Below are 128,144 nucleotides of genomic sequence, written 5' to 3' on the forward strand. Positions count from 1 at the left end.
CTGAGTGCCGTTCCTTAACTTTTTCACTCAAGGCTGCCACTCAACCACTTAAGCCATAGCTCTGCTTATGACTTTTTGCTGGTTAATCAGAGATAAAAGTTTCTTGCACTTTCCTGTCTGAGCTGTTTTTGAACCATAGTCCTCAGATCTCAGCCATCGGAGTACCTAGGATTACACACATTAGTCACCAGTGCCCAGTGCTCAAGGATGCTTGAGAGAATTTCAAGGACTCAGAATGAAAACATAGAAATAGCTGTCTTTTGCTTTCTGAAGACAAATGATCATCCATTTCCCACTTGGCTTCCATAATTGGCCAAGCTGGTTTGTTGGAATGAATGGCCAACATGGCAGAGAATACCTTGCTAAGAAGAGCTTTAGTACACTGTTTCTTAAAAAAAAAAAAAAAAAGTTACATCCCTTTCCTACTTTGTTGAAGAATATCCAAGACACCTTACATCTGGGTACAATGGAATGCTCAGATTCCTCCATCTTAAATGAATATCTAATGTATGATCTTCTCCTTTGGATCAGCTCCAAAAGATTAATTTCCTTTTACTCTCCACAGGGCTGAACAGTCCAATGCACTTCAACCATTCCAATTTGGGGGAGTCGATTTTCTGTGTTCTTGGATCATCTCCACCATGAGGCCTGACTTCTACTCCTGGTGGGAAGCTGTGAAAATCCACCAAAAAATGCACATACTTTCTTGGCTGAAGATCCAGTTTTTACCTTCAAAACCACTTTTTAAAACTAAATAATTCTCTGAACAATGTATTGAATCTTTCTGCCATCATAACAAAGTATTTCATAGCTACATCTTCAATTTCATATCTAAATCGTAATATTCTCTGGTGCTGAGGATTTAGAATTTGCTTAGAAGTGGTTTGCTTTTTGTGTGTGTATATGTGCATGTGTGTCTGTGTGTGAGTGAGTGAGAGAGAGAGAGAGAGAGTATCGTGAGCTTGAACTCAAGGCTTGTGCACTGTTCCTAAGCTTTTTCATTCAAGACTATCATTCTGTCATTTAAGCCACAGCTCCACTTCTGGCTTTTGGGTGGTTAGTTAGAGATAATGGGATCATGTGCTTTTCTGTATAGGCTTGCTTCAAACTTCCATCCTCAGATCTCAGTTTTCTGAGTAGCTAGACTTACAAACAGGAACCACCAGCACCCATAAGGTTGGGGCACCAGGGGCAGAGTGGCAGGGAGAGAGCAGTATCCTCATGTTCTAGTGCTTTCAACCTCTCCAGTGTGGTAGCAAGCAGCTCTGGGCATGAGTGTAAGGTGGCAGAGGGGGCTGGGAAGGTGGCTCATGCTAAAGCGCTTGCCTTGCATGCATGAGGCCCTGGGTTCGATTCCTCAGCACCACATAAGCAAAAAGAAAAAAGCTGGAAGTGGCGCTGTGGCTCAAGTGGTAGAGCGCTAGCCTTGAGCTGAAGAGCTGAGGGACAGCGCCCAGGCCCAGAGTTCAGGTCCCACGACCGGAAACCCCCCCCCCCCCAAAAAAAAGGTGGCAGGGATCACTGAAGCCATCTTGGAGGCTAGCAACCACCTAGTGTGATACATCTGTGTAAATTAGGTTATTGTGACTCACAGCCAGTGAGAGGAATGGACAGGAGATGTGAAGGGTGAAGGAAGAGGAGCCAGGACAGAATGAAATGAGTCACACACAGGTCAGGCTCTGAATACAGTGAAGACAAAAGTCTTTTTCTCTTTAACCTCCTATCGTCTTGTTTAACATTGCTTTTCATTTAATATTTATCTAGTACTTAACAGACTGTACAAGTTGAGTATCAGGGCTTATGTTTTACATCATATTTTATCTGACCCTCACAAGAACTCAGTGGATATATTTTTAAGTTTTATTCTCACCTTAAGGTTAAGAGACTAAGGCTTAAAAATAGTTAAACTGTTTCTGAGTCCAGCAGGAAAGCACTCAAGTCTTTGTCTAAACCCATGTGCACTGTGTTATTATATGATTCATACATGAACACTTCATGTGCACCCAGACCTTCTACTGAGGAAGAATGCTCTGTTCCTCCACATCATACAGGCCAGATGTAAAGCTCCAGATGTGCTGCACACACGTCGAAGAACTTTGTAGAGAAGAATCAGGGAGAGGAAGGGTAAAAGGAACAGTTGCCCTTCCAGTTATCCATTGTCAACTTCCCCTCCACCAGAATGGGCTGACTTCTAGCACTCCCACCAGGTAATTCTAATCTCCAAACACTGTTTGGGGTGGGGGGGTGAGCAAGGTGGTCTCAGGTTAGGAATCAATACTGGGGCAATAAGAACGTTTGCTAGAGACAAATCCAGCTTCTGCAAAATAGTGCTTCCCAAAGGAAGGTCTCAATAGAACAAAACAGTACAAGTAAGTTTCCTCTCTCTGTGTGTCTCTTTCTGGCTCTGTCTCTGTCTCTGTTTGTCTGTCTGTCTGTCTCTCTCTCTCTCTTTTCTGTGTGTGTGTGTGTGTGTGTGTGTGTGTGTGTGATTGTACTTGTGTCTTCTGCCTCTGGACTCCGATTCAGACTAAAGTCATACCATCTTCTCTTCTGCTTCTAAGGCCTTCAAACTTGACCAGAACTTACATAATTGTACACCACTCCAGGCTCACCATTAGCAAAGCTCAACTTCTTGGGTCCCCTGGAATTGTCAACCACATCCCCTCCTCCAGTGGCACTCAGTCCCATTAACTTTTATTGTCTTCTGGATCCAAGTCCTCTTTATCTCCATGAATTAATACATTTACTCACAAAGTAGAACACCCGCTTGACCTGTGCTGGGCTCTGTGGTGGAGAGTATGTCCAATGCATAGCTCATACATGCTTGGATCCCATAGGAAGGACCCCTGCTCTTCCTTACAAGAGAGATGATAAATATATGTGTGTGGCAATGGGTGGGTAATGAGTGAGTGCCGAGTACAAGAAGCACTAAGCTGTTTGGAAGAAGGGCCACTGTAGGGCAGACCTAGGCACTGCCTTCCCATTCTGGAGTCCAGAGAAATCACGCATGTGTTCCAGCAATGGTTTGTATTCTACCAAGTGCAACAAGGCATCTCTAAAAAAAAAATGCTTTGTTAAACCCTCTTTAGCAGTACAGTTTATGTACACATGTAAGTTTTTAAAAAAAAAAAACTGATATAAAATCCCAAATGTTTTATAGAAGGGAAACAAAGGAAAAGCACTTTCTGTAAAATGGCATTCATTTCCATTCATTTCCATGTACAAGGACTCAAGTGCAGACACAGTGCAAGCTGTAGTAAAGGTGATAGAGGATTGCATCTCCTGCTGGCATTATGGGAAATGCCATGGTCCTGTGTTTTGCTGGCAATTCAAACACTGAGCAGCACTAGCAACAGTGCTTTGAATTTCTAAGTGGGGAACAACATTGTTCACGATAAAACAAGACGTACGTCCTTCCTTGATTGAGCAGTTGCTGGATTTCAAGAAGGAAGGAGAGAAAGAAGAATGGAAGGAAGGAAAGATGAAAAGAATGAAGGAAGGAAAGATGCAAGGAAGGAAAGAAGGAAAATAAAGGGGAAGGAGGGAAGGAGGAAAGGAAAAAAGAAAGGGAGGATTTGGTCTGGGCTCCGATAATTAAAACTAATTTTTCTCCTATCTTCTGAGGGCATTAATAGAACAAAAAGGGAGAAGAATTTTGTGCTCTCTCTTTGAGTGCCTGTCTTTTGTTGGGCATTAGTCTTCTCCTACCCTTGGACTCTGATTCATACTCAAATGCTGGCATCCTGTTGACATTCAAAGTGATAAAGATCAAAGGATAATTTTGGTGGAGCAGGGACTGAATTCGGGGCCTCACACTTCCTAAGCAAAGCAAGCGCTCTAGCTCTTAAGCCACATTCCCAATGTCTTTACCCTTATTTTAGTTTTCAGCTAGAGACTCATGTCAACTTTTCCTGAGCCAGCCTCAGACTGTGACTTTCCTATCTCTGCTTCCTGAATAGTTGGAATCACAAGTATGAACCATGACACCTGGCCTGGGATAATTCTTTTCTTGTGTCTGACTGTTTTGCTTTGGTAGTTATGGGACTTCCCATGTTACACTCACCCAACAGTTTACATATCAGTAGTCCTTAACTCCAACACTGTGACACCAAAGAGTTCACCAAAGCTTCCAGAAGACACCCTAGGAAATCCACCCACTCTCCTCACTAGAGAACTACCAAGCTAATGAAAATTGAAAGCAAGGGTGTCTTATACAAGCATGTGAATCAGGTATGCAATTTAAAATTCTCTAGCTGCTGACCTGCAAGATGAGATTGCTTTTAATAAATACCGTTTTCATTCCTTGCCCTTCCTACTCCATTCTCTCTAACCTGAAGCCAATGTCTATACCACTGAAGATGTACTGAGGTGCTGTCTTCCATAGCTGCAACATAATAAATCTCCTTTATTACAAAAAAGAGAAACAAATTAATGTTGATAACATTTTTATATAACTGAATATATCCAAAATACTGTTTCACTAACTTCATCAATACAGAAATTATTAATAAGATTTTTTTTTGGGTGTCAGTCATAGGGCTTGAACTCTGGGCTTGGGTACTATCCCTCAGCTCTTCAGCTCAAGGCCAGCGCTCTACCACTTAAGCCACAGCACCACTTCCAGTTTTCTGAGTGGTTTATTGGAGAAAAGAGTCACAGAGTTTCTTGCCCAGGCTGGCTTTGAACTGTGATCCTCAGATCTCAGCCTCCTGAGTAGCTAGGATTACAGGCATGAGCCACTGACTTCTGGCTAATGAGATGTTTACACTTCCTTACCTAGTAAGTCTTTGAAATCTAGGGTAATGTTTGCAAGTCCAGCACCTTTCAGCTCAGGTGGGTTGAATTTCAGTTGCTTAACAGTCATCCATGGCCAGTGGCTGCCATATTGGACAATGTAGCTCTAGAAAGTAGCAGATCTCCTTCTTCAGTGAAAGGACTACTCTTTTGAACTCTCAATGTCTACAACTCTTTTGAAAAGAGAAACATACATTAGCCAGGTGCCAGTGGCTCATGCCTGTAATCCTAGCTATTCAGGAGGCTGACATCTAAGGATCACCATTCAAAGCAGCCTGGCTAGGGAGGTCCATGAGATTCTTATCACCAATTAGCCATCAAAAAGCTAGAAGTAGAGCTGTGGCTCAAGTGGTAGAGTGTAAGCCTTAATTAAAACAAAACAAAACAACTAAGGAACAATGCTCAGACCTCGAATTCAAGCTGTAGTACCCACATAAAAAAATAAGCATACACTAGGTGCTGGTGGGCTCACACCTATAATCCTAACTACTCAGGAGGCTGAGATTTGAGGATCGGCATTCAAAGGCAGCCCAGGCAGGAAAGTCCATGAGACACTTATCTCCAATTAACCACCAGAAAACTGGAAGTGGCACTGTGACTCAAGTGGTAGAGCACTGGCCTTGAGCTGAAGAGTTGAGGGAAAGTGCTTAGGCCCAGAGTTGAAGCCCCACGACCGACCCCCCTCCCCCTGAAACTTAGCATACTTTAGTTATATGCAGTGGTGGGGGAGAATCACTGCAACACTTCCACCCATGTTTACAAAGTATTCCAATCAATCTCCTCTCTCTGTCAGTCATTTCCCCTTCCATTCTTTCCACTTTCCTAAAACAATTTCCACAGGTTTCATGTCTCTGTTTTCATACATGCAACCCATCTACAGAGTCTAGAGCTCTTAACACATGGGGAAATGCAAACGTGGGGTTTCTAAACTTCTAGTCCACAGACATCTACCCACAGATCCCACTCTTCAGAGTGTATGGGGCTAAGACACTCTGTCCAGCAGACACACAGAGCTGTGCAAAGCCACTATTAACTGCTGGAAACCACATGGCTGACTACTGGCTGCAAAATTAAAGGTCCCTTGGAAATGCTGGAAACAGATGTTCTGAAGACTCTGACCTCTCGTCATTAATTTCGGAAATTTAAATGCCTATTAATTCTCCCCTTTTTATTGCTGGGCTCCATTCGATGGCACGCTCAATGTCAATGTGAATACCCTGTAGAGACATTTAATATATCAGATCTGAAGGTCGCTGGAAGTCGGTGGGGTGGGGGTGGGGCGGGGAACGATGACACTCAGAGTCATCGAAAAGGACCCAGGAGAGCACAGACAAGGGGCACCTTGGGGCACAGTGAAAGGCTGCGAAGAGGTTCCTCTGCTGTAGCTGAAACTTGAGCCAAAGAGAGGAGAACCCACCTGCTTGCCCTTGGCTGGTACGCATACAAAATAAGAACTGGAAGGGGGAAATGGGAAAATTGGGGAAACTCCAAAGCCTAGCTTCTTCCCTCTCTGTATTTTGCACCTTCCTTTCCCATCTGATGACCTAAAGTCACTCATCAGGAGCTAATGTCCAGCAGGAGGCAGCACACAGACTCCGGAGTCAGGCAACCCAGGTTCAAGTAGAGAACTGGGAGCCCACATCACTGAGCCCCCATTGGCATGAGTAGGAAATAAAGAGAGATGTCGTACTGAAGCTTTAGGATAAGTTCATGATATAAAAAAAAACCAAAACGTTGTGCCCAAGCTCAGCGCTGTCATAGTAAGCCGCCATCCCTCCCCCCAGGGATTGCCTTCTCTGAGACCTGATTAATGTGATTGTTGGGATTTATGATGTCGTGATGACTTCAGGAGCCTCCCAGTGCTGTTCTCCAGCAAATGGGAGGCATTTGCAATCAAAAGTTCTGGGAAACAAATTAGTTTCCAACATAGGCCAGAGACATAGCAAAGTCTCCTGAGATGAGCCCAAGTCCTAGTGTATGCAGGCAGCAGAGCATTGTTGTTACTTGACTCTTGACTGATTCAAGGAAATGAAGGGAGGGAGATTGGCAGAAACAAGAGACTCTTTGGATGTCACCCTCTGGGCCACACCCCGCAGCAGCCAGCTGTTCCTAGAGCAGACAGTGTGACCAGGGGTCACCCCCCCATCAGTCCTCCCCCTAGTCCTCAGGACATAAGTGCAACCCATCCCATGGAAGGCCCCCTGAGCTTTCTTTTCCTAATCAATTGCTGAAGTGTACCCTGGTTGAGAGCTGAGATTTCAGCCAGTTTTTGTGGGGAAACATGGTTACACTATCAGCCCTTGTTTGAAAACAGTTTCCTTCACAAAAGGGAGATCTCCAGGGCTTTTAACTTTCCTTCTTTCAGAAAGCAAGAAAAGAAGAAAATAGAGCCCACAGCAGCCTGCAGGGCCCAGGACAAAGCTCCAGAGATTGTGCCATCCTTTGCATTGTTATTGGAATCAGGCCCACTGCCTAAGAAGGTCCCACAGGAGAGCAAGGGCATTAGTAGACCCACAGTTATCACAGAGATCCAGGACCCAGTCATTCTTGGCTTCATAGATCCTCCTAAACCAGTGGGTGCCTAGGATGTGGCTGGGAGGAACAGCTCCTGACCACATGGGCCTTGGGTTTCCCTCCTGCCTTCAGTAGTATGATGAGGTCACCTTCATCTTTCCAGTTGGAGCCACTGGGACAGCAGATTGTGGTCTTGCTTTGGTGTTTGCATTCCGGTTTTATAGCCAGCTCAGGCTCAGGGAGAGACAGTGAGGACAGCACCTTCCAGGCTCTGTCCCTTAAATGCCAGAAAAGTTCCTTAATGGCAGGAGGGTGGTGAGGTAGCCAAGTGAAGGCCCAGTCTTTTTCCTAGCTGTTTTCTGGGATCTGTTTCAAGACTGACAATTCAGTCTAAAGTATCTTACACTACTTCTGTGTCCTGATTAATGCTGCACACAGACACGCACATATACACACGCATGTAGACATATGCACACCAAAACTTATTTGGCATGTGAGAGAGCCTTCTGAAAGAATGAGTCCTGCCAGGAGCTGGTGTCTCATACCTGTCATCCTAGCTACTGAGCAAGTTGAGATCAGAGGATCATGGTTCAAAGACAGCCCAGGCAGAAAAGTCCATGAGATTCTTTTCTCCAACTAACTAGCAAAAAGCCAGATGTGGCAGTGTGGCTCAAGTGGTAGCGCATCAGCCAAGTGAGAGTGCTAGGGTTCCATATTCAAGCCCCCGTACTAGCCAGCAATCCCCTCCCCCATAAAAATGAGATCTAAATAGAATCAGGCAAGAACTAAGATACCAGGAATGTTCCTCCTCTCAGTTGGTCAGTGAAAATTCTTACTGCATGTGATTGTTTCCTTTCTATTAGGCTGGCTCAGGTTTCTGAAGACATCTCTCCTGCAACCTGGAGAGAACCTGCATTCAGGACTTGGACAAGTAAGGACAAGCATGCCCACAGATAGAAGCATGAGTAGAAAGATGGAGAAAACACTGAGCTAGAGTGCTGGAGCTCCTGTATCCAGTTGTGCCAGAACTTTCCAGATTATGGAAGCAGAGCTGTGTCCTCTTGGCTGTCCAATCCACCTGGAGTAGAACAAGGATTTCTGAAGACCTGGAATATCTCTGGCATCTCCAAAAATGACAGCCCTAGTGTAGCATCCATTCCTACTGGCTCCCGTGTGCTCCCAGCTCTCACTCATCCCTTCCTATCTGCACTTACCCAAAAGTTGGGGTGGCAGCCGTTGTGAGCTGTGGCACACTACCAAGATCTATCTGCTAACTGATGGGAAACTGTGTCTTTTCCCCTCAAACAGGCCCCACCACTCTTCACTGCTCATTCTCACACGTCGAAGGAAAACATGTCAGAAATGTCACAGATGTGCCAACAGCACAGAAAATTGACATGGAAAAAAATTGGGAACAAGTTGTGATCCCAGAAGGCTTCTTGGATGTGCAGAATCCTTGAAGAATAAGAAGTGCCAGGGAAGGGATGTCAGACAAGGGGCAATGCGGAGAGGTGGACACATAGAGCTCAGAGAGAGGATGCCCCAAGAAAGCTGTAGCCTAGGGGATGTTCAGTGGACACCCTGGGAAGGTGGCTTGGAAGTGGAAGCGGGGCAGGGCAGAGCAGGGGGCCTAGGATGACAAGGGGAAGGTATAAGAGGGAATGTGCAGAGTAACACTGTTGGAGTTGGATGTGGAAAGAAGTAGTCTGGTAACTGTGGTTCTGGGAAAGCAGCAATGGCAGCTGGCAGGTGCTGGTGGAGATCTTGCCATGTTCCCTCTTAGTCTTCTCTTGCTCAGTGAAAGGGTCACACCAGTTCATCTATTGAGGGGGAGATGTAGGAGGTGGTGAAGGGTTGAGGAGCCAAGAGAAAGAGAGGAGAGAAGAAGCAGTGTGAGATTTCCTTGGAGACAGAAAGATAGAAGCCAAATTGCAGGTGGAAAGATTAAACTTCAATGGTTGTAGAGACTCCTGAACCCAGAAATAGAAAGTGGCAGGCCACTGCATTCAGGACTTGGACACATAAGGATGAGCATGCCCACAGATAGCAGGAAGATGGCTGTGTGGGGATAAAGTGGGGACTTTGGGGGGGGGGGGTCTTGGATTCCCTCACTAGCATCTTGGGGATTGTACAATTTCAATGGCACCCACTTATGTCAGGCAGTGCTGGTGTCTAGAGAATATGACCAAATGGCAGAATCTTAAGGTTTTCCTAACCTTAAGTGTCTTTCATAGAGGAGGCTGGAGATTGTTCCTCCACTCCTCTTGGTTTTCCACTGTAACTTCATCATCAGCTCCAATTCTGAGATTTATATACCAAGGAAGAGCAGTCTCCAGGACACCACAAGAAAATGAAACAAAACAGCAACAAAACCCCAGAAATTTCTGTTGTACTCTTTCATTCTCGGCATTACAACAGGCTAGCCCTGGACATCAGTCTATCCCATGCACAAGCTTGGATGGTATGCTGAGCTGTGGGTGACATGTCAGCTCCCAGAGGTGTGTCCTCATCCCCAGGCAAACCTGGAAAAGCCATTTTGAGATTATTGCTGTTCTGAATTATAAAAATGTCTCCTCGGGGAACATCCAGTGGAGTGCTTTGATTGGCAAATTAGATAAATGGCATAAAATCACAGGAGGGTGATAGAATCTAGCAAACATGTTTCATGTGGCTGTCCAGCCACTCAGTCTTGCTAACAGGATACCTTCATTAGTTAATGGGTCTGTGCAAAGAGCTGATAAGGCTGGTTAAATATTGATCATTTGATCAGCAAGCATTATTTAAAGAATTCAAGGGCTGGGCCCACTGTGATGTCTTTTCTTAGTGTGAAATAGACAGTAGTTAAAAATAGCAAAGAAAAAAATGTGCCAAAAACAAGGATAAACAGTGAGATTTGACATTTGTCTCCAATATTCAACTAGATGCCCTTGGAATTATTTTCAGTAATTTAGCATTTTAATTAGTAATTAATTTTATGTGTTGGTACTGGGGCTTGAACTCAGGGTCTAAGTGCTGTCTCTTAGCTTTTTTGCTCAAGGCTCACACTCTCCCACTTGAAATACAATTCTGCTTCTGGCTTTTTGCTGGTCAACTGGAGACAAGAGTGTAAGAAACATTCCTACCCAGGCTAGCTTTGAACCATGGACCCTCAGATCTCAGCCTCTTCTCAGCTAGAAAAGCCATGAGCCACCAGCTACTTGCTATAAAAGCATTTTATTCACAGTTATTGAAGTATGAGTCACTAATGAGTTTTATTTTTCTCTGGCTCCTAGAACTTAAATTTTGTTTTATCTCTACAAAAAAAGGTATTATTTCACTGCTGTTACAGATGCCTTAACTTGAAAGGCTGGGTCCTTCATACACATCCCCTACTTCATGGTAATCTTATGTGATATTGGTTTTACATCTGAGAAATGAAAGGAGCAATAGCATAGCTAGCAGAACGCCAATCCAGAGGAGCGAGGATGGGGGCCCAGCTTTGCAAACTTCCAAAACCATGTGCTCTCCAGACACACCACCAAATCTCTTTTAAAGGAAAGAACCCAAGACTAATATCAGACTTTGAACAACATTTTTTTTTATGCCAGAAAGTGCAGGGTAATAAAATTAAAGCACCAAAAGAGTGGAAATATGAGCAAAGACTCGTATCCAGACAAACTGACCTTCAAGGACAAGTGCCACAGATTGTTATTAGTACATTAGAATTTAGAAACTACTGTTCCTATAAGCCCTTCCTGAGAAGTCCACTTAGAACAAGCTTTGAGCAAAATGACAGGTAAGACATGGGCATAAGAACAAGCATTAAATAAATATACATATATAAACATATTTAACACATTTATGTAAATATACAAACATGGAATATATTGAAATATATTGAACATATATGCATTAAATATATTTAAATTATTAAATATATAGATATATACTTAATAGTGGAAATACAGGAGAGTGGCATGATAATTACATTCTCTTACAATAGATAGATAAACCATTGAACTGTGGGAACTGGTTGGGGGCTTTTCAGTGGTGCTGTGGCAGATTGCTGCTAATTAAAATGCAGAATTACTGAAAGTAATTCCAAGGACATCTAGTTTTATATTGGAGAAAAATGCCATATCTTATTGTTTATTCTTGTTTTTTTAATACATTTTTAATACGTGAGTACCCCACAGGGGACACCCCCAACCACCACGGGAGACCAGCACTGGCAGTAACCCCCAAAGCTTGACCCAGAGCCCTCCCACTAACACCTGGACACTGGTCACACTGTAGCTGGGAACTGATGCCGAATCTCAAGTGGACTTAATTGACATCTACAGAGTTTTCCACCCAACAATAACCCAGTACACATTCTTCTCAGCAGCCTATGGAACCTTCTCCCAAATAGATCATATCATAGTTCATACAAAGAATTTAAGCAAATATAAGAGAATTGACATAATCCCTTATATTATGTCTGATCATAGTGAAACCAAGCTAGTTCTCAATAACAAAGCATACCATAGAAACTACTCAAATACATGGAAATTGAACAGCACACTTCTGAGCAACACAAGGGTCACAGAAGAAATTAAAGAAGAAATTAAAAAGTTCCTACAATTCAATGAAAATGAATATACATCACAAAGAAACCCATGGGACATGGCAAAAGCAGTCCTGAGGTGCACACATCAAGAAAATAGAGACAGACCAACTAAAACTGCTAGAAAAGCAAGAAAAAATGAACCCAAAGTTACTAGACAGAGTGAGATAACCAAAATAAGAGCTGAAATTAATGAGATAGAGACTAAGAAAACTATAAACAAAATTAATAAACAAAAAGCTGCTTTTTAAAAAAATCGATAAAATTGATGGGTCTCTGGAAGATTAACTAAAAAAAGAAGAGAGGAGACCCAAATCAATAAGATCAGGGATGCCATGGGAAAAATTACAACAAACATCCAAGACATCCAAACAATTATAAAGAACTATTTCCAAAATCTATACTCACTAAGTAAGGAAAACCTAGCAGAAATGGATAAAGTTTTAGGGAAATACAAATTGCCCAAACTGAAGCAAAAAGAAATAAATCAATTAAATAAGCCAATACGTTAAAATGAGATAGAGGAAGCAATCAGAAGTCTTCCAACAAAAAAAAGCCCAGGACCAGATGGATTCACTACGGAATTCTGTAAGACCTTTAAAGAGGAACTAATACCCATACACCTCAAGCTCTTCAGAGAAATAGAAACACAGAGAACAATCCCAAACTCATTCTACGAAGCCAATATCATACTCATTCCCAAACCAGGCAAAGATTCAACAACAACAAAAAAAGAACTACAGACCACTCTCTTTGATGAACACAGATGCAAAGCTCCTCAATAAAATTTTAGCTAACAGAATCCAGAAACCTATCAAAAAAATCATACCTTACAATCAATGGGCTTCATCCCAGAAATGCAGGGATATTTTAACATACATAAATCAATGAATGTAATCCATCATATCAACAGATCCAAGGTCAAGAACCACATGATTATCTCCATTGATATAGAAAAGGCTTTTGATAAAATACAAAATCCATTCATGTTAAAAGCTCTGGAGAAACAGGAATAGAAGGAACATTTCTTAAAACAATAGAAGCCATATATGACAGACCAATAACCAATATTATACAACCAATTCTCCTAAAATCAGGAACAAGGCAAGGGTGCCCACTCTCTCCACTCCTCTTCAATATAGTTCTGGAATCCTTAGCCAGAGCAATAAGGCAAGAAAAGGACATTAAAGGGATCTGCATAGGGAAGGAAGAAATTAAACTTTCCCTATTTGCAGATGACATGATATTATACCTTAACAATCCCCAAAATTCTACTCCCAAACTCCTAGAGCTTATAAACCACTTGGGCATAGCAGCAGGATATGAAATTAACCCACAAAAACCAGCTGCCTTTCTGTACAACAACAATGTATAAAGCAGAAAGGGAAACAAGGAAACACTATTCACAATAACCTTGGGAAAAAATATCTAGGAATTAATCTAACCAAAGATGTAAAGGAACTATTTAGTGAAAACTATATAAGCCTAAAGAAGAAAATCATAGAGGACACCAGGAAATGTTCTTGGATAGACAGAATTAATATAGTGAAAATGGCCATAGTGCCAACAATGATACACAAATTCAATGCAATACCCATTAAAATCCAAATGACATTCTTTACTGAAATAGAGAAAACAATCCGAAAATTCATATGGAATAAAAAAAGACATAGATAGCCAAAGCAATTCTAAGCAAAAGTAACAACACAGGAGGGTTCACGATACCAGATTTCAAGCTCTACTATAGAGCCATAATAACAAAGACTGCTTGGTATTGGCACAAAAACAGACCCGAAGACCAGTGGAACAGATTAGAAGATCCTGAAATAAAATCACATACCTACATTCAGCTGATATTTGAAAAAGGAGCCAAAGGCATAGAGTGGAAGAAGCACAGCCTCTTCAACTACTGGTGTGGAAAACTGGGTGGCCACAGCAGAAAACTAAAAGTGGACCCCAGCCTGTCACCATGCACTAACATCAACTCAAAATATCAAACCTGATACTTAACATCAAACCTGAAACTCTGAAACTACTGCAGGACAGAGCAGGAGAGATACTTGAACTTATAGGCATAGGCAGGAACTTTCTGAACAAAGTCCCAAGGTCACAACTAATTGGAAAGACTCAACAAGTGAGACTACCTTAAAATAAAAAGTTTCTGCACAGCTAAAGAAATAGCTACCAAATCAGAAAGACAGCCAACTAATGGGGAAAAAATATTTACCAGCAATATATCAGACAAGTGGTTAATATCCATTATATACAGGGAACTCAAGAAACTAATCCCTCTCAAATCTAACAAACCAGTCATTAAAGGGTAAGAGAGCTAAAGAGAGACTTCTCAGAAGAAGAGATAAAAATGGCAAAGAAACACATTACGCAATGTTCATCATCTCTGGTTGTAAAGGAAATGCAAATAAAAACAACTCTGAGATACCTCCTTATCCCAGTCAGAAGGGCCCACATCCTAAATCCAGCCAACAACAAATGCCAGAGGGGATGCGGAGAAAGAGGAACCCTATTGCATTGCTGATGGGAATGTACACTAATACAACTTTGGAAAACAGTCTGGAGGTACTTCAGCTAAATATAGACCTCCCCTATGACCCAGCATTTACCCTGAGCAATAGGAACCAGGATACAAAGGTACATGCACCTCCATGTTCATTGCAGCACTGTTCACAATAGCCAAAATATGGAAACAAAACAGATGCCCCACTACAGATGAATGGATCCAAAAATTGTGGTACCTCTATACAATGGAATATTATGCAGCCACTAGAAAGGACAAAATAATGGCATTCTCATGGAAATCAAATCATTTTGAGTGAAGTGAGACAAGGGCTCACTTCACATGGTCTCACGGCACATGGTCTCCCTGCTTTGTGGATGTTAAATGCAAAGTGCAAGGAGTTATGACAAAGTAAACAGGACCCAAAAAACAAAGGACCTCCCCTCATCCTGTCGTATCATTACTAACCTCATGTTGTTGACCACATATATGGGAGATGTATATGTATATATATATACATACATATACATACACACACACACACACACACATACATGCGCACATCTGAGGGAAGCTAGGAGAGCACAGAATCAGAGGGAAACAGGAAAATATACAACAAAGCAGCCTATCAGCTGCACTGGACATTGATGAAAATGAACTAAGCAACTCAAGGGCAGCAATGGGAGGGAGGAATGAGAGGGAAAGAGGGAACAGCTTACCTAAGCAAATGTACATATCACCTGATGCGAAAGAAATAGTTGTATTGTCAAAGCTCATAGAATGCACAAACATCATAGACCATGATAATGACAATTTGCCTTGTGAAGGTTAAAATGGGTTTGTGACTTTAAGTTTCACTATCTCACAATACTGTGAAGTCTGTAAAATTTGTTATCACTTAATCTTAATAAAATTATTAAAAAGCAAACAATTATACTTCATAGTGATCAAATATTTCTTTCTGTACTACTCTGTATTTGCTAGGCAGTCCCTGCACCCCCGACCCACACTACTAGCTGAATGATTGCTTCTCTTTCTGAGAGACTTCTGGTGGTCAATGAAGGAATTATAGCAAGGACTCAACTATTATCATTGTGTAAAATCCAATGATAGAGTAGATGTAGACAGTAGTCGAGGACTGTTATATTACATGCTTTCTGTTGGATCTGGGAGTTACTGAGGAGGTGAGTAGACCTTCCCTCTTTCCTGAGCAGTATCCTTCACTGTTTAGCTTTCTCTGGAGGTAATAGTGTTGACAGGATGTACCTCTAAGACAAAGCACATCATACACAGGACAATAGTATTTATCAATTGTCTTAGTATTATCCATAAAGCTGTTGGCATTTGGGATTTTTATTAAAATATAAGTATAAATTCAGTCTCCTTGTGGATAAGACAAGGCTGAGGTCTCTTTGGTTTCATTATTATTATTATTTTTACCTATTTTTCACTTACAACTTCCAGTGTTTAAAACTATTTCCAAATGAGTAAGTCTAAAACCAGCACATCTACCATGTCAGTATATATGCACTTGGATTTCAGAGGATTCATTATTCAAACTTGTGTTTTAATGTATTTTATGAATCTATTGCTAGAGACATTAAAGTCAGTTATTACTTATGCTCAGCAGGTTTATTTCAATTCTTATGATTAAAACGGCTCCCATGATTACAAAAAGGCTTACTCAACATTATGCATCAACAGGAATAAAAAAAATTCATAATTGAAGTAACTTTCAATTTATGTATACAAAATACATTCAAGACCAAAGAAATTCCTCCTACCATCCTATGTGTCATAACTGGAGAATATTTTGTTTTCCCACAAAATGAAATCAAAGGAAAGAAACACATTTCCATATAGATGGTTTTTAGAACAAGAAAAGAGAAGCAAACAGGGCAAGAGTGGCCAGCAATTAGACAATGTGTATGAGCAATGGGACAGGCCAGACTTCATTTGTCAAATAGCTGTAAATCCACTATTTGTTTTTATGAAATCATGAAATCTTCCTGTATATCTAGTCCAGACTGGTCAGGGGGACCCCATCCTGACACAACCTAGTCATTTTGTGTTTCTATAAATGTTTGGTCCAATTCACAGGAGAATGGAAACAGCAAAAAGGTCCTGGGATACACTGTTCAGATAAACTAGTTACTACTCACAGGAATGCTTGACTAATTGAGGCCTCTCCATGAAACCCAAGGATAGCAGTGCAGGTAAATGGAACTCTCTTGTCTCTCTCCCTCCCCCTCCTTCCTAACATGATCTCTGAGTACAATCTTACAAAGTCAAAGCAGAGCTCACACCAATTCTCCTCCAATTCTTCAATGAAATTGAAAGAGAAAGCTCACTACCGAACACATTCTATGAAGCCATCATAACCCTCATCCCAAAACCAGGCAGGGACTCATCAAAGAAAGAGAACTATAGACCCATTTCTTTGATGAACATTGATGCAAAACTTCTCAACAAAATTTTGGCCAACCGACTTCAACAATTCATCCAAAAAATCATACACCACGATCAAACAGGATTCATTTCAGGGATGCAAAGCTGGTTCAATATACGCAAATCAAATAATATTATTCATCACATCAACAGGAGCAAGAATAAGAACCACATGGTTATCTCAATAGACGCAGAAAAAGCATTCGACAAGATCCAACACCCCTTTATGATGAAGGTTTTGGAAAAATTAGGAATCCATGGAACATTCCTCAATACAATAAAGGCTGTATATGACAAACCTACAGCCAGCATTATACTCAATGGTGAAAAACTAAAGCCATTTCCTCTTAACTCAGGAACAAGACAAGGATGCCCACTCTCTCCACTTCTCTTCAATCTAGTATTAGAATGCCTAGCTACAGCAATAAGACAAGATGCAGACATAAAGGGGATCCAAATAGGGAAAGAAGAAATAAAACTCTCCCTCTTTGCAGATGACATGATCTTGTATTTAAAGAATCCCATAGACTCCACTCCCAAATTACTCAAGCTGATTCAAAACTTTGGCAAAGTAGCAGGTTATAAAATTAACCCCCCAAAATCAATGGCTTTTCTGTATGCCAACAATGAGAAAAGTGTGGCTGAAATTAGGAAAGCAACTCCATTTGTAATAGCCCCACAAAAAATAAAATACCTAGGAATTAACTTAACTAAAGAAGTGAAGGACCTCTATGATGAAAACTTTAAAATCTTGAAAAAGGAAATCAACACAGAACTTAAAAAATGGCAAAACCTCCCATGCTCCTGGATTGGAAAGATTAACATCGTGAAAATGGCAATACTTCCCAAGGCTATCTACAAATTCAACGCAATACCTATCAAAATTCCACCCTCATTCTTCAAGGAAATAGAAGAGGCAATCCAAAAATTCATATGGAACAATAAAAGACCCCGAATAGCAAAAACGCTCCTCAATGGAAAGAACACTGCTGGAGGAATATCAATACCAAATTTCAAACTCTACTATAAAGCCATAGTAATCAAAACAGCTTGGTATTGGCATAAGAACAGACCTCAGGACCAATGGAATAGAATTGAAAACCCAGAAATGAACCTACAGACCTATAGCCATCTAATCTTCGATAAGGGAGCTAAAACAATAGAATGGAAGACAGACAGCCTCTTCAGTAAATGGTGCTGGCAAAACTGGTTAACTACATGTAGAAAACTAAAGCTAGATCCTTATATATCACCCTGCACCAGAATCAACTCCAAATGGATCAAAGACCTTTAACTCAAAGCAGACACTCTGAAAACATTACAGGATGGAATAGGAGAAACCCTGGGTCTCCTTGGCTCAGGCCGAAATTTTCTGAATAGAGACCCGGAAACACAACAAATCAAAGAAAGGTTGGACAAATGGGATTGTATAAGGTTGCAGAGCTTCTGCAGGGCAAATGACATAGCTAGCAAGATCAATAGAAAGCCCACGGACTGGGAGAAGATCTTTACTAGCCATACAACGGACAAGGGTCTCATATCTAAAATATACTTGGAACTCAAAAAATTAAACCACTCAACAACAAATCCTCAAAGAAACAACTGCCCAATAAGTAAGTGGGCGAAAGACTTTTTTTTTTTTTTAAACATAAGGGCTCTTGATTGGATAACAATACTATAGGCATGTGATATTTTCCATCCTTGCCAAAATATGCTTGCTAAAGATAAGTGCTACAGGTTTATGTCATACCCTGAGGAGTCTTATGTGAAAATAGTCTATTTAAAAATTTGTTACATAGGATTTATAAGATTCTTTTCTAAAAGAACTGGCAAAGAGCTTCTGGAGAGATGAGTATAATATTTCATATAAAGTCACTAAAAATGTTATTTTGCAATTATCATTTAGCCTTTTTTTTTTATTGTAAAGATACTATACAGAGGGTTACAGTTACATGAGTGAGGTAATGAGTACACTTCCTCTTGAACATTGTTACCCCCTCCGTTGTTTTCCCCCTACCATCCCCTCCCTTTCCCGAGGTTCTTTTTTTTTTTTGATTGTGATTAATTGATTACATAATTTCAAAGTCACAAGTTCATTCTAACTTTCCTGGAGCAAATTGTCTATCACAGTCTGTAATATATAACAGTGTTCACACGTTATATACCATATTTGTGATTAGCAGCATGGGTATATTTAGTAGTGGTTCAACCAGATGAGCGGGAGTTCTTTGTTTCTTAAGTCCTGTTAGTTTTGTCGTATCACTTAACATTTTGGATTTAGCATCCACTTATCAGGGAGACCATGTACCGTTTGTCTCTTCGTTCTTGGCTTACTTCGCTCAACATGATTCCTTCTAGCTCCATATTTCCCTGCAAATGCCATTATTTTGTCATTTCTAATGGCTGCTTTTTTAACTTCAAAATAACAGATTTTTTTGGTCCAATGACTAATTTTTTTTCCAGTTCTGGGGCTTGAATGCAGGGACGGGGCTGTCCCTGGCCTCTTTGTGCTCAAGGCTAGCACTCTACCATTTGAGCCATTCCACCACTTATAGCTTTTTCTGAGTAGTTTATTGGACACAAGCTTCATGGACTTTACTTCCCATGCTGGCTTTGAACCCCAATCCTTAGATCTCAGCCTCCTGGTTAGGATTACAGGCTTGAGCCACCAGCTCCCAGCCAATGACTAATTTTAATAGGAAACCTGACCCCATTTGTGCTTTAGGGAATTCACATTCTCTATGAACAATCAAATTCAATGTTGAACTCATTTAAGATCTCTATTGGCACAACACAAAGTAGGTAATATTCTCTAATCCTGCTCATGAGTGGTAGAAAGCAGGTTTGCTAGGTAACTTCCTTCAGTGGAATCTGTGGTAGTGAATGTTTCAGGCAGCTGGTTAACCACAGGAACAATTTTAGCAAAGCTTATAGCTGCCTCAATTGCCCTTGATGACAGTTGAAATGAATCCTTAAGTACTGCACTGAAGACAGCAATACAAAAAGAGAATTGGCTTCTATCCATGGGGTGCCCAAGAGAGCAAGAACGAAGATAAAAACGGAGATGACTAAAGCCACAAAAGGAAAATCTGTACTAGTTTCAATTTTAAAACAACTCGTTGTTGTCAATCAAGGCTTTAAGAAATTGAATTGACACAGAATAACACAACTTGAAGCTGAAATCTGAGAACAGGAGTAAAAATTAATGAAATCTTAGAACTATCTAAGATTTACATTTATGTCTTCATATGTAGGAAAAAGCCACAGGTAAAGCATGAAAATCTAAAGTGGCCGCAACTAGAACCTGCCCAATGCTGATTCTGTCACAGCCTCTCTCCCCTTTCCCCAGAGGTAGAAATCTGCTATAAATTGCATGATATAGTGGGCATGTTTACTTAATCTGCCACTTGATTTAATAAACGTTTGAACATTCATAATGGTCAAATAAAAAGCTATTCACTCTTCTCAAAGAGTGGGAATGAGTACTTCTTGTCAATTAAAAATGATTCCTGGGTGGCCTGAGAATATAGCTAAGTGGTAGAGCAATTGCATAGCATGCACTAGACTCTGGGTGCTATCTCTAAAACCCTTCAGAAAAAGGAGAGAAAAGAAAAAGATCTTACAGGGGTAGAGTGCTTGCATTAAAAACAACAAAAATAGAGTGCTTGCATAAAGCTCTGAGCTTGATTCCCAAAACATACCCACACAAACATACACATGGATTCTGAAGTCAGGTGATGTCAGCACCCTGGATTCTTATTTATAAATCCAAACTGAATTCAAAATGTAAACAAAGAAACTTAAGCTTAGTCAGAAGTGGCCATCTAGACAATTACTATATTGTTTTGAACATCTCACAAGGATAAGGCATAAGCTCCAACACTGGTCAAATACATTCTTTGTCAAACTTCTATATTGGTTCTGTGAACCTTTCTCTTACCTGTTAGTGTAGTACAGAACCACTTCCTAGATGGGACTTTATGGAGCTATCCAGTTCATGAGGTGCTGACTGCTCAAACTACATTTTAATGTCTCAAAAAATAGTTTTGAGAAAAGCTGACATACAACTATCTATATGAAGCAGATTGCAAAAATATATAATGTACTGTTAGGTGTGCTATACACAAAAACTAGGGAGAGAATGGTTAGTTTGGAATAAGAAGTTCCACCTAAGAAGTGGCACTGGATTTATCTAACAAATACAAACTTAACAGGGAAAAGAGGTCCTGGGAAGATGATGAGCAGGCAGTGATATTCAAGGCAGAGGAAGCAGCACTCAACAGGCATAAAGTGCTGCTGTGCCAGGACACAAAAGTAGTTATCATGAGTACCTAAGAAGGTACTCAGGTAACAAAAGCATTGGATTTGGGGAAGTATAAAGGGTTTTCATTGACTAGGTGGTGTGTTTGAATGTCGTTCCAAGGGAAAAATGAAGGATCCACAAATTTTTCCAATGAGACATAAATACTAAAATAAAGGAATAAAAACCAAGTGAAATGAAAATAGAAAAAATTGTGATAAACGAGACCAAGTCTCCCACTGGTAACTTAAGACAACAGACAGATCACTTATTTAAAACATCATGCTTGGATACTGTAAAGCTAGTAAGGGAGAATTCCTATGCCAAGATGCTAGCTATGGAAATCCAGAAGTGAAACTAGCATTTGGGGTCAACTTTGCCTAAGTGCCATTTTAAAATCTGGCAAGGGAACTTAGGAGCCTCCCAGATATTGAGACATCTTCTTGAGAGAGATAGAAAGAAACAAGAGCCCAGATCCAAGAACAGAAGCTTTTTGCATGTGCAAAGGCTGATGGGGACCAGAAGTATGCAAGGATAAATCACAGTCCAGGCTCCAGCTACCTGGGTCCCCAGATAACCTCAGTTCTTCAAACTTGATCAAGATGTTCTCAATATCAGTGACTCCAAACATAAATCTATCCATGGAAAGCACAAGGACATTTTAATCTCATTTTTCTATAATTTTGCAAACACGATATTGGCATTAATAAATGAGAAGCAGGTACAAGGGTAGAAAATACAAAAAAGAACCAACAGAAACACAACAGAAACAGATTCTGAAGGAGCATTAAGAATTAATATTGGGCCGGGCACCAGTGGTTCATGGCTATAATCCTAGCTACTCAGCAGGCTGAGATCTGAGGATCGCAGTTCAAGCCCTGTGGCTCAAGTGGTAGAGTGCTAGCCTTGAGCTGAAGAGCTGAGGGACAGCGCCCAGGCCCAGAGTTCAAGCCCCATGACTGACCAAAAAAAAAAAAGAATTAATATTGGCAAACATACACATGATGTAAATTAACAAAGATAAATTAACCTGGATATTTTGAGAAACCAAGTAATGATAGTAATGAATTGGAATTCAGAATATAAAATAGCAATCCATGACTTGATAGTGATGTAAATGGTGGGAAAAGAAATGGGTAGATTTTACTTAAAGCAGCATTCTGACAAGAAATGAAGGAATCAGAAAACTGTCACTTAGTTCCACCGCAATAAATATAAAAATACAGTAACAGTGGGCTGGGAAGGTGGCTCAGTGGTAGAGCGCTTGCCTTGCATGCATGAGGCCCTGGGTTCGATTCCTCAGCACCACATAAGCAAAAAGCCGGAAGTGGCGCTGTGGCTCAAGTGGTAGAGTGTTAGCCTTGAGCTGAAGAGCTGAGGGACAGCGTCCAGGCCCAGAGTTTAGGCCCCACAAACGGACCCAAAAAAAAATAAAAAAAAAAATACAGGAACAGTAAAATGTGTTTTCTTGATGTTTAAATATTTTCCCCATCTTTTCCTTTCCCTTGTAAGCAAAATATAACTAGTTTCCTGGAAAGATAAAGATTTTAACAATTTTTTAATTGGAATGCTGAATCTATTTTCATGTAGTTATTTGTTTACAACTATATATTTTAAATTTGTCCTACCTGTTCCATATTTTTTGTTTCTACTAGTTGCTTTTAAATAAAATGCCAACTTCATATGCAGCCTGCACACTCTGAACTTATTTGCCTATCATTTTTGTTCTATCTCAATACTACCTGATATATTTAGTAATTTGTGTTTATTCTAAGTAAGTACAATAAATCATAATAATCACCATAAATCATCATCATAGGATAAATCATCATAAATAGGAAATAAAACATTAAACTAAAACTTAAAAAGAATTCATGTGCTAACTTTTGGAAATATTTTTAAATTCCCTAAGTCCTGGCCAAGATTTAGAGCTACGATACCCTAAATGGTAGCTAAAACTCAATTTCTGTCATAATTTAAGTGTTAGTACCAATCACACAAAGTTCCTTGCTATCGTATTAGGCAGGGTACTTACAGAACATTTCCAATACTGGTTCTAGATCTTCTCTTTAGCATCACTCACATCTAATGTGTAACAATACTTGTATTTCAGTCTTACAATGTATCAAAGCTCAGGTTTTTGCATATTCCAAGCAATCTGCTTGAAATGCTCTTACCTGATAGTTAACTGATTTCACTTTCTCAATCTCAGCTCATTCACAAGACCATCAGTGCTTGAAAATAGTTCCCTACTGACAACCTCCATGCCATCACAAGGACTGCAATTTGAAATTTTACTCAGCATCTGTTTACTTCCTATCTATACCTAAGCTGTTCAAAGTGATGGAGTCCACAAAAATGTATATCAAGGCAACATGATAGAAAATTTAAACTTAAAGAGATAATCTCAATTCAGTGGTAAATTGTGTCTAGAAAGTCATGTAGAAAGTTACTTACCAAACTTTTTTTTTTTTTTTTTGGTCAGTTGTGGGGCTAGAACTCAGGGTATGGGCACTATTCCTGAGCTCTTTTTGTTCAAGGAGATCTACCACTTGGAGCCACAGCACCACTTCCTGTTTTCTGATGGTTAACTGGAGATAAGAGTCTCACAGCTTTTCCTGCCCAGGCTGGCTTCAAATAGTGACCTTCAGATCTCAGCCTCCTCAGTAGCTAGGATTAAAGGCATAAGCCACCAGCGCTTGGCACCAAAACTTTTAAGCTTTCAAAATACTTAGTCAAATGGAAAGATTAATGAAACTACTGAATAATGGAAATTTATTAAAGACTTTTGAAAGGGAAAATTAAGGCAAATCCAAGTTTAAATTCGAACAGTATCTTAAAAGAGCTAGATCACTTCTTTCAGAAAATCAACAGAAGGAAATACTTTGTAGAATGGGAGAGGTTCATATACCTTTTCAATGTATACACATTCACAGAAAAAAATTACAGCTATGTATATGAATACATATGTAAGTATGTATTCATATACATACTTACATATTCAAGTATGCATTCATATACATACTTATTCATATACATACATATGAATACATATGTAAGTAGGTAAATATGCATACACATAAACACAGATCCACCCTTTTTTCCTATGCTGACTTGAATCCAGACCCTTATATATGTTAAACAAGTACTCTATCTCTAGCCTCATGAATCTCTTAAAATTGCAAGCTACAGTTTAGTTAGTAGCTCTTTACTCTGAGATTTAAGAGCATCATTAACAACTGTTACTTTATACTTTATCTTTACTTAAAATTGTAAGGAACAGGCTGGGCACTGATGGCTCATGTCTGTAATCCTAGCTACTCAGAAGGCTGAGATCTGAGGAGCACAGTTCAAAGCCTGCCTGGGCAAGAAAGTCCATGAGACTCTTATCTCCAATAAACTACTCAGAAAACCAGAAGCAGTGCTGTGGCTCAAGCGGTAGAGCACTAGCCTTGAGCACAAAGAGACTCAAGGGATAGTGCCTAGGCCCTGAGTTCAAGCTCCAGGACCAGCAAAAAACAAAAACAAACAAACAAAAAAAACCTGAAAAAACAACTGTAAGGAACAAAGTAGGATATTTTGCTGATGCCATAAATGTTCAAGTTGACAAGGAAAAACCACAAAATTCTAACCAAGTCATGAGGAAGATAGAGAAGATAACCTGTATCAAAGTAAACCTGTATCAGATAACCTGCTCAGAGTAAAGAGAAGTTACAGGTCAGACTTTTTAACATATTATTAAATTACTAGTTAGACATACTTACAAAGTTCTGTGAAATAAACATTTGTTCTTAACAGTACTTTACTAAACAATGAGGGCTGCAAAAATAAATCAAACATTTGACTGCTATCTAATTGTGTCAACGTTCATTTATTTTGGATTGCAGAAATACTTCTGCTCCTTCTCTATTTACAACTTCAATCCAGTTTTACAATTATAATGAACAGGCAAACTTATGAGACAAAAGACCTTCAAGTGTACTAGCAAATACTTTATAGACTAGGCAATTTTCAGACATACTGATTTGCTGGAGACTTTATGGCTTGAGTTTTAATGAAAAACTCAATCTAAAGATTTGCTTTAGAACTTTAATATAGGGTAATATTGAGGTTTAAAACCAAAGCAGTGAAGCTGGGTGCTGGTAGCTCACAACTATCCTAGCTATTTGGATCCTGACTATTTGGGATATTACAAGGCTAGCCCAGGCACAAAGTGCATTTTTTCTCAATGGGAATCTTGACATGGTGGTGACTGGGTTAAATTTATGAATTTCTGGAATTTACCTGTTTCTCATTAGTCTGTTTCTCACTTTCAGTAAAAAGCAAAAGAATACTCTCCCTTACTCAAGTTTGCCACACTAGCAGCTTTGTCTATCACTAACAACTTTGTGGTTTACCACAGACTGTGCTAAGTTGCTAACAAGACTAATGCTACTAAACAGGCTTCTAGAACTGTATTTTTGTAATCAATTTGTAATTTTTGTTTCTTAACAGATTGTAAATGCCTGTGTGTGGCCAACTATTTTACAACTCTCTCTTGAAGGAAAGGGTATTAGTTCCTCTTTTCCAAGGGGCCCAAAGTCCCATTTTGTTCTTCTAAACACTGAATGTCTTAGTACTTTCCAACATTACCCACTCCTCCTGCCCCTTTCCAGGTATATCAGCCTGATCTCAGCTCTAATCAGAGCTCAGTCTTTGGGAATCATCCACTGTGCAGCCCACCAGTATAAACAAAGTACCTTCTACTTTGTCCCCTCGCCCCACATACAGTGGTGCCAGAAACTGTCATCCCAGCAATGGCAGGAAGCCTGACATATGTGACTCCCCCACGGAGTAGACTCCAGCTAAAAGTAACCAGAAAAAAAGACAAACACAGATGTGTATCCGGAATAAGAGTGTCTAAATAATTAGTAAGCCCCAGAGTTCAAGCCCCAATGTCATCTAAAAATAAAAAAATAAAAGGAGAGAATTCTATATATCCTATAAAATTAATAAGAGTAAGGTAAGAAGTGGGTAGAGGAGGAATAGGTGAGAATGTTGAAAGGGGTGACAGTGATCAAGATATATTGTATTCAAAAACTGGTTTGCTAACTGGCACCTCCTTTGTATAACTACTTAAATAATAAAAATAACATAACCGAGACTTAATTATCCCTGGGAACATGAAGCTCTGAATACTTAGGCCAAGTGAACAATGAAAAAAAAAATGAACAAAAAAATTAAAATTAAAATTAAAAAAAAAATGCAACAGGTGCTAGGAAGGTAGCTCAGTGGTAGAGTGCTTGCCTTGAGCTGAAGAGCTGAGGGACAGCGCTCAGGCTGAGTTCAGGCCCCACTACCGGCAAAAAAAAAAAGCAACAGATTTAACTACATGGTATAAATAATTTGGAAAAATTCTCCAAAGTTAGTGGACAAGAGGAACCATTATGGATACAACATGTTCTAAGACTCTGTTTTATATTTAATGTTTTTCAGATTTTATATCTTTATGCTACAGAAAACAGTATTCTCCTCTATAATCAGAAATGTTTCTTAAAGGGCATTCAGTTTCCAAGATCATAATTTTCTTTCTTTTTTATTCAAAATATTTAGGAAAAGGACAACAGGAAAATTTAATTACTTTTTTTCTCCTACTTGCTATTTTCTTATACATGCTTTCAAAGTCATTAGAAAATAAATTATTTCCTTTACTAGATATCATGTACAAATTTGCTGTATAATAAATGTTTCTTGAAATGAACACAATTTTATACCAGTGTCATTATGTAACCTTTAAGAGAGGAAAATTTAAAATTAAAGATTGGTAACATAGGCTTACAGTTTTAACAAAAACCTGTGAAAGGCCATGATCAAATTAAAAATTTTGACTGGTTTCCTTTACTTCTCCTACTCCTTTTATTACTATTTGGCTTACAAGTTGTACAGCTTGTAGTCAATTTCAAATCTGCTTAAAGAATCTACTTCATAAGTTAAATGGGTACAAAGAACAAAGAAAATATTCTGCAACTTTAAAACAATTACATAGTATAACATGGAGGCAAGTTGAATATAACTAAAGGCAATACAGCAGTGAAAAATGTAAAGGTAGCATTTCAATATTAAATAGGTTTGCTAAGTCTTGGTTTGTTTCAGGAATCACTGAGCTGTACTTCAAGTATCTCTCAACTTGTATTACACTGTTCCATCAGCTGTCCAGTAAGAATACAGCAGGAAAACATCTGAAGTATGAAACTAGTGATGATAATGCGTGTTTTAGAATATCAGGAATATGGTTACTAAAGGTAAAGAAAATCAAGAACAAGAAAAAGAGAGGTACATTTATTAAAAATAAAAATAGTACATAGTCTCTGATGAACAACCAGACAAAAAACCCATTCAGAATCCAAAGATATCCAATATACACTGTAAGAATGTACACACATTAAAAAAAAAAAAAACAAAGACCCATGTTTTTAGAACTTTTAAAAGGAGAAAAAAATCTGGATTTCTCCTGATGGGGATTTGCCTAAATACACTATGCTAGACGAACATTCCCTTCCGAATGTTCCATATAATATGGTGCTGTACAATGTGTGCAGTTACTTTGATGAACACCTTGCTTCTGAATAAAATCAGTTTCTGTAAGGATGATCCAGAATATAAATCAGTGGTTCCATTTCATAAAAAATATTCACAAGCTGGAAGAGCGGTGACAACCAATTTCCAAAATCTTCAGCTTTCACAAAAGGTACAGACTAAACTACTAAATTTAGATGCTTTCACATTATTTTGCATGAGTATCAATTGCTGTATAAAAATCATTGTAAATCTTAAGTTGGTCAAAACTAGTGTCTCTACAGATCAAAGTTCTTCACCCTTAACATGGCTGATAAGACTTTTCTGCCTTTGTCACTAATAATCTTTTTCAAATCAAAGAGCTCTGAAAAAAAATGCACTGTACAAGGAAGACAATACCACAAACATCATACTGAACTTCGGTCTTTAAGATACACACAGTTCCTGTGGGATATTGGACTGTGCCAGTTTATTATCTTCAGCCTTTTCTTGTCCAGGGACGTGACAAGTAGTCTTCCGCTTAAATAACCGAAGACTCAACCGCAGTAATTCATTGTCTACCACTGGAGCATTTGTATAAGCTTGCTTTACTGTACCCTATTTGGAGAAACAAAAATGAGCAAGAAAAGATGTATTATTAGTTGACAGTGGATAAAACAAGTGGACTGTCACTAAAATTATCAAAGCTATAAAACACTTCTAATGATAACTTGATGAGAATTCTTATAATTGTCAGATACATGATAAATATCAGCTTATTTTGTGCTTTTACTGTGTTGACTGATATAATCATGTATTTTTTTCTTCTTTAATCAGTCAATAAGTGTGTTACTTCAAGTAAGTTCAGTATACTGAGGTACTTTCTCATTCTCGTATTTGGTTATGTATTTATATATTGCTATATATTTATACATTCACTTTTATAAATTGCTAGATTTGATTTCTTAATACTTTTGAGGATTTTTATGTCCATCTTCATAAGAGATGATGATCTATAATGTTCTCGCATGATCTGTTTGTAATACCAGACTCATGAACTGAGTTGGAAACACTTCTGTTGTGTAGAACTGGTGTTATTTCTACTTTCAGTGTTTGGTAACTTTGCTAATGGAACAATGTTAGAACTGAAGGTTCCTCTTTCATAAAATTTCAAACTAAAAATCCAACTTCAAAAAGTAGATATAGCGCTAGGCGCTGGCGGCTCATGCCTGTAAGCCTAACTACTCAGGAGGCTAAGATCTGAGGATAGCAGCTCGAAGCCAGCCTGGGCAGGAAACTGTGAGACTCTTATCTCCAATTAACCACCAGAAAACTGGAAGCAGAGCTATGGTTTTAAGTGGTAGAGCACCAGGATTCAGCAAAAGAGCTTAGGGACAGCACCCAGGCTTTGAGTTCAAGCCCCAGGACTGACCAAAAAAAAAAAAAAAAGATATAGAACCTTTTAGGGGCCTGGCACTGGTGGCTCATACCTGTAATCCTAGCTACTCAGGAGTCTGAGATCTGATGATTACAGTTCAAAGCCAGCCCAGGCAGGAAAGTCCGTAAGACTTGTCTCCAATAAACCACACAGAAAACAGGAAGTGGCTCTGTGGCTCAAGTGGCAGAGTGCTAGCCTTGAGCTAAAGAACTGAGGGACAATGCCCAGGCCCAAAGTTCAACCCCATGACTGATCAAAAAAAAAAAACCTTTTAGGTTTTACATTATTACTTTTATATTTCTGATAGTCTGTGACTTTAAAGGGCTCTAAAGCTTTAACACATTCAACCCATTTCCTCTAAATTATCGAATTATTATGTGTACAAATTTATTCACAGTATCCCTTTATTGATGTTGATATTTTTTTTCACCACTAGAAACTGAACTGTACCACTGAACCATATCATCTGCCCCCTTATACTTCTAAAATGTGTAGAATACACAGTAATACCTCTACTTTCATTCCCAATAATGATCATTGATGTTTTTCTTTTTTTTTTTTTGTCAATAGTGGCTAGGAGATTATCAATTTTATTCATTTCTTTGAAGAATCAACTTTAGGTTTTACTAGTATGCTCTATTTTTAAAATTTTTAATTTAATCCATTTCTACTATTATTGCTATACAATCTATATATTGTTTTTAAATGATATTTAAAATAATTTATGATGGCTGTGTTCTTTTCGTATCCTCTACCTAAATTCTCTGAAATACATGGTAGTTTTTATATACTTAACATACACAAGTTAAATGCTTCTGTTTTTCTTAACATTTTTCGCAAGGCTATCTAGCATATAAAATTCTTCTTATTTCCTTTTCTACTCACTCATTCACTCACTGTGTATCTCTCACCCTATGCAAACATGTAATACCATACCTGGTTTGTGCTGATATTTTTAACAGAGTAATCTGAAATTTGAAAATTCTTTTTATAGCATATTTATAATGTGCCATTAAAACTTCTAATAACGTGCTTCACACTGTGTTGTCTGTATCGTTAATTTCTTTGATGTTGTATGTGTGTGTGCAGGTGCACACACATACACATGCATGCATGTCTTATACTGAAGGGTTAGAAAGTTCTGAACATTGTAAGGAGTGCTCTTGGTTATTACAATTTTTGAGGAACATTATCGTATGTCACAGGAGGAACCTACGAAGATTAAAAAGTACTTTTTATACAAAAGAGGCAGGATTCTGATAAGATTATAAACTTTCTTAACTGGCATTTCTTATCTGAACCAAACAGAAAATGGTTTAAGTGATATTTTCAATTTAATACTAAAAATAGTGATAACATATTTCTAACATACAGAGAAGGTAACTGATTACACACATGCCCAGGGCATGGGGGCTCAATCCACTCAGAGAAAGGTGGAATTGAGGAATGCTGCAATGGATACACAGACAAAAGAATAAGGAGATATTAAGTGCATGCTCGAAGGAGAATGATTAAAGAAGTTCTGTCCAAAGTAATTCTGACAAAGCACTGAATTCAAATTCTAGCACTGCCCCAACAAAAGTTGATAAAAATTTTAAAGAAAAAAAGCTGTAGAAAAATCTTACTACTTAAAAAGTTACTAAGTTTATGTCTGTCTGTCTGTCTGTCTGCCTGCCTGCCTTCCTTCCTTCCTTCTCTTTCTTTCTTGGGCACTGCCTTTGAGCTTTTTTACTCATGGCTAGTGCTCTATCACTTTGAGCTATAGCACCACTTCCAGTTTTCTGGTATTCAAGTGGAGATAAGGAGTCTCATACAACTTACCTGCCCAGGCTGGCTTCAAACTGTGATACTCAGATCTCAGTCTCTTGAGTAGCTAGGATTATAAGTGTGAGCAACCAGTGCCAGTCATGGGGCCTGAACTTTGGGCCTGGGTGCTGTCCCTCAGCTCTTCAGCTCAAGGCTAGCACTCTACCACTTGAGCCACAGTGCCACTTCTGGCTTTTTCTGCTTATGTGGTGCTGAGGAATAGAACCCAGGGCCTCATGCATGCAAGGCAAGCACTCTTCCACTGAGCCACCTTCCCAGTCCCTTTTTCTAATTTTTTAAAACCAACTTTCTTTTGTCACACTATGCATGCTTGCCACATTCTAAAATTAAACTCTGTTTTCTAACTTTAACAGCCTAAGATGTTTTCAATTTCTTAAAAGATACTTTTCAAAGCTAGACTAATTTATATTTCTCTTAGTTGTCAACTGTCTATTCTCCAGTAGCTGCTTATGTATATTCCCTTTAATTAATTTACCTCTCCTCCACCTTGGTGCATGAACACTATTCCTATAACCATCCTCACCACTCTATCTGAAATTGTTTTTTCTTGGTCTTCAATGTAGATAAATTTCCAATGTTTACTTATCTAAAAAAGCTTTTTCACAAATGTAAAAGCTTTCACAGAATGAATATTTAAAACTTTTTGCATGAAATTTTGAATAATTGTCATTCAAAATACCCATTCATCAATACTGAAGTGAAAAAATGTATTATAAATTTTAATATAATTCTTTCTTTACATGTCCAAAAGACTAGAAACCAAATTCAAAAAAGTGGGTCAGACTATAACTTCTCTTTTTCAAGCACTCAAATGTAAAAAAAAGTGCCATTTGTGTTCTGCACTTTGCATTTTTTCTCAAGGAAACAACAGTACCTTCTCATTCTTAACAAGCTGCTTTCGGATTGCAGAATCCCGCCTGAAGCACAGGGCTTTACAACAGGGTCCAAGATTGCTGAGAAGACTTGCTCTTTCTTCTTTTCGTAGTAATGCAGCCATATTGAGAGCCCCCAGTTCATGTTCAAAAAGATTCTCTGCATCTTTCAATACAAAAAGCGTATTTTAAGTTTTCTTAAAATGGAAAGTGTTATCAACAACTCAAATGAATATTTCATGATTTTATCCTTTATTGAAGTTAGTAATATTGGTGAAAATTATTTTATATTTAAGGTGACATTCTCTGTGAAAGGCTGTCAACATATAGTTATGTTGCTAGCTTTAAATAAATATTCTGATAACAACTTTAGTTTTAAGATATAAGAAAAGCAGACTTTGGAGATAGAATGTAGACATTGATTACTGGGAAGTTTGAGAAGAATTACAGAAATTAAATTCAGTATGTTCTTTACCATCTATTACTACAAGTTCTAAATTTTAGAACTTTATTATATAGAAAGACATGATGTCGCCCAGCGCCAGTGGCTTACGCCTATAATCCTAGCTGCTCAGAAAGCTGAGTATCATGGTTCAAAGCCAGCTGGGCAGGAATGTCCAATTAACCACCAGAAAACTGGAAGTGGTGCTGTGGCTCAAGTGGTAGAGTGCTTGCCTTGAGCTAAAGAGCTCAGGGACAGCACCCAGGCTCAGAGTTCAAGACCCACAACCACCAACACCAATAACAAAAAAGACATGATGTCATATATGTAAATATAATATAACGTAATAAAACTCAAGACAGTGCCCACTACAAATTAGTTAGATAGAAAAGTGATTAAGTTGTTGGGCAATCTTTAAGTTAGAAAAAACATTTACAAGGTTGCAAAAAATTGATGAACTGAGAAAAGATTTGATTAATTGAAGTAAACTGGGTTAAAAAATATACCAAGGAAGTAAAAATAACACAGTACCAATCAGTAATCCAAATAAATAATTACAAGTTATAGAGTAATACAGGCCACAAACACTGTCTCTATTCATACACTGAGATCAAACAGATTACTGTTAGAAATAAAACTAGTGAATAGCATCTATCTAAAAATAAACACCTTTGATTAAGAGGAAACAAGGCTACATTACGTAATTCATTTGAATTTTCTGGACTATAAAGCATAATTAATGAGAATAGGTACTTAACAAGAAACTAGTTTCATGCAAGTCATCTAGTCAATAGGTATATAACAAGTGTAAATATAAATTCCAATGTAGTCCCCAAACTCTGAAGCCATTTGAATCATCTGAGGAACTTTTATGAATGCATCCCACCTACAGAATGAGAATCATCACGGTTGGACTGGGATACCTTAAGAAAGGCAGCTGCTCCTCAGGTGATTCACTACTGTTTGAGAGCACCATCATTAAGTATAGACATAACTGAAAATATACATATAGTAAATAGAATTTACACTGAACATTGGCCCTTGAAAATTGTTATGAAAATATTCTTTTTATTGGCATCCTGGCTTTCTGTATTTATAGCAGCAGGACACAAAATACTACTTTTTTCAGGAAGCCTTTAAAACTCCTGAGAGCACATGACTACATTTTCATTCTGTCCCCCCGCTCCTGGTTGTGGGGCTTGAACTTTGGGCCTGGCACTGTCCCTAAGCTCCTCAGCTCAAGGTGAGCACACTACCACTTGAACCACAGTACCACTTCCAGTTTTCTGGTGGTTAATTGAAGATAAAAGTTTCACAGACTTTCCTGCCTAGACTGGCTTTGAACTGTGATCCTCAGATCTTAGCCTCTTGATTAGCTAGGATTGCAGGCCTAAGCTACCAGTGCCTCAATAAATTTACATTCTTTTTATAGTTTTGAGATTACCAGCAACAAATTACTCAAAAGACAGACTAATTACATACTTAAGATTAAGTAAAACAGGGGCTGGGAAGGTGGCTCATTGGTAGTGTTTGCCTTGCATACATGAGGCCTTGGGTTTGATTCTTCATTACCACATACGCAGAAAAAGCTGGAAGTGGTGCTGTGGTTCAAGTGGTAGAGCGCCAGCCTTGAGCTAAAGAGCTGAGGGACAGTGCCCAGGCCCAGAGTTCAGGCCCCACGACCAACAAAAATAAAATAAAATAAAAGAATGAATAAATAAATAAATAAGAGTAAGTAAAACAATGGATATACTATAATCAGTAAAGTTTAGCTCAAAAGAACATATCTGTAGTTCAATGAATAAAACCTAGAGAAAAGCAATTTAAATCCTACTATACATATGGTTTTATTTTAAGCTTAGTTGGCTTTTTTAATTTAAAATAAAATTACATATGGTATGAAGGTACACTGTCATTAGTATTGGGCCACCAGCATAGATCAATGGAATACAAACCAGTTATCAATAATGCACACTTACTGAATATCTACCATCTGTCAGGCACTGATGTAGGCAATGGCATAATTTGTATGAATAGATAATTAGACATTGGATATGGAAATAAACAAAACAAAGTACTATTCTAGATGATTCATATTCAGCATCATTTATCAGTTCTTTAATACAGCCACCACAGCCTTAAATAGGAAAGGTTTGTTAAGCAACAATCAGATCCTTTTTTTACTTAGATTGTCTCATGTCTTAAGACTTATGTCATCATTAAGCAAGTGTCAAATTTTATTTCATAATTAGCAAAATCACAGTAGATTGTAATTTGAAATGCCATTAGCAAAAGTCACAGAACAAAAATAGCTTTAGAGGTGGTTAACATCTTTAGGGTTTCATTCCCTCAATTTACAGATAAAACTGAGGTCCATGAGAAATTATTTCCTTAGATGTACTGATAAAACCAAAGTAGAAAGAATGGGGCAAGCACCAAAGTCTTTGGCCATTATTCGGGTTACTAAATGTTCACACAATTATTCTGTTTAGATATTTCATATATATAGTTTATTGGACCCATTGAAGTAAGAATTTTGCTGCTTATGTTGACAGGTGAAAGGATATGGATTCATAAGTTGTATATTTTTCCATTTTATATTAATAATTTTACATTAGTAAAAAATCTATTTTTGTTTCCATTCTGTAGAGTGGGATGGCTTTAAGTTCAGTGTTTTCCTAATTTAGCCTGGGATTATAGCATGTGCCACCATGCCTGAACAAACCTAATTTGCATTTAACTATAAACTTTTATACTTTTATACTTTTTTTTTTTAATGTAGTTTTACTTTTTACCTTCCTTTCCTTGTTTTTACCATGTACTTGGCCTTTCCTTGTTAATAAAAGTATTGGAGATGACAGCTAAGATAAACAACAAAAATCAAATGAAGTGAAGACAATAAGATAAAAAGCCAATGTGATAAAGTATTTTCAGACTCAATAGTAGCAGTTAATATTTGCTCTGCTGTTCTAGTGTTCAAGTGAGTTATTGGTCATGCTATTCCTTACAACACTTCAGGAAGTGAGAAGTATAATCATCCCAACTACAGATGATCATGTGAAGAGATCAGATAATAGGTAGTATGGTATGCCTATTGGAACCCTGACCATTTGGCCTTATGGACCAACCTGAAGTACGTTATTAAAGCTCAACCTACACTTCTACATTTGGGAAGAATTCTCCACTTCCACATGAAAGGGCTACCAAGATATCTAATTTTCTTAAGTTCTGCTTTGTTTAGCAATGAGCAAACCATTGTGTATTTTAACATTTGGACCTGTGTGTTAAACAGAATCTTTCTATCCTTTTTTTTTGTATTAGAGTGGATCCCAGAGCCCTGTGCATACAAAGCACATGCTTTATTATGAAAAGCTGTACCTGCGCTCAGCTCCAAAAGTAACTGTAGCTGAGCACCAGTGGTTCACACCTATAATCCTAGCTACTCAGGAGACTGAGATCTGATGATCATGGTTCAAAGCTAGCCTGGGCAGGAAAGTCCGTGAGACTCTTTATCTCCAATTAATCACAGAAATAAAGCTGACGTAGGGCCTTGGCTCAAGTAGTAGAGCACTAGCTTTGAGCAAAAGGAGCCCAGGGACAGCACCCAGGTGCAGAATTCAAGCCCCCGGACTGACAAAAAAAAAAAAAGTAATTGCAATATAAAGTCCATTTTATCATTTTTGCAACTTGTCTGTGCAATTAGAACTTTCTCAAGATAAATTTAAGAAATTCTGATCATGGGTAAGAAATGATAAATATGAAAGTCTTCAAAAAGCACTTCATATAGTATAAAGTACTATATAACAACCAAACAGAACTCTTCTCAAAGTACAGAACGTTAAAATGGAATTACCTTTAGGTTTCTCTAGAACTCTCTGACATGTTTCTTTGACTTTAGTAAACAGCTCAGAACCTGCCAACTTTTTAGAAATCCCAACTCTCAGCAAAACAGCTCCAGGTGTGAATTTTAAGAGTGCAGCCCCAGGCTCTCGTGGTTCTTTTGGATGCTTTGGCATAAGACCAGACCAATCGACATCTATCACATCTAAGGGATCTGTCAAAAGTGAAATAGGATTATATTTTGCATCAAAAAATAGTAGTCTCATCTCTAGACAAATATAGTTGTTCCTCTAGTTTCAGGGATTGCACATCCATGGATCTGACCAACCACAGATTAAAAATAAAAGAAGTTTGTAGTGAACATGTATAGTTTTTTTTCTCATCATTTTCCACTAAATAATATAGTTTGACAACTCTTTCCATAGAAGAATTTATAGTGTAATGGGGATTACAAGTAAGTGAAGTATTCTGAAGGTTGTGCATACACTATATTCTGATAGTAAGTCACTTCATATTTATATATACTTTGGTATCTGTAAGAATCCTGGAGCCAATCTCCCATGATTTTATTACCCAGAGTGACTTTGTGCTAATTAAAACACAATTAAACCATAAAAGCTTTCATAAAAACTAATACTTAGAATCTAAAAACCCTTACAAATAAAAAAATCTTCCCACTAAAGGAAAACAGGTTAAGCTAACCCATACCTATAAAATAACGCCTTTAGCTTACATGAAAGACTCTCAGAAGGTCTCCATTATTTCACAAAAATTAAATGTGATGTTTTGAAACTTGGTACCAGAACTCTACTTTAACCCTCACCTAAGGGTTAGGAGACTATCTGGTTTGCATATCTGCACACACATATATAAACAAGTAACTCATTATGATTTTCCTTTAAGAACTTGATACTATGAGCAAATAATCTATTGAGAATGAATACTTAAATATATATTTCTATTCACAAATTCCTACTACCAGAAAAGGACAAAGAAAAAAAATCACACATAACTTGTACATTAGAAGAAAATGTAAAACCTAAGAGAATTTTTTAAAAAATTAGTAATATTTTACATATCCAGACCAAGCAAAGATCCTCACTAAAAAGAAAATATAAATCAATAAAATGTCAAAGGGTGGTACTAGAAGTGACCAGAAGTAAATACAATTTCTGAATTTACAGAATTAGGGGAAATAGTGTTGAAATAAGATATAAGCTACCATAATTTCTGAATAGCTATTTAAAAAGTTGGCTTGTGGCACAAAAGCTCAGGACAGTGCTTAGGCCCGAGGACAAGCCCTACAGAATCAGTTCAAAAAAAAAAAAAAAAAAGCTAGCTTCTAGCACCACAGTTGTGAAGCACTGCACCTACTATCTACATACATGTCAAACACGAGTAGGAAATCAGTATTTGGTCAGATTCCAGGTCATATATTATGTTATATCAACACTGACAGCATAAGAGGGAACAAAGGCTACAGGTATTCTGAATGTTCAACCACCATTACAAACCATTACCTGGCATCTTCTCCTCATCCTGCTGGTCTTCTCTCTTTTCTGCATCACCAGCCAGAATTTCATCTAGTTCATCATCACTGATTGGCTCATACCCTTCTCCAGCACCAGATCCTAATGAATGTGCATCATCTAACTTGGAATCGTCATCTCCTGCTAAACAGACATCAACTTCATGTCAAAGAAAGCATTACAATGGATGCCTACATCAAACCAAAAGAGAGAAGCTGTGCACATTACAACAATGTAAAAATGATTATTTTCATCAGAAAATTACATTTAGTCAAATGTGATAATTCTAAGGAAAAAAAACCTCAAAACATATTTAATTTGCTAAATTTCTTTTCTAATATATTTGTTGATAAAGTACACTTTAATAGTTGACAATAAAACTTTAACATTCAGAAAAATCTAACTTCAAAGGCTTCAACAATTTCTTTGCTGAAACATACAAATCTTGTAAATCTATTCTGAGTGTATTTTAAACTTAAATCTTAAGTTTATGAAGAACTTGCTATGAATAAAGTAAAATGTAAAAATGCCATTACTTTTCCCCCTACCTCCCAATTCCTCTTCTCCACTGGGATATTTTCTTTTAAATGATGAATTCAATTGTTAGAAAAATGTTATAATACACTTAAAAAGTACTTTCAGCTGAGTGTCAGTGGCTTACCTTTTAATCTTAGCTATTCAGGAGGCTGAGATTGGAGGATCCACATTCAAAGGATCCATGTTCAAAGCCAGCCCAAACAGGAAACTCCATGAGACTCTTATCTTTAATTAACTACCAAAAAAGCCAAAAGTGGAGTTGTGGCTCAAGTGGTAGAGTGCTAGCCTTTAGCAAAAAGTTCCAGGAAAAGCCCAGCTCCAGGACCAGCAGAAAAACAAGAGGATTTTTGGTTCTAATATTGTTTTGCCTCTTAATCAACTTTTCTTATTACCTAACTAAACTTTGTCAATCTAATGCCCAAACTATAGAATATGCCTACTATTTCTAAATATGAGACATCTATATTATGAATTCTATAAACTTTTTGAAATTGTAATAGTATAAATCTGAAGATAAAACAATATATGGCTGTGGTATGTTTGTCATCATTCTAATAATTTTCTCTTTCATTAAATTCTTGTAGTAGTCTCTTTATACCCCTATAAATTAACGTCTAAGGTAATTGGTTTAAATATTATTGCTATATAAATATAATCCTAAACATGAATGGACATCATAGGATTTTAATGATTTTTAATTTATCCAACCTATTTTCCTATTCCATGTGGATAAAATACTTCAATGGTACAACAGGTGATTAATCTCTCTATCTCTAGGCCATACTATCTGTAATCACAAATAACCAAGGATGCACTTAAGGATAAGAAACACTGACTCCAATAACAAGAGTATTATAATTAGTCTAATTACATTCCATTATATCCATTGTAACCATGGCTAGTGATTTTCTTTTACATTGAGATGAAAATGTAATGTGAGAGGCTGAGGTAGTAATGTCTTAGTTAAATCAAATGGGAAAATCTATATAACGGATGGCATACCAGGCTATCTAGTCACATGACCAGGAGATGCAAGGATCCACTTTCAAAATGGTGGACATTTATACTATAGGCCAAATACTATTATGTGGCAAATTAAAAAAAAAATCTTGGAGGTTCAAATTAGAGAGGTTATGTCCCAACAATGTTGTAAGTGCTGGTAGAAGAACTACACAGTCACAGTGAGGGACTTCCCAATTCCAGGAAGGTTTTCAGGGTACTCTTCCTATTAATCTTGGCTATATTCACCAAGGAATAAGATGTGGGAGACACACATAATCACAGAACACATCTTCATTTATCAACCACTGATGGTACCCTTACTATGGAGCCTGGATGACTAAAAGATGAAAAGCTATGGTTCCTAAAAATGAGTAGAAAAATAATAGAAAATCCTAATACAGTATGGGGATGCTATGGGGAGTTGAAGGAGTGACTTTAGCAGAGAAGGCTTCACAAGAGCAAGCAACACATGGACTGGGACCTAAAGTTTCAATAAGAAAGAGATAAAAATGAAAAGGAAGAAAAAAAATGAAAGGAACAAAGATGGGAAGAGAATGAAAAGGCCAGATTAGTTGCACATAAACAGTATTTTTATTTGTCAGATGACAAATAATCCACTGTATTAAAAAGCAGACCCTTATATCTCTTGATAGATACTCCATGGTGTGTGTATGTGTATATATGTCTATTTGACTTGATGAAAGGCAATTCTACCTCAGCTTCTTTCATATTACATTTTTATCTCAATTTGAGTACAAATAGCATGAACTCATGAGCCATGGTTCTAAAGGAAAAGAAACCTTGGGGGCATAACTGAACATAATTAATCATTGTAATAGTTCTCTGGAAACTAGAGTCAGTCTGGCCCAGTGGGAATAAAGGATGGAAAGCAGAGGCAATGGGGGAGCGGCTCCACAGAGCAGACTGGCCCTGACTGGCCTGAGGGCTGAAGTGGGCCTCTCTGTGTTCTTTTTCAAAGAGTGGGGAGTATCAGCAGGATTTCAATCAATCTGCTATTAAATGGATTCAGGGATGGTATTATTCTGTGCTTGTTCTAATTGCCCTACAAAAGAGAAATCACTAAGCAGAAGCTATAATATTAGACTGCATTGAACTAAGAAGTTTTTACTTAAGAATTTACTTTTGAGACAGTGACACTGTAGTTTAGGCTGGCCTCAAACTCAAGATTCTCCTGCCTCAGCCTACCCACTGTCAGGATTACAGGTGCTCCCAGCGTATCTATCTGACTTTAATTTTTTAAAAGACGTGAGAAAAAAGACGTGAAGATTAGTATTTAACACCCATAGTCTTTGCTACTAAGCAATCTTTTATTTCAATGGTTAGGCATTTAAGAAAACTATTGCATTCTTCTATTTCTCGCTACTCTCCTACCTTTTATTTCATCATTACTTTTCATATTTCATTAGACCTATCTGAACCAAATTTTGCACTGAAAGTACTGCTGAAGGAACACTTTTTTTTTTAAATACCATAAGCCTCTTCCTTATGAATCTATGTCCTTTGTGAAAGAACACTGTCAATTTGCTATTAGTGGATAGCCTTTCAAAACAAGTATTTGCTCCTCATGAAACTGGACAAGGAGAGAGTTGTATAACAAGGTATGTACTCACCTTCCATACTCTCTGTTCGCTCAGCTTTAGTAGTATCATCGAATCCCTGTGCAGACCCCAGGTCTTTATCCATTCTTTCTTTATCCAAGGCTACAGAGTCTCTGGAACCACCATCTAGGTCTCTTTCATGTTCAGTCTCCAGTTTTGCTTCACTGCGCTTCACAGACTCTATTTGAGAATTCTCAAAAGTCCTATCTCTGTCTCGCTCCCTTTCCATAGAATCAGGAATTAATCTTTCTCTTTCCCTGTCCAAGTCTCTCCTTTTGTCTCGTTCTCTCTCCCGTTCCCGCAGTCTCTCCCGATCTCGGTTCCGTGACCAGTCTTTATCAGCTTCTCGGTCCCATTCTCTCTGCCGTGTATCTCTCCTCTCTCTCTCCCGCTCTCTATCATGCTCATATCGATCCCGTTCTTGAAGCCTGTCTCTGCTATCAAATGACCCAGATCTTGAATGGACTTGCCGATCTGACTCAGGAGAACTTCTTCTTGAACTATGGCTTCTTGAATCTTGACGATCTAAAATAAGTATACCACATCCGAAGTTAACATATAATAAAATAGGAACAGAATGCTTTGTTTTTAGGGTTCTTTAGAAGTTACAATTTATCTTGTGTTTTACATATACTTTCAACAATCTCTTCATATATTACCCTGCATATGTGCATATTCTACAGTTCCTCTCCTTTCCTCCCTACCCCTCCATTTCTCTACTTCTAAATATGTATAACTTTGAGAAAAATGTTATGGCTCTCAAAATGTTAAAGTAAGTTTTGTAAGTCTTGTCTATTTCTACTACAGGCCCAAAATATCTTAGTAAACATATAAATGAATTAGGCATTAGTAGAACTAACTAGTTAATTTTTAAAAATCTCTTCCTTATTTTCCCTTGTCAAGTTAGTATTGAATTCGGGAAGGTTAAAATGGCAGGCACAGATACAGGACATGAATTCATACCCCCTTTAAAACAAGACATGTCATTGTAAGTCCCGTAAAACTTAAGGTAGTTTATAATCAATCTGGCATTTAGAATTATCATCTGGTTGGAATATATAGCATAGGAAACACAATTCAACTTATTACCTGAAGAAGTACTTCGACTAGGTTCTCCACGTTTCAACTGATCAATCCTAGATTTTCTCTCCCCCGTGACTTCCAGGCTCTTTGTTTTTTCTCTATCTCTTGAGCCACTATGCAGCACTCTCTTTCTACTACCTTGGTCGTCCCCACTTCGATGGGCAGAATCATTTGATGGGGAGCGCAGACGGCCAGAGGTGTGACTCCGGTTACTCCGGTTGCTCCCCAGGCTGCTGCTCCTCTTTTGGTCTACCAGTTTGCGGTGTGGTGTGTCCTCTATAGTCACATGAGGGGCCTCTACTTTTTCCACACGTGTTCTGTGGCACTTTCTATGTGAGTCTTCACTGGCAAAAGTAGTATTGACGGTGGAGGGGGTGGCAGAGGTGGGCGTGGAGGTGGCAGAGGTGGCAGCAGTAACAGTGGTAGAGGTAAGCACCGCAGCTGCAGCAGTGGCAGTGGCCACAGGAGGTGGAGGAGGGAGAAGGGAAGACAGAGGGGAAGGGATACTAGCTGCAGTGGTAGTGGTGACTGCATGTTCTGATTCCATCACTTCTGTCCGGTCTGGCACATCCTCATCAGACCAGTCACTAAAGGCAGTATCCTCCTTCTTCAGAGGGTCCTCTAGCAGGCCATCCTTATCACTAGAAATTTCAACCAGGTCCTCTTTGTTTGTCATAGGGGGAGTCCGTGGACCTCTTTTCTTCTTACTTTGCTGGGTGGCTTCTTCATCCGAAATATCAGAATCACCTTTGGATCTTTTGCGTTTTTTCTCAATATTTTTCTTCTTCTGTCCTTTTTTAGGTGAGAAGACTTGACCATCTTCAGATGTTGTCTCAATACTACCCCTCTCTATTCCAACATCATCCTCTTTCTTTTTCTTAATAGGTTTCTTCTGAAGTTTTGCTTTTTTCTTACTTTCATCATGGGCTCGATCAGATAGCTCACGATCTTCAGACTGGTGGTGGCCTACCAGGTCCTGGGCACGTGCTCTTGAGTTCTCCATGACTTCTGTCTGTTCTCTCTGTCTATCTACAGAAGAAATTTTCTCTTTCAATTCTTGCTCATCATAGCGCCTCGAACTCTCCTTTCTTTCTGGCTTACGGTCCTCTTCTTTCCATCTACCCTGCCTATCTTCTGTGAGGTGTGATGGGCTGAGAGAACGAGATTCTTGAGGTCGTACAACCTGGCTCAAGAGTCTGTGCTTTTCATCTATACCAAAAAATAAAAAGTAACCATATCTTTACCAAATTAGCAACAGAACACATGACATTGAAATAATACTACGATAGTCTCTCCCTTTTTAATTATTTCAGTAAAAATAAAAATATAGCTTTAACTACAAATAATGGGAAAAGACAATGCATTGTAATAAAAATGACTTTTTTTTGTGCTGAGCATTGGGGCTTGTTACAAGGCCTTATGCTTTTGCTTGTTTTATTTATTTATTTATTTATTTTTTCACTCAAGACTGTAACTCTACCACTTAAACCACAGCTCCACCTCTTGTTTTTGTTGGTTAACTGGAGATAAGAATTTCTTGGACCTGTCTGTACAGGCTAGGCTGGCTTCAATCAGTAATTCTCAGATCTCAGCCCCACGAGTAGCTAGGATTACAGGCATGTACCATCAGTACCTAGCTTAAAATGTATTTGTAACGTATATTTTAGCCATATAGAAAATGCATGGCAACAGTATAGCAAGGAAACTATTAAAAATCGTAAATTACCAGTTACATAGTCTCACAGTTACTAAACAGTGTAACTACAGACACAGAAGAGGGACTGTGCTTACTTTTGTCATCTCCACTGTTGTAGGTGTCGCTGTCAGGAGAATGTTCACGCCTGCGCTTAGGTGACTGCCGAGGGCTGGCACTTCCTTCATTTCTATAGCGCTTCCTAAATTGGGCAAGTAAATGCAATTTACAAAATGTTGATGGTTGTTTTTCACTAGCATTTCTTTACAGTAACTGTACTGTCAGCTGTATCACACAAAAGACATGCAGTGTCCTTTATAAAAATTTGCTAGGGATGTGGATTTTAAAATACAAGGTAACATGTATTTCATTATATGTGCATAGTTATTCAAGTTGAAATTGCCAGATTTAAATACTGCAAGGAGAAAACAAATAGCAGAAAAATCAGTATATTAATGTGCCTTCTGATATAAACATTCTTCAGTTTTACATTCTTATGATAAACAAATGTCTTAGGCTGGGAAAGAGAAAATATGGCAATATTTTTGGAATCCAACAGTTGTGAGTTCTACTTACAGCCACATTACTTATTATACAACTTTTAAATAAGTTCCTTAAAGTCACAGAACTTTAGCTTTCAACTCTAAAACTGGAGAAGATGAAAGTCATTCTGATAAAACTGCAGTATGGAATACATTAATTACGTCATATACCCAGTGCCTGGAAGGTTGTAGATAGTTTTCCTTCCCCCTCCTAGAACCAATTACTTGAAAAATTAATAAAATGATTCATATGTTGACTGAATTTCTTGTTCTTTAGATGAACTGTAAATGAAGAGTGCTTTATATCTTTTGGGTACTTATATTTATTACTCTAGTATTTTCTTGTATTTTCCTTCAATTATGACCACTATTTTAAGTATTTATAAATACCATGGTCAAACGCTGTGAAATATGCTATGGTACACATCTCCATCTGCAGATGGTAACCATGTAGAAAAGCTGGCCTAGGAGTAATATGACTACTCACAGGTGCCAGTTTGTTTAATTCCTTATGCACAGCTCTTCCCATTGTAAGGTGGCCTATTTCTTCAATGTTCTAATTTATGCTGGCTTAGTGACTCCCCTTATATGATGAGAGAATGAATTTAATGAATTTAATGAATGTGACACTATACAAATCTAGAGAGAAATGAACGGCCTTGCTGCTTCTGCTTTTGCTCTCAAGATATGTTCTACTACTACATGCAAAAGCAGACATTGGATCACAACAGGACAAGGTCATGTGGTGGAGAAATAAAGCACTAAAATTACTAGACATGTAAGAAAGCCCACTTTGAGTCATCTAAGCCTACCTGAAATGTCAGGTTGATGGTGGTTATTTTTAACTAACTTTTGGGGTAGTTTGTAAACACAGCAAGAAATAAATGATACATTAGAATGTGTCAGTTTAAATAAAATCTTAAAACATTAAAAAATTAAAATTCTTCGAAGGAAATATCTAAAGAAACAAAACTACAATAAAACAAATACTGTGGCAGTTCAGCAAATCTTCTACACAGCGGTAGTTTGAAAAAGAGTGGTTTTCTGGATAACTCAAAGCACTGAGACAACAATCCAATTAATGTAAACATCACACTATTAATCTAATTTAAATTGCTTTTTGTTACAGTTGTCTGATTTCTAAGTTTCTGGGGTCAATTCTTGAGTCTGCTAGCCAGAAAAACTTTCACTATTACAAGCAGAAATTAGAAACATAAAGAAAACAACTCATTGAACTAGATAAAACATGTGATATAACAATTTCAGAATTTTTAAAAAAAGTACAGATTTCAAGTGGGCAGAGGAAGGACATGTTTGCCTACATGGATTAAGTGTCTATGAGGTTTATACTAAAAAAAAAAGCTTTTCCTAAAACGTGGGGTAAGGAAAGCAGGAAATAAGACAGAGGTTACAGAGCGTCCAATGCATAATGGAAGAAGGCTCTACTTGTGTGCTACATTGTTTGTTCCTAACCATAATCCATAACAGTAGTGAAAAACCTGGCTTAGGAAAGCATAGCAAAGAGAACTGCTAGGCTGACAGGTAGAATCTTGGATAGTCCATTTCACCATCTGGAGAAACCCTTTCTGAGACTGGAACTAATACAAAGGAAATAGGAGACTGATATCTTTCCTAATTCTTTCTTTCAAAATCAAGATATAATCACATCAGAACAAACAAAAGCTAATCTAACTCATATAGTTCAGCAAAGCAGTCATTTTGGCTTAAGAAAGAGAGAAATTCTATCAGACATATTACATAATAACTTACCTTTGGCCCTAATAACCTACTGTACCTCCACAGAGGTAACTTCTACAATCTTACTTTCTTCAAGCTATGTTTTGATTTTAAGGATTCTCTCAGTTTTTAAAACACTGAGTGCTTGCTGTGGTAACACCATATATAAAGGCATAGGAAACATGGGAACCACAGGGCAGTAACACTTAATTACTAGTCAATATCAACTAGTTTAAAGGGGACGTGATGGCACACACACAAATTCACTACCACTTTTACATTTGATTACTGTGGGAAAAAAAAGTCTGCAACAGTCAAGAAAGCTCATCTGTCATAGAAAATATCTAGTAAGCTGGGTATGGTGGCTTATGACTGTGATCCCAGCTACTTGGAAGATGGGGGAAGAAGGATCCCAAGTTGGAGGCTAGCTCACATAAGGTAGTATCTCAGAAACAAATTTTAGTAGGGCACCAGTGGCTCATGCCTGTAATCCTAGCCACTCAGGAGGCTGAGATCTGAGGATCACGTTCAAAGCCAGCCCGGGCAGTAAAGTCTGTGAGACTCTTATCTTCAATAAACTACCAGAAAAAGAACTGGAAGTGGCGCTGCACTGTGGCTCGAGTGGTAGAGCGCTAGCTAGCCTTGAGCTGAAGAGCCGCAGGCCCAGAATTCAAGCCCCATGACCAACACCGTCTCCCCCCCACCCCAAAAAAAGAGATTAGGGGCAAACCTCACATGGTACAGTGTATGCCTCGCATGCAGAATGACCAAGGTTTAATTACCACCTCTGCCCAACCTTTTTTCTTTGTATATTACCTAGACTTCGTTAATTTTGTTATGGCAACAGAAAATAACTTGTTGATTATTTGTAGCTCCTGGATTCAGCAACAAAATTTAAAAATTATTTTTCCTAGGCAATGAAAAACGCTTTATACATGCAGTGCTTTTGAATGCTTACTCAAATATAACTTTTAAAAGCCGACTGGGAATCATTCTTACTTTGATTTTCTCTCATCATGTCCATCTCTGGGATTCCTATCTTCTCGGATATCTTCTCGCTTATCCCTGCGGTCATCCCGTCCCTTGTCTTTGTCTTCCCATTCCCTTTGACGTTCTCGTTCCTTATCCCTTTCTCTCGCTCTTTCTCGTTCCCGCTCTCGTTCTCTCTCTCTCTCCCGTTCTCGCTCTCTCTCCCTCTCTCTTTCTTCTCTCTCTCGCTCCCTTTCTTTTTCCCTATCTCGTTCCCTCTCTCTTTCTCTCTCTCGATCATGGTCACGATCCCTCTCTCGTTCACGGTCTCGCTCTTTTTCCCTTTCTCTTTCTCTCTCCCGTTCTCTGGCCCGCTCCCTTTCTAGCTCTCTTTCCTTTTCTCTTTCCCGATCCCGTTCACGCTCCCTCTCTCTTTCCCGCTCTCTGTCCCGCTCTCTCTCCCTATCTCTGTCCCTAGCCCTGTCGTCTCTTCTATCGTCCACTCTGTCTACTCTTCGTTCCTCTCTTCTTTCATCACGCTCAAGCTCGTCATTTCTCCCCTGATGGCGTATTGGTGAGCTTGGTCTTTGATCTATAATGAAAATCAAGTTTTGTCAGTGATTAATTTGGCAGATAACCTATAGGTAAGACAGCATGGCAAATCTTAAAAATTTATCTGAATACAGGGTCACATTGGCAACAAATTATAAATCAGCTTCTATATTTAATTTTAATGTAATAATCAAGTAATAATCACCCCTAGACCTTTAAAAAATGCTTGCTTAAAGTCAATTTCCTTTTGCCCTCTTAACTATCATGTGTTCTGCTCCCCATCAACCCCCTTCCCCCCTCCCACTGATCCACCTTTGATCTTTCTCTGCATGCTCCCTACCCTACTCCAGCCCACTGCTCCAACCCCACTTTCTGCCATCTCTACCCTTCACCTCTGATCTTCTCTGTCCCCCCAGCAGGACCTGAGAACACTGGTGGCAAAGGATAGGGGCAGCAGGAGGTGTAGAACATAGGAGCTGAAGGAAAAAAAAAATTTCCCTCGTAAGTCACACCTCTAATTTCAGGCCAAATCATATACACATTAAAGTGCAGTGATTATATGTGAAAAATATGGAACAAAACGTATGTCAAAAGTGTGGCTGCAATGATCAGTTTCTTATCATACATTAGAATTAAGGGCACTGTTGTCTAACAACTGTAGAACAGTCAAATGTAAAAAGTATCTGTATTAGTACTAAACTTATAATGAATAACTATTAATAACAGCAACTTTTTTTTTCAGTCTATCTAAGAATCACACCAACACAGAGAAAAAGACCAGATGCCTGGATGTGCAAGAAATCAAGCTAAGATAAAAAAAAAGTGTGTAAAATCCACAAACTTTTCTAAGAGGCAGCCATTTTTGATAGCAACTACTCTAGTATGATCTATACTACTATGCTGCTTATATTTTCACTCTATAATGTACATTGGTTAATTGATAAAGAAATTGTATTTTAGTTTGTTAAGTGGAATACCTAACATCCATTTATTTTTATGAAGAATAATTTTAGAATATTTTTAGGGAAGTATATAATAAAGTAACTTGAAGTTCCCTTCCTTATCACAGATGAAAGATATACTCAATATTTACTATGTAGAGGTTTTATTTCCAGACAGAAAAGTTTGAGAATTTAAAATCTAACCAATCTTTTCCTTTCCTTAGTTCTTAAAAGCACAGAAATTATGGTCCAGAACTCACTATGGAAATTATGCCTAACTGTTAGTTTTTCTTAAAAACTTTTATTTTGGTGAAACCAACTTAATTTAAAAATGGTTCTACAGTAAATGGAATCCCAGAATGCTATATATATCCATGCTCTAGACAGTCTGAATTCCTAGTTGGTGATCATAACCAAATACCCTGAAACAAAATCAATACTCTATCTCATAGCAATTCACACTAAAACTTCTGAATATAAGAATACCAGACAATAAAATACTGTCACATATAAAACCTTAATTTTCTCAACCAACAAGACAATGACTTTTATTTCCCAAGGAAAATAGAATATGAGCACGCCACACTAACACCTCCAAACTATCTTCCATACTATCATTCCCCTGGAATGTATTCTTCAAAGATGTGCCTCTATTCAAATGCTTTCTTATCTTGTTCAACAACATACCCACTCATGAAAGCTGGCAAGTTCTTAATGAGCCTCTCATCAGACTTTTCCTTGGCTTCTTTTCTTCATACCAATTATGGCACATCACCACTACAACCTCATAACACAATACATACTACTCTAAATAAAGCACACAGTTCTTTTAGTCCTACATGTCTGCTTATGTTGTACCTTTACCTGCAAAATGCTTCCTCCATTGTTCCTTCTAGCAAGCATGTATCTTTCAAACCTAAAGAAGTTAAGTCTTTTAGTTAAAGCAGCTTTCTTGAACTTCCTCAGAATTATGTTTGCTTCTCTGTCTTCTCATACAACTTCATATAGCAACTGCTATACTTCAACTGCCTATTCTGTGGCTAGACTATGAAGTCAGATTTAAATATTTGGTCATGTCTCTACCCTCAACATCTGTCAGTCTCTCTACTGCATGCCATCCTCCTAGACACAGCAGTCTTCTTTCATATCCTGAGTCATAGAAAGCTATTTCCTATCTCAAGAAATGTGTACCTATTCTTTCCTGCCCATGAAATCACTTTTATCCTTAAAATGCTAATTTCCTCAGTAAAGCTAGTTTCTTTCTCCCATTTGCACCTAAATAACGTTTCCTCAAATTTTTTGTTAACATTAAAACAGATTCTCTTATTTCTTTTTCTTTTTTATTCTTTTAGTTTCAGTCCATATTGGTTTCTTTGACAGTCTCAATGAGTCTTTTGGAAGTGAGAAGGAGAATCTTCACCACTGAGTTATACAAAGACAAGAACTATTAAGTGTCTAACAAAATGCTGATGTGGGTACTCAACAAATACTTGATTACCTCAAAATGTATTTCTACTTTAGTCATACAACTGATGTTTATTAAAATATACAGATAACTGGTCTGGTATTCAAAAGACCTGAGTTTAGATTCCAGTTCTGGAACTTCTCTGTAGTATTAAAATGTCTCTTAGGGGCTGGGAAGGTGGCTCAGTGGTAGAGCGCTTGCTTTGCTATGCCTGAGGCCCTGGGTTCGATTCCTCAGCACCACATAAGCAAAAAGAAAAAAGCCGGAGGTGGCGCTGTGGCTCAAGTGGTAGAGTGCTAGCCTTGAGCTGAAGAGCTGAGGGACAGCGCTCAGGCCCAGAGTTCAGGCCCCACGACCGGACCCCTCCCCCCCCCCCCAAAAAAAATGTCTCTTAGTAAAACCTCCAAGATTGTGAAATATCGATTATCTAACTTTAGAAATAAAATACTGTAAAATTTCTAGGACTATTGTAAAGACTAAGTAAAACAATGTATGTAACAATATTATCAGCATTCTTGTCACCCAGTAGAAGTGTGTGGTTGAACTAAACACAAGATTGAAATCAATCCTACTGCTGAGTTCAGGCCCACGATGAGGAAACCTGAGCTAGGATATGAAAATTTTAAAAAAGTATCAGGACACAGTATAAAAGAGAAGTTGTTAAAATGCAAGGGAAGAAACAATTTCAGAAATATGGAACATAAAAACTCTAGTCCTGCCTATAACTGAAAAACTCCTAATACACCTTAGGCTTACCTTTCACAAACTCATTCCAACCAAGCCGTCTGTTTCTGGGCTTGTCTATTCTCTCAAAAGTAGATAGTGTCTTAAAAGAGTTTGTTCCCTTCTTATTACTATTTATTTCAAGAAATAATATTACTTTTTTGATTCACCTATATTAACATACCAATATTCATCAACTGAAAAAATATTTCAAACTCAGCACTATAATAAATCTTGTGTTAAGAAATCAGCCAAACACAATGAGACCTTCCTAAGATTTTTAGATTTTTAAAGACCCAAATACAGACAATAAAAGCTTGCTATATAAAGTACATATAACCCTTAAATGTTTTCTTGTAATCTTGCTTCAAAATTCCTTTAAGACCACAGGCACTGCTGATGGCACTGTAATCCTAGCTATTCAGGAGGCTAAGATCTGAGGATTGCTGTTCAAAGCTACCCCAGGCAGGAAAGACTGTTAGATTCATCTCCAATTAATCCCCTAAAAAAAACAGTAGTGGAGCTGTGGCTCAAAATGGTAGAGTGCTAGTCTTGAGCAAAGACACTCAGGGACAGCACCCAGGCCCTGAGTTCAAGCCTCATGACCAACCCCCCCCCAAAAAAATTAAGAGATCATATAACAGATTAACTAAATATCTTTAGCTTAAAACATATGAGTACAAAATAAGCTAAAGCAAATACTATATATTCTCAGAACAAAATAACACAACATTACACTCAACAATCCCCAGACCTATTACCATTTTCCTCTGGCTCCTTTCTGGCAGTCTTAAGAAAATTCTTGATTTTAAACTATTAAACTACTCACAGCTTTTTAAGGAGTTTTGACCTGTTTGGTTACAATGGGAGAACAGTAGGGCATCCCAGTTTTGAACTCTGCTGCTTTATCTATTGGTAGCTATTTTACATAATCACTCCTATACCACATGGACTAAGACTATATGAATAAACACAATAGACACTATAGTTTTAAATATCTTAAATGATATTTGGCATTACAAAGTACATCGATATCTGTTTAAAAAAACAATTCACTTGGCTGAAGTTCATAAAATTCTGTTGACAAACCTCTTTCTCTGTTGTCCCGACGGTCTCTCTCTCCATGTCTTCTCTCAAAGGAAGAATCTCTGTTGTCTCTTTCTGGGTATCTGTCTCTTTCAGGATAGCTACTTCGAGTTTCCCAGCTGTCATGATAGTTGCTACTACTACTGTGACTATCAATTTGAGAACCTCTTGTGCCTCGACTTCCTAAACAAAGGATATTCACACAAACATTTAACAAATATAATACTTTCTTCAACAAGTTTCACTAGTCATACTCTTTCCTCCCAAAACAGCACCTTATATTTTTTATTCCCAAATGTGGTAATCACTGCTAAAAAGAATATTAAGTATTAAGTCAGAATATGCAAGTTTGTCTAACTTGTCTAACAAATTTTCCTAACTATAAGGTCAAAACCTGGGAGTATGACTCAAGTGGTAGTACCTTCTTAGCAATCATGAGGCTCAGAGTTCAAGCCCTAAAACTATTAAGAAAAGAAAATTAAAAAGTCACATAATGGCAACATCAAGCAATACCTAACCCTCAAAACAATGAAACAAAATACTTATTCACAGAAGTAAAAAATGAAAAATATGGATATGATCTACTGCTTTAATTACAGTTTATAGTGAACTATTTCATTATAAAACCAAGGTAAGTCACACGCTAATAATTCATGCCTATAATCCTAGCTAATGAGGAGGTTAGATTTGAGGATCTCAATTTGTAGCCATCCTGAGCAGGAAAATCTGGGAGACTCTTATCTCCAATTAACTACCAAAAAAGCAGGAAGTAGAGCTGTAGCTCTAGTGGTAGAGTAACAGCCTTGAGCAAAAAATGCTAGAGGACAATGACCAGACCAGACACAGGTCTAGCCCTAGTACTGGCACCAAAACAAAACAAAGCAAAGCAAAAAAAAAAAGAGAGAGGGAGGTGGGGGAGAGAGAGAAAGAGAGACTGAGAGAGGGGGGGAGAGGGGGAGGGAGAGGGAAAGAGGGAGAGAGGGAGACAAGGAGAGAGGGAGAGAGGGAGAGAGGGAGAGAGGGTGCACCTGCAAGGTAAGCTGAGCACTCAGGAAGCAAACATGTGGAAGATTATAGTTCAAAGCCAGCAAAGGTCAAAAAGTCTGAAAGACTGCATCTCCAAAATAACCAGTAAAATGTAGGGCTGGAGACTTGGCTCAAGTAGAACACCAGCCCAGCAAGTCCCTGAGTTCAAAGTTGACAGAGGAGGATGGGGTGAGGGGGAAGAGATAATGAAGGGAGGGTAGTAACAAAGGTAATTTGGCAACATGAAGTGTTACCTTAAATTTTTTTATGAAAAGATGTTGGAAAAGGATGTTCATAATAACTTTATATGTAACAGACTCAAATTTGAAATCTTATGTCTTTCAGTGGTGAACAGTCAAATCATGGCAGAATATACCATGAATCGTGCCATGAGATAGTATTCAGCAGTAACAAGGAACATACTACTGAGATACATGCAACTTGGATGAATCCAAGGAAGATTATGTTGATTAAGAAAAAGCCAATGACAATAGCATCATTCCGTTTATGAAATAGTTATGCAGGACCATCTTAGAGGTTATTAGGAGTCACAGACAAGATGGAGGGGTAAGTGTAGCTATAAAGTAGTAACACAAGTAAATTTTGTTACAGTTCAATGTCTTGATTGTGGAGAAGGTAATACAAGACTATACATGTAATAAAGATGCACAGTTACACACACAAAAACACTGAATATGAATAAGCCTTATGTGTTATATACCAGTGTTGATTTCTTGGTTTTGTTTCTATACCATAGTTATGTAACATGTTAACATCAGAAAAACCCCATACATCATGCTGTAATTTCCTATGAATCTCTACTTAAGAGAATTTGAACTTTTTAATGGGTATGATACAAATAGAGAAAGGGTATGAGTATGGGGCTGCTAAAATCAAAAGCAAAAACTCTGCAAGGCTCTGTCTCAATCTTACGGACTGTACCAAATCAATTCTGATGAAGAGGCTAAGTTTATTACAAATTTAAAAACTCACCAATAACCAACTCAAAGTAATAATTAGAGAGCACTTCCTCAAGAAACACATACTCACACACACACATACCACACTTTCCATATAAAAGGCTTTGAAACCCAAAATTGAAGATATTCCTGAATAAAGTACGTAAATACCTACAAGGAATGTCTTAGAAATTAAAGATCAGGAAACAGCATTTAAGACTATGAAAGTGCTACAGGTAAGGTGCTAGTAGCTCACACTTCTAGAATGATCATAATAAAAAAAGGCTATTTACTATGCATCTTTGTGTTTTTTTGAAACCCTTAACCATTGTGGATGTAAAATTTTTTTGATAAATACCATTTATAATGGCAACAAAAAAGACAGTAGCCAGGAATAAAAAAATGAGAAAAACCTTAATAGAAAATGTATAAACTGATAAACTATTATAGGTAAAAATCCAACAGTTTTTTCATAAAATTAAAAACTAATATTTTGAATTTGTATGTAAAAGGGTCAGGAAGTCAGGAATGGTGCTAATTTTACCATTCAGGATGACTGGGAGGTAAAGACCACCTGGACTGCAAGACTCTGTCTCAAAAATAATTAATTAATTAGTTAAAAAAAATCATTTTACAGAACTTCAGGAACCGTCAACACTTAAATGATTTTTCTGACCAGGGATAGCCCAATAGGCTAATGGAAGTTCTGTAGCTCTGTAGCAGTGTTTGGTGGTAGGGTAAATAAAGGAGTATTTACCCTAAATCAATACAGTAAGCTATATATTAGCCTTAGTCATTTAGACAGTCATAAATGCAAAGTCATTTGGGTGATGGCAAATTCCTTTTTCCCCCTGAGAAGAAAAAATGGAAAATCACAAATTCAGATCATACATTCAACTGACTGAAAATCATAAAATAATAACAATGAATGTAAAAAATAATGCATTTGAAAAGCAATCTTAAATTTAGTACTTGCTATAGGAATACAGAAGATACAGTTGACTAACAAGAGAAAAGCCTTACCCTTTTCAGGTATCTCTGGACCTCTCCCCCTACTTCTACCCATGCGGTCATTCCTAATTTCACTCCGAGACTCATTTCTGGAGTCATTCCTTATTTCAGTACGAGAACTTTCTTCTCTTAAGTGATTTCTGCCATAACTCCGGGATTCATCCTGGTATGTGTCTTCCTTCCGATGAGTATCTCGACCTTCACGGTCCCTATAGTCATGAGAGTCCCGGGTAGACCTTGAATCTCTGGGGTCTCGGCTTTCCTTGGTTTCTCTACTATAGTCCCTCATCTCCCTAGAGTCTCGGATGTCTCTGGAGTCTCTTAGCTCCCTGCGATCTCTAGTATCTCTTCGATCCCGGCCATCTCGAGGCTCTCTGTCTTCTCTGTGATCTCTAGAAGAGCTCTGGTCCTGTTCATACTCTCGTTCTTCTCTTGTGTCCTTTTCTCTGTCTCTTTTGCTTCTAGTCTCTGTAACACAATTGGAAATAAACGGTAATTCCTTTTACAGAGTTTCACAAAACTAGATCTAGCTTATTTAATATAGTGCCTTAAAAATCTTACAATATTTATATTATTTTTACAGCAAAAGCAAAAACATGGACAAATACTAAATTAAACAATGCTTTTATTAAAATTCAAGAGGTAATTTTATTGATACCTGATAACTATATATATATATATTTTTTTTTTTTGGTCCAGTCGTGGGGTCTGAACTCTGGGCCTGGGTGCTATCCCTCAGCTCTTCAGCTCAAGGCTAGCGCTCTACCACTTGAGCCATAGCGCCACTTCCGGCTTTTTTCATTTTGCTTATGTGGTGCTGAGGAATCGAACCCAGGGCCTCAGGCATGCAAGGCAAGCACTCTACCACTGAGCCACCTTCCCAGCCCCTGATAACTATATTTTTAATTGGATAAAACTTTGAACAGCAACTTACCCTGCGTAGAGACCCTAAACTCTAACAAATAAAAATGGAACATATCTTTTGTATAGCTTTTTAGTAACAATTTCTGATTCTGAGGCACACAATTAATCACTACTACAAGTACTAAGCTACATTACAACATATATGTTCACCTCAAATGTATTTAAGCACTAGAGTAGCTGTCTGGCAAAAAAAAAAAAAAAAGTATTTAATTCTGTTATTCTATCTTTCTGAGCTGCTTAACTTACTGATAATTGCAACCATTATTGAAGTTTTCCCTATAGCATTTCCTAATGTATCATAGAAAAAATAAATCCTTCATTTTTTTTAACAAACGGACCTCACTGATTACATAATGCAATCTTGTCATATTATATATGAAGAAATAGAGGCCCAAGGCTGAATGGTTATTCAACTCTGTATCTCAATGGAATTTGCAGACTAAGAATCCTTGGTTAGATATGCCTAGGGAAGGCACAGCTTATTACAAAAATCTAGTATGTAGCCAAAAAATGAATGAGAACTCTTAAGAATAAACCTACCCTTTTATTCAGGTTCGTGTGTGCGTACATGTGCGTGTGTGTCTGTGTCTGTGTGTCTGTGTTGGTCCTGGGTGATGTCCCTGAGATTTTGTTCTTTTGCTCAAGGCTAGCACTCTATCACTTAAGTAACAGCTCTACTTCTGGCTTTTTGTTAGTTAACTGGAGATAATAGTCTCACAGACTTTCCTGCCTCGCTAACTTTGAATTCAGTCCTGAAATACTAGAATTACTGACATGAGCCACCAGCATCCAGTAGTTAGTCAGGATCTTATGCAAGTTGCTTTCATATCCTGGAATAGTCATATTCTGAGGCTATTTTAGCAAATGTAGCAGCTGTATTCCTTAAACTTTTAAATTTATCTCCTTTTGTCTATTCCCTGGTGGCTGGAATACATGGAATTTTTCAAGGACCTAAACACCTTGAATTCACAAGCCCTAGGACCTCATATCAATACCCTAACTCAATGCCAGTTGCTTTCCTTATATACCCAGGTGTCAAAAATGCTGCTAAGGACAGAAACAAGAGGCAAGGGTCCAATATAGCTTCAGACCTCTGAGTGCACAATTATGTTTCTGCTCTTCTTCCCATGTCAATTGTTAGTACCACATCCTTCTTTCCCGAGTCCCCATTATTTTCACAAAAACATCTAATAAGTACATTCTTGTCTTTACGTACTCACTTATCCTTCTACTCAAATCATTCTTATTTCAGAAGATGACATTTAAATAGGGGCATAATCATCTGCTTAAATCTATTCAATTTCTTTCATGGGAAGGTAAAGAAACATCCAATCTACTAAAGATTTCTGCTATACTGTAGTCCTTCTTTCCACAAAAAAGTATTCCTATGAGATCTGATTACATATTACTTTCCTTTCATTAATGTTTAATAGCAATACAAAATCTTTACTAGTAATTAAATATATTTTTATTCTTGGTCAAATATAGTTGTTAAATATCTTACTAAAATTAATAGCTAGAGTTTTCCTTCTTACTAATGTTCCATAAATATTGTCTTTAAATTTCTATCATGTATTCTACATGTAAGTTCTATATACAGTTAACATTGGTATGGTTCCAGAATCATGTACACAAAAACTGTAAAATAGGTGTATTCTCTGGACCCAATCTACACATCCACCATTTTGTGTGTTGTATGTGTATGTATGTGTGTACTGGGGTTTGAACACAGGGCATCATTCTCTCACTTGGCTCCTGCTCCCTTCCACTACCCTCCTGGCTAGTGCTCCATTACTTGAGTCAGTTCCAGCTTTTTGCTGGTTAACTGGAGATTAAGTTTCATGGATTCGTCTGCTCAGGCTGGCTTCAAACCAAGATCCTTAGATCTTAGCCTCCTGAGTATCAGGAATTATATAGGTTAGAGTCACCAGTGTTGGAGCTGTTTTGTTTGAGTACTGCAGACAGAACCCAGGGTCTCACACATTCTAAGAGAGTACTCTACCTCCAGACCTACTTCACTGTTCTTTAAAAGACACAAAGTAATCAAAATAGAAGCTCTAACAAGATGGCCAAATGTACTCAGTAGAATATCTTAAAAGGAGGCAGGAACTAACATACCTGTATGTGCTCATTTATATGTACTTAATACTGTGCCTTTCATTCCTGCGTCTTTAAGCATTTCTAACTTCCCTAGTTTGTGTGATACAGAGGCTTAAAATGAAGCATTCCTCCTTCATCCCTTTCCTATTAAAATAAGTATGGATGTCTAATATTTTAATTATAAAGCATTTAAGCAAAAGAACCCTAAAGACCAGCCAAGCTAAAATACAATGCACACCTTCCCGCCTTTCATGCCGTCGATCATGAGACTGTGAAGTTCTGTCATGATCATGCCTCCCCTTCTCTCGCATTGGGGAGCGATGCCTTGGAGGACTCTGCTTTCTCTGAGGAGAAGACAAACAATGTGAAGGATAAGGGGAAGCAGAACGTCGTAAAGATGGAGTTAAAGTCCGCTGATAAGATGGTGAAGGAGTTCTTTTGTGCCGAGGAGAAGGAGAATGTCTTTGAATAGATGATCCCGATTGGGAGGATGATGAGTGATGTCTAGAAGATATAGGAGAATGATGTTGTCCAGCTGGGGAAGTGGATCTATGAAGGAAAACAATAAACATGCTCTCAACACCCTCAATTGTAGCCAAAGGAAAAAAATCTTTAAAACAGTAAAGACTGTATACCCTAACTTAAAGCTTAGAATTCACTCTGATAAATTCTGACTAGTAAGAGCTACACAGGAGGTGGCTGCTCATAACAAGGTTTCTAGGAAAGGGAAGCTACCACTACCTGAGCCAAGCAGAGTGTGTGCTGCCTGTTTTGATATTTAGGACTTTACATTCATCATCAAGTTACCCTAAAACACAGAAAATACCAAGTGTTGGTGAAGATGTGGAGAAATCAAAACTTTTGTGCATTGTTGGTGGGCTTGTAAATTGTGTAACTGATATGGAAAGTTTAAGTTCCTTAAAAATTTCCTCAAAAACAGAAATAAAATTATTTTATGATCTAGTAATCCCACTTCTGGGTATGTACTCAAAGTAACTCAAGTAACTCAAAGAAGAGTCTGGAAGTAGTGGTCTAACAATACTTTCTAAGTACTAACAAGCTATACATTTAAAAATGGTTAAGATAGCACATGTTTATGTTTTTATAACAACAAAAAAATTCAAAGATAAATTTCAAAAGCTGATATTTATATTTACTTAATCATCCATGCCTCACTATTGAAACTACTAAGCAGAATACACAACTAGCAATAAAACCAAAAACTCATACTAATGTTTAAAAACTTCTGCAGAGTAAGCACTTGAGATTCTACAAAAGTAGCATTTTTAAATCTTACTTACCTTGGCTTCTCTCTTTTTTCTCTTTGCCTTTCAAAATCTCGTCCTCTGTCCTTCCCATCTCTTGGTTTTTCTTCAATCCTATCTTTCACTTTATACTTTTCTTTATATTTTTTCCCCAGAGCAATATCTTCTAGTATAGGAGGAGGAGGACTGGGTGTACGTGGCCCTTTCTTTTTACTTTGGTTGCCTTTTGAATTCCTGAAGGTAACAAAGAGCTATAATTACAGGTCTAAATATTTTTGCAATACCAAACGGATATTTTAAAAAGTGCATTTTAAAAATAGCAGCCTTAGGGGGTTGGGGAGTTAGCTCAGTGGAAGAGCTCTTGCCTGGCAACTGCAAAGCCCTGAGTTAGGTCCTCAGGTCTGAGGGGAAAAACAACAGCCTTTGCCAGGCACTGGTGGCTCACTCCTGTAATCCTAGCTACTCAAGGAGGCTGAGATCCAAGGATCACAGTTCAAAGCCAGTCTGGGCAGAAACATCCGTAAGACTATCATCTTCAATAAACTACTCAGAAAAGGCCAAAAATGGTGCTGTGGCTGAAGTGGTAGAGTGCTAGCCTTGAGCACATGGGGAGCACATGAGTTAAAGCCCCAAGACTTAAAAAAAAAAAAAAAAAAAAAAAGCAGCCTTCATTCCTGCTGCTTTACCTTTAACTACGGTGTATACTAGTAACTGATACTTGCAACTTATTTTTCTAAACACTTCTTATTGTTAAATAAAACTGCTTCAACTGGATTTTTAAGTTCACAGTATAAAAGTAGATAAAGAAAGCAAAACTGATCAGGTATCTCTGTATCTAGCTCCTCAGAAAACAAAGAGGATTCTAGTTCAAGGCCCCTTAGACAAAAATTAAATGAGACCCTTATCTCAATAAACAAGCTGGGGACTCTGAACTTCTACATTTTCTACCCTTAATTACATCAGTTTTAATTTCACTGCATCTCTGTTATGACCAAAACTTCTTAAGTTTATTAGCTACTGTATCTCCTGGATCTCTCAAGTAAATTCCAATGCCATTCCCATCTCTTCTTTTACTTGCCATTATCTTAGTTATAAAATTTAATAACGTTTTCTTTAAATAGAAACCATCTTGGATCCTAAATCTATTTCCTATTACCCTGAGTAATAAGAAATAGTCTCAATATTCCTCAGGAGTCTCAATATTCCTTGGATGTAAAAAGATAGTATACAGTCCTTAAAATTGCTGATACAATTTAAAAAAAAACATAAAAGCATCTGAATTATGATTAGCATGCAGAAAATTTAACTCTCTTGATTCTTATCTTTATTTCTTATTATCACAGATTGGGTCAATCACTTAGGCAAGTAAGAAATTACTAAAAGCTGATGACAAAATTTATTTTTCATTCTTAATTTCTAAGAACAATACATCATCTCATTGAATATTTATGAGATGACTCAACCTTCTCATACACCTAAAATGCAATGTGTTTATATTCCTAGATATCTATCTAAATGAAAATAAAGATAGAAGAATTCTTAACAGAAACTGAATTTCCACATTCTGCCTATGTTTACCAATCTTTTTTTCCTTGGCACACTGCAGAACCATACATCTGATACATTTCGAAATTAGGTGTGGCCAACTGACCAAGACCTGGTCAAAAGTAGGTGAGTATGGGCTGGGAAGGTAGCTCAGTAGTAGTGTGCTTGCCTTGCATGCATGAAGCCCTAGGTTATGCATGAAGCCCTAGGTTCGATTCCTCAGCACCACATAAGCAGAAAAAGCCAGAAGTGGCACTGTGGCTCAAGTGGTAGAGCACTACCCTTGAGCTGAAAAGCTGAGGGACAATGGCCAGGCCCAGAGTTCAGGCCCCATGACTGACAAAAAAAAAAAAAAAAAAAAGTGAGCAAAAAGGATGTGTATGTCTAGGTCTGATTCTCTAAGGACTCTGATGATAGACCAGGCAATTGGTAGACTACAGAGATAAAGTTTCCTTATATATTCCATTCTTTGGTTTTCTTGAAAGTCCAAGAAAAGAGAATCATGGTCAGAAGGCACCTGTGTTACTGAATTTCATGTATAGAACAACAGCTAATATTTGGAAATACCTAGTTTGATTCCACTTGAGAAATTTTTGTTTCTTCTGAACCTAAATATTATGTTAAACCACTGACATTTTGGGATTTAGCTATTGCTACAACCAGGATTATCCTCATAGACTTACTAAAGAGAGAATTTCTTCACGTTAAGAAGTATGTGCTTAAAAAAACCAATTATGCTACACTGCATTGTTTTCTGGGGTTTTTTGTTTTGTTTTGGTCACTAGTGGGCCTTGACTCTGGGCCTGGGCTCTGTCCCTCAGCTCTTCTGCCAAGGCTAGAGCTATACCACTTGAGCCACTGTGCCACTTCCCGCTTTTTCTGCTTATGTGGTGCTGAGGAATTGAACCCAGGGTCTCATGCATGCAAGGCAAGCACTCTACTACTAAGCCACCTTCCCAGCCCTATTGCATCATTTTCTAGAGGAAGGAAGCAACATTGATTTTGCATATTCTCACATCAATAAGACCTTTCAAGATATGATTCTCTCCCATCCCAATCTATTTGTTTTGAATATCTTTTTACATAATTTATATTTGTATTATGAATAAAGAAAAACTTAACTAACAAAAACTAAGATTAAAACTGCAGATAGAATAGATATTAGATGTATGATTTTTGGGGGACGAGAAGTACTAATACTGGGGTTTGTATTCAGGGGGCTGGGGTGCTGTCCCTGAAGCTTTTTGCTCAAGGCTAGGCTGTACCACTCAAGTACAGCTCCCTTTCTGACCTTTTGGTGGTTAATTGGAGATAAGAGTCTCATGGACTTTCCTGCTGTGGACAAGCTCTGAATCCTCAGATCTCACTCAACCACCTGTGTAGCTAGGATTATAGGTGTGAGCCACCAGTTCATAGTGATTTATGATATTTATTAACACTCTATCACATATCTCAAGATTAACTACTATACTGAATCTTAACTATCAAAAATGCTAACTTTCAGAGAGAAGTTTGAGTTGTGATTTGACAGTAATTTTATGTCCATTCAATATGAAAATGTTTACTTGCCTCTGAGTTGACTTACTGGTATTAGCTGAACTGTTCAGTTGAATTTTAACTGAAACTCAAATTGTTACTTGTGTTTAATGTGTCTTTTGTTTACTGTTTGATCCAGCAATAAAATTCAAATTGTTACTTGTGTTTAATGTGTCTTTCGTATACTGTTTGATCCAGCAATAAAATTAAAAGTTGATTATCTGACATACTCAAAGTGCATTGCAAGGAGAAACAGTACATGATAATTCAACATGCTTTTTTTCTTTGTATTTCTTTAAGTGTGTTTTTTTTTTTTTTTGTCTTTTCTTTCTTGGTACTGGGGATCAAACATAGGATGCTACACTTGCTAGGAAAGTGCTTAGACACTGACCTGTATCCAGGTCCTTTTTGTTATTTTTAATGTACTCTTTTCTAGGATTTTCTGTGCTATTATTAATATAATGGTGCAATAGTTAACAAACTATTGCAAGATAGGAAATATAGTAGTTAAATCAATGTGAAAAATTGTGTTACTAACACAATAAAAGACTAAATGAAAGAAATAACAAAGCCTTCATTTAAACAATAATTAAAATTTTCTATAAAGAGATTAAATTTCTATTATTTCATGAAAGGAAAATATAAGAAAACAAAGAAAAAGAAAGGGCATTTCTGGTATGCAATTCATTGAAGAAATGAAAAGAAATACACATACTTATATGGTTAGCCAAAAGGATAAGTGAAATGGATCAGATCACACCATGATTCAAGTTTTTCCACATCACTTTGCGGTATTTACTCACTAACAGAACAAAGAAGAGGATCAAGTCAATGTTACTGAGTGCCTTATTACAATGCAAAGCTCTATGCAAAGCCAGCACTGTGGAAAAACAGTACAGTGAACCATCAAGATCCCAATTTCAAGGAGCTTAAATTTAATAGAGGTTGTAAAACATATGTCATAGCCAAAATATAAGTACAACAAAGGAAATAAAAATTATGTCTGGTAAGGAGAAATAAGAAAACATTTTCAAAAACTTTGAGTTTAAGCTAAAGATCGACAGATTGAATGTAGAAGATTGTAGTAGGAGGGAGATTAAACAAAAATATTGCCAGGATAGAAAAGATCAAAGTATGATTATCATACTGAAGAACTCAATTTCCTTCTATAAAATGGAAAACCTCTGAATTTTCCATAGTAATACATTAATCAGAATAGTTCCTTAAAGATTTCCCTAAAAACATGGATAACATGAATGGGTGGAAAGTTGGTAATAGAAAATGTCTGTCTGTGTAGGCATGGTACTATATAGCATGAACACTATAAAGTGGACACCATTTGTCAACTGATCAAATGTTAGAAGAAGGAGGCTTGCAGTTATTTTTTAAAGCTAATTTGTGAAATTTAATTAAAATAATAAATAGTAGTGACATTTAATGAAAACTTGCTAAATTATTGTTGAACCCCCATATAATTCTATCTAATTATCTCTTATTTTGACAGCTGTTACCATTTTAAACATGCCCAGATGCTGCAATGTGTATTTTTTCTTGATCATGTACCTAAAGATAAGAATAGTTATTGTATATACTCTACAATATCTAAAAACTGAAAGCAACATGTTCAATAAAAGTAAGTATGTAGTATGAATACTAAAATGAAGTAAAGCTAAAACTATCAATATAAAGATCAGAAAATGTAAAGTGAAAAAACTAAGACAAGCCAAATTATATAATGTACTTGTTTTACAATTAAATAGATGACATCAATATTGCAGTCTGTGTAACAGTACACATTAGTGAAAGTATAAACACACATGTATATAGTTTATAAACCCAAGAAAAATCCACTATATTTCATTTCTTAAAAATTGAAAAACTCTGAAGCACATGCACACATAACAGTATTTTGTAGTTTTCTGTAATTTTTTTACCTTTTAAAATAAAGGCTTACACATAATTCTAAATGTATTAGAGGTAAATTTCTATAACCAACTAAGTAATTCTTTCCAGTTAGCATTCAGAAAAATGTACACTATTTATTGCCCTACTGACCTCTGCTGGTCCAGCAAGGGAGAAGATACTGCAGAAGTCTTCTTGTCTTTCTTGGCAGCTGAAGAAGATTTGGGGCTTGATTTCCGCTTTGGAGATTTGCTAGACTTTCTTAAAGGTGATGGAGACAATTTTGATCTAACTACTTCTGGTGAAACCTTTCAAGAGAATTCAGTAAGTCAATTCAGAAATTCATTCAATCATTATACAACAATAATACATCCTTTTCTTTTTTTTTTCAAAACAAAACAAAAAAGAACCCTTAGATTAAAAACTAAGTAGTACTAGTTACCATTTGTTGACAGACTAATTACTGAACCCAAGTTTTAACCTGTCATAAGTAGGTTTGTAGGTAGGTAAGTAGATGGGAGCGGGGGGGGGGGGGGGGGGGTATTGATTGCCAGTTGTGGGGGCTTGAACTTGTGGCCTGGGTACTATCCCTGAACTCTTCTGCTCAAGGCAAGCACTCTACGACTTTGAGCCATAGCACCACTTCCCATTTTCTTGTGGTCAATTGGAGATAAGAGTCTCACAGATTTTCCTGCCTGGGCTGGCTTTGAACCACAATCCTTAGATCTCAGCCTCCTGAGTAGTTAGGATGGCAGGTGTGAGCTACCAGTGCCCAGTTTAAACTATCGTATTTCAATGAGCTAACATACACTAGTATCAAGAACACAAAGTTAGGAGATTTCAAGGTCTCCTAAATTAGTTTCCAGTGAGCTTTACCTCCACATCTTAGAAAAGTCAACAGAGCACTCTAAAAATAGCATGGACCCAAAACAGATATGTACATTCAATTACTTCCTATTTGCTTGTACCCTAAGCAATGGATCTTCAGCTTTATTCAACAGCAAAATTATTTCCTATTATTAACATAAATGGAGGAAATAAATTACAGTAAACTGATCAATGTATCAGTATCTAGAATAAATCATTTTTCTGATCACTATTTGTGCTATCACAAGCATATATTTCTTGAAATAAATAAGATACCTCCTTTTTAATGATAATTTCTTCTCTCTTCTCCATATTTTCTTGTTCCAGCTTCATTAACTCCCTCTGTATCTTCTGCCGCTTCATTTCCAATGATAACTCATGAACATAATCATAATTAATATCTCCATTGTCAGAATCTTTAAGATAAAAATTTTTTAGAAACCATAATTATACAGCTTTATAAAAATTATATAAATTTAAATGGCAAGTTCTTTCATTTGAATAACATAATTCTAAATATAAAATATAGTCTACAAAGAATTAAAATCACAATGATTAATTTCTTTGTGAAAAGCAATACCTTCGTATGGTTTGTGGGGTTTTTTTGAGAGTAATTTGGGATTATGTGGGATTTAGCATTTTGTTAAGAGATTTATATTTACAATTCAAGCTGGGAATGTACTTCAGTGGTAGAGTGAACTAATGACTAACATAGAAGTTGCGTCTACTTTTAACATATTGCAAGAGGTTGCCTAACATGAAGGTCCTAACTTCAATCCAGTATTGTACAACTAATCAAGCTGCAATTAAAGCACTGAAATATGCTAAGAATGAAAGAAAACAAAGCCTTCAATATTTCATGCTATATTTGATGTGATAATCTCCTTGATTTATTTGAAAAATTCATTGCTCAAGTAAGGTTATGTGTTAAATTAACATTACGTTCTATAATTTGGTAATTTTTTTGTGTAAGGCAAAGAGTTACATTGAGCTGGGCATTGGTGGCTCATGCCTATAATCCTAGCTATGCATGAGGCTGAGGATCATGGCTGAAAGCCAGCCAAGGCAGCAAAATCTATGAGACTCTTACCTCCAAATAACTAGAAAAAGCTGGAAGTGGAGCTGGGGCTCAACTGGTAGAACACTAGCCCCAGGACTGGCACACACACACAAAAAGATTTATAATGAAAATTAAACTAATTTTAATTAATTTTTTGCATATACATATTGATTTCTTGTCCTAATCCAATACCACATTAGGCTTTATTGATCATAAGCAGAGGTGCTTTCTCAAGCTTCACTTCTACCCTTTAGATTATTTCCTAATCTGAGCTAAAGAGATAACAACAACAAAAAACCCTAAAACACACTAAATCAAAGTATTTCTACATAGCTGCTTAAAATAGAAGAAAATATATTGCCAGGTATAACACAGGTGCATTGGAATGTTCTTGATTGGTGAGTGAAGGTATGTCTATATATTCATTATCTGTGTGACCAAACTTCATTACACATCTTATGCTATAGTATGATGACAATATCACCATAATAATAAAATAGACTAAACCATGATTTTAGTCAGAAAGCAATTACTAAATATTTAAGGGTAGATGGTTCTTACCACAAATAATTAGAAGTACTGACTTTATTAAATGAGTAACAGCTACCTTTACTTACTACTTTGTACTGGATTAAGACTGTATGTAGGTAAATAAAAAGATTCAACCAACTTGCATGACTATATTCTTAAGTAAAATTCTATAATCAAACATCTAAATAAAACAGAGTAATTGAAGAGAAGGTAACAGTGTGCCTTACTATCTAAACCCTGCTATCTCCAAATATCAATAGAGAACACATAAGAAACAAAAAGATAGCTTTTAGTACGTAATTCCCAACTACCCAATCAAGGGAGGGGAGAAGCCTCAGCATTTAAAGTATCTATCAAAGTTGGTCAGATATGAAGATTCACATTTTTATTCCAACTAATCAGAAAATAAGAGACTGAGAGGATCCTAGTCCCACATCAACCAAAGCAAAAGAGTATGACCCTATCTGAAAAATAACTCACAAGTAAAAAAGGGGTATGACCCAAGTGCATACCAAGCAAGCTCAAAGCTCTAATAAGTTCAAAACCCAAGTATTGCCCTCCAAATATATACACATCTATCTGTGTGTGTGTGTATGTGTGTGTGAGGGGGGGAGGAGTCACAGGGAGAGGGGGGGGAGAGAGAGAGAGAGAGAGAGAGATCTGGAGAATCACAGTTCAAAGCCAGCCCAAGCAGAAAAGTTTGTAAGACTCCATCACCAAAATACTTAGCCAAAAGCCAGGACTCAGTGTAAAGAGTGCCAGTCAAGCAAGTAAGTCAAACAAGCACAAGGCCAAGTTCAAACCCAGTTACAGAGGTGTTGAGAGGAAATCTTAGGAGATTTCAAAAATATTAAATATAACTTGTACAGTATATTTAACACAGAAAATACTCAAAATACAACAAAAATATATGCAACACATTAAAGTGACATTCTTTATAAAGAACTCTTACTGTTGAATAAAACAAATAACCTAACAAATTCAAACAAAAAGAGAAAAGATACAAATGACACATGTCTTTTTCATGTATTATGGAGTCTTTTTATTCCAATTTTAGTACTGTTTGCAAAAGGCCCAGATACTAATTTTTTTTTTTTTTTTTTTTTTGGTCATGGGGTTTGAACTCTGGGCCTGGGCACTATCCCTCAGCTCCTTGGCTAAAGGCGAGAGCTTTACCATTTGAGCCACAGCGCCACTTCCTGGTTTGTTTGTTTTTTCTGAGTTTTATTTTTTTTCTGAGGTTTATTGGATGGAGATAAGAGTTTCTCTCAGACTTTCCCTGCCCCGGCTGGCTGATCCTCTGATCTCAGCCTCCTTAGTAGCTAGGATTACAGACGACTACTTCTTGTAAAATAGTTAGTGTACAAGCCTTAAGAGCATTCACATACCCTTTATATAACCGTTTTATTTCTAGTAACTTATTGCTTGGAAATAACTAATGTATTAAGAGCCTACAAAAGTCTCCTACTTCCTTTTGTTTTCATTTATGCTATATTCTCACTATTAAACATCTAAAATAATTCTGAATACACACAAGAAAAAACATGAAGCTCCTTCATATTCTATCAGCACCATCCAATGGTAACACTGTTGACAGTTTCATGTTTCATGTATAAAAAAATCTTTACATTCTTCTCATTAACATAATTTAAACATTAAAACAAGAGCCTCAGCAATGCAGAAAATTAAGGTTGGAGGATTAAAAGGTGGGAGTCCTGGTCTACCCAATAAGACACAACCTTGAAATAAGTAAGTGAATAAACAAAACAATGGAATCAAATACAAACACTGTCCTATAAACAATATTCTCCCATGTCATACACAGGGCTCAACCATTTTCCTTTTCTGCCATTCTATTCTATCACATTCCATGCCATTCCTTATTCCCTTTCACCTATTTCAGCAATATCCAGGTCTGATATGGTCAGAGCCTTGTGTTTTCCAGGCAGGTACTCTATCCCTCTAGCCCTTTTTTGCTTTTAGTATTTTTCAAGTAGTCGCTCACATTCTTGCCCAGGGCCAGACACAGACCATTATCGTCTTACCTAAAGCCTCACACATAGCTGGGACTACAGGTGCACATCTCCACATCCAGCTAATGGATTGAGATGGGGTCTTGATAACTTTTTGTAGCTGGGATTACAGGTGTGAGCCACGTCCAGCCCTCAATCACCTTCATTTTAACATCTGCAAAGCATTTCATAATAATGAACCTACTTGACCAGTTTCCTTCGGACAGTCATACAGCTTGTTTGCAATAATTTGATACTATAAACAGGACTTCAATGAACATTTTGATAGCTATTTTGTTTTATAAGAAAGTTATTTCTTTATGACAAATTTCTGCATTTTCTGGAATCAAAGGTAAGTTAGTTTCTATTTTTTAACATGGACAAACTGCACCACAAAAAACAACTATCCCATCATAAACTTCCATTTAAAAACATTAGATTTTATATCTGCTGAACTGATGGGTGGAACACTTTGTCTCTGTTTTTATCAGTCTTTTCCTGCAGTGAGGCTGTCCATTTATTGTTGACCATTTCTATTTCTTCCAAGTTAACTATTACATAATTTTTTGGCAGATTTTTAAGTTGATTAGTATCTTCTTGGGTATCTGTGGGAGTTCATTATGTTTATAATGTCTTTATTAATTGATACATGTCAAATATTTTCTCGTGTTCAATATATCACATGTCAAATATTTTCCTCTAGTTTATGATACCTTTAGTTATACAGAAATGTCTAATTATTATGGAATCAAATCTTAAAAGTTCATTTCTATGTTTTTTATTTTATACTTTATTGTAGGAAAATGAACTTGTGTCCAAGATTACCAAAATAGTTTTATACTGGATGAGAGCTACTGGATGAGAATGTACAGCTAACTTATCTATCAGGTAATAGCTTACCTCCAGAACAAAGAGGAAGAGAAAAATATTCATGGTGGGAAAAATCTACTATTTGTTTTAAAAAAAAAAAGGCTCAAAAGGCAATTTTACCTATATTCAAAAATAAATTCTGTGGTTCAATTATCACTTGGATTTCTTCTGAAAAATGAGAGCCAACAATTTCTTAGAAATAATTTTCTCAGACGTTTAATCCTTAACCTCATTTTTATCATTTTATGTAAAACAAACAAATTTCTTTTTTTTTAGCCTTAGTATTGGTGAATTTTAGTATTACACACATGATAAAACCCCATGCTGCACAATGAAGTTGCAGAAGAGGAAGAAAGGATGGGGCAGTTGAAGCAGGCAATACAAAGTACTTTTTCTGCCTCTGTACTACTACTTTATACTAATTTCTGCCTTACTGCTCAGAACTGGGTTAAGCTGGTAATTCTAGAAGAATAGAGAGGTCACAGGTGAGCAGTCTTAGAGCTCATTAAAAATCTACAAAGTGATGGGGCTGGGAAGGTGGCTCAGTGGTAGAGCGCTTGCCTTGCATGCATGAGGCCCTGGGTTCGTTCCCCCAGCCACATAAGCAAAAAGAAAAAAAGCCAGAAATGGTGCTGTGGCTTAAGTGGTAGAGCGCTAGCCTTGAGCTGAAGAGCTTAGGGACAGTGCCTAGGCCCAGAGTTCAGGCCCCACGACCGGACCCCCTCCCCTCCCAAAAAAAAAAAATCTATAAAGTGAACAATCAGGAGATTATTAGAAAGCAAAGGTTTTGAAACTCACCATCTCTATTTGTTTCCCATTCTACATTTTCTTCTTCACTTTCTGGGGTTCGTTCTTTAGTGATTTTTATGTCTTCTTTGTCTCTATGTCTCCCTCTTGAAGATTCTTTCTAGAAAATAAATATATACATAAAGATGACCATATTTTGAAAAACTATATGAGGTAGCTCTTAGAACATACAATATTTTAATTTCATTTAGCTGTTTCATTAAACAAATGCTTTTGTAAAACAATCATTTATCTACAAGTAAGGACTGACAAGGACTAGTGTAGCACCACAGAAAAAAATCTACCTTGTAATTATTTTATTAAAAAATAGTGATTTGTTAAATGTAATCAGTACTTCAGATTTTAGAAACATAATGAAAATCTACTACTTTTAATAAGCACTTGATAATTCTCTTACATATTTACTGTGGGAAAAGTTCTAAGTAGATATAGATTAGAAAATCACCAATTAAAAAACAATAAAAATATTTTTAAGCCCTCAGAAGTCTCAAAAATAATCAATCTAGGAAAATCTACTAAAGTAACAGACATTACATACAGAAGGATAAATTCAAACTCCTTTAGTAATTTTATAAAAGCCTTTTCTTCCTTTTTTTTGTTCTCTTCCTTCTTTTGGTGCCAGTACTTGAACTCTCAAGGGCCTTACACTCTGGCTTGGTTTATTTGCTCAAGACTGGTGGCTACCACTGAGTCACAGCTCTACTTTTGGTGGTAGATTGGTGATAAGGGTCTCACAAGCTTTTCTGCCCAGGGAGGATATGAATCATGATTCTCAGGTCTCAGCCTCTTGTGTAGCTAAGACACAAGCATGAACCAACCACCAATACCTGGTTTACAAACACTTTTTACAAAAAGGTGATTTTTGCCTATTTTTATCAAGCTAAATCAGTTAACAGATTAATCCTTTAAAAACAAAAAAGAACAAGTTTATATCTTAATCCAAGTGTAACAGCAGCCTAAATAGAAAACAATGGGTAGTTCAATTTTTAAAATTCAACTGACCAATTAATTCAACCTATTATATAAGACTCCAAACCACATTTTATTAGGTAGAATTATGACCTCTTGTAGGTATCTCAGCCCTCAGGGATGAGAGCCTCCCTGGAGTGTTTGTTTCCGGAGGACGAATGCTGAGAAGAGTCATTTGGGAACCCTTTAGGTGTGCATCTGGGCAAGCTGTTCATGCTCCTCCCCCAAGCTGCCCACTGTCCAATCACTTCCAACAGGCAGCTCATCATGTGGGGCTGGAGGCCCTACACCCTTTAGGGGCACGACCCGCCCCCTGGAGGCACTCTGAGGCCCCACCTTCTCCGGCGGCCCTGCAGAGCCTCACCTCTTGATGCCCCGCCCCCTCCAGCAGGCTGGGCTGATTATAGGGGACGGCTGTCTGATTATTACATTGGTAGGAAAAATGTAAGTAACCAGGGCTACCTCCCCACTGCTGGTAAGCTATTAAATTCTCCAAACTTTGCTTCCAAATAGTTACAGTTCACAAGTGTTCTACCAGGAACAACTTCAATCTTTCTTGGAAGTAAAATATGACCTTTGATTGATTTCTGAAAACTTTAGAATACTTTTAGAAATTCATAATCTCTAGCAAGATATCAAAACCTTATGAAGTCTATCTTGAGCCAGTCAATTCCTTTCATCTAGCCATCAGAAAGTACTGTAACTGTTTCCTAGGGTACTGTTATCCTTCAGATTATTGTAGCCATATAAGACATTAGAACTCCTAAACATGATTACTATACATACATCTAGCATACAACTTAATATTTAAACAGAACTTAAAGAAAAAAAATCACCACTGAAATTTCACTGAGTTTTGAGCAATCCATTCCTACCCTAACAGGTGAAGATGACTCCTCTGTATTTCGTTTCTGGGACTCAGTGTCCACATCTTGGCGCTTATTTTTCATTCTTTCTCTGAGATCCCCTGTAGGTCTTTCTGGTGACCTTTTGAGACAAAACATAAAAACAAAAATATTTATTTATTTATTTATACCATTTTATAAGATCATATCTGTAGGAATAACCTCAAATATATTTATAGACATACTCTCAATATATTTTCTAGCCTTTTTTAACTCCTAAACTTCTAAAATATAATTTATTTCAACTTAGGATTAATAATTAAACAATAACATATGAGTATGAGAAAAAGTAATCAAAGTAATTGCTTGACTTGTTTTCTTATTAGCTACACAATATACTAGTTACGTGTGGAAGGAAAAGACAGACTAAAGTAATTTTAAGATACAAATAGCAAAATTAATCTGGAAGTAAAAACATTATAATCTAAATAGATATATAGTTGGATATAACTAAAAAATATTTTATATTCCTTAAAAATGAAACATGTGTAAGAATTTCATGCTATTTATGCTAGCTTCTCTTAAATTTAAGTTATTCCAGAATAAAAGTGGTTAAAATTAAAATTATTTAAAATTAATTTTCAATTATTTTTGTGACAAACTTTATGTATGTTACCTCTTTAAGTACCATTACAAAATCAAGAAGAAATCAAAAGAAAAGGGACTATATTAATTTATCCAAACCTCTTCTAAAGGTAAAATGATGTTCTAAATAGGAACTATGTTTATCCACATGTATACATGTTTTTCAAATTAGTATATTGTGCTAAAGGATTTGGCAAACACATTTTAATCAACAACAGTAGTGCAGGATTTTAATTTAGAACATCCTTACATACACTAAACTTATATCCTATTCAGTTCTAATATATGAAGAGTTAACAATAGTCTAACCCCACTTAAATTCTGACAGCATGGAATTTTGCTGTCTTAAGTAGCAATATATAGAGGGAAAGTAAGCCATACATACGCTCATTACAAGATTTATCATCAAAACATCTATTAAGCACATACATTCATTTTAAAATTAATATTTTATTAATCTTTAACCCAAAACATTTTGTCCTTCCTTACCTTGTTGGTGACTAGTACCAAAATAGAAATTGGCCAAATATATGGTTGTATTTTAGACTTTCATACTAGACAATTTCCAAGTGTTAACTTCTAATAATATATGAAAACTTGGACTTTCTGTTTACCTTCTATAGTTGCTGCTATAACCTTTTCCACGCGGTGAAGGGCCATGTACAAACCTACATGTGTTTCCATAGAGGCAGTTGCCAGTCTTCAGCCAGTTCCGGCACTGTGTCTAAAAGACAGATATCACTATGTAAGTTTCATATTGACTTCCTGAGAAAAGATACTAGTGGGCCAAAATTAAAACAAATGCTACCCAATTCCAACTAATCTATGATATATCACTCTACCACTAAATTTTTTAAAATAAGAAAAATTACAAAAAACCCATAAACTCTACCTTTTCATTCCATTCTATAAAACATTTAACACATGTTCAATGTTACTAAGACAATATTCGTATCCTTAAATATTGTGAGACCAGGACTCAAACTCCTGTTTTCACTCACTGTTGCTCTACTACCTGAGCCATGCCATCAACCTCAGTATTTCAATTCTTAATATTTTCTTTTTGCCTTTTTTTCTCCAGTGAGGACTGAATCAGGGCCTCATACAGGCTAGGCAAGCCCTCCACCACACTCTCAGCCCTTTCAATAGAGAGAGAGAGAGAGAGAGAGAGAGAGAGAGAGAGAGAGAGAGTGTGTTTCTTGCTCACAGTTGGTACTCTACCACTTGAACAAGCCCTCCACCACACTCTCAGCCCTTTCAATATAGTGCGTGTGTGTGTGTGTGTGTGTGTTTCTTGCTCACAGTTGGTACTCTACCACTTGAGCTATGCTGCCAGTCCAGCCTTTTTTCTGGTTAACTGGAGATAGTCAAACTTTTCTGCCTGAGTTGGCTTCAAACGAATATCCTCAGATCTCAGCCTCCCAAGTAACTAGGATTTACAGGTATGAGCCACCAGTTCTCGGCTCAATTACAGGACTTGAATGACTAACCTCTATGACTACACTTGTAACAACTCACCTCTGCTGTACTACCAGTGCTTGGGCCAAGCCTCTCGAATACACTGGGTCTTCTGGATGTGCTGTCAGATATGGTCTTGGTGTTTTCAACTGTGACTTTCCTCCTTATCTTTGACATTTTGTATTACCTTAACGATGACAAAAAAAGGCAAAATTGTAAAATTCTTCAGTTTCAAATAATTAAGCTCATAACTTAAAAGATAATACTTTAATACAGAGGACTTTCCTTGGGGAAGAAGGCACAGGAGAGATCACAGGTAAGCATAAGTACATACCAAAGAATGCCCTAGTAAATACGTAACAACTTTAAAATCTGTTGACTAGAATTATATCATTTTTCAGCTCTCATAATACATTCAACCTCAGAAATTACACAAGAAAATGTCTACTTCACAACTTACTTAAAAAACTGTTTTCAATTTTAGTAGCTTCACTGTTTAGAGGAAAAGCTGTTAATGGCTTGGGTTCTCTATCAAAGAAAACGGGGGCAGAAATCAAGTGAAATTTTAATTGGGAGTAGAAACCATGTTTTTATATGGTTTAAATGACAACAGAAATTATGCTTCAGATATCAGTACATAAAAAGCCAGGCCAACTGGCATATCCATGGAACCTCAGCAGTGGGGAGGCAGGGAACAGTTGACTAGTTCAAAGCCAGTCTGGGCTACATTTTGAGATCCTGTGTCCAAAATAAAACAAAGCAATAAATCAGAATGGAAGAGAGCCAAATGTTATTTAAGAACGTTCTTTACTTGAAAAGGTCAAAGGAAAACAATCCAATGAAGCATGTTTATTTTCCAGTAATACCAAAAAGAAAAAAGACACCTCACTGTTAGGACAGCCTGTACAATGAGAAAAACCCAAGAGTTTCCATAGTCTATTGTATATGTACATGAAAGTCAAAGGTCATAAAAGAATTAATGAACAGCACAGGGTGCCAGTGGTTCAAGCCTATAATCTTAGGAGGCTGAGATCTTTGGATTCAGGTTCTAAGCCAGGCTGGACAGGAAAAACTATGAATTAACCACCAAAAAGTATAAACTGGAGCTAAGGCTCAAAGTAGTACAACACCATCCTTGAGCAAAAAAGCTAAGGAACAGTGCCTAGGCCCAGAGTTCAAACCCCAGAAAGAGTATGGACACATCCACACACATACATTATGAATGCATTCTTTTTTTGGGGGAGTGGGGGGTCCAGTCGTGGGGCCTGAACTACTCTGGGCCTGGGCGCTGTCCCTCAGCTCTTCAGCTCAAGGCTAGTGCTCTACCACTTGAGCCACAGCCCCACTTCCGGCTTTTTTCTTTTTGCTTATATGGTGCTGAGGAATCGAACCCAGGGCCTCATGCATGCAAGGCAAGCGCTCTACCACTGAGCCACCTTCCCAGCCCATGAATGCATTCTTTTACAATTATTAGCAACAAGACAAAATATTAAAAAAAAAAAACTTTCTAGGAAGTCAAACTTCAAAAAAACTAAGAGCTAGGTGTGGGGGCTCATGCCTATAATCCTAGCTACTCAGGAGGCTGAGATCTGAGGATCGCAGTTCAAAGGCAGCCCTGGCAGGAAAGGCTGTGAGACTCTTATCTCCAATAAACTGCTCAGAAAACCAGAAGAGGCGCTGTGGCTCAAGTGGTAGAGCGCTAGCCTTGAGCTTAAGAGCTGAGGGACAGCGCCCAGGCCCAGAGTTCAAGGCCCACCACCAAAAAAACAAACAAACAAAACCCTAAGATTATATAAGAGTAAGCTAATCCATTTTTTATAATTTGGGTGATTCAATTAGAAATGAAAATATTAGATGATAGTATGATATACCTTAGAAATATTAAATGAGTAAGAACCTGCTGCAACAAAAAATCATTTAAGTATCAACTGCTCTCCAAATAAGGAATTATATACATGCCGAGTCTACTTGTTGGTGTCAGCATTCCAAGATAATCTTTAATTTTTCTTGAACTTACTCTCATTCTATCTGTGAACTTGAGAATAATCTGGTAAAAATTCCATATGTCCATTTGATTTACTGAATATAAAGAATGGAACGCTGATAAAAAAAAGACTCAAAGAAGACAAGAAAAGCAGAGTTTTAACTGAGGAAAACACCCAGCAACTTACAATTTAGATCCAGGAAGGATTCAATAACAAGTAAACATATTACAAAATACACAAAAAAATATCTGAAAGAGAAATGCATTTTAAAGCTTCATTATATTACTACAAAATCAATATACAAATGTACATTATAATTCTCTGCCACTGATTCTTTTATTTTCTCCTTCTCTCCTTCCTTCCTTCCTTCTTTCCTTCCTTTTCTTTGTGCCAGTCCTGGGGCCTAAACTCAGAGCCTGGGCACTGTTCCTGACCTTCTTTTGCTCAAGGATAGCACTCATCACTTGAGCCACAGCACCAATTCTGGCTTTTTCTGTTTATGTGGTACTGAAGAATCAAACCCAGAGCTTCATGCATGCTAGGCAAAGCACTCTACCACTAAGCCACATTCCCAGCCCTCCTAATTCAATTTTAAAAACACTTAATAAAATTGACTGGGTTCCAAAACTTCCTGTGAACTAAGAACTCTAAAAAGAATGAAAACCATTTTTTTTTTGTTACAAGAAGTCTATTTCATCCCTAAAACCCTAAACTTTGATTTTTCCCTCCACTATCAATGGAAGTGGGTTAGATCTGCCCCCCGAGCCCTTATCCTTTTCATGCCTCTACTCCCAACACACCTGCCTAAAAAAAAACAATAGTAGCAGGTTCCACAATACTAGTCATATATCATCTTCTTTTCTTATTTTCTTGAGGGCCCCAGGTATTATCTCTACTGCCCTCTCTCTTCTCTCCTCCCACCCCAGCTCTGTTTCCCCCTTCCCCTCTTCTTTTTAGGGATTTGGTCAGGGTTTTTTTTTTGGGGGGGGGGGGGATCATAACTACTACTAGAATGTTGAATTTCTCAGCTTCTCTCAGTCTTAGATCTCTAACATAGGCTTTGAAAATGTCAAAGGATTTGGACTATTGTGTCAAAGACAAGTGAAAACTAATGATCAAAACTTAAAATATGTTCTTACCAATAAAAGATGCTGACTCACAGGAATGGGTGGCTTACGCCTGTAATCCTAGCTACTCAGGAGGATGATATCTGAGGATCAAAGCCAGCCCCGGAAGGAAAAGTCCAAGAGACTCTTATCTCCAATAAACCACTCAGAAAGCCAGAAGTGGCACCATAGTTCCAGTGGTAGAGCACTATACTTGAACTGAAGAGCTGAGGGACAGTGCCCAGGCCCAGAGTTCAAGACCCATGACAACCCCCCCCCCCATACATACACACATAAAGATGCTGACTCATTTTTCTGTAATTTAGCTTTGCTGAGTATCTGGGGAAACATGGGGGGGTGGGGCGGGGAGAGAATGGTAGTTTTATTAAGAAAACTAGGCCTGCAACAGTCTGTACACGAAATGGGATTTGCTTTCACAGTATGAGCTTAAAACAAGCCCAAATTATATATGACAAAATTTAACTAAGACTGTATTATAGATTCACAGCACAGCTTGAAAAATGAATGTTGTGATGGGAATTCATCTCTTAACATTTTATAACCTTATACTTCTTGCCTTCTTGTGAGTTCAGTAGCCCTTTGACTTGTGAAGAATTTGCTGTCCTCTTAAGTGATTGCTGACGTCTCTCCTGAAATCTCTTGAACATGTGAACATTATTAAAGAAATAAAACTTCTGTTTCCCACACAAGTAACAAGTAACTTCAAGAACAACTCAAGCTAAGTACCAATAGCTCATGTCTATAATCCTGGCTACTTGAAAGGCTGAGAATGAGAAGATCGTGATTTGAGGCCACTCCGTTCACCAGACCTATTCACAACCCACAGATGTACATAGTGGCAGGTATCTGTCACAAAGCTCATATTGGAAAGACTGTGGTGCCAGGTCATCCTGAACAGAAAAGTCCATGAGATACCATCTCCAAGAAGAGAAGTTGGATGCAGCAGTGAACAACTGTGATTCAGCAATGATCAAGGAAGGCTAAATGGGCAGCTCACAGCTCAGGCAAACACCTAGGCAGAAAGTAAAAACCTTATCCTAAAATATAACCAAACAGTGCTTGAGGTGTGGTTCAGCAGTATCATGTTAGTCTAGAAAGCTAGAGACTATAAGTTCAAACCCCAGTACAAAAACAAAGAAATTAACAATTATTTATCTACGGTAATTTTTCTAGGAATTTTACTTCCAGCGACTGTGGAGTCTTCTCCCTTAAGGGGAAGAAAATCCAATAACATACAGATATGCTCTTTTTTCTCAGAGTCCAACAGTGCCAGGCCAGTCTTATACTGCAATGGCACTGTATCTTGGTATCATGAGGCAAAATTAGAAGCTAAAGATTTCCAAGTAGAAAAGAATTTTTTTTGGTGTGAGATAAAATTTTGCTACATAGCCCAGGTAGACCTCAAACTCATGATATTCCTTGCCTCAGCCTCCTGTCAGGATTACAATTGTGCACTACCATGCCAGTTTCTGGAAAGAATTCTAGTGATCATCCTCTATGATTTGGATTAATTCCCCCAAAAATCCTCATGGTAAAGGCTTGATCCCCAGGCTGGGGTAGTAGTGGGAAGTTCTGTGCATTTTTAAGGGGCATGGTTTAGGGTGAGGCCTAGAAGATCCTTGAGTCATAAATACTGGAGATTGCCCTCAAAACAACTGTGGTACTTATCTCTTCTATCTCTTCTTGACTGAGGACATGAGCAAACTGCTCATGATGAGCCACTCTCCCAAAGCCTCAAAGCAGTGGGCCCAATAAACTTTCTCTTCATAAGTAAACTGCCTCAGTTATCATGTTACAATAAAACAAATAATACATCATCCATCTAGGAACTTCTATCAGCAGTCAACAATAAAGTTAACTCAATATACATTTCAATATCTGTAACACTCATGAGTTTACATTAAATGTTTTCTGTTTGAACGGAATACAATTTGTAATTTTTTAAACCCCATTTCTCTGAAAGTAATTTATATTACACTAGAAAAGAATTCCTTTTTCATATATTAACTTAAATTGTAATCAACTAATGTGGCTATTCAAATTTTTCAATCCTATTTAAACATTTAGGCCCACAAAGGAAGATGAATAACAGAATAAAATGTACACCACAGTGTGCTCCAAAACATGAGAAAAATTAGAAACAAAAATTAGAAACCATCATATAAAAATGCAAACCCTAGTATTTCCATATCACAGAGACTATAAATGGAGATCACACCATGACTCAATAATTTATTCTTCTTTGAAGAGTAATTTTTTGTTTTCAAATTATTCACTGGCTTAAGTTGCTATCATATTTCTACCTACTTTATCACATCTTTCCCAAACACAAATATTATCAAAGCCAGGTAACACTGCTTAAGTCTATTCTTCTATTTTTTCCTCTCCATTTGTAAATAGATATCTGCAGCGTTCAAGTAGAAAAGATTACTAATTTTGAGTCTATTAAGACAGAACAAGAGTTGTAACTATGAGACCTGTTCCCATGCTACAGAAAACTTAAGACATCACAATGTACTCAGAAAAAGGGGAAAGAGATGTATCTTCCTTCTTGCCTCTCCTCCTTATCTCTTTTCTTTCCCATTCCTTCCTACCTTTCCTTCCCTCCTTCTAGATATCTTCCTTATATATCTTCTCCTTTTTTTCACCCCCACTTCTTTTTTTTTTAACCTCTCTTCCCATCCTTGTTTCTCTCATACTAGGTATTAAACTCAAGGTCTTGAGGATATTAGATTCGCACTCATTTGAGCTGTACCCCATCCCTCAAATCTCAAGCCTTTTGTTTGTATTTTGGTCTTAAGATAGATTTAGTTTATATTGCCCAGACTGGCCTCTAACTTGCAATCCTCTTGCCTCTACCTGTCCAGTAGCTGGGACCACAGGCATTTGCTGCCATACAAGTCTGAAGTGCTTAATCTGAATATAAGTAATTACTCCTGAGACCTAATTACCAAAACTTTGTCAGTAAGAATTTCTTATCCAAAATTCTGGAAACCAAACATTTGATTTTGGAAATTTTTAATAAATATAATACCATGGGGATGGAATCTACATTTAAACATAAAATTTATTATGTTTTACACATGACATACATACAGCCTGAAGGCAATTTTACACTATATCTTTGTGTGTCTATATTCTAACTGTACTCCATCACATGAAGGCATGGATGCAATTTTCTACTTGGTATCATGTCAACACTCAAAATGTTGGATGGTGGATTTCAAATTCAGATTTTTAGGTGAGGGATGCTCAATCTTAATCAGTTTTAGTACTTTCACTTCCAATCTCATTCTACTTGTAGGATAAATGAATGCACATATCATTTTAATCTGAATAAACAACAGCATAGTATTAGGAAATTGTTAAAGAACTAAAGCTACTGGGACAAATCTCTAAGTTCGAATATCTTAAGATTAAAATAATTACATTAAAATATAAATTCTCTTTACATTTCTTCTTGTTCTTTTTTTTTTTTGTCCATTATGGGGCTTGAACTCAGAGCCTCTTTGTGATCAAAGCTAGCACTCTACCACTTGAGCCACTGTGCCACTTCTGGTTTTTGAGTGGCTACTTGGAGCTAAAAGTCTCACAGGGGAGACTGGTTTTGAACTTCGATCCTCAGATCTCAGCCTCCTGAGTAGCTAGGATTACAAGCACGAACCATAGGAGCCCAGCTCACATTTTATGTTTTTAAAAGAAAAAAAGGGACAGTAAGCTTATGTATAGTTTATAAGAACATTTTTTAAAAAGAACTTAGAAGTTGGGTGCTGGTGGCTCATGCCTGTAATCCTAGCTTCTCAGGAGGCTGAGATCTGAGGATCATGGTTCAAAGCCAGCCCAGGCAGGAGAGTCCATGAGATTCTTATCTCCAATAAACCACTCAGAGAACGAAAGTGGTGCAGTGGCTCAAGTGGTAGAGTACTAGCCTTGAGCTTAAGAGCTGAGGAACAGCCCCCAGGCCCAGAGTTCAAGCACCACGACTGACAAAAAAAAAAAAAAAAAAAAATTTAAAAAGGACTTAGTAAAACAACTTTCCAGACTTTGTATCTGCAGGCTTATACCTCTCCCTATGTAAGACAGGAGCAAGGAAGAGACAGGTTAGAATAATCTCCACTGAAAATGAATTCTCCAAATTAATGTAAATTAAGTAATTTTTTATTTTTATGTAAATGTGAGGCATATTAGTGTATAAATTAACACTGTGACTTATTAAAATTTTAATCACATATATGATATTTTGGCAGTTTAAATTGTGATTAACGATGTGAAAATGAATTAACATCTCAAAATATGCATTAAATGTTTATTTCCAGTCACAAGTGATCAGGGAGATCATAAAAGGTATTCAGTTGGCTTTCCCTATCTGTGGTGGGTTCTATGAATTAATAATAGGCAGAAAAAGATAGTGTTAGTAATGAACATGTACAAATTTTTATCCCTTATTATTCCTAAGCAACGAAGTGTAACAACTATCTATACATCATTTATATCACACTAAGTATTATAAGTGCAAGGATGATGAGGTAAAAGGAGGATATATGAAAGGTATACTCAAATATTAGATCGTTCTATACAAAGGACTTAAGTATACTCAGAATATCTGAACCAATCCTCTATGGATAACGCAGGTAGATTGTATGATATGATAAAACTGGATATGCCAGTTTTATCAGAAGCATCTATCAGATTCACTGTCTTAGAAAGTCTTGAAAAAAAATCACCCGATATAATCTAAACCAATTATGCAGTTGAAAATGATTTGAAGATCTACAGATTAAGAATATGAAACTCTCCAAAATACCGTACTGGTATTAAAACAGTTATGTCAAACATTACATACAGAACCACACGACATAGACACACACTGTACTGTACCATCATTTGGACTTACTGCAACAATGTCGTGGATTTTGGAAACTTCAGGCGTGAACATCTTTCCCAAACTTTAAAATGCCTTCTTCAAAAATCCACAACCCGAAGAGGCGGCACAAAACTCTATTTCTCCAAGTAGTTTGAATTATCTGAAAACTAGTATTAACCAAATGGTTCATGACACTACCTCCCACAGACAAGACCCGACTAAAATCGAGTCGTGTTCACTAACTCCGAATTTTTCCACTCACAAAAATTACGTTCACCTATTTAGAAATAAAAGATAATGCCACATACACCACACCCTCTCCTTTCCACCTTTCGCGGCTTCGGCAACGTAACTACCACGAAGTACCTTGCCTCAAGCAATCAACTAGGAAAATGCGTGTGAGATGAAGCAGCACTAAACTCCCAGGACGCGGAGCTTTTATTATCTGCAGAGAAATCAAGTGAGACCAAACACAATCACAAGAAAGTCTGGGAGGAGTGCATGAAGAGCGTGCCCAAATTGCTGCACTCAACCGAAGCACACGGATGCGATTACTGCGCAAGGATTCCCAAACCTGAATCCGTTTAAAGGGCAGGGCTCACCCTTCGAGTTGACCTGAACGGGACAAGCTCCACAGTCCTAAGAAGAGCATGACGTGAGGTCCGAGCGTGGGCCGCTGTTGCAGATCTGGGTGAGCTGCGCAAGCAGAGCTCATCACCCCGGCGGAACCCAAGCGACTGGGGGGAACAAACAAGTCAGGCCTCTGAGCCGGCCCCAGCTGCGCTCTGCCTCACAGACGCCCATACCCACTGACTTCACGCTTACCTCCTCCCCAGACTCCCGCCTCCAGTGCGGCCCAGAGGCCCCGCTGTCCCGGCTGCGCGGCGTCCCCGCGCCCGGCCCGGGAGGACGGAGAAGGGAAGGAGAAAGCGCACGCGCGGCTCCCGGGAACCGGTCCTCGGCCAGCGAAGGGAACCAGGGAGACGAACGTGAAGCGGAAGCCGCCGGCCTCTACGCCAGAATCGAAAAGCCCCGGGCAGGGGAAAGAGACAAAACGAGGAGTCCCGAGAGTCCGAAAAAGCAACGAAAGCACTGCCAGGCCGCTAGAAGGATCGACTCCAAATGCCGCCGGAAGTCAGGGGTTTACCCCAGTCCTCTGCAGCCCTAGCTTCCGGCCGCCAGATTAGTCGTCAGCGAACAGGCACCGCCCCTTTCCTGGACACGCCCCCTTGGACTGCGCGGTGTTGATTTTCCCGGAAGTGGAAATCCTCGACTAGTGGGCGAGTAGGGGAGGTCCCGGGAGGGTTAGCCTGGCGCCCGCAAAGCCGAAGGTCCCAGTTAAGGTGACTTTACGAAGGTGAGCTGGGGGGCTCACTCCTGTTCCTGCTGGATGCTCTCTTCCCGAGGTTGACTTCTGAGGGTCAGCCCAGGCCGGAAAGTCTGTGAGATCCTCATCCAGTTAACCGCCCGGAGGCCGGACGTGGAGCGGGGACCCCGGTGGTACAATGCCAGCCCAGGGACGGAGACAGGCTCGAGTTCGAGCCCCGGGATCGGCACCGAAAGGGGCGTAGGGGGAAGAGGTAACTTTCAAGGGAAAGAGCTTCCCCTTCCTGCAGTGAACCACTGCCTAAAGGGTCGCATTTGCTATTGGGAGGTAACCGGAGCCATTCAGCGTGGTTTACTGAGTGACAAGCAGGGGTTTGCTCGGGGTTTGGCCCAGTTTGAAAATCTGTTGACAGAAATGGATCGAAAGTTTGCAGTCGAAAAATTTAATGTACTTCAGTTCACTTTCCTTATGCTGGGAACTTCATGAAACTAGGTATTAGAATTGCTTCAGCTGGTTAATCAAACATCGCAAATCCAGAGAAAGCCGGTACTTGTCCTCTTACAATTTTTTAAAGCAAAAATAACACATGATACCTTATTTCCCTTAATTTAAAAAATAGCATATGTCTTGATCTCTGATAAATCCAAGGAATAAGAAATCCTTTTTTAACAAAACAACCGATCAAACTTAAAAAGGCAAAAAAATTAGTACCATGACTTGGCCTTATTGGAATCAGGAAATTAATCATATGGGAGCAAAGTGGAACATCCAGGATATTAAACATTCGTGATGACATGCCATGCTATTTTAGAGACAGCTGCCAGAGCTTCTATACAAGTAGGTTTGATGAAACGTTCTGGCAGCAAGAACCCGTATCTGCCTTTATCTCGAAGTTCAATTGTAAATGAGTATTTAATGCCCAAATCATAGATCCAGTCATCAGAACCGCCAGGAGCTAAGTCTAAAAACAGAAGGAAAAGAAGGGAGAAGAAGAAGAAATGTTACTTTTTGTGAAATATAGATATTTCAAATGAACAACATAGGATTTTTTTTGTAAAACTAAAAAGAGCTTTCTTTTGATTGTTAAGTAATGTGTTGCTTGTCTGAGAATTGTGGAGATTGAAAAACCAGGTTAAAGAAGTAAAACAAAAAGCTACCTATAAACTTCACATAGTTTTACCACGAAGTGATAAACTATAACTGTTTTAGCATTGTTTTCAGTGCTTTTATTTTGATTACTTAATGTTTTTACTAAAGTCATACAACACATGGTGTTTTATAACATTTTAAAATGTAATTATTGTAACATTTCCAAAGATAGTACTACTGAGTTCCACTCTACATAATTTTCAATGATCTCACAGCATTGCATTGTAAAGCAATATGTAATTTATTTAATAATTATTTCTTTGGATACTTTTGATTTTTTTCTGTTTTTAGTTAATATAAATAACTTACAATGAGCAGCCTACTAATATAAATAACTTACAATAAGCAGCCTAGTTCATACACAATTATTTGTTTTTTAGAATGAGCACTCTTGTTGATGAATAATTATATTTAAAGGAAGAAATATTAGTATTTCTACACAGGGTCCTGTGCTTGCTAGGCAAGCTTTCTACCATTTGAACCATATGCAAAGCCCAACCTTTCTAAAAGATTTGCTTAAGAGTATGCACAATAAATATGTTCCCAAATAAAGTTCAAAATAATTGAACTAATTTATACCTTCACTAACAAGTATGCCCACTTCCCCCTCCAATAGTAAGTATGTTTTCTGAAATTTTTATAGGTGAGAAAATAATATCTACTTGCCTTAATTTGTATTTCCTTGATTATCAGCAAGTTGGACATTTTTGTTTCATCTATTAGTTACCCAGCTTTATAGTTCTATCAATTATTCTCCTTTGTTTTTTTCCCCAGTCTTGGTGCTTGAATTCAGGGCCTGAGTACTTTCCCTGAGCTTCTTTGTGCTCAAGGCTAGTAGTGCTCTGCCACTTTGAGCCACAGTGCCACTTCTTGTTTTCTGGTGGTTAATTGGAGCTAAAGTCTCATGACTTATTGCCCAGGCTGGCTTCCAACTGTGATCCTCAGATCTCAGCCTCCTGAGTGGCTAGGATTACAGGAGTGAGCCACCAGCCCAGGCTAAACATGGTTCATTTTGCAGATTATTTATAAAACAACAACAATAAAAACATTAATGTTATTAGCATATTCAATATGTGAAGAATTTTTTCTTCAGTTATTTATAGCAGAATTTTTATTTTTAGGGTTATTTTTATTATCTTTAAGTAGTTGTACAGAAGAGTTGCCATTCAATAAAGCAGTTTATGAAAACCAGACATAAAAAGAAATATAAAAATATTTAAAATAATGATTAAATATTTAATTTGATCTTTCTAGATTTATTTTGATGAAAGATTTGATAGTAATTCAATTCTTTTTAGTAACTTGTCAGATTTGCAACCCTGTGAATAGAATAACATTCTTAACTAATTTGAAAGACTTCCTTATGAATGTCAGGTCTTATATACTTAAGTGTCTTTCTGTGCTATACGTATGGATGTACGTATATATGGATATGTATTTGACACAGGGTCTTGCTTTGGAGCTCAGTAGTGAGTCTGGAACTCACTGTGTAGCACTTATTGGCTTCAAACTCATAATCATCCTGCCTTGACCTCCCAAGTCCTGGGATTACAGGCATGCATCATCATGTCCAACCTCATTATTCTCTTGTATTGATTGTCCCTTCCATGCTCAATTCCACACAGTCCTAATTACCATAGCTTCATTGTGCCTGAATATCTCAATGGGAAACAAATCTCTCAGTAGACTTATTTTCAGTATCTTACAAGCTCTCCTGCCAGCTTTATTCTTTTAAATGAACTTCAAAATCATTTAAGTGTTCACTGGAATTGTATTAAATATACAAATTCATTTAAGAAATTCTTTGTATTTTTATTCCACCTAGACACATAAAGCCTTCTGGTTGTTTTTTTTGTTTTGTTTTGTTTTGTTTTGTTTTGGATTGACTCTCTATGCACATAGACAAACATACACTTAACAATGAATCCAGTAGATATTACGTTTGTATGTGCATGTGTATATATATGTGTGTGTTTATACATTATGTAATGGAAGGCCATGAGACCTTTTTCTGTTTTATTTTCTACCTGATTATTTTTAATAAAGAAGAAAGTTCTAGAGTTGTGTTTATTTAGCTCATTGTCAGCCCCCATAGTTAATGATTTCATGGTTACTAACACTTTTGGTTTCCTAAGTAAATAATTATATAACATGTAAAGAATGATCAGGTTTATGTATGTATACTTGAGTTAATTGTGAGATTGTTTACTGAGGCAATGTTTATATTAAAAAACGCCCATTAATAGCAGACTAAACCATTCACTCATTCAACAAATATCTCTGGTAATAATGATCAACATCTGGCATTGATTCCTCTAGACTTTTCCTGTGCTTACACATAAATACATATAGATATGTCCTAGATGAATGGGTAGTAGAGATGGACTGAAATCATCTTAATAAAAGGATGCTCTGTAATTGGATCCCTTCCAGAGGTACTGTAGTTAACGCTTTGGGAGGTAATAATAGGGGAGATGGGCCATGAGAAAGCTCTGAATTGTAAAGGTTAGTTGTGGGGTTCCTCAGTCACAAGGTGAGACCTGTGATAGCAGCGAATGAAGTGACACCAAGGAAAAGAGGTACCATGTGGCAAATTCGGTGGACAATGGGATGGTTATGGAGAAAGGCAGAAGTGGACTTCCTGCTAATAGGGTATTGGTGCTCAAACAATTTATTGAGGTCAATATAATACTATTTGTATACCCTTGTAGAGCATACTTCTTACAGGAAACTCTGGGATTTTGGAGATACTGTCTCAAAGCCTTTTCTCATCCCTTAATATATCTTTATTTGGCAGCTGCTAACCAAGTGGTTCCCCCCAAAATGTGACCTTACCCTGAATAGTAAAAACCATCCTTAGCAGAAAGAACAGTGCTGGAGGAATATTAAAACTAAACTTCAAACTCTACTACAAGGCCATAGTAATAAAAAGGCGGGGAGAGAGGGGGCTTGGTAATGGCACAAGAACAGACCTGAGAACCAAGGGAATAGAACTGAAGATCTCAGAAATGAACCCGCAGACCTATAGCCCTACCTAATCTTTGATAAGGGAGCGGAAAAAAAAAAAAAAAAAAGGAAGAAAGACAGCCTCTTCAATAAACAATGTTGGCAAAATTGGTTAAACACCTGTAGAAAACTAAAGCTAGATCCTTATATGTCACCCTGCACCAGAATCAACTCCAAATGGATCAAAGAGCTTGAAGTCAAAGCAGACACCCTGAAAATATTAGAGAAAGAAATAGGAGAAACTCTAGGGCTCCTCCAGGTCGCAATTTTCTTAATAGAGACCCAGAAAAACAACAACTCAAAGAAAGGTTGGACAAATGGGATTGCATTAAACTGCAGAGTTTCTGCATAGCAAAGGACATAGCTACCAAGATCAATACAAAGTTCACGGATTGGGAGAAGATCTTCACTAGCTATACAACAGACAATGGCCTCATATTTAAAATATACTTAGAACTCAAAAAATTAAATTCTCCAAAAAATCCTCAAGGAAACAACGGCCTACAGGCAGTTTGTTTTTTGGAGAATTTAATTTTTTTGAGTTCTAAATATGTGTGTGTGTGTGTGTACACAAACACATACACACACACACACACACACACACACACACACACACATATAATAGAATTCTATGCTTCCATCAGAAAGAATGACACCGCCTCATTTGTTAGGAAATGTAAAGATGGAAAAAATTATATTAAGTGAAGTAAGCCAGACCCAAAGAAATATAGATCCCATTGTTTATGTAATTTGCAGCAATTAGTATATGTCTAAGATAATTTTATCAGATGAGCAGAAAAGCTCAAAAGCTATGTACATATGACCATATAAGATGATGCTAAGCAAAATGAATCCCAAGATATGGACACAAGAGGTCTTTCTTTGTTGTTGTTGTTTTTAATGTCCTATGTGATTTTTTTGTTTCCTTTATATGTTCTTCTCCCTATGATATATCCCCTATTGTCACTGTATTTGATTTTTTGTGCCCTGCATCTTTTTTTTTTTTTTGGTCCAGTCGTGGAGCCTGAACTCTGGGCCTGGGCACTGTCCCTCAGCTCTTCAGCTCAAGGCTAGTACTCTACCACTTGAGCCAAAGCGCCACTTCCAGCTTTTTTCTTTTTGCTTATGTGGTGCTGAGGAATCGAACCCAGGGCCTCATGCATGCAAGGCAAGCGCTCTACCACTGAGCCACCTTCTCAGCCCCATTTTTATTTTTATTTTTATTTTTGCCAATCTTGGGTCTTGAACTCAGGGCTTGAGTTCCCTGAGCTTCTTTTGCTCAAGGCTACCACTCTACCACATGAGCCACAGGCATGCCTTGAGGCTTTTCTGTTTCTATGGTACTGAGGAATGGAACCCAGGGCTTCATGCATGCTAGGCAAGCGCAATACCACTAAGCTACATTTCCAGCTCCCTGCATCTTGTATATACACATTTACCTAATTTGTGAAGGGGAAGGAGAATAACAAAATGCTGAAACAAGGACACAGGATGACCCATTGCAACAACGATACTCACAAGACACTATGTTGGAAATGAACTTTACAACTGGGGGGGGGGGGTGTCGGAGAAATGGGGAAAGAGGAGGAGGGAAGGGATAGTAGGAGAAAAACAAAGGAGGGAGTAACAACACTTGACAAGAAATGTACTCATTACTATTGTAACTGTAACCCCTCTGTACAGCATCTTTACAATAAAATAAAATTTTTAAAACATGTGACCTCACAAATAGACTTTTCCCAAACCACTTTAGCTAAATACTTTCTCTCAAATGTAGTTATTCTCAAACCTATCAGTCTATTTCATTTTCTTTAAAGCACTTGATGAAATCATACTATATTTGTTTCCATCAGAAGTTGGCAACCTGTCTGGAATGGACAGGGTAGTATATATTTTAGGTTTTGTGAACCATATGGTCTCTGATAACATGACTTGACTCTGCTATCAGGAAAACTATTATACAAAATATTTAAGTGAAAGAGCATGGCTGTATTCCAATAAAATATAATTTATGTAAATAAATACAAATTTCTTATCAGTTTTCATGTGTCAAAATTTTAACTCTTGCTTTTTTTTTCGACCACTGAAGTTATGGGAAACCATTCTTGGTGCAAGCCATTCTTAGCAGTAGGTTGAATTTAGCTTATGATTTGCTGGCAGCTGGCTGCATGTTTATTTTCTGTTCCACTTATCCCATCTGCTCTTCAGCTTCATAAGAAAAAAATCATGTGCTAGACATGAAGGCTCAAACTTGTAATCCCTGCTATTCAAAAGGCAGGGATGAGGAGGATCATAGTTCCAAGGCCAACCAATGCAAAAAGTTAGCAAGACCCCATCTCAATCAATAAAACAATGTGGTGGTACATATTTCATATCTCAGCTATATTGGAATTATAAACAGGAGGATCATGATAAAGGTCAGTCTAGGCATAACTGTGAAATCCTATAGGAAAAATAATGATAGCAAAAAGGTATGGAGGTCATTGCTTAAGTGGTTTTAAAAAAAGTGTAATTCCCTGAGCTCAAAACCAGGTACTGCCAAAAAAACTAAAAAGGCTGGGCTAGGAAGGTGGCTCAGTGATAAGAGTGCTTGCCTCCCATGCATGAGGTCCTGGGTTCAATTCCTCAGCACCAGATAAACAGAAAAGGCCGGAAGTGGCACTGTGGCTCAAGTGGTAGAGTGCTAGCCTTGAGCTGAATAGCTGAGGGACAGTGCCCAGGTCCAGATTTCAAGCCCCATGACTGAAAAAAAGCTAAATCATTATCTGTTATCCCATTATGGAGTCTTTCAATAAACATCTTCCAGCAGAAATTAATTTAAAAAATTGCCATACACAAGCTCTAATCAGTGTGATATACACAAAAGACATCCAACTGCAATGTGTTTTAAGCTATACTGTAGGCAATAGGATATTACACAAAAGCATCTAAGATAAATGGCAAGACCTATATTGGTGTAATGTACAGCATGCACAACCTTTACATGATGACCCTCAACATCTTAAATACTCTTTTAACCCTATATGACCTTTCTCCTTTGCAAGCATGGTTTCAATTCTATGCTCTATAGTGAGGAGCTAAGTTTTTAAATAGCACTTTAGTTTCCTTTAGTGTACAGCATTCATTAGTACAGTTTTTTTTCAGAACTGTCACAGCTATTATGCTTTGTGTTTCTGATTTTTATAATGCAATTACTTTACCTATGACTTTGTTTAAAAATAATTGGGATCTAGTGGCTCATGTCTATAATCCTAGCTATTCAGGAGGCTGAGATCTGAGGATCGCCATTCAAAGCCAGCTCAGACAGGAAAGTCCTGGAAACTTATCTGATCAGCCACCAAAAAGCCAGAAATGGATCTATGACTTAAGGGTAGAATGTTAACCTTGAGTAAAAAAGCTAAAGGACAGCACCTAGACCATATGTTCAAGCCCCAGGCACAAGAAAAGAAAAAAGAAAAAAAGAGGAAATGTTATAGCTACACAGAAAATTTGAAGAGAGATTTCTTTAGTACATCACAGGTTTTCAAGATCTCAAGAAGAAATGCCGGACTTGGGCTGTAGCTCAGGATTAGTCAACTTTCCTAGATGCTCAGGGCTCTGGCTTCAATCCTCAGCAAAAGAAGAGGAAGAGAAAGGAAAGATGAAAAAAGGAGGAGGAGGAAAAGAAGAAGAAAATGAAGGAAGAACAAGAGAAGATGAAGAAGAAAGAAGGAAGAGAGGAAAAGGAGGGAAAAAAATACTCACATAAAGTCTCTGCACCCCTGCCGTGTGTATACTTGATATTTTTATTAATAGTCTCAATAGCACGAACTGCTTCACTGGCCACTAGAGACTGGAAGCAATAGCATGTGACATTTTGGTTAGTGTACAGTATTAAAACAGAAGTAGAAATTTTTAAAAACACAATCATATTAATTGCATTAATAATATAAATGAAAAATCTGTATTCATCCAAAAAATAAATTAAGAATATATTAACTTTAAAATATTTTTCCACTTTATGGCAATCACAATTGGGTGGTGATGAGTTTTTCACATGCTTGAACATTTTAGCTAATTTGCTTAAATTTCCATATAGCTCTTCAAGAATTCATTTACTACATGAATATATAACTATATTTAAAAGGTTTGAATTGTTGCATTCCTGGGTCAAATTAGACTAAAACTTTAAATTCAGCATCACCCATTTATTTGTGACTCCTTATCCTATTTTCTATCTCTCTACCTACCTACCTACCTACCTACCTACCTACCTACCTATATCTATTTAGTGAGTTTGGGATTGAATATAGGAGCTTATCTACCCCTTGAGCCACACCCTAAACCTCCCAGTCTATGTTCTTCATTTGTGAATTGTCTACTAGTTCCCCTAGACTGATATCCCCACTATGAAGCAGCATAGTAACTAAATTCCCTGTTAGTCTGCATTTGGTTCTGACTTAGAAATTTCTGAAATTTCCATATAAGAACTTTTCTGACTTACGATATTCACTATCAACCTTCCAAAAAAGCCAGAGGAATATCTAAATAATAGATAGTAGATATTATTTTGCATCCCTTTTTTGTTGTTCAAAAAGTACATTTTGAGCTGTATGCCAGTGGCTCATGCCTGTAATCCTGGCTACTCAGGAGGCGGAAATCTGAGAAATCAGTGTTTGAAGCCAACCCAGTCAGGAAAGTCCATTAGACTCTTCTCCAATTAACTACCAAAAAGGCTGAAAGTGGAGTTGTGGTAAAGTGCTAGCCTTGAGCAAAAACTCTTGAGGACAGTGCCCAGACCTTGAGGACCAGTTCAATTTTTTCCTTGGTTTTCATTGTTCATGGGGCTTGAACTCAGGGCCTGCTTTTCTGCTCAAGGCTAGCACTCTACCACTTTGAGCCACAGTTCCATTTCTGGTTATGTGGTAGCTAATTAGAGATAAAAGTCTCACCACCTTTCCTCCCTGGGTTGGCTCTGAAACATGATCCTTTAGATCTCAGCCTCCTGAGTAGCTAAAATTACAGGCATGAGCCACCAACACTCAGCTCAAAACTTCTTAAAGTACACTTTTGAGGGATTCTGTTGTCAACAAAATACAATACAAATTTATTTTGACACTCAGAACCCCTTCCTAAGCTGACCTTCTCTACATCCTGTGGTGTTACCTACCACTGTGCACACTCTTAGTCCTTGAACATCCTTCCTATTGGAAAGGCCATCTTCTCTGCATAGAAGGTCCTCCCTTGCCTATAGAAGTCCTCTTCAGTGCCTGTCTGCAATTGTGTCTACTCCTTGATGTCAATAGCACCTTATTATTCTTGCTTCTTTATAGTATGACTCACTTTAATGGGCTATAAAATCCTCAATAGCAAGAGCTACTTTATTCCTTCATTTATCTCAGCATTTCCCTCTGACTGAGTTAAAGGCCCTCCAGTAAACAATGGAGTGGATTCTGCCACTTGTGCAGTATACTTCTTTAGTATCGACCATAACCACCTGAAAGTTCAGCCATCTGTGACATTTGCTTATGGCTCAGATTCTAATTATATGGAATTATTCTAAAGGGTAGGATATTAGCTAATGCTTCTTTGAATGGCTGCTGAATAGTATTTTACAGATAACAACTCTCACTTGCACTGATTGCAATCCGAAATTAAGACAAAATCAGACTAATCCTACTTCCAAATTATGATAAACACACTTTCATTTCTTCAAAGACTAATCCTACTTCCAAATTATGATAAACACACTTTCATTTCTTCAAAGATAATGCCATTATTTCCTTTGAGAAGGAAAAAGATTCTTAAGTATCAAGTATATTTATATTCTAAATGGGCTGTTTTCAAAAATGCAAAATAATCTTATATTTGTCATCAGTAATATTGTTTTATTGTCACCCTTCATGTGGTTACGTTTTATTCTGTTAAGAGAGCTGGGGATTAGGGTGAACAATAAGAATCTGCTACTATATACCATGGAAAGATCTAGGATGGAAACTTGACTAAACATATCTACCATCCATCAAACATGATTTCATCCTTTGCAATTAACCCAAACACAAAGCATCTGGGACCAAAGAATAGATCATGTAGGTCCTCTCAGATTTACCTGTATTGTCCATTACATATCCATTTCCCTCCCTCCCCCACACACAAAGGCTTGTGTCAGTTCAGATAGGCGAGTTTCTTTAATAGCACCAGACCCTTGGTACATAAACAGTTCTCACTGCTGATACCAAATGATTAGTATATCTGGGACTTAATCTATAGTATGGTTTCATAGTATGCAGTCCTATGAAACTATTGGCTCCTTGTTCTTATGGCTTGATAGGAAGATTAGGTCAAGTGGAATAGTTCCCTGTGGCCATTCAAGGAGTTTGTCTGACATTTTCTTAGGGAAACCATCTGCTTGGAATGAAGTTGATATTCTCAGGATGAGGCCCATTTTTATAGCTAGATGGTGATGTAAAACATTTTCCCTTTTGTCTTCTAAACAGGATTCCGCCAAACATATACATGCATGCGCCCACACACAGTTTTTTTAAATATTCACTTAAGTTTTGTTAGTGGCTGAAATTGTAAAGAAAAAAAAATAAGACTGACCAGTTCCTCATGGTCTTTGCTTTTGCTGCTGCTGTAGGAATAGGGAAACAATATCTGCTGCGAGTATGAATGCATGCTGATATAAGCTTTAATGTGGTTGATGTTTGTTCTCAAGAAATCAGCCACTGCCTTTACTTCCGGCTCAGATTCAGGATAAAGTCCACAGTAGGTTTCAGAGCATGAGAAACTTGATGCACCTTTTTCTGTGATGGAAAGAACATAAAGTTAGGCCAGGCATCAGTGACTCATGCCTTAATCCTAGCTACTCAGGAGGCTGAGATCAGAGGATTGAGTTTTGAAGCTAGCCTGGCTAGGAAACTCTATGAAACTCCACAATTAACTATCAAACAAACAAACAAGAAGTAGTGGAGCTCTGGCTCAAGTAAAAGAGGACTAGCCTCAAGCAAAAAAAAAAGTTCAAAGAAGCTCAAAAAAGCTCAGCATCCAGACCCTGAGTTCAAGCCCCAGGATTGGTACACACACACACACACACACACACACACACACACACACACACACACACACACACACACACACACACACACCCATGGGGTTATAAGAGATCATGCACTGAACTGAAATTTGTATCTTCTCTGACAATGTATTCTCTTTCTGTCTATAGTGCAGCATTGATTAATGTTTCAAAAAGATAGCTCACCCATTTAGATGAATGGCTTGGGGCAGACTTGGTAAAGAACATGTTTTTAAGGTCCGGCAAGTGTTTGTTTCTTTTGAATGTTTGTTAAATATGTATATACCTACATAGCAGATCTTCTACAATCATCAGTCCTGTCTCCCTTGCTGCCTGGAGGCAGCCCCACTTGCAACCTTGAAAAAGCAACCAAGAAAGTCCCAGAGGTGTCAGCTCTGCTTCTAAACTTCTGGTTATACGAGGAAAAAATGAATCATATTTCTTTTAATCACTGTAAATTTGGATATACATGCAGTTTAAAAATGTTAATGAGTGTAGTTCATAAAAGAAGATCTTCAAAGTAGCAATGGAGGCAGGCTTGAGTCCCCAAGAGAGAATCTAGTGTAATGGATTATAATGATGAGCAATACTGACTGCCTACTTTGAGCATAGTAGCGTGAGTTAGTAAATAAAACAGGATGTTAAAGTTCTTGCCAAAGTAACATTTACTCATTCACTTGAGAGATTATAATATGCATCACTTCAGATGGTAGCTTGACTTCTGAAATGTTTCCCTCTGTCCCTAATTCATTAGTGTAGAGCCTACAACTCCCATCTGACCCAAGCCATGTGTGCTTGTATTAAAAAAATTGATATGTGTGTGTGTGTGTGTGTGTGTGTGTGTGTGTGTGTGTGTGTGTGTGTGTGTATTCAGAGACAAAGAGGATCTAATTATTCAATTTAGTTCTGTTGTATTGGGAGATATAATGTTGGGATGGGGAGAAAAAGCATGAACTAACACCTCTCTCCCTGGAGGCAAACTATTCTCAAATCAGTATTCACTGACTAATTTAACTCCTTCAAATCAAAATGATAAATTGTCACTGGGCTTACTTTTTTATTATTTTTGACAGTTTCATTATTTTACTCTTTTATTCATATTGCTCATGATAGGAACTTGTTAAGAAGGTGAATGATGAAGCAAAAAATGGTTTAACACTACAGGAGTAAGTACATGTATGAATTAAAACAGAAGGTTTTCTATCCTGGGTCTTTGATATCCTCATGGTGAATGTTTTATGTATTTGTTAGACAGTGTGCTGTTATTAGGCATGTTCTTATAGAATTTCTGACTTTTGAAACTAGAAGGGACCTTGAAGAACAGATCCAACTTCCCCATTTTAAAGATGAGGAAAGAGTAAGGAGGAGAGATTAATGCTTTGACCACTCTAGCTAACTTCTGTGACATTGCGTTTACTCCAAGTATTTGTTTTATGCCCAAATTCAGATAGAGTCTCCCTGTAGTTAGAATTCATAGCCTTTGCTCAGCTTCTGAACAAAAAGGCATTATTGGAAATAAAGCAAACAACCTACCACACCAATGTTTGGAAGCAAAATTCCTGTTCAAATCTGTTCCAACGCAGGGATTGTTCTTGTGGAAAGACCGGTTCTTTCTCCACATTCGATTCTAAATGAGCAAGACAGGAACAGATGAGCCAGGTGGCCATGTCTGCAGCTCAAAGAAGGATCTAACTTTTAACATCCAAGAGGCCGGGTTGGGTCTCCATCCTGTAGGCCTCCTCCTCTACCCTATCATCCTGGTACTGTCTGCAACATTCCTTTCCCATAGCCCAGATTCCACTTGTGTTTCTCAGACTACTTTTGAGCCAACCAAATTGGTAATATTTGATGGATTTGAATCTATACAAATAAAAAACTGTCGCTGGTTCCAGTAGACTATTTATTGACCATCTTAATTGGTCTTTTTAAAAAATTAATTTTACTCACAGGCTCATTTGGAGCTCCTTCAAGAAAAGTCAAACAGCTTTGTGTTGGAACTCAGAACTATAAGGCATGAATTTTTTGGTGTTTTTTTTTCTAATCCATTTTTTGAGATGTATCCAGAAATATTTATATTAATGAATTGATGCTACGATGTCTGGGTATGGTAGATACTTCAAAATACTATGGGAATGGTAGAAATGGTTTGGAGGCACAAATGACATAAGATTGGTCATGACTTGCGCTCTGGTTTAGCTCTTAAATATCCCCTAGAAACCCATGTGCCACTGGCTTGGCCACTAGTCTGAGGTACTACTGGTTGTGGTTGGTGAGGTCTAGCTAAAGGAATCGATGTCATTTTGTGCATTCCGTGGAGGGTTATATTGGGACCCCGCCCCCTCCTACTTTCTCACTGGAAGCTTCCCAGCCAAGAGATAAGTATCTTTTTATTCCCCCTGGGGCTTGAACTCTAGGCCTGGGCTCTTCAGTTCACTTTAACCACTTCTGGTTTTCTGGTGGTTAATTGGAGATAAGAGTCTCACAGACTTTCCTGCCTGGGATGGCTTTGAACTATGATCCTCAATCCTCAAATCTCAGCCTCCTGAGTAGCTAGGATTACAGGCATGAGCCACCAGTGCCCAGCTGAGATGAGCATCTTTGTGACACTATGTGTTCCTACCACATACCTTTCTTCTTTGTAAGTTTTCACCTCAGGTATTTTGTCACACTGATGGAAAGCTCACTAATATAATTTGATAATCATTGAGGCTGTGTGATGTGTACACAGGATGTTACTATATAATATCTACTTTTATATATGTCTGAAATGTGCCATAATAGATAGTTTTTTTTCAGAAGGCCATTTTACCAAGATCCAGGATTATGGATATTGATGCTATACATCTTATATCTTCAATAAGGGCATGTTTTGTTTTCTGGCCTTCACCTACCTTTTTCCATGTGTAGTCATAACCATCCACATTAATTACTGGCATTACATAGAAGTCCACATGCCTCAGGATATTGGTGTACAGACTTTCTTTTTCATAGAATTGAGTTACCTAGGAGTTAAGTCAAGTATGTTTAATAATATCTCATTTAAGCCCTTCTAAAATATTCTTTTTTAAAAAACATCTTGTTCCCTTTTTAAGTCATTTGGCATCTCCCAATTTGCAGATAAAAATTTCAGGAAGACCATTGCTTTCTTTTTTTTTGGTCCAGTCGTGGGGCCTGAACTCTGGGCCTGGGCGCTGTCCCTCAGCTCTTCAGCTAAAGTCTAGCGCTCTACCACTTGAGCCACAACACCACTTCTGGCTTTTTTCTTTTTGCTTATGTGGTGCTGAGGAATCGAACCCAGGGTCTCATGCATGCAAGGCAAGCACTCTACCGCTGAGCCAACTTCCCAGCCCAACCATTGCTTTCTTAAAAGGACTGAAGTTAGGGCATTCTGCTGCTAAGCAGTATAAGTGCCTTTCATGTGGTACAGACTTAATGAAGGCAGAAAATAAAGCCACACATTTCTGAATTGTCCTTTAAAAAACAAAATGAATTATTTATTAAGGAAACAAGTCTATTTTTAGCTCCTTTTTCAGTAATTTGTTTCAATCAAAATTTATATCTACTTAAGCCCCATACTTAATTAGATAGTATTTCTATTTGTGGCAACATCACTATTTTTTTTTTGGTCATGGGACTTGAACTCTGGTCTTGGGTGCTGTCCCACAGCTCTTCAGCTCAAGGCTAGCGCTCTACCACTTGATCCACAGCACCACTTCCAGTTTTCTGGTGGTTAATTAGAGTTAAGAGTCTCAAGGACTTTCCTGCCCAGGCTGGCTTTGAACTGTGATCCTCAGATCTCAGCCTCCTGAGTAGCTAGGATTATAGGCATGAGCCACCGGCACCTGGCTACATGACTACATTTTGATTAATAGATTCATTTCTTTTTTTTCAAATGAAAAGACATTCTATTTTCATGGATTGGTGGAAATAATGTTGTCAAATAGCCTATGCTACCTAAGATTTGAATGTTTTTTTGCAACCCCACCAAAATTCAATCATTCTATTTTACAAAAATAGAAAAACAATCTCCTTCTTTCCCTCCCTCCCTCCCTCCCTCCCTTCCTGCTTTCCTTCCCTCCCTCCCTTCCTCCCTCCCTTCTTCCTTCCTTCCTTCTTTCCTTCCTTCCTTCCTTCTTTCCTTCCTTCCTTCCTTCCTTCCCTTTTTGGATTCATTTCTAATTGTTTGTTGCCTTAAGTTTTGCTCAAAATCACTTACATAGCCTATGAGCCACAGACAGAAAGCAGGAGAGATCCATTCTCGGGCATGGATTCCACAGTCAATCCATATGGCATTTTTGGCTTTTTGTTCTTTTCCAGAAACCTACATAAATAAAAACCATAACTCATCAATCACAGTAAGTCTTGGGATAATAAGTTTCCTTCAGATGGTACTTACATTTACTCTTTTTTCAGATATGTAGCATATGTCTTGTTCTCTATATTCATTTGGGAATTCTGAACAATAACTTAAAAGCTGGTGAGATTAAGGGACACTGGTTTAGGTCATACTGTTGGTGTGAGTTGGGACTAATGTGTGAGATCAGTGCTTTTCACTTGAAGTTCTTTTTGTCACCACCCTCTGTAATTACCTAAACACACAGCTGTGGGTGGCAGTATAAAAGCAGAAGTTCGAGAGCTAATGCTTCAAATATAACTTCATACCTTAGTTTCAGGTAAATAGGTGAGTGTTGAATAGCATCCTGGTAGGAGTAGACAGACACACACCAGGGACAAAAGTCCTTCTCCTTTCCCTAGAATGCACACATTTTGCATGCAGGCTGTTTCTCCTCACAAACAAACTTACACATCTCATTTCACACAAACAGACCATCAGATGAAGAGACAGACACTTTGTTGTGCATCATGATATGTCTGGCTACCACAAGGTGTTCATTCTCAATGGTAGCCTTTGATGTCTTTACAGGACAAATTGATCATAATTTATTTAATCACAATTTTAGATCATGAGAGGAAGGAAGGAGAATTATAAAGTGAAACAAATATGTAGAGTTTTCAAAACAAGCGTTAAATATTACCATTGACACCATTCCAGGAGGTTCCTTCCCTCCAATATGGAGCTAGCAACAAGGAAGTCAAATGGCCACCCATAGCCACATTGTACAATCAAAGAGAACCTAGATGATTGGATCTACTCAATGTCAAGAAAATTCTGAGTCATCTAGATCAGTTGTCTTGCTTGTTATTTTAAACAGTTGGCTCTGATTTTGACAGTATGGAGAAACTCCATAGACATTATTATTATTTTTGAGGGGGGGGGGGTCCGGTCGTGGGGCCTGAACTCTAGGCCTGGGCACTGTCCTTCAACTCTTCAGCTCAAAGCTAGCGCTCTACCACTTGAGCCACAGCACCACTTCAGGCTTTTTTCTTTTTGCTTATGTGGTGCTGAGGGTTTCATGCATGCAAGGCAAGCACTCTACCACTGAGCCACCTTCCCAGCCCATCCATAGACATTATTTTTACATCCTCTGTCAAGTAAAAGTAGAACCTACAAGCATCCCGATGCACGCTTTTCCAATATGTACATTTCAAGAGGTGCATATAACATAGCTGAAGTAAATGTCACAGGCGGGTGCAACGATTCACAGATCTAATCTGGTTATTCAGCCCACCCAATAAGAGGACCGGACATTTCACATGCCAGCCTTAACTCTGCAAGTTCTTGTCCATGGCAGATCAAAAGTGAAAAATTCTAATGCTGCCAAAGATAAGAGAGACTCACGTATCATAATTTTGTGTAGATTCTGTCACTAAACCAAATGCATTTTTCCAATGATGCCATTTTTCAAAGATTGTATTTATTTAAGGGAGAGAGTGATAGAAATCAGAACTACAAAATTAGAAGCTGTAACAGGCAGGAAGTCTTACCAACATGGCTACAATTTTTCCAGATGCTATGTATACTACCTTTACTAAGGTCAATTGATTAAAGAAAGAAAACATCCTATCTAAGGGAAGGCAGGTTGAGAGATTCTCTTCTATAAGATTTTGCAACTGAAATGGCCACAGGGAAAGTGAGCAGAGCAGGAGACATGATGTGAGCCCCACTACAAAGAACTCCAAAGAACCCTTTCCTACATTTGGTTGTTTGGTTCTTACCTTAGTTTCAAAAGCAACACTATCTTTGTCTAGTAATATCTTACTTTCTTTCAACTTCTCTCCATTTTTCCCATCTTCTTCTTTCTCTATATATCTTCCTGTATCTGTCTGTCTCTGTCTCTGTCTCTTTCTTTGCCTCTGTCTTTCTCTTTCTTTCTGTGGTAGTGATGTAAATAAAACAAGGACTTGAAAAATAATCCAGACCACTTCCTTCATTTAGTCAGTGTTCATACCCATGGGAAGGTAAATGGCTTGTGTAACATCACACAAAAACACACAGAGCTGATTCTACCAACAGAACTGCTGCTCCTCCTCTTCTTCCTCCTCTTCCTCCTCCTCTTCTTCCTCCTTTTGGTGTTTCAAGACCATCTGTATCCTGGACCAGCTTCAAACTCTCAGTCTTCCTACTTCAGCCTCCAAGTTGCTGGGATTATAGACATGAACCACCATACCCAGCTATAACTGGGAATTCCATTCTTAGTCTATCACTTCATGATTTAAGGGGGAAAATGAAAGGTAATAATAAATCTCTAAATAGCTAGCTATTAAGGTTGAGGAATACCTGGAATACAGATACTTCTAGAGCACAAAGAAAATAAGATTCAACGTATAACAAACTCTGTTGGAGAATTGATCCCCCTTTAAGGTGAAAGGTCGAAGAAGACTGTCCTCACAACATACCTTTAAAACATACAGTGGGTGTTTTTCATAAGAGGATCCAATGTGGATTTTTGTAAGCATGTCAGGGTACTGTGCAGTCATGCTTTCTATCCAAGAATAGATCTATCCAAACAGAAACCAGAAGTTAGTAGCAGTACAGGTGCAGAAGATGTTCTGACCAAAGGAAGCAGACAACTTCCTTAGAGAAAGGAGATTCTTCTAAAACCTTTGTATTGGTCGGCAAATATATTTGTTTCAGCACAGTACACATTCTATGGCATTTTGTCAAAGAATCTCTATTAAGCAAATATAGTCATATACTTGTGTTTTCCTCCTGTGTCAATTCAACTTTTTCTTAAGGCTGTGCTAAAGAAAATTAACTTTAAAAAAACAAAATAATTAAAATCTACGTTGGAAAAACACTTTAAAATACTGTGTTTAAAACATTTCCCTCTCCCTACCAACCTTCACATAGCGGTGTCATATTCCTCTTCATTTTGCCAACCACCTACTTAGCCTCTCCAGCAGCAAGCTTGTACAGTGTTGTTGGTGATTAATGGTGATGAATGGCTTATGTGGAATAAAAAGGGTAGGGAAGGCAAAAGTGTGTTTGTTTTGGTGCTAGTAATACAAGTTGAACTCAGGGTCTATGTGCTGTTGCTCAAGGTTAGTGCTCTACCACTTGAGCCACAGCACCACTTCTGGCTTTATACTGATTCGTTGGAGATAAGAGTCTCACAGACTTTCCTGCTTGGGCTGGCTTCGAACTGTGATTCTCAGATCTCAGCCTCCTGAGTAGATAGGATTATAGGCATGGGCCACCAGGGTCCAGCAGTTGTGGTTTTCAGGCCTCCATCACTCAGCCAAGCACATAGTTGCTAGAAAAAAGCACACTGTGTTCTGGTTTAACTCACTGGAAGGTATCAGATATTTTTAAAGATTAAGTATAAAATCAGTGTCTCAGGCCTGTAATCAACCTACACAAGAAGCCCAGATCTGAGAATCACACATCCAAGCCAACCCAAGGAAGAAAGTCTTCGAGATTCTTATCTCTAATTAACCACCAAAAAATCTGGAAGTGGAGCTGTGGCTCAAAGGATAGAGTACTGGCCTCAAGTAAAAATGCTGATAGACAAACACCCAGGTGATGAATTCAAACCCCAGGAACTGGCACACATTAGATAGATAGATAGATAGATAGATAGATAGATAGATAGATAGATAGATAGATAGATAGATAGATAGATAATTTAGGCATTCACATGCAGTGAGACCAGAGGACAAGACTGAGGGGAAGAACAAAAGGTTCAATGCCTCTATATGCCTCTGGTCACAAAAAAAATTATTGAAATGAAAAAAAATAAAATTGTTATTTCCTAAATCCTACATGTCATAAAGGCATGAATGTTGTCTCTAATAGTTTCTTGGTACCTAGTCAAAGATAATTTTAAAATATAGGCAAGATAGTGCCATACTCCTAAGAAAGAACAGAATTCATCAAGATGTTTTAACTACTGGGGTTTACTGTATAAAAGAAAAAGTTTCCTGAGGGATTTACTCTTTGACTAATAAATATGAGGAAATGGTTCTTTGTGTACTGTGTAAAATCCAAAGCTGAGGGCAATCAAATATCAGCAACATACTAGATTTCCTCTAGAAAAAAAAAACTGGAGCGTATAAATATGAATAGAAAATAACCCTGTTGCTCGGCACCAGTTGCTCATGCCTGTAATCCTAGCTACTCAGGGGGCTGAGAATTGAGGATCGAGGTTCAAAGCCAGACGAGGATGAAAAGTCCATGAGGCTCTTCCCCTCCTCCCCCTCATGAGACTCTTATCTCCAATTAACCACCAGAAAACCAGAAGTGGCACCATGGATCAATCAGTAAAGCACTTGCCTTGAGTTGAAGGGCTAAGAGACAGCACCCAAGCCCAGTGTATAAGCCCCACAACTGACAAAAAACCTCAAAACAAACAAACAAAAAACAATGCTGTTTCTTAAAGGTTAAAACACAGTTATCATCATCATCATCATTACTTTGGTCGTTTAAAAATGTTCCCTTTTTGGAGAATTGAATGCACTTATTTGTAGTGTATTAAATATAACAACATATTGCTTTAATTCAGTGACATAGTCTAGCAATTATTCAGTAAGAGTAAAATTAGGATAATGATCCAAGGAGACACATACAATTGAGCTGGTAATTTTTTGTGCAGCAGTTTCAATGAAAAGATCCTATTCTTTATTTTCTATTGTTCCCTAGAATGTGGTGTGGCTTCCAGATGCTTGAGGTACTCTTGGACTTGGATAGACAATCTGTTTAGAGGCCATTTACCAAATATGACACAACTTATCCCAGGCAAGAGATCTACAACAGGATGAATAGCCATCTTATCATCAACCTAAGTGTGATTCTTCTTTCTAAACACCCTCCACCAATTATGATCCTGGAATAATGTCTAGTGGTTGAAAGAGCCATGCTAGCTAAGTGAAAACAGTCACATTGGAGCCCCAAGGCAGTGACTTACTTCACTTAGTGAGTGATAGTGTTCATAGTATAACGAGGAGGCCCGGGGACTGATCGTGTCGTTGGAGGTCTGCTGTCGTATAACATCTTCTACATCTTCCATCAAGATGCTAGGTGATGAAACAGAGAGATAATTGGTTTCCAGGCCAAGCACTGACTTCCCCACATGGCCCACTGCAGATACAACAAGTGATCTTGGGGTTAACGTCCCTAACACCGCTGAAGTAAAATACGACTCCACTCTGTGACAAGCTGAATTCATAAACCTTTTCAGAGAAGCTAAGTGGGCCCTGGAGAGAAGGCAGTGTCTATGAGGAATGGTTCCTGGACCACCCATCCTTCCCCTTCCCTAACAACATCTACATATCTTGTGAGATTTAGGATGTTTTACACGAACACAGGGATGAATGGATACCTTGCTTTAATGCAGAGCATAGCTCATTATTCTGCTTCCAGTTAAGGATTCAGGAGACACAGAAAGCTTTCTCCTTTTGCTTTTCATCAACCTACACCATATGATTTGCTGTGCCAAGGATAATCAAATCTCATGTAAAATAGAATTACAGACAGAAAGAAGATATAAGATGGGAATCTTATTTAAGTGATTAACCTGGGAAACAAAGTTTTAACTGAATAAAGACATTCTCATCACCTTGGATGAACCATTTTAAGTGAATTATAGAATTAACACAAGTTTCTTCACTTTATTGAGGCCAATGTCAAAAGCCAAGTATCATCAAGGTTCGAGTTAGAATTCTAGCTTCACCGCATTTGATCTTGCTGTAAGAAAGTTCCTTATAAAATATGTTGCCCAAATATGCTGGCATATTGGGACAAGGTACCTTACAAGGTTCAGTAAAAACTAAGAAATGTAAAGCCAAGTGACAGTGGTAGACACGGTAATCCTAGCTACCCAGGAGCTTGAAAACAGGAAGATGGCATTTCAAAGCCAGCCTGCAGGAAAGTCCAAGAGGCTTCAAGTCTAGTTAGTCAGCAAAAACCCAGGCTGGAGGTGGAGTGATAGGGTAAGTGACAGCTGTGTGTGAAAAAAGTGAAGCTGGTATCAACACGCACGCACACACACACACACACACACACACACACACACACACACACACACACACCACAAATGTTAAGGAATGCAATTGTAGATTAACTTGGCATAGTTTCTAGAAGGCAGTAAACACCTATAATATGTCATTGATAGTTATTCTAGCATGTTATCCAGAGGTTGCATTGGCCTTAAGAAGTTAGGGCAGGGCTGGGAAGGTGGCTAGTGGTAGAGCGCTTGCCTTGCATGCTTGAGGCCCTGGGTTCGATTCCTCAGCACAACATAAGCAGAAAAAAAAGCTGGAAGTGGTGCTGTGGCTCAAGTGGTAGAGTGCTAGCCTTGAGCTGAAGATCTGAGGGACAGCACCCAGGCCCAGGGTTCAGGCCCCACAACCGGACCCCCCCACAAAAAAGAAGAAGTTAGGGCAGCAGGAGGATCCCAGCAGTTGGGTGGTGAATAGGGTGAGAAGGCCGTGGACAAGACAAACAGAAGTGTGGAGTCTGAATAGAAGTCACTCCTGATACACTTAGAAAACCTAAAATCATGTAACCCCTATGGTGGGTGTTATTTCATCTCTAATTTACAGAAGTGACATGCAGAGAGGTAGATAATTCCTACAGGACCATATGAGTGGGAAAGTGGCTGTAGCAGACTCCAGCTCAGGTTCTCTGCAGGGTCAGAGCATCTGGTACCTCTTCTGGATCTTCAGAAGTGCTCTATGACTTCGTGAAAGAAGAATTCACAAAGCTAATATTACCCCCTCCCCACCTAGTCCAGCATCATTTGTCAAGAGACCGTGGGATACCTACCATGATGGGTAACAACTTGGATTCTAGGGGTACATACAGAGCAGAGTGCTGACAGAAAGAGGAAGGAGGAGTTGGGCAGGTAATTATTACTTCTGCTAGAGGACTGAAGTTCTGAGAGGTTAACCCACTTGTTACAGAACTGAGTTTATCATCAGTTCATTTCGTCCACACCACCATGTTTCATATTCTTCATTTTTTCAATGAAGCAATTATACCACTTTCTAGTCAGATGCATGGCAGGCATCTATAATAGATATTCATCATATAACATGCAATGCCTACCTGTATGGAATTCTGCTTGAATTCAAGTGGTCTTTCACATTGCTGACATCAGACTCATTCACAAAAAAATGCACTTCTTTTTTCCGCTCAATAAAGTCAGCTGTAACTGGCTGCCAGAGAACAATCTATAGTGGCAGGGAGAAAAAAAAATGGATAAAATAAAAACGGAGCTGCCTTCATCATTCTTATCTATAGCTAGAGTCATAATTTGTCTGGAAAAGGGACTCAAAAAGGCCATTTTTCATATATGATTGGTCTCCATCCTTGCATGTAAAAATATCAAGTTCAATTTGTGGGGGACTCTTTTTGTTCTTTTATGTAACTCTAGCTGGTAAAGAAGATCTACAGCAAACAGGATACTCAAATATTTGATGAGACAATGAATGAATGAATTTATGGATGTATGTATCAGATGTTTAAAAGAAAACATTTTTGTCTAGAAAGAGAGTTGATTAAACATTGATTTTATTTCATAAAATTGCATGTGCTTGATATGTTCAAGTCAGCACTTCTTTCCTTTTTAATTATGGCCTTTGGGCAATGTCTTTCAATAATGTTTACATTTGTCCCACTTTACTATACTTTTCCAAAGCACTTTCACACTAATTTGCTTTCATCATTATAATACCACTTGGACATCAGCCAGGCAGATGTTGTTATTTTCATTGTTCAGATGAAGAATTAAGCTAATTTGTCTAAAATCATATATCAAGTAGCAGCAGAGGAAACATGCTAAATTCCTGATGTTTTCTGTAGTGGTATTTCCTCCTCCTGCTAAGATGGCCTCCAATGCTGGCCTGGCAGGTCACTGAATCTGTCTTTTCAGATAAAAGACTCAAGTCATGAGAGATTAACCCACTCAGCTCTTCTGCTGCCAGGAGCAGAGATAACCAAGGCTTCCAGTGGTCAATGCTGCCAGGGCACGGTATGCTGAGTTGGCTGGCCAGGGCTGTAGCCAGCACTTGCACTGTGAATGTATTTGCCCAGTTTGATTTCTACCAGTTACAGGGTTCTTAGCACAGGGGATTTAGCACTGCTCTGTTATCTCCAGATCCCTCTTGATTGCCAGCAAACACTTTCCTTATTACTTTGTGCTCTAATCTGTTCTGTTTCTCAGAGATCACTAACAAACACAAATCCATCAAGTCTCTACCATGGTCACTTTCTAACTCCTAACAATGTTCTATACCTTAACATACTAACAAGATGGATTTCAGGTATGGAAAATTTAGTCATTGTTACCTTGTGGTTTTGATGTTTATTCCTTTGTTAAGATTCCACTGTTGTTTGTTGTTGTTTATCTGTTTTTTTAATGTTAGTTTTAGGACTTGAACTCACGTTGCTATCCTTTAACTTTTCTGTTCTGGCATTCTACCACTTGAGCCACAGCTCAATTTATGGCCTTTTGGTGATCAATTGGAGATAAGAATCTCATGAACTTTTCTTGCCTAGACTGCCTTTGAACCATGATCCTCAGATCTCAACCTCCTAAGGATCTAGGATTACAGGCATGAGCCACCAGTACCCAACTCAAGATCTACTGATTTGTAAGCAAAATTCAACTGAAACTTTGCTACTCTAGCAGCCTTGTAAGGACATACTGTATAACCACAAAGTACTGTTAGGAAATTACAGCACAAAGGAAGGTTTGATCCCAGGAAGCAACAGCTCTATGGCTGTGGGAATAAGGAAAACCTTTGAAAAGGGGGTTCTTGACAGGCCTCAATGGCTCTCATCTATAATCCTACCTACTCAGTAGGCTGAGATCTGAGGATCATGGTTTGAACCAACCCAGGAAGAAAAGTCCCCAGGAGGCCCTTATCTCCAATTAACCACTCAAAAACTGGAAGTGGCACTGTGGCTCAAGTGGTAGAGCACTAGCCTTGAGCACAAAGAGGCTCAAGGACAGTGCCCAGGTCCCAAGTTCAAGCCGCACAACTGACAAAAAAAGAAAAAGAGGTTCTTTCCAGATACATATAAGACATCCAGCATGTAAGAAGGGACATAGCACACAGTGTTCATACAAAATACAACAAACATGAACATAAAGCGAAGAGAAATTACCTCATAGATTGCAGTAAGATTCTTCAGAACTTGAACTTGCCTAGTGGTTCTAGGAAGAGCAGATAAAACCTGGCCACTAGGAAAAAGATAAAACAGATTTTATTTTTGTTTTTGTTTTTGTTTTTGCCGGTCATGGGGCCTGAACTCTGGGTCTGGGCACTGTCCCTCAGCTTATCAGCTCAAGGCTAGCACTCTACCACTGGAGCCACAACGCCACTTCCAGCTTTTTCTGTTTATGTGGTGCTGAGGAATCGAACCCAGGGCCTCATGCTTGCAAGGCATGCACTCTACCGCTGAGCTACCTTCCCAGCCCGATAAAACAGATTTTAGTAAAACAAAAATATGAAAAAAGCCATACATATATTATACCAAAGGGCCTTTCAGATAATTGTAAGAAGGAAACAAAGTGTAAAATGTTAGGCCTGGGCATGGTTGTTTAGACCTGTAATCCCAATTAGATGGGAATGTGAGATAGAAGGGTTGAGATTCAAGATCAGCCCAGTCAGAAAAGTTAATGAGATCTTATCTCAAAAAAAAGAAAAAAGAAAAAGAAAGAAAGAAATGGGGTTTGGAAGGTGGCTCAGTGGTAGAGCACTTGCCTTGCATGCATGAGGCCTTGGGTTCGATTCCTCAGCACCACATAAGCAGAAAAAGCCGGAAGTGGCACTGTGGCTCAAGAGGTAGGGCGCTAGCCTTGAGCTGAAGAGCTGAGGGACAGCGCCCAGACCCAGAGTTCAGGCCCCACGACCAAATAACTAACTAAATAAATAAACTAATGCAAAAAGATTTGGATTGTGGCTTAAGTGATTGAAAGCCTGCCTAACAAGCGGGGAGCTCTAAGTTCAAACTCTACGATGGCTACCTTCTCCCCACCCCCTCAAAAAATGCTAGACACTGGACCACCACAGCAGTATAAGTCTTCCTTTTTTTTCTTTCTGTTCCTCAGCAATTGCAGAATCAAAAGCTCTCTTGAGTGAGGATGTATGTGTGTGTGTGTGTGTGTGTGTGTGTGTGTGTGTACAAAATCTGACTCAGGGAAGAGGGAATAAAAGGAATCACCTGAGCAGCCTAAATGGACAGCAGGTTTCTGGCCCCATTGTCCTGCTGCTTGCTTTGGGTGGTCTTTGCATTCACTTAGCAATAAAGCTTTCCTTGTTTGACTTTTTGTGATTCCTGACTCTATTTCTGTAACTTCGCCAGAGAACCAGAACCCATGGCTTGTGTATCAGCAAGAGCACAAACTGAGCAAATGGAAGGCCCTGAGTTCAAACTCCAATACTGCTGTCAGTGAGGAAAAGAGGAAGAGGGAATGGGAGAAGGAAAGGAGAGAAGAGAGAAAGTTAAGTATGAATGTCCAGGATATAATGGCAGGAGACCCAAGAGCATGCTGGGAAGATGCCAACTTGTTCATTGTTGCCAAGTACAGGATCTGGGTGTTCAGAGATGAGAAGAATATGGATAAGCAGAAATGAATTTGGCAAATTATGTTAGCCTCTCCTAGATAAAGTTGAGAATTCACGCTAAGAAATTTGGAGTACATACAAAATTAAGAACTAGTAGAGTAAGATCATCGATGGAAGGGTGGTTTTATTTGGAGAAACATGATTAAAGGATTCCAAACCATGGAAACAAGCCTACAGAGACTGGATCATGGAAGACGGAGGAAGTAGCTCATAAAAAACCATATCCTGGGGAATTTTATGCCAGTCCTACTAGACACCATAAACTGTTCAACCACTGCTTAAGGACATATGTTGAAACTTATGGATTATAACATTATTCAGAAAACGGTAACAGGAAAGCTAGGTGAAGGCTTGTAGTAAGAGAGCTGTTAAATCTGGGGTAGTGTCTTCACATCCCAGTATGTTTCACAGTCATAAAGAATGAAGTTGATTTATGGAAGTTCTCTAAGGGGGTGAAGCAAGATGTGTCAAACTGTGAAATCTGATCCTATTCTTGGGGAAATATTAAGAAAAAGAAAAGCTACTTTGTGTTAAGAGTAGGAGAAGGTTATGAATAAAGAACACATTGTTAACACTGATTTGGAAGATGGAAATTGTAATTGAAGGTAAAGGAGGAGGGAGTCAATATGATTTTATTTTCAGTATTGACAACTAGCCCAGGGCCTTGTGTATATATAGCTTTATTTTCTCTTTCTCTCTTTATTTCACTTTCTCTCTTTCCCCCTCCCTCTCTCTTTCTTTCTTTTCCTTCCTTCCTTCTCTCTTTCTTTTCTAATTTACTTAGTTCAAGCCATTGCTTTCTTGAAGCTTCTAAAAATCATCCAGTCAGCATGTTAGTACCATCTCCCAAGGATCAAACTGGAATGTTAAATGTTTTAGCATGGCCAAATTCATCTCATCATTAGGATGTAGTCACTTGGATTAATTCACATGTCTAGCACAGCCAGGCTTTGTTTCAACTTTTGTCAGTTTGGAGGTCAGACGCGAAGTGTCAGTAGATTCTGAGAGGCAACAGTTGGACACACCACTAGAGAATGAGCTCCCTGACAACATCAGGGACAATGAGATCTCTTGACCGTCAGTAGGGCACAATTATTACAATGAACAGCAAGGTTGGAACCGTAGCCAGAGAGAATAATCCCCACAAAGCTGTGGACTTAAGAGAGCACAGAGTTCTCAAGGACAAGATAGATGAATAGCCAGCAAAAGTATTGCTAAATCTTTGCAATCAAAATTAAGTAAGAATGGATAAAGAGAGAGAAGCTGAGGACAGCTTTTCAAATGTCACCATTCATTGCCCAGTGTCTGGAACTGAGTCAGCACTTAGATTGAGAGTTTGTGCTGGAAGTGGTCCTCAGGTAACCACAAGAAAAATCCTATAGCAGTATGAAAAACATCCAAATAGATCATGACTCCTGGAGCCCTTTCTTAGAAACCTGTGGCAATTTACTCCAGTAACTGCACACTGAGGAAGAGAATACTGCACACATTTTGAGCTCTATTGGATCCAGGGATTAAATGGATGTTGATATATTGGGTATCTAGAGCCCAGGAGTAAGTCTAGCTCCGAGTAGGTGCATTGGGTCCACATATCCTTCCATGATTATTTCTCTGGAGCCCAAGTGTATACTTGTAATATATAGTTGGTAGTTGGCCAAACTTCCACATTAGTTCCTTATTTGTTTTTTTTGTTTTTTTGTCGGTCATGGGACTTGAACTCTGGGCCTGGGCGCTGTCCCTCAGCTCTTCAGCTCAAGGCGAGCGCTCTACCACTTGAGCTACAGCGCCACTTCCGGTTTTCTGGTGGTTTATTGGAGATAGGAGTCTCACAGTCTCTCCTGCCCGGGCTGGCTTTGAACCGTGATCCTCAGATCTCAGCCTCCTGAGTAGCTAGGATTACAGGCGTGAGCCACCAGCGCCCGGCCTAGTTCCTTATTTGTAAGGCATAAAGTTATCATAGTTGGAAAACAAACCTAAAGATACACTTTGTGGAGGGGAAAGGAAAAGACAAATTGTTTAAATAGGGATACAGGTGGACCCATTGCAACAATGAGATGTACAAGAAGTTATGTCGAAAACAAACTTTACAACTTTGGCTGGGGGTAGGAGGAGGGGGATGCGGGTGGTGTGGGGGAGACATGGGAAGGGGAAACAAAGGAGAAGGCAACAATGCTTGATAAGAAATGTACTCATTACCTTGCACATGTAATTGTAACCCCTCTGTATGGTATTTCACAATAAAGAAATCTCTGATTGGATAGGAACCCCTATCCAATCCACACTTAATTCACCAGCTCACTGCCATCAATTGCTGTCACTGTACTCAATGCGTTATCTTTGCTAGGATAGGGTTTGTAATATTCAGTTGGCCATCCACATTAAATCAGCATCAGAAATAGTCAATATCAACCAGCAGTAGGGGCTCACACATATAGTTCTAGAAACTCAGGAGGCTGAGTATCCAAGCCAGCCCAGGTAGGAAAGTTCACGAGACTCTTATCTCTAATTAACTACCAAAAGGTTGAAAGTGGAACTATGGCTCAAATGGTACAGCACTATCCTTAAGCACAAAACTCAGGGACAGCCTCCATACCTAGAGTTCAAGCCCAAGGACTGGCACCAGAAAGCAAGAAAGAAGGAAAGGAAGGAAGAAAGAAAGAGAGAGAGAGAGAAAGAAAGAGAGAGAGAGAAAGAAAGAAAGAGGGCTGGGAAGGTGGCTCAGTGGTAGAGCGCTTGCCTTGCATGCTCGAGGCACTGGGTTCGATTCCTCAGCACCACATAAGCAGAAAGAAAAAAGCCGGAAGTGGCGCTGTGGCTGAAGTGGTAGAGTGCTAGCCTTGAGCTGAAGAGCTGAGGGACAGCGCCCAGGCCCAGAGTTCAGGCCCCACAACTGGACCAAAAAAAAAAAAAAAAAGAAAGAAAGAAAGAAAAAAAGAGACAGAAAGAGGGAAAGGAAGAAAGAAAGAGAGGAAAGGAAGAAAGGAAGAGGGAAAGGAAGGGAGGAAGAGGGAAAGGAAAGAAGGAAGGAAGGAGAAAGGAAGGAAGGAAGGAGAAAGAAAGAAAGAAACAAGAAAGAAAGAAAGAGAAAGTAAAAGAACAAAAGAAAGAAAAGAAATAGTCAATATCCACTTAGGAGCTAGGTGCTGGTGGCTTATGCCTGTTATCCTAGCTACTCAGTAGGCTGAAATCTAAGGATTGCGATTTGAAATAAGCCTGGGCAGGAAGGTCCATGAAATTCTTATCTCCAATCAAGCACCAGAAAGCCAGAAGTGGAGCTGTGGCTAACCTTGAACAAAAGAGCTGAGGGACAGCACCCAGGTCCTGAGTTCAAATCCAATGACTGACTATGTGTGTGTGTGTGTGTGTGTGTGTGTGTGTGTGTGTGTGTGTGTATACATGTAACTATCTCCATCCATATATTTACACACACACACACACACACATACACACACACATATATATGGTCAAGTGTATACTTAGAGTTTTGCTTCAGCATAAATAAACTTTCCCACACTCTCTCATGTAACAGTCTAGAAGGACTTAGCCTATGTGGGTATGCTAGTATAGGCCAGTCCACTGTACTCATAATGTTACTCATGGGTCTAATGATGATACCAAGTACATTGGAGACCTCTATAAGATGCATGTGCTCCAAAGGGTGGGAAATATATACTATAAAAATTGAGAGTGTCATTTTAGGGAAAACTTTAAGGATCAAGTGATCTGGGGGTAAACTGAATCAGCCTTTCCAAACTAAAAGAAAAAAATGATTACATCTTTTAGTTACATGACAAAGAAAAGAGAACAGCTCTTTGGTAGAACTCTGGGATTTTGAATATGCCTTCCATATCCTTACATATGCCTTTAATACATGCATTGGGTGATATATAAGGCCACTCTTTTGTGAGCTGACCAAAACAGACAGTAGATGGTTCAGGAAGTACCAACAAGGCCATTGACAGAGCAGTTAGAATTAGAGGTATCTATAGGGTGAATACATCATACCTTAAGGAGCCAATCAACTTCTTTGGGCATAATGACTTCACCTCATCTCTTCTACTCTAGATATTATTATCTTACTACCCCTGCCTGCTAGCATCACCATAGAAGATCACAGAGCATTTCATCCACTGATATATGATCTCTTATTGAATAGGATTAAGAGATTTACTTCACAACAAAAGAATTACAAATGTTGGCACATTATCATGGGATCCACTGGACCTACCATGTACCACACCACCCAGAAGCCAGTAACTTGAATAGTATTAGAATGCCATGTCAAAGGATTAGTAGAGCTGCTAACTTGGAAAAGGGCAACATCTTGTCAAACACAGCACAGCATGAGATGCTATGTTCCTACAGAGAGAATGCAGTAACCAAGTTGGAGTAGAGTAGCTTCATTTACCATCATTCTAAATGATCCACTAGAGGATTTTATACTTTCATTCTACAAATATGGACTTTGTTAAGTTTAGTGTTCTGGTAGCCAGCGAATAGGTGATTTTCAAAGGAGCATACATAACGTGAGCCTATTACTGAAAGCTGTTGCAACTACCTAAAGATTTTAGCCTCCTTGTGTCAACAGATTGTAGGAAGGAGAAGAAGTAGCATGTTAGAAAGGGTAATTGATGCTGGTTATGGGCAGGATATTGAAAACTGCATTCACACAATTAATGTGGCAAGGAGCACTATATTTGTCATTCGGGCAATAAACCTAGGCACTCTGTAAAACTCTTGCCCAATTTAATGTACGTAAGTGCAGCTGTTGTAGCTCAACAGAGTATGGTGTTTGGAACTTTGGCCTGTAGGGAACAGGGTAGATAAACGCAGCTGCTAGCTTAGGGTGACAGGGGTACAGAATAGATGTTGGAGAAGGATATGGTGGCTCAAAACTAGCCACAACTGTGGAGGCTATAGTTCATTCCACTACTATTACTACTATTACTGTACTATTACTGTGTTTCTTCCAGGACTGGAAACCAATCAGAGTCACAGAAGACTTGCTCTGAAAGCTTACATTTTAAAGCAAATTGTTCTGAGTGGCATAGAGGGTGAGCTATTGAGGGTGCTCTACTCAGTCAGATCCTCATTCAGAAATAAACTCTCATTTTTTAGCTTATAGTGCTGAAAATTACATTTCCAGCTGAGTCCTTTCCTTAACAGAAGGATAGGTTGCCCTCTGCCAGGTCTAGCCTGCATCCAGTGACTAATAAGCAGGATGCCTGCTTGCTCCCATTTGAAATACTATAATTCTGCAAGCCTATGGGCGAAGATGAAGCTGAAGCATCACAGTTCAATTCCCCCTCTGCCTAATTCTTCCTCACTCACTCCACAGCCGTTGATTCCATCCTCCCAGCCAGCCTCCCACATGCAAATCCCCTGGAGTCTACTTCCTGGGGGAAATGAGTCTATAACAATTACAGTCCAGTCTGTGAGATAAACCGTGGAAACTGATAATGATGACCAAAGTGCATTAGGTAGAAATATGAAAATAGCTCAATGTAACCCATTGAATAGATTTTAAAAGTAGGGGATAAGAAAGAGCAATATGGGGTAGTTATGACCAAAGTACATTATACACGTGTGTTGAAATGTCATAAGAAAACACATAAATACTAATTTTTTTTGTTGGTTGTGGGGTTGAATTCAGGGCCTGGGCACTGTACCAAGCCTTTTTGTAATCAAGACTAACATTCTTACCACTAGAGCCATAGCACCACTTCTGATTGTTATTTTTTGTCAGCCATGGGGCTTGAACTCTCAGCCTGGACACTGTCCCTAAACTCTTCAGCTCAAGGCTAGCACTCTACCACTTGAGCCACTGTGCCCTTCCGGTTTTCTGAGTGTTTATTGGAGATAAGAGTCTCACAGACCTTCCTGCCCAGGCTAGCTTTGAACCACGATCCTTAGATCTCAGCCTCCTGAGTAGTTAGGATTACAGGCATGAGCCACCAGAGCCAGGCACCACTTCTGATTTTTGAGTGGTTAACTTGGGATAAGAGTCTTATGGGGACTTTTCTGCCTGGGCTGGCTTTGAACCACAAATCCCAGATCTCAGCCTCTTGAGTAACTAGGCTTATAGTTATGAACTACCAGCGCCCACCAACAAATACTACTAATAAAATAGACAAGTGCTATCTTTGAATGGTATAAATAGTCTGCTATCAGAATACAATGTCAAAAGTTGCTTTGGGCTATGGCAGTCAGAGAACGGAAATTTCCTGAGAGGAAGGATTCAATGAATAAGAGAAGAAATGGCTGACCTGCAAGTGTATGAATGGACAGAATTCAAGGAACAGCAGGTGACTCAGGTGGGCAAGAATATGGGGCTCCAGTTAAGATGTAGCAAGAAATAAAAGCAGGAGGAGTGGAAGGATAGGATCTGACCATCAAGGATCTGAAATTCCAGAGACAGGATTCTAGTATTTAGGCATCATTTGGGAGTTAGTTTTTTGAGGTGAAAAATAAAGAAATAGAAAAAGATTGAAAAGTACAAGCAGAAGGAAATAGCAGGTCGTTTAATTTAAAAAAATTACAGTCAGGCTCTAAGGCTGCATATTATGGTTATCATAATGATTATGATTATTATCTTTAAATAGTTGTACAGAGGGTTTTCAATTCAACATGTGGCTGGTTAATAGGTAACAGTTCTGGCATGCCAGCTTAACTATCCAGATCCTTCGTTTTTAATCCCTATGTAGTACTTCTTGCTTCCTCTAAGAATGTGATTGTCTTCATCAAAGTCTGTCCCCTGAAAGGTTTCTCAGGGAAAGTTCACACTTGTGGTTCTGAAGGATTATGTTGCATTAAAAAAGTTGGTGAGATGTTTCTGAGTCATGGAAAAAAGCCTAAAGCTACAATTTAGTTACTTGTTTACAGGCTTTTGGGGCCACTGGCAATCTGTTCTTGGAGATGAAAATAATTTATCATCAGGAGCTAAGTGAAAGAGAATAAGCAGGTCTCCAGTTTATTCTTCAGGTAGCTGGATAGAACACCAAGCTAGCACAGAGAATCCTTCCTGTGTCTGTGAACAATTCAGAAGCCTTATAGCCTAATGCTCCCCGACCCTCCAGTTCCTACCCTACTGTTTCCTCACTTTCTTTTCCTTAACAGCCCAACTGACAAGCAGCATTTAGGTAATCATTGCACAACACAATTAATGACTGTTTATAAAATTGCCAGTACTTTATTTTTACCCTTTACAGTGTTTGGCCTTTAAGATCAAGTAAATATTAATATTTGGGTTTTGAGCTATCTTCCTCTTTGGCATGTGGTATTTATGCCTTTAATTTTTTGTTGTTGTTGATGTTGTTTTTCCAGGACATTTCACTGATGAGCTTTATTAAAATGCACCTACAAACCAGCCACGAAGAGATTGCCTGAATACAAAGTGTTATTAGGAAAATGGTCACGACAAGGAAACAATAATGAAGAAACAGCTTTAGGAAAATACTGGGCCATTAGTTCTTTTTGGAAGGGCTTAGATTCTAGCCCCCAGAAATAATTTATCAAAGGCTGTCACTCTGAATGGAATTAGATTTCCCTTTTAGCTTCAGTAATGGGTCATTCCTAGAAAAACAGTGCAGAAACACAGAAACATCTGGTCTGTGTGTGCATGGACACACACACACACACACACACACACACACACACATATATCTCAAAGAAGCAGTTTACCTTTCCCTTTCTTGCAGGATATACACATTTTAAACATTTTCAATGTGCTATTATTTGGTTAAATTATAGTCATATTCTCATTCTTTCCAAGCACCAGTATAAATCAAATTTCAGAGTATTTGCTGAAGCAAAAAATAACAAGATCCATCAATATGGGAATTTTCTTGATTATATCTTTACCTCTTCACCATTTTCTTTTGTCTATCTCCTTCTTTTACCTTATGCATCCTCACTGAACTTATTTTTAAAAACTTTACTTATTTTAAAGAGATGTAGTAAGGTTTTTGGTAGAACTTGAAACTAAATGGCCATCCTGTTTAGTTCACTATGAATCAAGATGGTAGCCCCTATAGTCCCAGTTGCCCACAAAGGCTGAAGCAGGAAGATTACTGGAGTCCAGAAGTTCGGGGACAGCCTAGTCAGCAAAATTCAGAAAAATAGAGGCCAGGGTGGAGATAAAAATGTATAATAGCCCTTCAACAGTCAGGCCCAAGTTTGCTTGTATTGGGTTGGTCCTGTGGCCATACATACACCTATCAGTAGGTGAGGACCTTGATCCCTCCTATTCTTCCCCCCACTACACACTTCCAGGCCAGCTTTCCACTATCTTCTCTTTGAATTCACTGTGACTAAATATAACCTCCTTCAGACTGATTCCTTTTACAGTTTCTTTGCAATTTTTTTAAAATTACCATACATACTATGGTAATTTCACTCCAACATTTCTACTCATGTGTATAATGTATTTCATTCAGTTTCACCCCCTCTATCATCCTTCCTCCATCCAGTTCTTAGAATAGTTTCAGCAGACTTTATTATTCTGTTTTCATACATGCAAAGAATCTCCTTGAATCATATTCATCTCTATTCACCTTTCACGATTTCTAGATTGTTTAGCAACAAGGCTATGGAGTGTAGCATTGTAATGAAGCTTAAGTGCATTCAATCCAAATTCTACACTTACTGTTTATTCTTACATTTTTTCCCCCTGATGTAAAATGTCAAAACATGGACAGGATGTGGTGGCACGTTCCTGTTCTCCTATCTACTAGAATGTGAAGGAAGAAGGATAGTGTGAGCCCAGGAATTTGGGGATAGCATTAGCAACATAGAAAGACCTTATTTCAAAAAAAGAAAAATATTCCTAGAATGTAGGGTGATAGGCATAACATTGCCCAGTGCTGAGTCAAGTACCTTGCTGACAAGGAATGTAAGACTACAGTGTCTAATTTGAACATGATGTCATCACTCTTCTTCTCCCTCGATCTCTTTGTCCCTTAGTTAAACCAAACATTAAATTAGGGAACATTAAAAATAGCAAAAACCTTTAAATCATGCTCATCTGATGTGCTAATAAAATAGAGACATAAGCCACTAATTATTCTAGTAATTTTAACGCCTGTGTCAATTCAATAAAACCAGTATTTCATGGAGGGATTTGTTACTTGCTACTTGACAGTTATATTGAGCCAAAGAAAACATCAATCACCTACTTAGTAATGATGTACAAACACAGCTTCAGGCTCACCAGAGAAACTGTGTTCTCTGAACTATTGTCCTATTTTTTATGACTCAGAAAGTTGTTTGTTAAGGTTTTTCTTGCTTTTAGTGTGTTCCTTTGTCAATACATCTCCATTGCTCTTGTTGTAGACATGAGGAGAGAAGTCTGACTCACAGTTAAAAAGAATGATAGAAGCAAAACAAAAAGGCAAAAAAAGACAATTCAAAAGCAAACATTATCAATTTTCAAGAGTCTTAAATTTGACTAGTTAATAAATACATGTATCCTGGAACCACTTACTCATTATTTTATACTTACTTATATATAAGTTCATTTATGGTTCATGATAGAATATACTAAAAGAATCACTCTAAGAAAAATAAAATTAGGTGTTCATGTATGTGATCTCCATAATACAACTTTTCTTCCATTCACGTTCTATGATGAATAGTCACCATTCAAATCTCCTATTTAATACCTTTACCCTCTTCTCCCTCCCATGGTTAATTTAAATATTTAAATAAGTAGAGAGGAAGAAAATAAATTATGTTAGGATACACATAATTACCTTTGTAAAGATTCCATTTCTTTCAATTTCCATTGAATATCTTATCATCTAGGATTCTTCCAGTAATGAAAAACTAAGCACAAGAAAAGCATTTCTTCTATTGAATGATAATCTATTATACTGAAATCATGTATTTATTACGGCAACTTGTAAAATTTCCAAGAGTTGGCCTTCAATGGTTCAACACTTTGTAACTCCACAGCCCACTATGCTGACTGTAATCTATGGCTCCCTACTTTCTAGATTCCAATGAATTACCTCTGAAAGGCGAAGCTGTGTTTCTCACAGAGGAAGACAAAGGCTACCAGGATTCCAAGGCTACAAAGCTTCATCCTGACAGTGAATTTCTGTATGGCAAAGTTCTCTGAAGAGAAAGTCCCAGAGAGATGGTTGCCTAAGAGTCTTCTTTACACACTGGTTAAAATATAATGGCATGTTTCCTCAATCATGTGACTCAATCAACTTAGCTCCCACTTCCACTCTCTAAAAGAAAAAAATACATGTTTATGGTAGCTCAGTTGATAGCTGATCCTTCAAAAAGAAAGTGTGATGAGAGTCATTTACACTGTCTAGAGGACATTTAATTCCTCAGGGAAGAGAAGGCCTAGAAAGTAGTAATAAAGCAGGATCTGTTCAGGCCACAGGAAAACCACAGTCATAAACTATTGACTGAGGGATCTTATCCCATGCTGATATGGAGATCTCCAGAGAAGTATCAAAAACATCTTCCGCCAGTGCACCGGTGACTCCTGCAATGTAATCCTACATGCCTCTATTTAGGAAGCTAAGATCTGAGGGTTCAAAATCAGCTCTGACATGAAAGTCCATGAATCTCTTATCTTCAATTAACCATCAAAAAGCCAGAAGTGGAGCAGTGGCTCAAGTGGTAGGGTGCTAGCCTTAAGTGAGTCAGCTAAGGGACAGTGCCTAGTCTCTTAGTTCAAGCCCCAGTACTGGTACAGAAACAAAAAACATGACTTTGCTTGCCTCTGTCTTTTTCAACATTTTTAAGTTATAGGAAGGAATGTTCCTCAGCATTTTGGCTAATTCCATGCTAAATGTGAGGCAGAGTGTGTGTGGAGGATCATAGAATTTCCATCCAAAAATACTATATACTAAATAGCATATACTGTGATAGGGCCATCTCAAGGAAGAAATATTATGTCCTGAGAGTTAGTTCAAGCAGTAAAGACATCAGGTAGCATCAAGTCACATTTATTTATGGAAGGATACCAAAATAACCTTTATCTAAATCAAGGCCCACCATCCAATCAGTATGATTGGATGTGTGAGTATATAAAATTCTGTTTTATACAAGGCCACATCTGCAATCTGTGGATGGTCGCAGAAGTATAGAGCTCAGGTGTTTGGCATCTCCAATAAAGAAATGAATGAAGACATACACAGAAAAGTAAAGTGGCAAATCAAACGGTTTAATAGAGACAAAGAAGGAGTAGTACACCATTAAGGGAAATAGTGAGCTCAAGCTAAATAGCTCTTTCTCTCTGCTCCTCATGCAGGAAATGGGAGTTTAAAATTCAAAATGAATTCTGGGTGCTGGTGGCTCATGCTTGTAATCCTAGCTACTCTCAAGGTTCAAAGAATCATGGTTCAAAGCTAGCCTGGGCAAAAAAGCCCATGACAATCTTATCTCCAATTAACCATAAAAAAAGAAGCCAGACTTAAACAAAAAGATCAGGATAGTACCCAAGCACTAAGTTCAAGCCCCAGGACCAGCACACACATATACAAAATAATTTGTTTTTCTCCACACCTATCTGTGGTCATGTTCCTCTACCTTGGCCAATGTTGGTCCCATTCAATTTTTTTAAGAAAAGGTATAGGAGGAGAAGGGACTCCTGGGTGTCTACTAGGGCATAAGTAGGAGAAGGGTGGGATTTCAGCATTCTTTCTTGTAGTAACCTGCCTCAGATGGAGTCCTGATACCCTTTCCCACATTCCCATAAGTGAATGCATTTGAATAATTTTATCTGCTTATAATTCTAAACATCCCTAGTCCCCAAATGATGTCATACAAAGATATTTGATTTAAAAGAGTGCACTAATTCGTCAGTGATATTCACTAGACACTATGTTGGAAATGAACTATACAACTTGTGGGGCAGTGGAGACAGGAAGGGAAAAACTGGGAGAGAAGGAAGGGGTGAGTGACACTGTTCAAAAAGAAATGAACTCATTTATTGACTTATAGAACTGTAAACTTTCTGTACATTACCTTTACAATAAAATTTTTATAAAAAGAAATGAAAGCATCCACCCTCATAAAGACCTTGTACAAGAATACTAATAGCAGGGCTGGGAAGGTGGCTCAGCGGTAGAGCGCTTGCTTTGCATGCATGAGGCCCTGGGTTCGATTCCTCAGCACCACATAAGCAAAAAAAAAAGAAAAAAACCGGAAGTGGCGCTATGGCTGAAATGGTAGAGCACTAGCCTTGAGCTGAAGAGCTAAGGGACAGCGTCCAGGCCCAGAGTTCATGCCCCACGACCAGACTAAAAAAAAAAAAAAGAATACTAATAGCAGCTCCAGGTCTAGCAGTTCTAAACTGAAAACCTCCCAGATGTCTATCAATTCTTTTAAAGTAAACTAATAGTGTTATATTCATAGAATAGACTATTGCTCAGCAATGAAAAAGGAATGGTTACCTGGGTGCCAGTGGCTCAGCCTGTAATCCTAGCTACTCAGGAGGCTGAGATCTGAGGAAGGCAATTTGAAGCCAACTCAGGCAGGACAATCCATGAGATGCTTATCTCCAATAAACTACTCAGAAAACCCTGAAAGTGGCACTGTGGCTCAAGTGTAGAGAGCTAGCCTTAAGCACAAAGGGACAGCACCCAGGCCCTGAGTTCAAGTCCCAGGATGGAGGAGGGAGGAGGTGGAGGTAGGAATGGCTTACTGGCACATACAAGAAGATAGAAGAACTAATTTGCATGGAAGTCTTGGGCCAGGGCACTGCTCCTGAGCTTTTGTGCTCAAGGCTAGTGTTCTACCACTTGACCCATAGCTCCACATTCTACTTTTTGGTGTTTAATTGTAGATAAAAGTCTCATGGACTTTCCTATCCCTGATGTCCTCGAACCTCAAGCCTCAGACCTCAGCTTACTAAGATGTTAGGATTACAGGCATGAGCCACCAGCACTCAGTTTAGAAGAATCTTTAAACCATGCAAAGAAAACCTGACACAAGAAAAGGGCATACTGCTGAATCCCATAACATTTTAGAATAGGCAAAATTATCTGTGGTGATAAAAAAGGCAACTTAAAAGATGCTTTTGCTGGGTCCTCTACATTAAAAGTCCCCCAACTTTGTATCTGTGCCCTTTAATTTGAGCTCTTCTTTGAGCTGGATTGTCTGTCTTCTTTTGCTTTTACCTTGTGCTAGGACTCCCTCAACATACACTCCTGGATATTTTTGATTTTCTTGATTCTCCTAGAACTTCTCAGTTTCTATAAGCATACAAGCTAATTCTCAATGACAGTTCTCTCTTCTTTCTCTCCTCTCTCTCTCTCTTCTTTCTTTTTCTCTGTCAAGAGTCCCAAATTTGACACTTAAAAGTTGAGTTTTAGTTGAAAATGTATCTTATTGTTTTATTGTGTGTAAAAAAAATGAAAGGAAGGAGGGAGGGAAGGAAGGAAGGAAGGAGGGATGGAAGGAAGGAAGGAAGGAAGGAAGAAAGGAAGGAAAGAAGGAATAGAGGGAGGGAGAGAGGAAGGGAGGGAAGGAAGGAAGACAGTTTATTCATTTGTGTGTACGTGCACACATATGTGCCAATCCAGTGTTCAGGGCCTGAACACTGTCCCTGAACTTGCACTCACCCCCAACCCCCCCCCCCCCCCCTGTCTCTGTCAAGGCTAGTGCTCTACTTGAGCCATAGCCCCATTTCTGGCTTTTTGGTGGTTAATCTGAGATAAGAGTCTCGTGGATTTTCCTGCTCAGGCTAGCTTTGAACTCTCATCCTCAGATCTCAACCTCCTGAATAGATAGGTTTACATGCTTGAGACACCAGCACCCAGCTTCTTTCCTCATTCTTTATCTCTTCTAGATGCCTCTGTGTTGATCTTAGTACTTCTTATAGGACATTAATGAACACAGAATTTGGATCACATGGGCTTTATCTTTGTGGAATTACCTATAAGTCTCTTGGATTCTTGGAAGTACAGTTCCTTTGGAAAAATGGAGGGTAATAATAACCTACATTAGAGTGATGTTGTGAGAACTGAAGAATGTGGTAATGTAAAAGTAACTGACAAAAACAGGCACTCTGTGTGTCTCATTCATATTAAAAGGAACTGAGGGAGTGGGCAGAACCTCATCTAGCTAGTCTTCCTCAGCTGTTTCCTGAGAGATATAGAAAGCCACATCCAAGAGGCAATGTAGGCTTGGTTGATCTAGTTGATTGAATCATGACCCCATTGTGAGACCTGGCTAGTTTGTAGATTGGTTCTTTAGCAATTTGAATCACTAGGTGGCAAACATTATATGGCAAGTATTTCACAAAGAGCCCTAAACCGCTGTTGTTACTAGGGCTGTTCCTAAAGATCAGCTCTGCAGTGAGGTCTGCCTGAGATTTCTCCCAAATTGGAGTAGTCAGAATATAAGGGTAAAGGCCACAGTGATTCTGGCTAGTCTCAGACTTATTGTTAGGTAAGCACTGCTACTCAATTAATTTAATGCTTTTTATTATGAGTTCATATGCAGTTTAATTTGCAAGCTTTCCTTTCAAAAATCATTCAGCCATTAAAGCTGCATAATCTTAGGAGGTTTTGAAGAAGCATAATTGATAAATCTTCTTTCCTTTCACACATTTTCTCTCATGTTTATTCATGGAAGCAAATCATTTTATAATTTATGCCAAGCCTTGGGATATCTGGCAAATTTTATTTCTAAAGGTAGAGATGATGATACAGTCTTAGAAACCGTTGAAAGGAGAGATTTGAGGCCTGAGACAGCTCAATCTTGAGTTCTAATTGTTTTACTTTGGCCACAAGACTGAGTCTAATTTTTGTAGCCACAAGAAAGTTACCTTGGAAGCCAGGCAGGCAAGCACTTGCTGATTGAATGGTTAAATTGTGAAGAAATCAAGGCTTATCTACAGACTCATTCTATACTTTTGGCTTCTGTCTCTGTCTCTGCCTGTCTCTTTCTGTCTCTCCCCCCTTCCTCCCTCCCCACCCCCCTGTGTCAGGGTAGAGAGAATCTGATCTGGACCAGTCTTTAGAATCTCCAAGGATGGAAAATGCAGAATACTGGGCCCACCAACACTGCAGGCATTGAATATCAAGTCAAGGCATATATATATATATATATATATAATCATATATATATGATTATATATATATAATCATATATATATATATGATTATGTGTATATATATATATCTTAGATGCAGGAAAACACAATTTTATTTTTGTCATTCAGTCACAGATTTAGTTGGCGAACTACCTATCAGAAATAGGGAGAAATGACACTGAGTAAATCATCCTCTATAGCAGCTAAGGATTTCATTAGAGGAATTGTACTAGGAAACCATCAAAGTAACTTGATTTCACAAGAAGCCTAGTCAATACTGCTCATGCTTATTCTGGCTAGCAGCTGTGTTTTCTACATAGTGAAGCTGTCAGTGCTGGGATTGGGCATAGCAATATCAATTTCACCAATAGAGCACTGCTGACCTTTCTAGCAAGCCTGTTGGTTCTCTGGTGTGGACAAAGAACAAAGGTCAATGACAAGGGTTGGGCACAGCCACTGTCTGGTGGAAAGTGGACTTAGGAATTGTTCCAGAATGCTGAAGGCACATGGACATGTCTCATGCATAAGAAATTAGTCTGAGTGAATGAAATCACTAAATTGGTTGAGACTTTGCAAGTTCATCTACTCCAATTCATTGTATCATTCCGATCTAATGCCATCCTTCCCAGGCAGACATCATTCATTTATAACAACTCACCAGCTAAGTTTATTTCACGTTTCCTTACAATTATTTCTCTCTGTCCAACCCTCTCTCATAGTCAGGAAACATTTGCTTATGACTAGTAAGCAGCTACTGAGCTGTTATGAAACAGCTACTGAGCTATTATGAAAAAAATCTAGCATTGTGGCTGAGAGGGATGGTTTATGTCTGTAATTTGTACTCTTGAGGTGGAAATTGGAGCATCACAGTTCTAAGCCAGCCTGGGAAATAAATAAGACCATCCCTCACTACTTCTATCAAGAAGTTAGATGTGGTAGCTTGTCACTTATAATTCCAACTACAAAGAACTATAAGCTAGATTAGATAGCTGAGTCAATCCCAGTTTTTTTTTTTTCCTGTCTTGTATCTAAAGGCAATTTTGTTTCTTTCAATACGATATCTTAGCCACAATAAGGCAGACCTACCTAGGAAGAGTGAAGTCTAGTCTAGCCTGGGGACCCAAGGAGGAATTGGAGACCCTATCTGAAAATTAGCTAATGCAAAAAATAACAACTGATTTGTGATGGGCATTGGTGGCTCATACTTGCAATCCTAGCTGCTCAGGAGGCTGAGAACTGAGTTCAAAGCCAGTCCAGGCAGGAAAAATCTGTGAGACTCTTATCTCCAATTAACACCAGAAAACTAGAAGTGGGGCTGTGGCTCAAGTGGTAGAGCACTCTCCTTGAGCTGATGAACTCAGGGGCAGTGCCCATGACCGACCAAAAAAAAAATGGTGTGGCTCAAGTGGTTGAGCACTTGCTAGGTAAATTCAAGACTTTAAATTCAAACCCTAGTAACTGCAAAAATTTTTTTAATTTAAAAAGCACTTAGAAATGGTGCATGGCTCTCTAGGGGTTATCAGCACATGCATGTCATAGTTCATGCCCACGTTTATTCATCAGACCTAGTTATTCCACAAACTCTTGCTGATTCATTTAGAGTTGATTTTTATACTGAGCTTCTCTACTATTTCATTCATAAATATGATAGCATGTATCAATTTGCTTTCTACTGTGGCTTGTGTGTTTATGTATTTGTGCCCCTTATCTGTAGGCTAGATTACCTTGCTCCTTTAGATAAAAAATGGAGAAGTTGGGCTTGGCTCAAGCAAGCTGTCCGAGTTTATGGTCCCTTGTAAAACCATTTCAGGAAATTCAAGAAAATTGATGTTTTACTACCCAACATTTTCTACTGTTGCTAAAACAAAAAAACAGTCTGTATTTCAAAAGTGTGAATAGTCTTACTCATTGTGATCTTATTTGGATTGGCCAAAAAGATAGAAACAATATAGATATCCATTGATAGATTAAATAGTTTGGCAATAGAATGCCGGGCCCTTATTGAAAAGATTGAGGCAGACCTTTATGTTACAATATGAATCAATGTGTGTGTGTGTGTGTGTGTGTGTGTGTGTGTGTGTGTGTGTGTGTGTGTGTGTGCCAGTCCTGGGGCTTGAACTCAGGGCATAGGCATTGTCCCTGAACTTATTTTGCTCAAGGCTAGCACTCTACCACGTGAGCCACAGCTCTACTTCTGGCTTTTTGGTGGTTAACTGGAAATAAGAATCTCACAGACTTTCCTGCCTGGGATGGATTCAAACTGTGATCCTCAGATCTCAGCCTCCTGAGTACCTAAGATTATAGTATAAGCCATCAGCACACACTGTATATATTAATATTTTTCATTTTTAAAGTGTGTTTGCATGATAGGTGGTATATGTGTATAATATTTCTGAATTGGTACAAACAAGGAATGGGTAACAGCATTTGATTATTAGGGCAGGGAACTGGAAGGCCAGCACAGAAGTATTAAGTCAGTTGATGCGCTAGTTCTATCTGTATCAAAAGCGCTATTTTAAAAGTTTGCCATTCCTGTGGTGAAGATAGCCCATCATGGCTAATTTTAAGCTAATAATAACTTAACATTAGGTATGAAATTTTCATTTGGCTGATAGGAGCTAGTTTTGAAGCACACTGCTAAGCACAGAGATGGGAGAGCTCTACTTTCTACTATAGACCTTTTGATGCAATTCAGTTTCTTATGCTACACTTAAGATTGTCCATTTAAAATGTAACAATAAGCCCTTTGATCCTAGCTACTTGGGAGACAGAGATCTATGGATCATAGTTTGAAGCCACCCAGTCAGGAAATGACCCTGAGACTCTTATTAGCCGCCAAAAAGTTGGAAGTAGGGCTGTGGTTCAAGTGGTAGAACACTAGCCTTGAGTGTTACGATAGTGCCCAGACCCTGAGTTCAAGCCCCAGGACCAGCATGCACACATACAAACAGTAAACAAAATATAACAATAAAAATGTAAATTTTAGAAAAACTATCACTCTAACACTGCTGTTTTCCTTTGGTGTCTTTAATCTTACTTCTTCCTTGACAGTACTCATTCTGCTGTGCTGTAACTCTTCAGACTTTCTGAGGTCAGGGCAGTCCAGAATCACATAACACTTATTGCATGTAGCATTTTCACGTGTAGCGAAGACAGCTGTCTCCTAAGTGCAGAAGCTGCAAGAATGTTCAGGTCACAAAGCATCGCCTTCAAAAACAGCCAGCTAGCTGGGTGCTGGTGTCTCACACTTTGTAATCCAAGCTATTCAGAAGGCTGAGATCTGAGGATTGTGGTTCAAAGCCAACCCTGGCAAGATGGGCTGTGATACTTTTATCTCCAGTTACTCACTCAAAACCCAGAAGTAGAACTGTGGCTCAAAGTGGTAGAGCACTAGCCTTGAACAAAAAGCTCAGGGACAGAACCCTGGCCCTGAGTTCAAGCTCTATGACCAACAAAAAACCAAAGCAAAACAAACAAGCAGAAAACCCAGCCTGCTGTTGAAGCTAGAACTCACAACCTAGGTGTCCTGACCACTGTGTAGTTCTTCACGTAAGGCCCTGCCCCACTGATGACAGGCTTGTTCTGAATGAGCAATCCAGCCTGCAGGGGACTAGCTGCAGCAGAACCCTTTTCTATTATCCCCTGACACAGCAGTTATGCCAAAGTAAGACCTGGCCAAGAG

At 38.3% G+C, this 128,144-nt stretch overlaps 2 protein-coding genes across 5 annotated transcripts; both read right to left on the reverse strand.

Moving 5' to 3' along the window:
• Positions 1-27,022: 27,022 nt before the first annotated feature.
• On the reverse strand, positions 27,023-83,018 carry Zc3h13 (zinc finger CCCH-type containing 13). Of its 4 annotated transcripts, none has more exons than XM_042685409.1 (20): positions 82,721-83,018; positions 73,980-74,106; positions 73,076-73,185; positions 71,847-71,958; positions 69,994-70,102; positions 64,999-65,138; positions 64,009-64,163; positions 58,909-59,106; positions 57,846-58,156; positions 54,596-55,051; positions 51,591-51,770; positions 47,765-47,848; positions 46,851-47,412; positions 43,671-43,774; positions 41,886-43,088; positions 40,809-41,321; positions 37,630-37,779; positions 36,123-36,323; positions 31,830-31,993; positions 27,023-28,308 (listed from the first exon to the last, which is right to left on the reverse strand). In XM_042685409.1, exons 2-20 carry the CDS (start codon positions 74,094-74,096, stop codon positions 28,138-28,140), a joined length of 5,040 nt encoding a protein of 1,679 aa, XP_042541343.1. In that variant the 5' UTR covers positions 74,097-74,106; positions 82,721-83,018; the 3' UTR covers positions 27,023-28,137. The 4 variants fall into 4 exon arrangements, with proteins under 4 accessions (XP_042541343.1, XP_042541341.1, XP_042541345.1 ...); XM_042685407.1 differs by having other exon boundaries at positions 37,630-37,782; XM_042685411.1 differs by lacking the exon at positions 47,765-47,848.
• Positions 83,019-83,459: 441 nt separating this feature from the next.
• Cpb2 (carboxypeptidase B2) lies at positions 83,460-108,025 on the reverse strand (the record flags this gene model as incomplete). The annotated part of the gene is made up of 10 exons (XM_042685644.1): positions 83,460-84,183; positions 91,122-91,209; positions 93,960-94,162; positions 95,965-96,058; positions 97,323-97,433; positions 98,648-98,752; positions 101,230-101,331; positions 103,737-103,845; positions 105,878-106,002; positions 107,942-108,025. Coding segments are annotated over 10 exons (1,206 nt in total), but the record flags the coding sequence as incomplete, so codon positions are not given.
• Positions 108,026-128,144: the final 20,119 nt, after the last annotated feature.

This window comes from Dipodomys spectabilis, unplaced genomic scaffold (assembly GCF_019054845.1).
Source record: "Dipodomys spectabilis isolate Male_0828 unplaced genomic scaffold, ASM1905484v1 ptg000095l, whole genome shotgun sequence".
Lineage (NCBI taxonomy): Eukaryota > Metazoa > Chordata > Mammalia > Rodentia > Heteromyidae > Dipodomys > Dipodomys spectabilis.

Bases quoted from the DNA above. Each gene is read 5' to 3' on its own strand.
- Zc3h13 (XM_042685407.1), bottom strand. From the start codon at position 74,096: ATGTCAAAGATAAGGAGGAAAGTCACAGTTGAAAACACCAAGACCATA. The intron at 70,103-71,846 runs GTAGGAATGGAT...TTTATTTTCTAG, and splicing joins AGTCATCTTCACCTGTTAGG to AAAGAATCTTCAAGAGGGAG. The intron at 59,107-64,008 runs GTCAGTAGGGCA...TGTTACCTTCAG, and splicing joins CCCTTGCTGGACCAGCAGAG to GAATTCAAAAGGCAACCAAA.